Source organism: Lithobates pipiens, unplaced genomic scaffold, assembly GCF_037356315.1.
Source record: "Lithobates pipiens isolate NorthernLeopardFrog02 unplaced genomic scaffold, aLitPip1_a1.2 Scaffold_19, whole genome shotgun sequence".
In the NCBI taxonomy this organism is placed as follows: domain Eukaryota; kingdom Metazoa; phylum Chordata; class Amphibia; order Anura; family Ranidae; genus Lithobates; species Lithobates pipiens.
This window is the reverse complement of record NW_027507764.1, coordinates 590,741,558-590,885,736: the sequence shown is the minus strand read 5'-3', so window position 1 is coordinate 590,885,736 and position 144,179 is coordinate 590,741,558. Positions and strand designations below refer to the sequence as shown.

At 48.8% G+C, this 144,179-nt stretch overlaps 1 protein-coding gene across 1 annotated transcript; it reads right to left on the bottom strand.

Annotated features, from left to right (window-relative positions):
* Positions 1 to 82,435: 82,435 nt before the first annotated feature.
* PTPN23 (protein tyrosine phosphatase non-receptor type 23) lies at positions 82,436 to 143,350 on the bottom strand. The gene is made up of 23 exons (XM_077493566.1): positions 143,202 to 143,350; positions 140,682 to 140,758; positions 138,553 to 138,602; positions 136,391 to 136,522; positions 135,123 to 135,203; positions 129,718 to 129,849; positions 127,658 to 127,705; positions 125,898 to 125,954; positions 125,733 to 125,791; positions 122,589 to 122,668; positions 121,453 to 121,567; positions 118,563 to 118,628; positions 116,302 to 116,447; positions 112,098 to 112,409; positions 109,010 to 109,164; positions 104,795 to 104,946; positions 99,065 to 99,244; positions 92,906 to 95,420; positions 91,281 to 91,465; positions 87,361 to 87,465; positions 87,131 to 87,269; positions 85,667 to 85,780; positions 82,436 to 83,684 (listed from the first exon to the last, which is right to left on the bottom strand). The coding sequence occupies exons 1-23, from the start codon at positions 143,237 to 143,239 to the stop codon at positions 83,112 to 83,114; spliced, it is 5,511 nt and encodes a 1,836-aa protein (XP_077349692.1). The 5' UTR covers positions 143,240 to 143,350; the 3' UTR covers positions 82,436 to 83,111.
* Positions 143,351 to 144,179: the final 829 nt, after the last annotated feature.

The window sequence follows — 144,179 nt, the reverse complement described above, 5'->3', positions numbered from 1 at the left end:
ACAGGTATGTAGTGTGGTGTGCAGGGAGCAGTGGGGTATACAGGGGTGTAGTGGGGTGTACAGGGGTGTAGTGGGGTGTACACGGATGGGGCAATGGGGTGTACAAGGATGTAGTGGGGTGTACTGGGGACAGTGGGGTGTACAGAGAAGTAATGTGGTGTGCAGGGGGGCAGTGGGGTGTACAGGGAAGTAGTGTGGTATGCAGGGGGCACAGGGGTGTACAGGTGAGTAGTGTGGTGTGCATGTGGCAATGGGGTGTTCAAGGAAGTAGTGTGGTGTGCAGGGGGCAGTGGGGTGTACAGAGAAGCAGTGTGGTGTGCAGGGGGGCACTGGGGTGTGCAGGGGCAGTGGGTGTACAGGGTGTACAGGGAAGTAGTGTGGTGTAGGGGGGCTGTGGGATGTACAGGGAAGTAGTGTGGTGTGCAGGGGGGAAGTAGGATGTACAGGGAAGTAGTTTGGTGTGCAGGAGGGAAGTGGGATGTACAGGGAAGTAGTGTGGTGTGCCGGGGGCAGTGTGGTGTGCAGGGGGCAGTGGGATGTACAGGGAAGTAGTGTGGTGTGCAGGAGGGCAGTGGTATGTACAGGGAGCTGTGAGGTGTACAGGAAATAGTGTGGTGTACAAGGGGGCAGTGGGGTGTACAGGGAGGCAGTGTGGTGTGCAGGGAGAAGTGGGGTTTATAGGGAAGTAGTGTACTGTACAGTGGGGCAGTGGGTGTACAGGGAAGTAGTGTGGTATACAGGGCGGCGGGAGATGTACAGGGAAGTAGTGTGGTGTACAGGGAGCAGTGGGATGTACAGGGAACGAGTGTGGTGTACAGGTGGCAGTGTGGTGTGCGGGGAAGTACTGTGGTGTGCAGGGAGCAGTGGGGTGTACAGGGGTGTAGTGGGGTGTACATGGATGGGGCAATGGGGTGTACAGGGATGTAGTGGGGTGTACTAGGGACAGTGGGGTGTACAGGGAAGTAGTGTGGTGTGCAGGAGGGAAGTGGGATGTACAGGGAAGTAGTGTGGTGTGCCGGGGGCAGTGTGGTGTGCAGGGGGCAGTGGGATGTACAGGGAAGTAGTGTGGTGTGCAGGAGGGCAGTGGTATGTACAGGGAGCAGTGGGGTGTACAGGAAATAGTGTGGTGTACAAGGGGGTAGTGGGGTGTACAGGGAGGCAGTGTAGTGTGCAGGGAGCAGTGGGGTGTATAGGGAAGTAGTGTACTGTACAGTGGGTGTACAGGGAAGTAGTGTGGTGTACAGGGCAGCGGGAGATGTACAGGGAAGTAGTGTGGTGTACAGGGAGCAGTGGGGTGTACAGGGAACGAGTGTAGTGTACATGGGGGCAGTGTGGTGTGCAGGGAAGTACTGTGGTGAGCAGGGAGCAGTGGGGTGTGTAGGGATGTAGTGTGGTGTACAGGGGGCAGTGGGGTGTACAGGGATGTAGTGTGGTGTGCAGGGAGCAGTGGGGTGTACAGGGGTGTAGTGGGGTGTACATGGATGGGGCAATGGGGTGTACAGGGATGTAGTGGGGTGTACTAGGGACAGTGGGGTGTACAGGGAAGCAATGTGGTGTGCAGGGGGGCAGTGGGGTGTACAGGGAAGTAGTGTGGTGTGCAGGGGGCAGAGGGGTGTGCAGGGATGTAGTGTGGTGTACAGGGGGCAGTGGGGTGTACAGGGATGTAGTGTGGTGTGCAGGGAGCAGTGGGGTGTACATGGATGGGGCAATGGGGTGTACAGGGATGTAGTGGGGTGTACTAGGGACAGTGGGGTGTACAGGGAAGCAATGTGGTGTGCAGGGGGCAGTGGGGTGTACAGGGAAGTAGTGTGGTGTGCAGGGGGCAGAGGGGTGTGCAGGGAAGTAGTGTGGTGTGCAGGGGGGCAGTGGGGTGTGCAGGGGGCAGTGGGATGTACAGGGAAGTATTGTGCTGTGCAGGATGGCAGCGGGGTGTACAGGGAAGTAGTGTGCTGTGCAGGATGGCAGCGGGGTGTACAGGAAATAGTGTGGTGTACAGGGAAGTAGTGTGGTGTACATGGGGACAGTGGGGTGTAGAGGGAGGAAGTGTGGTGTGGCGGGAGCAATGGGATGTACAGGAAAGTAGTGTACTGTACAGGGGGGCAGTGGGGTGTACAGCGAAGTAGTGTGGTGTACAGGGGGGCAGGGAGATGTACAGGGAAGTAGTGTGGTGTACAGGGAGCAGTGGGGTGTACAGGGAACTAGTGTGGTGTACATGGGGGCAGTGGTGTGTACAGGGAAGTAGTGTGGTGTGCAGGGGACAGTGGAGTGTATAGGGGCTGTGGGGAGTACAAGGAAGTAGTGTGGTGTACATGGGGGCAGTGGTGTGTACAGGGAATTAGTGTAGTGTGCAGGGGACAGTGGAGTGTATAGGGGGCTGTGGGGAGTACCGGGAAGTAGTGTGGTGTACAGGGGCAGTGGGGTGTACAGGGGTCAATAGGGTGTACAGGGATGTAGTGTGGTGTGCAGGGGGCAGTGGGGTGTACAGGGAAGTAGTGTGGTGTGCAGAGGAGTGTGCAGGGAAGTAGTGGGTGTGCATGGAAGTAGTGTGGTGTGCCGGGGGCAGTGTGGTGGTTAGGGGGCAGTGGGATGTACAGGGAAGTAGTGTGGTGTGCAGGAGTGCAGTGGTATGTACAGGGAGCAGTGGGGTGTACAGGATAGTAGTGTGGTGTACAGGAAGCAGTGGGGTGTACAGGGAACTAGTGGGGTCTACATGGGGCAGTGGTGTGTACAGGGAAGTAGTGTGGTGTGCCGGGGGCAGTGGAGTGTATAGGGGGCTGTGGGGTGTGCAGGGAAATAATAGGTGTGCAGGGAGCAGTGGGCTGTGCAGGGAAGTAGTGTGGTGTGCAGGGGGCAGTGGGGTGTGCAGCGAAGTAGTGTGGTGTGCAGGGGGGCAGTGGGGTATAAAGGGAAGTAGTGCAGGGGGGCAGTGGGATATACAGGCAAGTAGTGTGGTGTGCAGGGGGCAGTGGGGTGTACAAGGAAGCAGTGTGGTGTGCAGGGGGGCAGTGGGATATACTGGCAAGTAGTGTGGTGTGCAGGGGGCAGTGGGGTGTACTGAGGACAGTGGGGTGTACAGGGAAGTAATGTGGTGTGCATGGGGGCAGTGGGCTGTACAGGGAAGTAGTGTGGTGTGCAGGGGGGCATTGGGATGTAAAAGGATGTAGTGTGGTGTGCAGGGAGCAGTGGGGTGTACAGGGAAGTAGTGTGTTGTGCAGGGGGCCAGTGGGGTGTACAGGGAAGTAGTGTGTTGTGCAGGGAACAGTGGGGTGTACATGAAAATAGTGTTGTGTGCAGGGGGGCCGTGAGATATACAGGCAAGTAGTATGGTGTGCAGGGGGCAGTGGGGTGTACAAGGAAGCAGTGTGGTGTGCAGGGGGGCAGTGGGATATACTGGCAAGTAGTGTGGTGTGCAGGGGGCAGTGGGGTGCACAAGGAAGTAGTGTGGTGTGCAGGGTGGCAGTGGGATGTACAGGGATGTAGTGTGGTGTACAGGGGCAGTGGGGCGTTGTGGGGTGTACTGGGGCAGTGGAGTGTACAGGGAAGTAATGTGGTGTGCAGGGGGGCAGTGGGGTGTACAGGGAAGTAGTGTGGTGTGCAGGGGGCAGAGGGGTGTTCAGGGAAGTAGTGTGGTGTGCAGTGGGGTGTACAGGGATGCCGTGGAGTGTACTGAGGACAGTGGGGTGTACAGGGAAGTAATGTGGTGTGCATGGGGGCAGTGGGCTGTACAGGGAAGTAGTGTGGCGTGCAGGGGGGCATTGGGGTGTACAGGGAAGTAGTGTGGTGTGCAGGGAGCAGTGGGGTGTACAGGGAAGTAGTGTGGTGTGCAGGGGGCCAGTGGGGTGTACAGGGAAGTAGTGTGTTGTGCAGGGAACAGTGGGGTGTACATGAAAATAGTGTTGTGTGCAGGGGGGCCGTGGGATGTACAGGGATGTAGCGTTGTGTACAGGGGCAGCCGGGTGTAGTGGGGTGTACTGGGGCGTTGGAGTGTACAGGGAAGTAGTGTGCAGGGGGCAGAGGGGTTTTCAGGGAAGTAGTGTGGTGTGCAGTGGGGTGTACAGGGATGTAGTGGGGTGTACTGGGGACAGTGGGGTGTACAGGGAAGTAATGTGGTGTGCAGGGGGGCAGTGGGCTGTACAGGGAAGTAGTGTGGTGTGCAGGGGGCAGAGGGGTGTACAGGGAAGTAGTGTGGTGTGGAGGGGGGTAGTGGGGTGTACAGGAAAGTAGTGTGGTGTGCAGGGGGCAGCGGGGTGTACGGGGAAGTAGTGTGGTGTGCAGGGGGGCAGCAGGGTGTACAGGGAAGTAGTGTGGTGTGCAGGGGGGCATTGGCATGTACAGGGATGTAGTGTGGTGTGCAGGGAGTCAGGGAAGTGGTGTGCAGGGAGCAGTGGGGTGTACAGGGATGTAGTGTGGTGTGCAGAGGGGTGTACAGGGATGTAGTGTGGTGTGCAGGGGGGCAGGGGGGCAGAAGGGTGTACAGGGATGTAGTGTGGTGTGCAGGGGGGCAGCAGGGTGTACAGGGATGTAGTGTGGTGTGCATCTTTGGGCAACCCACCTCCCCAAAGACCAAGGCCAAGAGTCTCGGGGTCATTTTTGACTCACAAATGTCAATGGATGCGCAAATAGGAGCAGTAGTCAGTGGATCTCACCATCTGCTTCGCAGACTCATCCCTTTTATCCCAAAGAATGACAAAGCAGTGGTAGTTGGAACAATCATTAATTCACAACTGGACTACGCAAACTCGCTTTACATAGGATTACCACAATATCAACTTGCGCGATTACAACTGATCCAAAACACGGCGGCAAGGCTGATAACAGGAAAAAAACCCTGGGAATCCATTTCTCCTTCACTGAGGAGCTTACATTGGCTAACCGTAAAGAATCGGATCACGTTCAAGACCCTTTGCCTCACCCACAAATGCGTGCATAGAGAAGCTCCGTAATACCTAATGGAGAAAATAAATCATTACACACCAAACCGCAGTCTTCGATCATCTAACAAAAACCTCCTCCTCGTGCCCAAAGCCCGGTATAAATCCAAGGGGGATCAGAGATTCGCTGTCCAAGGACCTCGGCTATGGAATGCTCTACCAACCAACATCTGCTTGGAAGAAAACCACCAGGCCTTTAGGAAAAAACTCAAGACCTTCCTCTTCTAGTTGATGACAACTAAGCTCTTCACAGCACCTTGAGGCGATTCAGTTTGCGTTGTGCGCTATACAAATATTTCATTCATTCATTCAGGGAGGCAGTGGGGTGTACAGGGATGTAGTGTGGTGCGCAGGGAGCAGTGGGATGTACAGGGAAGTAGTGTGGTGTGCAGGGAGCATTGGCATGTACAGGGATGTAGTGTGATGTGCAGGGGGCATTGGCATGTACAGGGATGTAGTGTGATGTGCAGGGGGCAGTGGGGTGTACAGGGAAGTAGTGTGGTGTGCAGGGGGGCATTGGCATGTACAGGGATGTAGTGTGGTGTGCAGGGGGAATTGGCATGTACAGGGATGTAGTGTGATGTGCAGGGGGCAGTGGGGTGGACAGGGATGTAGTGTGGTGTGCAGGGGGGCATTGGCATGTACAGGGATGTAGTGTGGTGTGCAGGGGGCATTGGCATGTACAGGGATGTAGTGTGATGTGCAGGGGGCAGTGGGGTGGACAGGGATGTAGTGTGGTGTGCAGGGGGGCATTGGCATGTACAGGGATGTAGTGTGGTGTGCAGGGGGGCATTGGCATGTACAGGGATGTAGTGTGGTGTGCAGGGGGCAGTGGGGTGGACAGGGGTGGGTAGCAGGGTGTAAAGAGGTGGCATACCTCCCAACTTTCTGAGATGGGCGAGAGGGACACCTATAAGCAAACATATGTAGGCATAGGACATGCCCCCTGCCACACCCCCTTAAAGGAAAAATTATGCAAAAAAAAGTTAAACCCACAAGTGATTTTTTTTTTTTTTACCACTACTATTCCTTTATATTGGCTTTTGAAATGTACAATGTAGTGAGAGTGGACGGGGGTGGTAGTGAATTTAACAGGGGGTGGTGGGGTGGATGGGGTGCAGTTGGGTGTATGGGGGGTATGGTGGGGTGTTCATGGGTGGAGTGGGGTGTATGGGGGGATAGTGGCGTGTGCAGAGGTGCAGTGGGGAGGTAGTGAGTTTCAATACCTCCCCACTGCAGCTGGGTGAACAGGTGTTTATGGGGAGATAGTTGGGTGTGCAGGGGTGCAGTGGGGTATATGGGGGATAGTGAGGTGTGCAGGGGTGCAGTGTGGTGTACAGGGGGATAGTGTGGTGTACGGTGGGATAGTGTGGTGTACGGGGGGATAGTGGGGTGTGCAGGGGTGCAGTGTGGTGTATGGAGTGATAGTGGGTTGGGCAGGGGTGTAGTAGGGTGTACGGGGGGGCAATGGGGTGGACAGGGGGCAGTGTGGTGGATGGGGGGGTAGTGGTGTGCACAGAGGAGGTAGAGAGGGTAGCAGGGTGTACAGAGAGGGTAGTGGAGTGTACAGAGGAGGTAGTGGGGTGTACAGAGGGGGTAATGGGGTGTACAGAGAGGGTAGTGTGGTGTACAGAGGAGGTAGTGTGGTGTACAGAGGGGGTAGTGGGGTGTACATCAAAGCTGTAGGGGGCTATTCCTTCACTCCTCTCACATCCACAGCTGAGGGGAAGACTTTCTTCTGCCACGCTGTCAGTAGACATGTGCAGAATGGGAAAAAATTGTTTTGTTTCATTTTGGATATTATTATTATTATTATTATTATAATACAGTATTTATATAGCGCCAACAGTTTCAGTGGGCCCTGATCCTTAGAGCTTACAATCTAAGAGGGAAGGTTGAGAAATAACAGTGGGGGATGGGCTGACGGAGAAGATAAACGTACAGCTGTTAGGTGGGGGGCAGATAGACTTCTCTGAAGAGATGAGTTTTCAGGGAATCGTCTGAAAGTGGACAAAGTAGGAGAAATTTGGACAGATTGGGGTAGAGCATTCCAGAGGATGGGAGAGGCTCTGAAGAAGTCCTGAAGGCGAGCATGGGAGGAGGTGACGAGGGAGTTTGAGAGCCGGAGGTCTTGGGAGGAGAGAAGATAACGATTTGGTTGGTATTTTGAGACCAGGTTAGTGATGTAGCTGAGGGGCAGGTTGTGGGTGGCTTTGTAAGTTATAGTTTGTATCTTGAATTGAATTAATTGGCTGAGTGGCGGCCAACGGAGGGATTGGCAGAGGGGTATAGCAGATGCTGAGCAGTTTGTGAGGTGGGTGAGCCTGGCAGCAACGTTCATGATGGACTGAAAGGGGGATAGTCTACTACACTTGATCTTAGCCAAAAGGCAGAGAAGTCTAGAGGGGTAAGTACCCTAATATTAAAGGGGTTGTAAACCCTCCTGGTTTTTCACCTCAATGCATTCTATCCATTGAGGTAAAACACCTATTGTAGTGCACCAGACCCCCAGACCCCCCCATTTTACTCACCTGAGCCAGTTTGTTTTCACTCGGGAGATGCGCACACCCTCTTTGGCTGATGTCTTGGCTCTTGATTGAAGATAGATTCATAGCAGCATAGCCATTGGCTCCCACTGCTGTCAATCAAATTCAATGACGCGGGTGCGCCAAGTCCTGCTGTCTGTGTCTACGGACGGTCCCCTGAAGGAAAGTGCTTCTCCCACGGGTCACTTGTTGTGAGGAGGAGCTAGGAGCACCACGGAGGGACCCCAGAAGAGGAGGATCGAGGGCCACTCTGTGCAAAAGCAACTGCACAGAGGATGTACCGTATTTATTGGTGTATAACACACACTTTTTCCCCTTAAAATCAGGGGGAAATCGCGGGTGCGTGTTATACGGCGATCCCCCACCATTTTGGAGTCTCTGGGCGGCTTTTAGCCACCTTTGGCCCTTCCCGGTGGCTTTCGGCCACTTTCGGCCCTTCTTGGTGGCTTTTGGCCACCTTTTGCCCTTCTCAGCAGCTTTCGGCTGCCTTCGGCCCTTCTAGGCGGCTTTCGGCTGCCTTCGGCCATTCCCAGCGGCTTTCAGCCGCCTTCGGCCCTTCCCATCGGCTTTTGGCCACCTTCGGCCCTTCTCGGCGGCTTTCGGCTGCCTTCAGCCCTTTCCAGCGGCTTGTGGCTGCCTTCAGCCCTTCCCGGCGGCTTTCGGCTGCCTTCAGCCCTTCCCAGCGGCTTTTGGCTGCCTTCAGCCCTTCCCGGCGGCTTTTGGCTGCCTTCAGCCCTTCCCGGCGGCTTTCGGCTGCCTTCGGCCCTTCTAGGCGGCTTTCGGCTGCCTTCGGCCATTCCCATCGGCTTTTGGCCGCCTTCGCCCCTTCCCGGCAGCTTGCGGCTGCCTTCAGCCCTTTCCGGCGGCTTTTGGCTGCCTTCAGCCCTTCCCGGCGGCTTTTGGCTGCCTTCGGCCCTTCTAGGCGGCTTGCGGCTGCCTTTGGCCCTTCCCAGCGGCTTTCAGCCGCCTTCGGCCCTTCCCATCGGCTTTCGGCCCTTTCTGGCGGCTTTCGGCTGGTTTCAGCCCTTCCCGGCGACTTTCGGCTGCCTTCGGCCCTTCTTGGCGGCTTTTGGCTGCCTTTGGCCCTTCTCAGCGGCTTTGGGCCGCCTTTGGCTCTTCTCATCGGCTTTCCTCCGCTGAGAACGGCCAAGAACGGCCGAAAGCCGCCGAGAAGGGCTGAAGGCGGCCGAAAGCCAACAAGAACGGCCGAAGGCGGCCGAGAACTACCGAGCGCAGCCAAGATACACAGGACATCTCGGCGGCTCAGTTTTTAAAAAGGAAAGCTAAAAATAAAACAGACAAGGCTGAAAATGACACAGACAAGGAGACAAGGGTGCAATGATGGACAAGGCTACATGACAAGGCTGCAAATGACACTGACAAGGCTTCAGATGGACACTGATAAGGCTGCATTGATGGACATTTAAATGCAAGTTTTTTTTTCCATAAACTTCCCTCCTAAAAGTTTTTTTCCTTAAAATTCCCTCCTAAACTTGGGGTGCGTGTTATACGCCAATAAATATGGTAACTATGACATGTTTGTTATTTTAAAAAGAAAAAAAGGGAACCTTTAGTGTCTATTTAAAACTCTGCAGCTACAGTATTTGTAGCTGCTAACTTTTAAGATTTTTTTTGGAGGGGGGGGGGGGGGGCTGCAGCTCCTCTTTAATTCATGGAGTTCCCGGGGTACTCCTTTGCAAGGATATATTTAACAGCAGCCCACAGTGGCTACAGTAATGTATTCATTGTTTTTTGTTTTTTTTTTGAGAACATTAATAAAATACAATGTTGCAACTTTGTTGCTTCTGCTGTCCTGCTGACCTATAGGTGTTTGTGACTAGGGATGAGCTTCGTGTTCGACTCGAACATCGGCTGTTCGCCCGTTCGGCGAATTCCGAACGTTATGGGCCGTTTGCGCCAGATTCGTGTGGCGCTCACGGCCCACAATGCACTGCGTCATCGCAGTGCATTGCTGGCTCATGATTGGCCAAGCATGCACTGTGACCCCACATGCTTGGCCAATCACAGCGCCAGCAGCTAGGAGAGCCATGATTGGCCACAGGCAGGATGCCTGTGGCCAATCATAGCTCAGGCTGTGTAGTGCACGCCCCACACTATATAAGGCCGCCAGAGCGGCGGCCTTGTGTAGTGTGTTGGCATCTGAAGCAGTTAGTGGGTGTTCTGTGTACCTTCAACACAGTACACACCGATCGTTATCGGCCGATTTTCGATCTTGCTCTTCTGTAGTGGTTGTTGTCTATGTGCTCTGACCGCAGTATACACCGCTAAATTCACCTCACCTATATAGCTGGTGATCTATCTTTTATAATAGAGCTTGCAGTCAGTAGTGTTAGGAGCTTGTGCGTGCTGTCTGCGTGCTCTGTACCCAGTACACACCGCTATATCCACCTACATAGCTCTTCTCTATTTGAGCCCACTTGTCATCTGCAGGAGTTATTGGAAGTTGTGTGTGCCTCCAGCACAGCACAGTATACATCTGTATATACCCCTTTATCTCTGGTGTTCTATAATAAAGGCATCTGCAGGAGTTAGTGGGTGTTGTGTGCCTCCAGCACAATATACACTACCCAACTGCTGTTTTACCCAACTCCCTTCAGGCCAATACCATGTCTGGAAGGCCAGCAAGGAGAGGCAGACAGGCGCGAGCCGATAAAAGAGGGTAAGCAGGCTCTGTGTCTAGAGACAACAGTGCTGGTCGTGGACGCGGTGCATTGTCATCAGCACGTGGCCATGGGACACGCTTGTCCTTCTTTTCGGCAGCTGGACATGTTGAACCGCAACATGCTAACGACTTGGTAGAGTGGATGACCAAGCTCTCTTCATCCTCCTCATCCTCTCTCACCGAGTCTCAGGGTACTAGCAAAGCAGCTGCCAACGCATCGTCTTCCCTCCTCTCAATGTCATCATCAGTGACTCCTTCCCTAGACCCACCACGTCCTCCTGAGGAGTCTCCTGATCTCTTTGAGCACAGTGTTGGGTACATGCTCCAGCAGGATGCCCAGTGTTTTGTAGCCTCTGATGATGACACTCAGCTAGAGGAAGGCAGTAGCGTGAATGCAGAGAGAGGGGATGCTCAAGAAGGACAGCAATCTGGCAGTCATGTTCCACAAGCTGCAGCATACTGCCAAGTTTGCTACAGTGATGAAGAGGGAGGGGATGATGAGGGCACTGACTCCACGTGGGTGCCTGGTAGAACAGAGGAGGAGGAGGAAGAGAAGGAGGCACATGTCCAACGAGGCAGGATGCCCTCCGGGGGCCAGTTTAGGGGCAGCACACCGACTGAATCACACCGCAGAGCTCCACCTGTGCAGGGCGCTGCCTCTGCGCATTATTGTAAAAGTTCTTTGGTGTGGCCTTTTTTGAGACGAGTGCATCAGATCGCACCGCTGCTATTTGCAACATATGTCTCAAGCGTAACTCGCGTGGCCAAAACATCAGCCGCTTGGGCACCACATGCTTGACCAGACATATGTTGACCTGCCATGCAGCTCGTTGGCAAGCGTACCTCAAAGACCCACACCAAAGAACAAAGTGGACCTCTCCTTGCTCCTCATCAGCTGGCATCTCCAACCCCACTAGACCTTCAGTCCTCTCTGAAACCTGCTCTGAGAGGAATGAAGGTGTAGAATTAGGTGTGTCACAGCCAAGTGCTTCCGGGCACTCTGCTAGCGGTACACCCACATCCGATTATAGCAGGCAAATGTCCCTGCCCCAGCTGCTGGACCGGCGGAAGAAGTTCACTCCCAGCCATCCACATGCCCAGCGGTTGAATGCTAGCTTGGCTAAATTGCTAGCACTTCAACTGCTGCCTTTTCAGTTGGTAGACTCGACCCCCTTCCGTGAGTTTGTACAATGTGCGGTTCCTCAGTGGCAGGTCCCCAAACGCCACTTTTTCTCACGGAAGGCGATTCCGGCTCTCTACCGGCATGTGGAAGGCAATGTCCTTGGCTCGCTGGACAGGGCGGTCAGCGGTAAGGTGCATATTACCGCTGACTCATGGTCCAGCAGGCATGGACAGGGAGGTTATCTGTCTTTCACGGCCCATTGGGTCACTCTTCTGGCAGCTAGGAAGGATGCAGGACAAGGTGCAGTAGTGTTGGAGGTTGTTCCGCCACCATGCCTCCAAAATGCTACTACTGGTTGTGACACACCTCTCTCCTCCACCCCCTCCTCTTCTTCTTCCTCCATGGCCTCTTCCAGTGCTCTGTCCTCAGAACCAGTGGTGCTCCGTAGGCCTTCCTGGGGCTACGCAAGTACGCAGGCAAAACGATGCCATGCCGTGCTTGCGCTGGTTTGTTTGGGGGACAGGAGCCACACTGGGGCGGATGTTTTGTCAGCTCTGCAGGGGCAGGCCGAGAGGTGGTTGACCCCACACCAGCTTAAGCCAGGAATGGTGGTTTGTGACAATGGCACCAACCTCCTCTCCGCCCTCCGACAGGGACAACTGACCCATGTGCCCTGTGTAGCTCACGTCCTTAACCTGGTGGTGCAGCAGTTCTTGGGCAGGTACCCCGGCTTACAGGATGTCCTGAAGCAGGCCAGGAAAGTCTGTGTGCATTTCCGCCGATCATTTAATGCCTGTGCTTGGCTGGCTGAGCTCCAAAAGGAGTTGAACCTGCCCAAGAACCGCCTTATATGTGACATGCCCACCAGGTGGAACTCAACGTTGGCCATGCTGCAGCTGCTGCACATGCAGCAAAGGGCCATCAATGAGTACTTGTGTGACTACGGCACCAGGACAGGGTCAGGGGAGCTCAGTTTTTTCTCACCACGCCAGTGGGGCATGATCAGGGATGCATGCACTGTCCTGTCACCGTTTGAGGAGGCCACAAGGATGGTGAGCAGTGACAGTGCATGCATCAGTGACACTGTATCTCTTGTCCACCTCTTGGAGCATACGCTGCGTGGAATAATGGACAGGGCACTTGAGGCAGAACAGAGGCAGGAAGAGGAGGACTTCCTTGCCTCTCAAGGCCCCCTTTATCCAGACAGTGTTCCTGCTGTGCCACCCATCACACAGGAAGAGGATGAGGAGGAGGAAGAGGAGGAGGAGGATGATTGTGTCAGCATGGAGGTGGAGGCTGGCACTCAGCATCAGCAGCAGCAGTCTTGTAGGGATTATTTACAGTCCCAAGAAACACGTGGACTTGTACGTGGCTGGGAGGAGGTAGCTGCGGATCATGTTGTCCTTAGTGACCCAGAGGACTCCGGACCGAATGCCTCAGCTAACCTACGCTGCATGGCCTCCCTGATCCTGCAAAACCTGCAGAAGGATCCTCGTATTCTTCGGATCAAGGAGAGGGACCATTACTGGCTGGCCACTCTCCTTGATCCACGGTACAAGAGTAAGGTTGCCGACCTTATCTTGCCATCGCAGAGGGAGCAGAGGATGAGACATCTCCGGGAGGCCTTGCAGAAAGGTCTGTGCAACGCGTTCCCAGAGACTGGGAGGTTACAAACTCCTGGTCCTGGACAACGTGTTGCTGAGGCATCGGTCAGAAGGAGCGGTGGAGAAGGTGGCCGTCTGACTGACGCTTTCAGACAATTTTTTAGTCCGCAGCCCCAAGGTATGATCGGTTCCAGCACCCATCGCCAGCGTCTGATTTACATGGTGCAGGAATACCTAGGGGCAAGGTCAGACTTGGACACCTTTCCCACCGAAAATCCTCTGGCTTACTGGGTCTTGAGGATGGATCACTGGCCAGAGCTTGCACAGTATGCAATTGAGCTACTGGCCTGTCCTGCATCCAGCGTTCTTTCGGAACGCACCTTCAGTGCTGCTGATGGCTTTGTTACCGATCACAGGGTGCGCCTGTCCACCGAATCAGTTGATCGACTGACCTTCATCAAGATGAATCAGTCTTGGATCAACCACAGCTACCAAGCACCTGAAGCTGATGTAACCGAATAATTTTTTTTTTATATATCACATCCCTTCAAGACTGCCTATGCTGATGCTGAGTGACTGTCCTGTTATGTTGATGGTCTATCCTCTTCCTCCTCCGCTGATATGTTGGAAAAACATTTCTGGTTCTGGGTGATGCCATCAGCCCAATTTTTCTGCCCCTGTTTAACAGGGGCGTTTAATTACAACTTTTGATGCAATTCTTTGCAGCAGGGCTAATTCCTACAATAAAAATAGAGTATATGGGAGAGGTTGCAGTGTGGTGGCACCAGCACCAGTGCCTAAGGCCCAATTTTTCTGCCCCTGTTTAACAGGGACATGTAATCACAATTCTTGATATAAAATTTCACAGGAGGGCCCCTTCCTGTGCCCACCCAGAGTAACTGTGAGGACTTACAGTGTTGTGGCACCAGCACCACAACCACCAAAGGTAAATTTTTCTACCACTGTTCAACAATGGCATGTAATTACAATTCTTGATATAATCGTTCACAGCAGGGCGCTCCAGCGCCCACCAAGAGTCACTTTGAGGGCTTACAATGATGTGGCAACACCAACACCTTGTTCCGCCATTTCTGCAGAGCATATAGGGCAGGCCCCTACTTTCAAACATCCAACTTACAAACATCTCCTACTTGCAAACGGAAGGAGACAACAGCAAGTGAGATGAAAAAAGATGGACGACAAAACAAATTATACAGGGGTGATAACCCTTCCCTATGTTTTCCAAAAAGCTTAAAAATAGTTTTTTTGACTGGAGCTACACTTTGAAAATGTACCAGTTGAAAATTACAAACAGATTCAACTTAACACAACAAACCTACACAGTCCCTGTCTTGTTTGCACCGCCTGTATACTGCTGTTCTGAGTATATAGGGCCTGGGGGCCACACGCATTTCCTTTTTTTAATATGGGTACGGGGTTCCCCTTAATATGCGTACAAGACCCAAAGGGGCTGGTAATGGGCAGGGAGGGCTACCCATGCCATTTTTCTCAATGATTTTCAACCATATTGCAGGAACCAGATATAACATTAAAACCGCAAGCAGTTTTAAATGATGTTATTTCCGTTAAATGTCATTTTGTGCAGGGACTGTTCTAAACACGGGAAACACGTGGCACTTCACAGGCATACTACAGACACCCACCAGGCACCATATTTAAAGGAATATTTCACTTTTTTTTTCACTTTAATCGTCATTAAAATCAGTTCTCCCGCCAAAACGGTCATTTTTAAAAACATTTTAGGCATTGACCCATGTCCCCTGGGGCAGGAGCCAGGTCCCCAAACCCTTTTTAGGACACTATCTTGCATATTAGCCGTTAAAATTAGCACTTTTAATTTCGAACGTTCGAGTCCCATAGACTTCAATGGGGTTCTAACGTTCGTACGAATTTGGGGTCCGTTCGAAAGTTCTGGTGCGAACCGAACCGGGGGGTGTTCGGCTCATCCCTATTTGTGACAAGGAAATAGGTTGTTTTTGCTTATTCGGTGCATAGAACGTGATAGGGCTTTGCCCACCTCGCCAAAACCTGTCTGCTTGTGCCCTTGTATGATATTCAGTGTTTGGTGACTTGTTGTAGTGATCATATAAAGATATTAATAACTGTGTGTATGTGGATTTTGTAGGTACTGAACCCGGCCTTTCTACGGTAGAAGATTGTAAAAGGTCTCTACTGGAGAAACTGAACAAATACATGAGCAGAACAGAGAAGGTTGGATCTCTGACCATTTACAAGATGAAAATAGAGCAGCAGAGTAAAGGGGAATATGAAACAGTGCAGCTCAATAAGAAAAACAAAGTGATCATGATGGTTGGTGAAACCGGATCTGGTAAAACAACCCTGATTAATGCTATGATCAACTACATCTTTGGTGTGGAGTGGAAGGATGAACACCGGATTCAGCTAATTGAAGAGAGTAGTGGGAAGAGTCAAGCACACAGCCAAACATCGCATGTCACCACGTACCCGATCAACCATGAAGATGGCTTCCGAATCCCATACTCCATAACCATCATTGACACTCCGGGGTTTGGAGACACCAGAGGGATAGATTGTGATGAGAAAATCATGCAGAAGATACGAAAATTTTTTTCTAAATGCGAATTCACAGAAATTGATGCGATTTGTTTTGTGGTTCAGTCATCTTTGGCTCGGTTAACTCCAACACAGGTGTACATCTATGACAACATTTTATCCATTTTTGGGAAAGACATCAAGGATAATATAGTCTTCTTCATCACCTTCTCTGATCTCCAGGAACCGAGCGTTCTCGCAGCAATTACTGAGGCTGACGTTCCCTGTGCAAAATCTGAAGATGGAAAACCTGTGTATTTTATGGTCAATAACGGCATGCTGTACGCTGATAACAACCCTGATAAAGTTGGCAAACGTGTCTACAAGGCTCAGGAAGTGCAGTGGGAAATGGGAATGGAAAGCATTGAGGAATTTTTTTTACAATATTTGCCTGGATTAGCCAGTAAAGATTTAACTTTAACAAAGAAAGTTCTAGTAAAAAGAAATGATTTGGAGGTAATTTTGGATGGACTTGGCCGAAAAATTGAGGTGGTGACCGGGAAACAGCATGAATTGGAGCAAAATGAGAGAATTCTGACTGAAAACATGGCAGAGGTTAAAAAGAATGAGAATTTCGAGTATGAAGTGACGGAAAATGGAATAAGAAAGATAAACTCATCCGAATACTCAATCAACTGCCGGGTGTGCAGCGCTACATGTTGCCAAGACTGCACCATGTTTGCTGATTTCCTGATTTATTTATGTGGCATTTTTAATTGGAGGGGAATTTGTCGTGTGTGTAAACATGGCACCAAGAGACACTTTTTAGAAAAGTCTTACTGGGAAACTTTTGTTGAAACCAAGAAGATGACGTATTTTGATATTAAAGAAAAATATGAAAAAGCGAAGAATGAGGTGATGTCTGTGGAAAAAGTTATTTCAGGATTGAAGGAAGACATTAAGAAGGCAGAGGATGAGGTACTGGAAGTTACTGGGGAGATTGCTGAGATCCTCAAACTTCTCCAGGAGATCGCCTTAAAACCAAACCCGATGTCTGCCACAGATTACATAAAGCTGCTCATCGAAAAAGAGAAGCGGGAAGGAAAGACTGGATTTTTGGAGAGAATTAAAATAATGGAAAAAAACATTAAAATTTTTGAAAATGTAAAAGTTCAACTGGCAAATCGCCAAACTTAAAAAAACAAGGTGCCTTTGTAAATCTTGTTGGTCCCAATTATTGTGTTTTTTTGGATTAAGCAGTTCCCCGATGCCTCCCATCTCACCCATTTTTATATATGATAGAGAACAATACCCGTGTGTGCCTCACGCTACTCCTTGCTTTCCTTTTTTTACTCATCCATACCATAGAACATGTGATAATTAGTGAATACATAGACAGACCCATATTGGAATTTCAGTACTTATAGTACTTCCAGCATGTTTTCTGCTATTGTCATGTGAGAGCCAATGAAATTATGTCTGATATTACATAGTTACATAGTAGGTGAGGTTGAAAAAAAACACAAGTCCATCAAGTCCATCCTATGTGTGTGATTATATGTCAGTATTACATTGTATATGTCTGTATGTTGCGGTCGTTCAGGTGCTTATCTAATATTTTATTGATACCATCAGGGGCGGACTGACAACTGATGGGGCCCCCGGGCAATAGAAGATCATGGGGCCCCCTGTGTCCCAAGCCACACCTGAATAGGGGGACATTGGGGGGAGCACAGCACACAGGGGGACACTGTGGGGAGCACACAGGGAGAACCTGGGAGGGGGCACAGGGGACACTGGCGAAGGGGGAAAGCACATGGGGGACACTGCTGGGTTTGAGAGCACATGGGGGGGAGAGCACATAGTGGGACACTTGGGAGGGGGGAAGCACACAGGGGGACACTGGGGGGAGCACACAGGGAGACCCTGGGAAAGGGAAAGGGCACGGGGGGTACTGTGGGGTTGGAGAACACACAGGGGGTCACTGGGGGGAGAGCACACAGAAGGACACTGTGGGGGGGAGAGCGTACAGGGAGAGCCTGGGGAGGGGGTGAGGACACATGGGGGAGAAGCACACAGGGGGACACTGGGGGTAGCACACAGGGAGAGCCTGGGAGGGGGAGAGCACACAGAAAGACACTGTGGGGAATTTGGGGTGCACACAGGGGGACACTGTGGGGAGTGGGGAGCACACAGGGGGACACTGTGGGGAGTGGGGAGCACACAGGGGGACACTGTGGGGGTGGGGAGCACACAGGGGGACACTGGGGGGAGAACACAGGGAGACCCTGGGAGGGGGAAGCACACAGGGGGGCACTGAGGGAGTGGGGAGCACACAGGGGGACACTGTGGGGGGTGCGGAGCACACAGGGGGACACTGTGAGGGGTGGGGAGCACACGGGTGGACACTGGGGGGAGCACACAGGGACACTGTGGGGGCGGGGGGGGTTGGGAGCACACAAGGGGACCCTGGGAGGGGGAGAGGGCACAGGGGGACACTGGGGAGGGGGGGAAGAACACAAGGGGACACTTGGGGGAGCACATAGTGGGACACTTGGGGGAGAGCACGCAGGGAACGCTGGAGGAGGGGACTGGGGGGATAGCACACAGGGGAACACTGGGGGGGGGACACAGGGGGACCCTGTGGGGGGGAGCACACAGGGGAAAAGTGGGTGGGGGGGACACACGGGAACACTGAGGGGGGGCACACAGGGGAACACGGGGGAGACACACAGGGGAACACTACGGGGGGGACACACAGGGGAACACTACGGGGGGGACACACAGGGGAACACTGTGGGGGGGACACACGGGTTACACAGGGGGTACACAGGGGGACACGGGGGGTACACAGGGGGAAAAGCGGGGACACACAGGGGGAAAAGGGGGGACACACAGGGGGAAAAGGGGGGACACACAGGGGAACACACACATTGGGACACTGGGGAGGGGGACATACAGGGGAACACTGTGGGGGGAGAGCATACAGGGGGTAGTGTGGGGAGAGCACACTGAAGTCTGGCCTGGGCCCCATACATCTGTACTGCAGTCACCCTCTCCCTCCGATGGCAGCCCTCCAGTTAAAAAAAGTTTCACTCACCCCGGTCATGCCTGTAATAATGCCGCTAACAGCACGCTGCTCCGCCGGCCCCTCCTCCCTCCTCCCTTCTCGTCCGTCCTAGGTGATGTAGTGTACAGTGCAAGCACCTGGGACGGACAGGAGGGAAGGAGGGGCCAGCGGGGAGCAGAGCGCTGTTAGCGGTATTATTACAGCCGCTTCAAGGGGCCTCTTGTTGGGCCAGCCACGGGCCCCCAATGGCTCCGGGCCCTCGGACGGCGACCGAATGATCGATGGGTCAGTCCGCCCCTGGATACCATCGATGCCCCCCAATGAGACCACCACCTGTGGAAGGGAATTCCACATCCTTACCGCTCTTACAGTAAAGAACCCTCTATGTAGTTTAGGATTAAACCTCTCTTCTTCTAATTTTAGTGGGTGGCCACGTGTTCTTCAGTCACCAAAAAAACGGTTTTATCTGCGTTTCAAAGTAAAGCATTGTTGTGTCTATAAGAGAACTTATCATCATTTGGATAATCCAGGCATTCGGTCCATCATGAATGCTGCTGCCAGACTCATCCACCTTACCAACTGCTCAGCATACTCCATTCCTCTCTGCCAATCCCGCCACTGGTCTCCATTCATTGTCCTCCACCCCTCTCTGCCAATCCCTCCACTGGCCTCCATTCAGTGTCCTCCACCCCTCTCTACCAATCCCTCCACTGGTCTCCATTCAGTGTCCTCCACCCCTCTCTGCCAATCCCTCCACTGGCCTCCATTCAGTGTCCTCCACCCCTCTCTGCCAATCCATCCACTGGCCTCCATTCAGTGTCTCCATCCCTCTCTGCCAATCCCTGCACTGGCCTCCATTCATTGTCCTCCACCCCTCTCTGCCAATCCCGCCACTGACCTCCATTCATTGTCCTCCACCCCTCTCTGCCAATCCCTGCACTGGCCTCCATTCATTGTCCTCCACCCCTCTCTGTCAATCCATCCACTGGCCTCCATTCAGTGTCCGCCCCTCTCTGCCAATCCCGCCACTGGCCTCCATTCATTGTCCTCCACCCCTCTCTGCCAATCCCTGCACTGGCCTCCATTCATTGTCCTCCACCCCTCTCTGCCAATCCCGCCACTGACCTCCATTCATTGTCCTCCACCCCTCTCTGCCAATCCCGCCACTGACCTCCATTCATTGTCCTCCACCCCTCTCTGCCAATTCCGCCACTGGCCTCCATTCAGTGTCCTCCACCCCTCTCCACCACCTTTTCTGCTCAGCCAACAAGTGAAATTCAAAATAGGAACAATAACTTGTAAAGCCATCCACAACATGGCTGCTAATGAGCTGAGCCCTCTGATCCCTCCTGTATTGAATTGAATTGTAAGTGTACTATCTGCCTTCATGTTGTAAAGCGCTGTTGGCACTTTATAAATGTTGTATAAGAAACATAATAATGGGGTATTCATAGGTAAGTTATTTAAACTGTCCTGGAAATATACAATGTAAGCTTTGCTCTATGTTTGAATTCAGTTAAAGCTTAGAGCTACGAGGAGATGTTTACTGATCAGTAATGATTGATTAGGAATAGCGATGGATGGAACACATGGCTCCCTATGGAGTAAGATACACAAGTTCCATGCAGAGGCGATCAATGTCACATGATCATAAATTGCTCCAATCACACACCACCAACCACGGCAATATTCTTCTACATGTTATCTGTAGAACTTATTCCACATTTCATTTGTTTAGCAATCAGTTGCTTCTTCTGGTGATTTTAGCAGCACAGTTGAGGTTTTCCATCGTCCAGGTCACAGCCTTCCATCTGCTGGGTGACGGCCTGACAGACTTCACAGTGTAAAGAGCTGATGGGGATCACTTTCCCACTGCAGGGCTGCAGGGTGACAGTAACAGTGGGCACAGTCTCTGCAGAGCGCTGCTACTGTACAGGGCTCACCTCAATAGATGGGCACAGAGTCTGTAGATAAAGAGTGCAGGAACACAGGCACCGACAGCAGGGGGAAAGTGACCCCCGCCAGCTACTGTCACACCGCAGAAAAGTGTGGGAAAACAATCAGTGTGGGGGGCAGGAGAGACAAGCTGCAGATCTGGAGGTGGGGAGTAACACTGGGCATTGCAACCTCTGTGTCACAAGTGTAAGGGGGTGCACTGACCAACAGGGTAAGGAAAGCATACAGACCACCAGGGTAAGGGAGCACACTGACTAGCAGGGTGTGGGGTACACTGACCACCAGGGTATGAGTTACACTGACCACCAGGGTATGGGGGACACTGACCACCAGGGTATGGGGGACAGTGACCAGCATGGTATGAGGTACACTGACCACCAGGGTAAGGGGGCACGCTGACCACCAGGGTATGGGGGAACGCTGACCACCAGGGTATGGGGGAACGCTGACCACCAGGGTATGGGGGAACGCTGACCACCAGGGTATGAGGGCACGCTGACCACCAGGGTATGGGGGCACGCTGACCACCAGGGCATGGGGGCACGCTGACCACCAGGGCATGGGGGCACGCTGACCACCAGGGCATGGGGGCACGCTGACCACCAGGGCATGGGGGCACGCTGACCACCAGGGCATGGGGGAACGCTGAACACCAGGGCATGGGGGAACGCTGAACACCAGGGTATGGGGAAACGCTGAACACCAGGGTATGGGGAAACGCTGAACACCAGGGTATGGGGAAACGCTGACCACCAGGGTATGGGGGAACACTGACCACCAGGGTATGGGGGAACACTGACCACCAGGGTATGGGGGAACACTGACCACCAGGGTATGGGGGCACACTGACCACCAGGGTATGGGGGAACACTGACCACCAGGGTTTGGGGCACACTGACCACCAGGGTATGGTGGCACACTGACCACCAGGGTATGGGGGAACACTGACCACCAGGGTAAGGGGGGCACGCTGAGCTAGAATTTGTAACTTGCAAAGCTTCTACCCTCAAGCACATGTAAATCTTGAGAGGCAATACAATATATTATATAAAAGCAACTATTTAGTTTTATGTTAGACATTTTAGAAAGGAATTTTTGCTTCTTTGTATCAGAAAGACAAATGATATATTTACAATTTGTTTTTATATTTCTACGCTGAGCTACTTACATATCCTGCTTAGAGATAACCCAGCTTCCCGCCTATTATAGAGAATAAGAGAGAAGAGTATTGTGGTATAGACACCTAGAGATATTGTACAGTACATGGTCATATCCAACATTCAGAGCTCAGTTATGTTATAAATAATGTTTTCATTGATGTGATATAATGAAAAACATCTTGAACTGCGGTATAAACATCATATAAAATATATAATTCTGTCTTAAGCTGTAAAATGGGTGATAACTTGTGGAAATTGTTGTATTTTTGTTTAGCATTTGTCATTTTCCTACTAGGTATCCAATGATAGAATATTATATTTTCATATTTTGTAACCACCCAAATCAGCAGCCAATGGAAATGTACCAACCATAAAACTTCTGTGCAATGGCTGAAAGAACTCCGAGCCTCCATATTGTCTGTACTCTTCTCCATATCTGTGAAAATAAAACCTTCTTATCTCATGAAGAGAAGAATCCGGTCTTTGTAATTTGTAATTTGATAAAATCCACTCTTCAGCTCAGACATTTTTTGTGTTCCTTGGTGGTCAGACCAAGATTTGTTGCGAGTCTGCAGAGGCTATGGAAGTGGTTGGAAAAGAAAGATCATCAGACGTGTGCAGACATAGGTGCCCCAGACAAGCCCCAGGACCAGTTCATAGGTGGGGAGGCTGCTGGACCTGTACGTAGGGCCCTACAAGAATGAGTGAGGTGCCAACCCAACCTGACTTTCAGTGATATTGTTGCGGAGGCAGTGGCCAGAGAGCAGGAGGACAATGAAGCCACCATGGTGGTAAACTAGAAGTGTGTACGCAAGATCTTCAAAGGGGTATTCCTCCTGCAAAAAAAAATAGCTACAAATACTGCAGCTGCAGACTTTTAAAATAAGGACACTTACCTGCCCAGGGAGCCCACGATGCCCTCACCCAAAGCCAACCTGTCCTTCGGCTCCTGGGTAGAGGCACCGGCATCTTCAGTAAGGGAATCTGGCAGTGAAGCCTTTGTGGCTTCACAGCCTGTTTCCTACTGTGCATGCGTGACTCACACTGTGTGTTCTGAATGGTCCTTGCTGTCCTCTGGGACCTGTGTGTCTCCCAGAAGACAGCAGGGGGGGCCTGAAGAGGGGCTGGACATGGCGTAGTTCACCGCAGATTCTGTGGCGCTCTTTTGCCGGAAGTGGGAGCAAATACCTGTATTAGACCGGTATCTGCTCCCCCCTCCCCCCTGAACGGTGGCAAATGTGACACCGGAGGGGGGGAGGAATCCAGTTAAGTGGAAGTTCCTATTCTGGGTGGAACTCCGCTTTAACCACTTTCAGACCGGACCATTTTGCTGGCTTAAGACCAGACCACTTTTTGCGATTTGGCACTGCGTCGCTTTAACTGACAATTTCACGGTCGTGCGACGTGGCTCCCAAACAAAATTCACGTCCTTTTTTTCCCACAAATAGAGCTTTCTTTTGGTGGTATTTGATCACCCCTGCGATTTTTATTTTTTGCGCTATAAACAAAAATAGAGCGACAATTTTGAAAAAAACACATTATTTTTTACTTTTTGTTATAATAAATATCCCCCAAAAATCTATAAAAAAAAAAAAATTCCCTCAGTTTAGGCCGATACGTATTCTTCTACATATTTTTGGTAAAAAAAAATCGCAATACGTGATTATTGATTGGTTTGCGCAAAAGTTATAGCATTTATAAAATAGGGGATAGTTTTATGGCATTTTTAGTAATAATTTTTTTCTTACTAGTAATGGCGGCGATCTGCGATTTTTATTGTGACTGCAACACTATGGCGGTCACATCGGACATTTTTGACACATTTTTGGGACCATTGTCATTTATACAGCAATCACTGCTATACAAATGCAGTGATTCCTGTGTAAATGGCACTGGCAGTGAAGGGGTTAACCAGTGGGTGGCAGTGTAGGGGTTAAGTGTTCCTAGGGGCGTGCTACTAACTGTTGGGGGCTGGGCTCTCTTTAATGAACACTGATCTCTGCTCCAATCACATGTTGCTAGGCAGAACGGGGAGATGCTGTTTACATGGCATCTCCTAGTTCAGCCGCCTCGTAAGACGATCGCGGGTATGCCCACGGCAATCGAGTCCACGGGACCCGTGACCGAACTCATGGGGGTCACTGACCGACACGCTCGCGATGGCAGGACAGCAAATTTAAAGGGACTTACAGGTACGCCCATTTGCCTGCCCGTGCCACTCTGCCGACGTATATCGGCGTGCGCTGGTCAAGAAGTGGTTAAAAGGGAGGTCCACCCAAAAAACAAAAATGCATAAAAAGGCTGCAAAAAAAAAAAAAATTCACTTACCAGAAATGGCTGATGCTAGGCAGATCGTCCTAATCTGCCTCTTCCTATTCCACGGTGAACTTCGGTCTTCTCCTCCTCGCATTGTCTTCTGGTGAATGGTGAATGGTGAATGGGACGCGGCGTGTTGTGGGAACTGTGTGTGTCCCACAACACAGCGCGCCCCATTCACGAAGCGCCGCGTAACTCGCGCAGTAGGAAACGGGCAGTGAAGCTGCAAGGCTCCACTGCCTGTTTCCCTTATTTTGAATGGCGGCGCCGGGTCGACATTACAGGCACCCTAGAACAGTAAGTGCTTATTAAAAGTCAGCAGCTACAGTGTTTGTAGCTGCTGACTTTTAAATTTATTTCATTGTTAGGGTGTTAAGGATGTGGAACTCACTTTTCTGGGTGGAACTCCGCTTTAAGGAAGAGGCCTTTGCCCTTTCTCCTATTTCTGCCCTAGAGGTAGTTTTACATTAGCCAATGGGCCTTTGCCTCTATGCAATAAGAAATGGATGAGGTTAAGCAGGAACTGGCTCGGATATCTGGGGGAGAATACATTGTGGAGGGACCCCAAACCCAAAAGAAAATCGGAAAGGCTGGTGCTTTGGACGATATGGTCACCTGTCCATGAACTGTGGACATGAAGAGAATAGAGGCTCCCCTCACAAACAGTTAAACTAAAGGTTCCAGGGGCAGAGGGACAACCTTCAGAGATCACTTCCACTTGTCCCAAGGGTCTCAGGGTCTCCAGTACTGAAGGTTGTCTGGAAGGGACCTCGGGTATTGGTTCAACACCACGCATAACACCATCCAAGGACCAGACTATACCTCTGGCTGCAGCCATCTCTTAAACAGCTTAATGAGGCCATGTACCTGGACTTTGGTGGCTGGTGGTACTTCCAGTATTGTACTCTTTGGGTCTGCACAACAGTAGTCACCCAAGCCAGGCCAGGATCTCAGCCTTCAGCCATTTAAAATAGGCCCTTTGCATTTCCCTAGTGAGAAAAGGCGAGATGAGGCAAGCCCACTGCTCCTGGGGCCACCCCTCTGTCTGCACTGTTCTGTCAAAGAAGGCCAGAAATGTCTTCATGTCATCACTGGAAGTCATATTCTATAGATAGTGACTGTCCCTCAAGGCTACCTGGTTGCTCCCATCACTGTGAGAGATGATGCACCACTTCCTGCCAGGCAATAACTTGTGCTTGAGTGGTTTCTTGCTGGACTGGGCGGCCAGCAAGTGAGTCATTTCCTGATGCCCTGTGACTGCTTGTACCAGGGTCTGTCACTGCTATACCAGCTCATCCTCTTGATCAACCTGAGATTCATCATACATTAAGAAAAAATTTTTTTGAGAGAGAGGGAATCTTCAAAGGCTAAAGGATACCACGTCCCAGTATTAATGAAAACAACAAGGAAAAAGGAGGGGCCAAAAAGGGGCTGGGAAATCACCAACCCCAGGGACTTTAACGGTATCAAATCAAACAAAGCTTGCGAAAAAAAGGATGTTGTTGTATAAAATATTACAATTTTATTCATACTATACACAATTATAAATTAAACATTCATAAAACGGGGATGATTTGACATCAATTTACAAGACAGGATATATTGATATTTAATCCCATTTTTCACCACACAGAAGAAGTGAAGAGAAGGCAGGTTACAATCATTCTCAACATGTTTCACCCGGAATGGGCTTCTTCAGGAAAAACTGATTGAACAGCCACAAAACTAGGGTAATAAACAACAAAGAATAAAGGAAAATGAATGTTACTGTCAATTGATGCATAGAGTAACAATTAGTTAGTAGGGTAAATAATCAATTGATAAGGATAATATTAGCATATATTAGATTGTTGAAACAGATACATAGTATATTTTAAACTAAACTACAAACTTGATTACAGTAATTATGTATCTCACCAATCTTGCCAATGCTCCAGAAACTTCAAAATATCAGACGAAAATCACTATACAGTACTATTGACGAATCTGTAATCATTTAAGCGAAAAAGTCGCAAAGCATAGAGAGGTTTGTCGCCTAATTGGGAATCTGCAGAGAGACATAAAACAATTGAGGAGTGTGAGAAAAAGAGGGATCCGATAGATCCTTTAAGAATAAGAGGGATCAATTTGAAATTTGAATAAATATGTCATAGTAGTTACCCAAAAAATAATGTTGAATCAATGAAAGTTGCTGGGCAGAGATTTTGTGGGCTTCAAAAATAGGTCAAGGTCGGAATCAATATAGTGTAATAGCAGCAGGCATAATAATTAACGCTAAAATAGAAAAAAGAATTCCTCTTAAAAAAGGGGAGTCTTTTGTGATGAAAAATGAATGTATAAAGCACAAGAAAAAAACGTCAAATGAGACCCATTGAAAAGGGTCATCCACAGAATCCAGAGTACATATATTAGATAGTGGCTAAGAAAGATCAGCTTACCCAAAATTGGCTGCCTGGTGATTTGCAGACATGCATCTTGTTCCATCAATTGCCAAGAGGCAACTGATGGAGATGAGAGGTTTTAAGTCTCTCCAGCTCGGCGGCGTCTGACGTCACCACCGAGCTGCGGGCGGAAACAGAGCAAAGGGAAGAGGAGGCTGGTATCGGTTCCTATTACATTGGTGCGCATCGGTTACTATTACATTAGTGCGCATGCGCGGACATCACGTCGCGACTCCGCGCATAGGACGCAGTGCGTGCCGATGTCTCGGCGGCCATTTTAGAAAATCCAGGAACAGCACAACAGATACGTGCGGTTACACAGCAGTGTTCCGCACGACGTCAGAAGCCCAAACGGCCATTTTCGAAGAGGTACAGAGCTTGTTTAATTTAGGCGGATCGATAGAGAAAGATATGACCAACACTAAAAAACAAAAAAAGTATATCTCCAATAGAATAGTTGTGTCATAAGCCTGTTCCTAGGCTGCTGACAAAACTCAATAACCTGCTTAGTTATATAGATTAGTGGAGAGCGGTACGGCCAAAACATAAAAAACTGCTATCCCCGATGGCGTATTATGTCATGTGCCTATTCCCGGAGCGCTGAGTAAATAAGTACAATCAAAATGATAAACCGCTCACGGGATTTTATGCCCGGGGACAATGTTCCGAGGGAAATGAAGGGAAAAGATGGAAAAAGTAGAACATTAATTAGACTAGGAAATAATTCATAGTCTGTGGGTCACATCTTAACAAAGGATCCAGTAGCTATCCCCATCATGTCAGAGCATAATGATGGACAAGATATGGATCAAAACTCAAAAAGAAAAGAAAGTAACAGACAAAAATTGTTAGTCTAATAATGACTATGGGTAACGACAAAAAAAACAAAAAAAAAACCGTCCTGCATGCTTCTAGCTCGCACCCAAAGCCATTGGTGACGAGCATCCCCTATGGACAATACCTCCGTCTCAAACGCAATTGCAGCAGTGTAACTGATTTTGAATATGAGGCTAAACAACTAAAAAAGCGTTTACAGCAACGTGGCTATAGCAATAAATGCCTGAAAAGAGCATATGCTAGAGCCAATAAACATGTTAGATCTTCTCTCCTACATGACAACAAACCGATTCAATCAAATGAAGGAGTGAGATTGATCACTCGCTATTGCGCTCAACATCTCCAGATACGAGATATCTTAAGTAAACACTGGCATCTGTTATTGGGTGATCCAAAAATCTCAAAATTCCTGAGGGCCTATCCTGAGATAACCTTCAGGAAATCGCGATCAATCAAAGATACATTGGTCGGGAGCCATTATGTCCCTCCAACCTCTATACCTTCTAAATTAACTTTGGGATCTAGGCCGTGCCATAAATGTAGCTTTTGCCGGCACATTTTTGCCTCGGACTCAATTTTGCTGCCGAATAATCGACTGTATAAACCTAAATTCTCTGCCACTTCGGTAGGCATTGTATACATCATGATGTGTGAATGTGTTGCCTATTATATAGGCAAGACAAAGAGGCCTTTCTTTCACCGCATCAGGGACCATGTTTCCCTGGTGCGGGGAAAGAAAATGGAGACCCCCATCAGTCGCCATATGGGCCTCTTTCATAATTTTGACGACACCAAAATGCATTTTTTTGCTTTGGAACATGTGAGTCCAGGTGACAGGGGAGGTAACTACAATCAGATTCTTCTGCAACGAGAGGCCCGCTGGATCTTTGACCTTAGGGCCACGGATGCACCGGGCCTCAACAAAGCTTTTAGCTTTAAACCCTTTTTATAGGATGTGGTTTCTGTTTTTGTTTTGTATTCTTTTTCTTCTTTCCTTTTTTGTTTTTCTTTGTTTCTTGTTTTTGCTTATGTTTCTGTCTTTTTGTTTTTGTTTTGGTGTTTTTTGTTGTTTTTTTTATGGTTTTTTTGTTTTCTTGTAAATCTCTCCTAATTTGCCAACGTTCCAACTAGCTTAAAACTTTGAACAAATTACTCTATTAATTTGATTTTTAATTGGAGATTTGTCGCCTATATCTTGAACTGGGTTTCTGTACGGGCGCCCCGGGGAACTAGAAATATCTCTGTTGTGACCTGCTAATCAATCAGCGTCTCAACCTTTTATGTTCCCCACTTCAATGGGATTATTTTTGGCTGCTCTCGGTCCTTTTTTTTTTTTTGTCGTTACCCATAGTCATATTTTAGACTAACAATTTTTGTCTGTTACTTTCTTTTCTTTTTGAGTTTTGATCCATATCTTGTCCATCATTATGCTCTGACATGATGGGGATAGCTACTGGATCCTTTGTTAAGATGTGACCCACAGACTATGAATTATTTCCTAGTCTAATTAATGTTCTACTTTTTCCATCTTTTCCCTTCATTTCCCTCGGAACATTGTCCCCGGGCATAAAATCCCGTGAGCGGTTTATCATTTTGATTGTACTTATTTACTCAGCGCTCCGGGAATAGGCACATGACATAATACGCCATCGGGGATAGCAGTTTTTTATGTTTTGGCCGTACCGCTCTCCACTAATCTATATAACTAAGCAGGTTATTGAGTTTTGTCAGCAGCCTAGGAACAGGCTTATGACACAACTATTCTATTGGAGATATACTTTTTTTGTTTTTTAGTGTTGGTCATATCTTTCTCTATCGATCCGCCTAAATTAAACAAGCTCTGTACCTCTTCGAAAATGGCCGTTTGGGCTTCTGACGTCGTGCGGAACACTGCTGTGTAACCGCACGTATCTGTTGTCCTGTTCCTGGATTTTCTAAAATGGCCGCCGAGGCATCGGCACGCACTGCGTCCTATGCGCGGAGTCGCGACGTGATGTCCGCGCATGCGCACTAATGTAATAGTAACCGATGCGCACCAATGTAATAGGAACCGATACCAGCCTCCTCTTCCCTTTGCTCTGTTTCCGCCCGCAGCTCGGCGGTGACGTCAGACGCCGCCGAGCTGGAGAGGCTTAAAACCTCTCATCTCCATCAGTTGCCTCTTGGCAATTGATGGAACAAGATGCATGTCTGCAAATCACCAGGCAGCCAATTTTGGGTAAGCTGATCTTTCTTAGCCACTATCTAATATATGTACTCTGGATTCTGTGGATGACCCTTTTCAATGGGTCTCATTTGACGTTTTTTTCTTGTGCTTTATACATTCATTTTTCATCACAAAAGACTCCCCTTTTTTAAGAGGAATTCTTTTTTCTATTTTAGCGTTAATTATTATGCCTGCTGCTATTACACTATATTGATTCCGACCTTGACCTATTTTTGAAGCCCACAAAATCTCTGCCCAGCAACTTTCATTGATTCAACATTATTTTTTGGGTAACCACTATGACATATTTATTCAAATTTCAAATTGATCCCTCTTATTCTTAAAGGATCTATCGGATCCCTCTTTTTCTCACACTCCTCAATTGTTTTATGTCTCTCTGCAGATTCCCAATTAGGCGACAAACCTCTCTATGCTTTGCGACTTTTTCGCTTAAATGATTACAGATTCGTCAATAGTACTGTATAGTGATTTTCGTCTGATATTTTGAAGTTTCTGGAGCATTGGCAAGATTGGTGAGATACATAATTACTGTAATCAAGTTTGTAGTTTAGTTTAAAATATACTATGTATCTGTTTCAACAATCTAATATATGCTAATATTATCCTTATCAATTGATTATTTACCCTACTAACTAATTGTTACTCTATGCATCAATTGACAGTAACATTCATTTTCCTTTATTCTTTGTTGTTTATTACCCTAGTTTTGTGGCTGTTCAATCAGTTTTTTCTGAAGAAGCCCATTCCGGGCGAAACATGTTGAGAATGATTGTAACCTGCCTTCTCTTCACTTCTTCTGTGTGGTGAAAAATGGGATTAAATATCAATATATCCTGTCTTGTAAATTGATGTCAAATCATCCCCTTTTTATGAATGTTTAATTTATAATTGTGTATAGTATGAATAAAATTGTAATATTTTATACAACAACATCCTTTTTTTCGCAAGCTTTGTTTGATTTGATACCGTTAAAGTCCCTGGGGTTGGTGATTCCCCAGCCCCTTTTTGGCCCCTCCTTTTTCCCTGAGCGTCATCATGCCAATGGTTGGCTTCCATGGAGGCCTCCTGCTGGGACTGGGCATTTTCACTCAAGTTACCTCCTGATGGGTGGCTGTATTCTGAACATGAGCTTTTGTAACCCCTTCCATGCCGCCTTCAGAGGCTTTCAACACCTGTTTTGCTTTGATCAAGGACACGCAAAAACAGGCTCTGGCCCTTTAAATGTTAGCTTTTAGTTTAAATGGCTGGAGGGTTCTGTATTGAAGGATTGGGCTTAAAGGGGGTGTCTGTACTGAGAGGGTGGGCTGGGTAGTGGGGGGTCTGTATTGTGAAGGTTGGCTGGGAAGCGGGGGGTCTGTACTGGAGGAGTCTGTACTGAGAGGGTGGGCTGGGAAGTGGGGGGCCTGTACTGGAGGGGTCTCTACTGAGAGGGTGGGCTGGGAAGCAGGGGGTTTGTACTGGAGGGGTTTCTACTGAGAGGGTGGGCTGGAGGGGTCTCTACTGAGAGGGTGGGCTGGAAAGCGGGGGGTTTGTACTGGAGGGGTCTCTACTGAGAGGGTGGGCTGGGAAGCGAGGGGTTTGTACTGGAGGAGTCTGGACTGAGAGGGTGGGCTGGTAAGCGGGGGGTCTGTACAGAGGAGGGGGAGTTCTGTTTTGCCTTGACTAAGGACACGCAAAAGCAGGCTCTGGCCCTTTAAATGTCAACTTTTATTTCAAATGGCTGGAGGGTTCTGTATTGAAGGATTGGACTGAGAGGAGGTGTCTGTACAGGAGGGAACTGTACTTAGAGGATGGGCTGGGAAGCAGGGGTTTGTACTAAAGGGGTCTGTACTGAGTGGGTTGGCTGGGAAGCAGGGGGTTTGTACTGGAGAAGTCGTCTGTACTGAGAGGGTGGGCTGGGAAGTGGGGGGTCTGTACTGGAGGGGTCTCTACTGAGAGGGTGGGCTGGGAAGTGGGGGGTTTGTACTGGAGGAGTCTGTACTGAGAGGGTGAGCTGGGAAGTGGGGGGTCTGTACTGAGAGGGTGGGCCGGGAAGCGGGGGACTGTACTGGAGGGGTCTCTACTGAGAGGGTGGGCTGGGAAGAGGGGGGAGTTTGCACTGGAAGAGTCTGTACTGAGAGGGTGGGCTGGGAAGCGGGGGGTCTGTACTGGAGGGGCCTGTACTGAGAGGGTGGGCTGGGAAGGGGGGGTTTGTACTGGAGGAGTCTGTACTGAGAGGGTGGGCTGGGAAGCAGGGGGGCTGGAACTGACAGGGTGGGCTGGGAAGCAGGGGGTCTGTACTGATAGGGTGGGCTGGGAAGCGGGGGGTCTGTACTGGAGGGGCCTGTACTGAGAGGGTGGGCTGGGAAGGGAGGGTTTGTACTGGAGGAGTCTGTACTGAGAGGGTGGGCTGGGAAGAAAGGGGTCTGTACTGAGAGGGTGGACTGGGAAGCAGGGGGTCTGTAAGGAGGAGGGGGAGTTCTGTGCTGATTGGAGTTTAGGGCTGTGCGTAAAAAAATCTGTGCTAGGCGGGGAACTGGGGCAGCTGGGAGAGATCTATGCAATTGGCAATCTGGGCTTGGGGAGGTTGTACAGGGAGGAGGGGGTAATTTCTGGTTGTGTTCTGTACATTAGTGTGTGTGTTGTGCACATTTGACCATTGCGCTCAGAGGCTTACAGCACCTGTTTTGCCTTGACCAAGGACACGCAAAAACAGGCTCTGGCCCTTTAAATGTAGGCTTTTAGTTCAAATGGCTGGAGGGTTCTGTATTGAAAGATTGGACTGAGAGGAGGTGTCTGTACAGAAGGGAACTGTACTGAGAGGGTGGGCTGGGAAGCGGGGGGGTCTGTACTGAGAGGGTGGGCTTAAAAGTGGGGGGTTTGTACTGGAGGAGTCTGTACTGAGAGGGCAGGCTGGGAAGTGGGGGGTCTGTACTGGAGGGGTCTCTACTGAGAGGGTGGGCTGGGAAGCAGGGGGTTTGTGCTGGAGGAGTCTGTACTGAGAGGGGGTGCTGGGAAGTGGGGGGTCTGTATTGAGAGGGTGGGCTTGGAAGCAGAGGGGTTTGTACTGGAGGAGTCTGTACTGAGAGGGTGGGCTGGAAAGTGGGGGACTGTACTAAGAGGGTGGGCTGGGAAGCAGGGGGTTTGTGCTGGAGGAGTCTGTACTGAGAGGGCGGGCTGGGAAGTAGGGGGTCTGTACTGAGAGGGTGGGCTTGAAAGCGGGGGTGGTTTGTATTGGAGGAGTCTGTACTGAGAGGGCAGGCTGGGAAGTGGGGGGTCTGTACTGAGAGGGTGGGCTGGGAAGCAGGGGGTTTGTGCTGGAGGAGTCTGTACTGAGAGGGTGGGCTGGGAAGTGGGGGGGTTTGTACTAGAGGAGTCTGTACTGAGAGGGTGGGCTGGGAAGCAGGGGGTTTGTACTGGAGGAGTCTGTACTGAGAGGGTGGGCTGGGAAGCAGGGGGTTTGTACTGAAAAGGTGGGCTGGGAAGTGGGGTGGAGGGTCTGTACTGAGAGGGTGGTCTTGAAAGCGGGGGAGGGGTTTGTACTGGAGGAGTCTGCACTGAGAGGGCGGGCTGGGAAGTGGGGGGTCTGTACTGAGAGGATGAGCTTGGAAGCAGGGGGTTTGTACTGGAGGAGTCTGTACTAAGAGGGTGGACTGGAAAGTGGGGGACTGTACTAAGAGGGTGGGCTGGGAAGCAGGGGGTTTGTGCTGGAGGAGTCTGTACTGAGAGGGCGGGCTGGGAAGTAGGGGGTCTGTACTGAGAGGGTGGGCTTGAAAGCGGGGGTGGTTTGTATTGGAGGAGTCTGTACTGAGAGGGCAGGCTGGGAAGTGGGGGGTCTGTACTGAGAGGGTGGGCTGGGAAGCAGGGGGTTTGTGCTGGAGGAGTCTGTACTGAGAGGGTGGGCTGGGAAGTGGGGGGTCTGCACTGAGAGTGTGGGCTTGGAAGCGGGGGGGTTTGTACTAGAGGAGTCTGTACTGAGAGGGTGGGCTGGGAAGCAGGGGGTTTGTACTGGAGGAGTCTGTACTGAGAGGGTGGGCTGGGAAGCAGGGGGTTTGTACTGAAAAGGTGGGCTGGGAAGTGGGGTGGAGGGTCTGTACTGAGAGGGTGGTCTTGAAAGCGGGGGAGGGGTTTGTACTGGAGGAGTCTGTACTGAGAGGGTGGTCTGGGAAGTGGGGGGTCTGTACTGAGAGGGTGGGCTTGGAAGCATGGGATTTGTACTGGAGGAGTCTGTACTGAGAGGGTGGGCTGGGAAGCGGGGGTCTGTACTGAAAAGGTGGGCTGGGAAGTGGGGTGTCTGTACTGAGCGGGTGGGCTGGGAAGCGGGGGGTCTGTACTGATAGGGTGGGCTGGGATCAGGGGGTCTGTACTGGAGGAGTCTGTACTGAGAGGGTGGACTGGGAAGCAGGGGGTCTGTAAGGAGGAGGGGGAGTTCTGTGCTGATTGGGGTTTAGGGCTGTGCGTAAAAAATCTGTACTAGGCGGGGAACTGGGGCAGCTGGGAGAGATCTATGCAGTTGGCAATCTGGGCTTGGGGAGGTTGTACAGGGAGGAGGGGGTAATTTCTGGTTGTGTTCTGTACACTAGTGTGTGTGTTGTGCACATTTGACCCTTGCGCTCAGAGGCTTTCATCACCTGTTTTGCCTTGTCCAAGGACACGCAAAAACAGGCTCTGGCCCTTTTAATGTCAGCATTTAGTTCAAATGGCTGGAGGGTTCTGTATTTAAGGATTGGACTGAGAGGAGGTGTCTGTACAGAAGGGAACTGTACTGAGAGGGTGGGCTGGGTAGCGGGGGGTCTGTACTGAAGGGGTCTGTACTGAGAGGGTAGGCTTCAAAGCGGGGGGGTTTGTACTGGAGGAGTCTGTACTGAGAGGGTGGGCTGGGAAGTGGGGGGTCTGTACTGAGAGGGTGGGCTGGGAAGTGGGGGGTCTGTACTGAGAGGGTTGGCTTGGAAGCAGGGGGTTTGTACTGGAGGAGTCTGTACTGAGAGGGTGGGCTGGGAAGTGGGGGGTCTGTACTGAGAGGGTGGGCTTGGAAGCAGGGGGTTTGTACTGGAGGAGTCTGTACTGAGAGGGTGGGCTGGGAAGTGGGGGGTCTGTACTGAGAGGGTGGGCTGGGAAGTGGGGGGTCTGTACTGAGAGGGTTGGCTTGGAAGCAGGGGGTTTGTACTGGAGGAGTCTGTACTGAGAGGGTGGGCTGGGAAGTGGGGGGTCTGTACTGAGAGGGTGGGCTTGGAAGCAGGGGGTTTGTACTGGAGGAGTCTGTACTGAGAGGGTGGGCTGGGAAGTGGGGGGTCTGTACTGAGAGGGTGGGCTGGGAAGTGGGGGGTCTGTACTGAGAGGGTTGGCTTGGAAGCAGGGGGTTTGTACTGGAGGAGTCTGTACTGAGAGGGTGGGCTGGGAAGTGGGGGGTCTGTACTGAGAGGGTGGGCTTGGAAGCAGGGGGTTTGTACTGGAGGAGTCTGTACTGAGAGGGTGGGCTGGGAAGCAGGGGAAGAAAAGAGGGCGCACCAGCCTTGTGCATTATTCTATAGGTACGTATTTATTGAAGATATAAAAAGAAAACTACTCACAATCATATAAAATCTTGCAGTAAAACAGTAAGCGTAGTCATCAAGTGGTGGCATCTAGTACCAGACACCACTCACTACCTGGTGATGCGTTTCGACGGGACCGACCCTTCTTCCTCAGAACTCAGCAGTCCCAGTATTCTGAGGGAGAGCCCACTACTGAGCTCTGAAGAAAAAGGGTCAGTCCCTTCGAAACGCGTCAGCAGGTAGTGAGTGGTGCGAGCTCTTTTGTGACCTCTGGAGAGTCCCGTTCGTCTGGTACTAGATGCTGCCACTTGATGACTACTCTTACTGTTTTATTGCAAGATTTTATATGATTATTTGTGAGTAGTTTTCTTTTTATGTCTTCAATAGATACGTACTTAAAGGATAATGCACAAGGCTGGTGCGCCCTCTTTTCTCTCTTTGACTTTTAGGGTTCCCCACCCTTGAGGGAAGCAAGGCCAGTGTGTGTTTTTTCATAGCCTATGCGCGGGAGTGCTTTTGTTTTGTTTTTGTAATAGCACCATTTGGAGCTCTGCAAAATCCCAGGGAACACCAGGAGGTGCATCCAAGTACGTGATCTTTTTTGCATGTTCCTGCGCATCACATTTTTTAATGATCTGCCCTGTGCATGTGAAACAAGCAAAAAAGGTGCTGGCACAAATTGTAAAATGTACGGTATGTAGTGTCAGTCAGTGAGCGGTATGTATGTCAGTCAGTCAGTGAGCGGTATGTATGTCAGTCAGTCATTGAGCGGTATGTATGTCAGTCAGTCAGTGAGCGGTATGTATGTCAGTGTTAGGGTCTTCAGGTAGTGAGTCTGTCTTAGCGGAAGGGGACCTCTCTTACGGCTCTGGTTCTAGTCTCTCTGGGATGGGGACAGGGAGACCGGAGCGCAGCGGGGTAGGAGAGTCCAGCCAGGTACAGCAGCAGGTGATAGGTAGATGAGGATCCTCTGGAGCAGGAGCTCTCTGTAGCAAGAAGGCAGCTGGGAGAAGGCCACCGACCGTGGAACCCGGATGGATGGATCTCTGGATGAGGAGGTAGCAGACACAGAAGCAAGCAGGAGCCAGCAGAGGAATCGGGTAACAAGCAGAGGTTCGGCAACAAAAGTCAGTCCAAGAAGGGTCAAACAAGCCGGGGTCGGAGCAGGAGAGATCAGCAAGGTCAGACGGAGCCGGGTCAGGTATTAGATAGGGTTCAGGCAGAATAGCAGGTAACTTCGGGTACTAGCTGCAGACGAGACAGCACAGAACCCCTGCAGCTGTGCCTTTAAAAAGGGCCACTGGCGCCAATCGTGCTAACGCTCGCCCGTGCGTGCGTGTACCGCGCGCACACACGAACGACGTGCACCCGCGCGCGTCGGAAGACGCTCGTGCCCACGACGACGACCCGCAGCACGAACGCGCCTGCGCGTACGGAGAGCCAATCGCACGGGACGGGCGGATTCCTGACATTGCCCCCCCACAAGGGGCAACCTCCGGGTGCCCCTAGTGGTTCTTTTCTCCGGGTGTGCAGCAAAGAAGGCCTGGATTAGTCTATTAGCATGTAAGTTAGTAGCAGGTTCCCATGAATTATTCTCCGGGCCATAGCCCTTCCATTTAATCAGAAACTGACCTTGTCCCCGTCGTCTTCTGAAATCCAGGATGGCCTCTACTTCAAATTCCTCACTGCCATCAATCAGCACAGGGTCAGGTGGCCTTGTTCCTCTACCAGGGAAGGGATCAGGTACAGCAGGCTTAAGTAGAGTTACATGAAAGACTGGGTGTATTCTCATGGAATCAGGTAAGGATAACTCATATGACACCTCGTTAATCCTCCTCTTAACAGGAAACGGGCCCAGAAACTTGGGTGCCAACTTCCTGGAGGGGCAGGCTAACTTTAAATTAGAAGAAGACAGCCATATCTGGTCCCCGACCTGAAGGATCAATTCTCCCCTTCTCCCTCGATCGAAGCTCCTCTTGCTGTCAGACTGAGCCTTGGTTATGGCCTCCTGCAGGGTCCGGTTATTCCGTTGAAGAAAGGATACTGTGTCCTGTACTGCTGGAACATGAGATTCTGTAGGGATATCGGGAAGAAAAGACAGGTTAAAACCGTAATTGGCAAAGAACGGAGACTGCCCTGTGGTAGCATGGCTGGCATTGTTGTAGGCGAATTCCGCCAGAGGTAACAGGGAAACCCAATCATCTTGAACGAAGGAAGAAAAACATCTGATATATTGCTCGAGGGTTTGGTTGGTGCGTTCCGTTTGCCCATTGGTCTGTGGGTGGTAGGCGGAGGACAGGGCCAACTCTATTTTCAAAGCCTCACATAGGGCTCTCCAAAAACGGGAGGTGAACTGGACCCCTCTATCAGATACGATGTTGGTGGGTACCCCGTGAAGCCTGATTATCTCCTTGATAAAAATGTGGGCAGTCTCGGTCGCGGAGGAGGTTCCCTTAAGGGGTAGGAAGTGGGCCATCTTAGACAAACGGTCACAAACTACAAAGATGGCAGTACAGTCCTCAGAAGGGGGAAGTTCCACGATAAAATCCATAGTAATCATCCGCCAGGGGCGGTCGGGTGCGGGAAGAGGTTTAAGCAGCCCCCAGGCCCGATTTCTGGGAACCTTATTCCGGCTACATACGGGGCAAGAACTCACATACTGCTTGCAGAACTCTCTCATGCCTGGCCACCAGAAGGAGCGTTGTACCAGCTCCAAAGTCTTGCGGACACCAAAGTGCCCAGCGAGCGAATGGTCATGGAGGAAACCCAAGACCTTTACTCTCACGTCTTCAGGGACGAAGATCAGGTTGTCCTTCCAAAGCAGGCCCTCCCTGGATGTTAATGAAATTCCTGGGGGACAGGAGGATGTGGAGGAAGCACCTTTTAGCAGAGACACTAGGTCAGGTTGGATGAGTAGAAAGGTGTTAGCAGGGAGGATGGTATCCGGAGGTACGGTATCCTTGGGGCTGTCAAACATGCAGGAGAGAGCATCCGGCTTTACGTTTCTTGATCCAGGGCGATAAGTTATGTGAAAACAGAACCGAGAGAAAAAGAGGGCCCAGCGGGCCTGCCGAGGTTTTAGGCGTTTGGCGGTACGGAGGTACTCGAGATTATTGTGGTTCGTGTAGATGAGCACGGGGTGTACCGCCCCCTCAAGTAGGTATCTCCACTCCTCCAAAGCAGACTTAATGGCAAGTAATTCCCGGTCACCCACATCATAATTCCTCTCCGCCGGAGAGAGTTTTCGGGAAAAGAACCCCACGGGGTGCATCAGGTCGTCTTTACCTAAGCGCTGGGAGACCACCGCCCCTACTGCTATCTCAGAGGCATCTACTTCCAGAATATAGGGTCTAGATGGATCCGGGTGACTGAGGATGGGAGCAGAGGTAAACAAGTCCTTGAGTTTCTTGAAGGCGGCCTGGGCTTCAGGACCCCAATGAAAACGGATATTTTGCTTAGTGAGCTGGGTGATGGGAGCGATAATGGCTGAGAACCCCTTAATAAATTTCCTATAGAAATTGGCGAAGCCCACAAAGCGTTGGATGCCTTTCTTGCCGGTGGGGGCTGGCCATTCGAGGACAGCAGCGACCTTTTGCGGGTCCATCCTGATGCCTGCTGGGGAGATTTCAAGGCCGAGGAATTGGATATCCTGTTGCTCGAACTTACATTTCTCGGCTTTAGCGTAGAGTCCATGTTGCCGGAGCAGTACTCTGCCGACGTGTCCCCGGTGCTGTTCCAGGGACCTGGAGAAGATCAGGATGTCATCAAGATATACGATGACGAAAATATCCAAAAAGTCCCGGAAGACATCATTAATCAAGTGCTGGAAGGTGGCTGGGGCGTTACACAACCCGAAAGGCATCACTAGGTACTCGTAGTGCCCAAAGCGAGTCCGGAACGCAGTTTTCCACTCGTCACCTGCTCGTATGCGGACCAAGTTATAGGCTCCCCTCAAATCCAACTTGCTGAAGATAGTGGCTGACCTCAGTTTTTGAAAGAGTTCTGGAATCAAGGGTAGGGGATAATGGTTTTTAATCGTGACTCTGTTCAGCTCTCGATAGTCCACACAAGGTCGAAGGGTCTGGTCTTTTTTAGTAACAAAAAATATCCCAGCACCGGCAGGAGACGTGGAGTGACGGATGAACCCCTTCTTGAGGTTCTCGGAGATGTAGGCCTTCAAAGCCTCTTGCTCCTTCTCGGATAAAGGGTAGACACGTCCAAATGGAATTTCTGCCCCAGGAAGGAGCTCAATGGGGCAGTCGTAGGGGCGATGCGGGGGAAGAGAATCAGCCCCCCGTTTACTGAAGACATCCAGAAACTCGTGGTAAGGCTCGGGGACGGATTGACATAAGTCCAGGTCTGGGTCTAGGCAGAGGAGTGTTCCGGACTGTACAGAAGCTCCAGGAAGACAGTGGTCCTGGCAGTAAGGGAAGAGGAATCTCACCTCCCCCGAAGACCAGTCAATGGAGGGATTGTGGGCCTGCAGCCATGGTAGGCCCAGGATCACAGGAAAGAGTGGGGATGAAATGACATCAAGGATTAACAGTTCCGTATGACGGCAGGAGGTGGAGGTGGGTAGTGGAAGGGTCTCCTGGGTGACTCGGCCAGATTTAATCAGGGAACCATCGGCCAGGAAGATAGAGAGTCCATGAGGTTTTTTCTGGAGTGGAATGGAATGTAGGCTGGTGAAGGCATCGTCAATGAAGCAACCGCAGGCTCCAGAGTCAAGGATGGCATTGACGTGGATCGTTCTTCCCTGAAGCTGAAACAAGAGCAGAAGAGCAACATGGAGAGAGTTGGAAGGCAGGTTTAAGGAACTGCGAGACACTGAAGAGAGGCACTTACGTGACTTAACAGGACAGTTGGCAACATAATGTCCGGAGCCGCCACAGTATAGGCACAAGTTCATCTGTCGGCGGCGGGCTCGCTCTTCAGGAGACAGGGTAGGTCGGAGTAATCCAAGCTGCATAGGTTCCTCAGGAGCAGGTGAAACACTGGCAGGCCCCCTTTGAGGGGAAGGAGAGAAGAAAGGTGTGGCAGACGGGGTTCTGGCGGTCATCCAGGCAGGTCTCAGAGGTTGGGAGGAGCGTTCGGCCCTACGCTCGCGAAGTCTTCGATCGATCTGAATGGCCAGAGCAATTAAGTCCTCTAAGGCGTCAGGGGTACCAACACGGGCTAATTCGTCCTTGAGACCCTCAGACAGGCCCATACGAAACTGGTGTCTTAGGGCCGACTCGTTCCACTGGGTATCTGCGCTCCAGCGTCTAAAGTCCGAGACATAGTCCTCAGCCGTCCTACGGCCCTGCTGGAGCGCAGTTAATGCGGATTCTGCGGTGGCAGCCCGCTGGGGATCGTCGTAAAGTTGAGCCATCCCTTCGAAGAAGGTGGAGAGAGTCTGAGTAAGGGGACTGTCATTCTCCAGAAGGTGGTGGGCCCAGGACTGAGGTTCTTCTTGCAAGAGAGAGATAACAAACCCCACCTTAGTTGCCTCCAGGGAGAAGGTCCTGGGCTGGAGGGCAAAGAATAGTTGGCAGGCATTGCGAAAAGCCCGGAATTTGGAGCGGTCCCCCGAAAACCTCTCCGGAATGGGAACCCTAGGCTCAGGTGGAGGCATCATGATTGCCGAATGGACGGCTGGCTGAACGGGAGGAGGCTGAGGTGTGGTGTCTGGTGAACCCGGAGTAGAGAGATGCTGAACACGCTCCTCCAATCTGGTGTAGCCCTCCTGAAGAGACTTCACGGCCTGAGTGAGGGCCGTAAGGTGGGAGCAGATCTCCTTCATCGCGGAGGCCCCTTCCGCAGACTCAGACATGGCTGTCTCGTACTGTTAGGGTATTCAGGTAGTGAGTCTGTCTTAGCGGAAGGGGACCTCTCTTACGGCTCTGGTTCTAGTCTCTCTGGGATGGGGACAGGGAGACCGGAGCGCAGCGGGGTAGGAGAGTCCAGCCAGGTACAGCAGCAGGTGATAGGTAGATGAGGATCCTCTGGAGCAGGAGCTTTCTGTAGCAAGAAGGCAGCTGGGAGAATGCCACGGACCGTGGAACCCGGATGGATGGATCTCTGGATGAGGAGGTAGCAGACACAGAAGCAAGCAGGAGCCATCAGAGGAATCGGGTAACAAGCAGAGGTTCGGCAACAAAAGTCAGTCCAAGAAGGGTCAAACAAGCCGGGGTCGGAGCAGGAGAGATCAGCAAGGTCAGACGGAGCCGGGTCAGGTATTAGATAGGGTTCAGGCAGAATAGCAGGTAACTTCGGGTACTAGCTGCAGACGAGACAGCACAGAACCCCTGCAGCTGTGCCTTTAAAAAGGGCCACTGGCGCCAATCGTGCTAACGCTCGCCCGTGCGTGCGTGTACCGCGCGCAAACACGAACGACGTGCACCCGCGCGCGTCGGAAGACGCTCGTGCCCACGACGACGACCCGCAGCACGAACGCGCCTGCGCGTACGGAGAGCCGATCGCACGGGACGTGCGGATTCCTGACAGTCAGTCATTGAGCGGTATGTAGTGTCAGTCATTGAGCGATATGTAGTGTCAGTCAGTGAGCGGTATGTATGTCAGTCAGTGAGCGGTATGTATGTCAGTCAGTGAGCGGTATGTATGTCAGTCAGTGAGCGGTATGTAGTGTCAGTCAGTGAGCGGTATGTATGTCAGTCAGTGAGCGGTATGTAACATCAGTCAGTGAGCGGTATGTATGTCAGTCAGTGAGCGGTATGTAACATCAGTCAGTGAGCGGTATGTATGTCAGTCAGTGAGCGGTATGTAACATCAGTCAGTGAGCGGTATGTACATCAGTCAGTGAGCGGTATGTATGTCAGTCATTGAGCGATATGTAGTGTCAGTCAGTGAGCGGTATGTATGTCAGTCAGTGAGCGATATGTATGTCAGTCAGTGAGCGGTATGTAACATCAGTCAGTGAGCGGTATGTATGTCAGTCAGTGAGCGGTATGTATGTCAGTCAGTGAGCAGTATGTAACATCAGTCAGTGAGCGGTATGTATGTCAGTCAGTGAGCGGTATGTATGTCAGTCAGTGAGCGGTATGTATGTCAGTCAGTGAGCAGTATGTAACATCAGTCAGTGAGCGGTATGTATGTCAGTCAGTGAGCAGTATGTAACATCAGTCAGTGAGCGGTATGTAACATCAGTCAGTGAGCGGTATGTATGTCAGTCAGTGAGCAGTATGTAACATCAGTCAGTGAGCGGTATGTATGTCAGTCAGTGAGCAGTATGCAACATCAGTCAGTGAGCGGTATGTATGTCAGTCAGTGAGCAGTATGTAACATCAGTCAGTGAGCAGTATGTAACATCAGTCAGTGAGCAGTATGTAACATCAGTCAGTGAGCGGTATGTATGTCAGTCAGTGAGCGGTATGTAACATCAGTCAGTGAGCGGTATGTATGTCAGTCAGTGAGCGGTATGTATGTCAGTCAGTGAGCGGTATGTATGTCAGTCAGTGAGCAGTATGTAACATCAGTCAGTGAGCGGTATGTAACATCAGTCAGTGAGCGGTATGTATGTCAGTCAGTGAGCGGTATGTAACATCAGTCAGTGAGCGGTATGTATGTCAGTCAGTGAGCGGTATGCATGTCAGTCAGTGAGCAGTATGTATCTAGTGTGGAAAAATCAGCCCTCGCGCCACTAAGTGATAGATGTGACTAAAGTGAATCAATGTCTAAACTACTAATACATAAATGGAAAAAAAATTAAAATTATATCAAATGTGAACCACTGAGTGATATAAAGTGCATGTGCTAATAAATAGTGCAAAAAATGCAGCAAGACAAAATAGTGAACACAAACTATCAAATGAATAATAATCAAAAAAAGAGTCCTGCGCAAATCGTGCCACTCATATATTATAATCAAGGAACTCAAAATAATACTACGTGAAAGAATCAAAATATAAAAAGGAAAAAAATGTCCATAAAAAAGCACAAATATAAGTAAAAATAAATGGAAGAAGGACCAATGATGCAAAGTCCACTAATCCGGGCTCCCAGAACTCTCACCTTAAGATGGAGTAAACAAGCTGATCAAAAAAGCACCCCAGGAATCTCTAATTTCATTCACTATATTTAGCCATCAAGGAAATCCAGATGAGGGATGTAATAATAAAATTCCGCCACTAGAGGGCCAATCCTAGCATATAGGCTTTGCACTGTGGATCCTCATATATATCCTGTAGTGTATGGCTCAAAACAAGAGGGGAAGGGGAAGGAGAGAGAGAGAGGAGACTCCAATGGTGTAGTATTTAAAAATAAGCAGATCGATTTATTAAAAAAATATCAAAGACTCTCACATTCAAACAGAATGAAATAGCACAGTAAGGAAGATGGTTGTGTGGCGTCTTCCGCCAGTCTTACTCTACTTCTGGTACCTCCTACGGCCACTCCCTACGCGTTACGTCATACCACGTGACTTCTTCATGGGGATTAGTGGATTCGTGGATTAGTGGACTTTGCATCATTGGTCCTTCTTCCATTTATTTTTACTTATATTTGTGCTTTTTTATGGACATTTTTTTCCTTTTTATATTTTGATTCTTTCACGTAGTATTATTTTGAGTTCCTTGATTATAATATATGAGTGGCACGATTTGCGCAGGACTCTTTTTTTGATTATTATGTATCTAGTGTGGCCTACTAGTAGTGTAGTGTTGGGTAGTTCAGGGCTGCATCCACCCTGTCCTCCCTTCCATTCTGAATGGCACCTTTCCCGGTTCCCTCAGGCTTGCATGTGCAGGAACTGGGAAATCACATGGTCAAAAAGACTATGTGGTTTGAGTTCAACTCAAACATCGGCTGTTCAATTGTTTGGCAAAGATCGAACATTATGGGGCGTTTGCGCCAAATTCAAGCCACGTGTCATGCCCCATAATGCACTTCGTCATCGCAGAGCATTGCTGGCTGATCATTGGCCAAGCATGCACTATGACCCGCATGCTTTGGCCAATCACAGTGCCGTAAGCAAAGAGAGCCATAATTGGCCAAAGGCAGGGTGACTTTGGCCAATTATGGCTGAGGGGGTTAAGTCCACAACCCCCCACACCATATAAGGCCACCTGCACGTCGGCCTTGTGTAGTGTGTTGCTGGCGGAGAGAGAGAGATAGCGTGTCATTTCATTTACTTTGAGCAGGCAGTTTATTCAGTTAGCTAGATCTCACTGCAGACTCTTCCTGCTGTACTGTTTCTAATCTACTTCAGGCAGGTAGTTGATTCAGTTAGTTGCAGTGTATTTTTATATATATATATATACATACACACACATATAATATATAATGTATGTATATATACTGTATACCGTTTAGCTAGATCTCACTACAGCCAATGCTGGTGTACGTTTTCAAATACACTTTCAGGCTTTCAGGCAGGTAGGCAATTGATTCAGTGATCTGCAGTGCATAAAGATATATATACAGTCTCCTACATATATATATCCACTGCATTCTAGTCTAGCCAAGCCTATACCTGACTGCAGGCCATTGATGGTGTACGTTTTCAAATACACTTTCAGGCAGGCAAGTGATTCAGTGATCTGCAGTGCATTCTATATATATATATATATATATATATATATATATATATACAGTATATATATATAAATATATATATATATATATATATATATATATATATATACAGTATATATATATATATATATATATATATATATATATATATATATATATATATATATATATATATATATATATATATACATATACACACACAGTCTCCTACATTATATATATATATTGTGATATTGGGGTTTTTAGTTCAGTGGTAGATGCGTCTTCACGTAGTGAGTCAACAGCAGTCAGTTATCAGGTTTGAGGTCATGGCAGCCCATTTTTTTCAACAGGAACAAAATAAAAGTTTATACACAGGATTTCCCACCCAGGGGTTCTTCTCCAGTAAATTCATACAACAGAAAATGCCAAGCCTCCTCCCTCAACAGGATTCTCCGTACCCCTAAGTTTGCTTACTGTCCCCCAGATTTCAAGACTTCCTTCATTCCCACTTGGACTTGCTAGTCACCTCGGCTCTCCCAGCCTCCCAGACCTTTCTCTGGTCTCACAGGCCCTTGTAGCCGTACCAACCTTCCCAGTCCTTCAGACACAAAGTCCCCCCTTACCAGGGATGTAGTCTCACACGGGGTGGACAGATTTTCAGACACAGGTCTGTCTTAATACAGCAGCAGCAACAAGCTGCACACACTACACCTTCCTCCACTCTCTGCTCTCACCAGCCCCTCGTTATATGGGCTGTGTGCACCTGGGCACACAACCTGCTGGCTATCCATAAGACCTAGACACAGGGTTGGAGATTCCGTCCCACCCAAGACTCTGAGGAATCTCCAAACTACAGAGCCCCATCTGAAGATAGTAAAATCCGGAGAAAGCTGCCAGAGCAGATTTCTCCTCTGAAAATAATTGCTCTGTAGCCTTGCAGTCACCTGACATGCAAACTCTGTTTTCTTATTAACCCCATTTTCCCCCAGAGACAGGGACTCTCACTATTACAATATATATATATATATATATATATATATATATATATATATATATATATATATATATATATATATATATATATACACTACCGTTCAAAAGTTTGGGGTCACATTGAAATGTCCTTATTTTTGAAGGAAAAGCACTGTACTTTTCAATGAAGCTAACTTTAAACTAGTCCTAACTTTAAACAAATATACTCTATACATTGCTAATGTGGTAAATGACTATTCTAACTGCAAATGTCTAGTTTTTGGTGCAATATCTACATAGGTGTATAGAGGCCCATTTCCAGCAACTATCACTCCAGTGTTCTAATGGTACAATGTGTTTGCTCATTGGCTCAGAAGGCTAATTGATGATTAGCAAACCCTTGTGCAATCATGTTCACACATCTAAAAACAGTCTAGCTCCTTCCAGAAGCTACAAAACTGACCTTCCTGTGAGCAGATTGAGTTTCTGGAGCATCACATTTGTGGGGTCAATTAAACGCTCAAAATGGCCAGAAAAAGAGAACTTTCATTTGAAACTCGACAGTCTATTCTTGTTCTTAGAAATGAAGGCTATTCCATGCGAGAAATTGCAAAGAAATTGAAGATTTCCTACAACGGTGTGTACTACTCCCTTCAGAGGACAGCACAAACAGGCTCTAACCAGAGTAGAAAAAGAAGTGGGAGGCCGCGTTGCACAACTAAGCAAGAAGATAAGCACATTAGAGTCTCTAGTTTGAGAAACAGACGCCTCACAGGTCCCCAACTGGCATCTTCATTAAATAGTACCCGCAAAACACCAGTGTCAACATCTACAGTGAAGAGGCGTGTCAGGAACTTACCAGCAATAGACAGGTACAGCTGCGGGCACACAGGCGTCGGCGCGTGTTTTCTGTGCGTTCGCGTACGCGTTCGCATGCGCGTTCGTTTGTGCGTTAGTGTGCACGTTCGTGAGTGGCGTTCGTGCGCGCGCTCGTTCGCGTGGTCGTGAGTGGCGTGCGTGCGCTACTTCCCGCCACTGAACGTTTAAAGGTTCCTCAAGTGCGCCAGTGCAGGGCTGTTTCGTCTCAGCTTCCGTGTGTCTGAATACCTGATCCTTACCTTTGAATACCTGATTCTGAACCTGATTACCTGCTACCGCTACCGACCCGGCTTGCCTGACTTCTCTGCCTTCTCCAATCCCGACCCGGCCTGCCTGACCTCGATACCTCTTCTGCCTGCGATTCCGTTGCCGACCTCTGCCAGTGTACCGACACCTCTTTTGCCTCCTGTTACCACCAGTCTGCTTATCTACTGACCCGGACCGTCTGACTCTTCTCCAGCCTGCTGCCAGTCCAGTCCTCGGCTTCTGAAGCTACTGCCTGCATTTCTCAGCCTTCCAGCAACCACCAGTCGCTCAGCCTTCCAGAGGAATCTCCGCTCTACTACCAGCTCCAGCTGCCCTATCCAGCAGGCCCTCCTACCCACTGTGCTCTAGAGACCGCTGTTCCCATTCCAGCGGCTCCTGAACCAGCGCTGTAAGAGAGGTCTCCTCCTACAAAGTCGGGCTCCACACCTGAACCTTAACAGTACGAAACAGCCATGACTGAGCCCGCAGGAGAGACCTCTTCCATGAAGGAGATCTGCACGCATCTGTCGGCCCTTACCCAAGCGGTAAAATCGCTGCAGGATGGCTACGCCAGGCTTGAAGGACAGGTCCAGAACCTTACAGATACTGGTCACGAGGCTCCTGCTCCTTCCTCCCCACCAGTACAGCCCGTCGCCTCACCATCTGTTGTCATGCTTCCACCTGAACCAAGGGTACCCATCCCAGAAAGGTTCTCTGGGGACCGAACCAAATTTCGGGCTTTTCGGAACGCCTGTCAACTCTATTTCGCCCTACAACCACGGACTTTCTCCCTGGAAGTCACGAAAGTAGGATTTGTAATCTCCCTCCTACAAGGAGAACCGCAGACCTGGGCCCACCGTTTACTTGAAGGAGATTCAGTCTCAACCTTCTCTCTGCAATCCTTCTTTGAGGCCATGGCCCAGCTTTACGAGGACCCCCAAAGGACTGCCACGGCTGAGTCTGCTCTGTTTGCGCTCCAGCAGGGCCGCAGACCGGCCGAGGATTACGTCACGGACTTTCGACGCTGGAGCGCAGACACGGAATGGAACGATGCGGCTTTGAGGCATCAATTTCGCATGGGGTTATCCGAGGGGCTTAAGGACGAACTGGCCCGGGTCGGTATACCAGAAACCCTGGAGGCCCTGATCTCCTTGGCCATCCAGATTGATCGCCGTCTCCGGGAGCGAAGATCAGAGCGCTCCGCCCAACAAGGCCGTCCAGTCTGGATGACAGCGAGAGCCCCTATGCCTGCTTCCCGTTATGCACCTCCGTCCAGCCCTATTCCGCCCTGTACGGCTCCTGACACCTCCGAGCCCATGCAATTGGGTCTAATGCGCCCCGCTCTACTCCCAGAAGAGCGTGCATGTCGCCGGCAGCAGAATCTCTGCCTCTACTGCGGTGGTCCGGGTCACTATGTCCTTAATTGCCCTGTCAAGACAAGTAAGTGTCTACCTTCTGCCTCTACCAGTCTCTCTGCATTGTCTGCCAATTCAACCCACTTTGCTGTTCCTCTCTCACTACAGCTCCCAGGAAGGACGGTGACAGTCAACGCTATCATTGACTCCGGGGCATGCAGCTGCTTCATAGACTCCACCTTTGCGGGCCAACAGGGCATCTCGTTACGAGGCAAGGCTCATGAACTTTCAGTTTTTCTGGCTGATGGGTCTAGCATCAGTTCTGGGAAGGTAATTCAAGAGACTCTTCCTCTGCCTGTCACCATCTCCTCTCAGCACAAGGAATTCCTGACGCTTGATGTCATCTCCTCTCCAATGTTTCCGATCATTCTGGGCATACCCTGGCTCCAAGCCCACAACCCCTACATCAATTGGGTTACCAGAGAAGTCACGTTCCCGTCTTCCTATTGTTTGAAGCACTGCCTAACAGACTCCACCAAGCCTTCTGCCACCCTTTTATGTGTAGATTCTGATCAAGACCTACTTCAGACTGTACCCAAGCATTACCATGACTTTATTGATGTTTTCAGCAAAAAGGGAGCAGACACTCTACCTCCTCACCGCCCCTATGATTGTCCGATCGAACTACTCCCTGGGGCTGAGATTCCTTTCGGACGCATATTCCCTCTATCAGAAAAGGAGCAGGGGGCACTGAAGACCTACTTGGACGAGAACCTAGAGAAGGGGTTCATTCGTCCGTCAACTTCCCCAGCAGGAGCTGGAATCTTTTTTCGTCACTAAAAAAGATCAGTCCCTCCGACCATGTGTGGACTATAGAGAGTTAAACAAGATTACGGTTAAGAACCGCTACCCCTTACCCTTGATACCCGAACTCTTCCAGAGACTGAGATCCGCTATCATATTCACCAAGCTGCACCTAAGGGGAGCATATAACCTAGTTCGCATCCAGGCCGGGCACGAATGGAAAACAGCTTTCCGGACCCGATTTGGTCATTATGAATATTTAGTAATGCCCTTTGGGCTCTGCAACGCCCCGGCTACGTTTCAACACCTAATCAATGACGTGTTCAAGGATTTCCTCGATGTGTTCGTGATCGTCTACCTGGACGACATTTTAATATTTTCCAGCTCCCTTGATCAGCATCGGGAACATGTCCGCAAGGTCCTAGACCGCCTTCGTCAGCATCGACTCTGCGCAAAGGCTGAGAAATGCGAATTCGAGTTACAGAGCATCCGATTCCTGGGACTAGTGATCTCCCCAACGGGCATCAGGATGGATCCCCAAAAAGTGTCTGCTGTACTAGATTGGCCAGCGCCTCTGGATAAGAAGGGTGTACAACGCTTCATCGGCTTTGCGAACTTCTATAGGAAGTTCATAAGAGACTTTTCAGCTATAATTGCGCCCATCACGCAACTGACCAGACAAAACTCTCGCTTCTGCTGGACTCAGAAGGGCCCAGAGTGCTTTCGAAAAACTTAAAAGACTTTTCACGTCTGCCCCAATTCTCAGCCACCCGGACCCGTCTCTACCCTTCATCCTCGAAGTGGACGCCTCTGAAGTGGCCGTAGGAGCGGTCATCTCCCAACGTCGAGGCAACAAGGACCTAATGCACCCCGTGGGGTTCTTCTCCAGGAAACTCTCTCCTGCAGAGAAAAATTATGATGTAGGCGACCGAGAATTGCTCGCCATTAAGGCCGCCTTGGAGGAGTGGAGATACCTATTGGAGGGCGCTGCTCACCCGGTACTAATATACACCGACCACAAGAACCTCGAGTACCTAAGGTCTGCCAAGCGACTGAGACACCGACAAGCCCACTGGGCCCTGTTCTTTTCACGTTTCTCCTTTCACATCACGTACCGGCCCGGATCGAAGAACGTGAAACCGGATGCGCTGTCACGGATGTATGACAATCCAAAGGACTCATCTGTTCCTGATACCATCCTGCCTGCTGGAAATTTTTTACTTTTACAGCCTGACCTTCTCTCTCTGATCAAAGAAGCATCCTCTGACTCCTCAAAACCCCCCGGGATCACCTTAATGTCCAGAGATGGTTTGTTCTGGAGGGGAAGTCAAATCTTTGTCCCCAAGAATGTCCGAGTTAAGGTGTTGTCCCTTCTTCATGACCATCCGCTGGCAGGCCACTTCGGGGTCCGTAAGACCCTTGATCTTGTACAACGCACGTTCTGGTGGCCCAACCTGAAGGACTTCTGCGAAAAGTACATCAGCTCTTGTCCCGTCTGTATTCAGAACAAGACGCCCAGGAACCGGGCTTGGGGACTGCTGAAACCCCTACCTGTACCAGACAGACCCTGGAGAATGATTAGTATGGACTTTATTGTTGAGCTTCCATGTTCTGAGGGGTGTTCAACTATCTTTGTGGTTGTAGACCGGCTATCTAAGATGGCCCACTTCTTACCTTTAAAAGGGACCCCATCTGCTGTGGAGACTGCCCACGTATTCATTAAGGAGATTGTGAGACTACACAGGATTCCAGCAAATATAGTTTCCGACAGAGGAGTGCAATTCACCTCACGTTTCTGGAGGGCCCTGTGTATGATCCTGAAGATTGAGCTGGCCCTGTCCTCGGCCTATCATCCCCAAACTAATGGGCAGACAGAAAGGACCAACCAGACTCTCGAACAGTACATTAGGTGCTTCACATCATTCGTACAGAATGATTGGGTGTCCCTGCTGCCTTTGGCAGAATTTGCCTACAACAATGCTTGTCATTCGGCCACCGGTCAGTCCCCTTTTTTCGCCAATTATGGCTTTCATTTAACCTTTTTGCCTGACTTCCTTTCAGAAACCTCAGTTCCAGCGGTCCAGGAGACAGTGAACTTCCTCAGCCACAATAATCGGGTGTTGCAGGAAGCAGTGGCTAAGGCCCAGGCAGACAGTAAGAGAGCCTTTGACCGGAGAAGAAGAGGGGAACTGATCCTACAACCCGGCGACCAGGTATGGCTTTCTACCAATAACATCAAAATGGCTTGTCCTTCCAGGAAACTTGCACCTAAATTTATGGGACCATTTCCGGTAAAGAGAAAAATTAATGAAGTTTCCTATGAGTTAACCCTGCCTGAGTCGCTTAGGATTCACCCTGTGTTTCACGTGTCACTACTGAGACCCGCCCCCCCTGATCCCTTCCCTGATAGAGGAACTAGACCTCCAGAGCCCATCTTAGTGGATGGAAACGAGGAGTACGAGGTGGAGGCCATCCTCGATTGCAGAAAAAGACAGGGACGTATTCAATTTTTGATCAAATGGAAAGGGTTTGGGCCGGAGAACAATTCTTGGGAACCTAACAGCAATATTCATGCCAGGCGGTTAATTCATGCATACTTGTCTGCCCATCCAGAAAAGAGGAACCTGGTGGGCATCCGGAGGCTGCCCCTTGGGAGGGGGCAATGTCAGGAACTTACCAGCAATAGACAGGTACAGCTGCGGGCACACAGGCGTCGGCGCGTGTTTTCTGTGCGTTCGCGTACGCGTTCGCATGCGCGTTCGTTTGTGCGTTAGTGTGCACGTTCGTGAGTGGCGTTTGTGCGCGCGCTCGTTCGCGTGGTCGTGAGTGGCGCGCGTGCGCTACTTCCCGCCACTGAACGTTTAAAGGTTCCTCAAGTGCGCCAGTGCGGCGCTGTTTCGTCTCAGCTTCCGTGTGTCTGAATACCTGATCCTTACCTTTGAATACCTGATTCTGAACCTGATTACCTGCTACCGCTACCGACCCGGCTTGCCTGACTTCTCTGCCTTCTCCAATCCCGACCCGGCCTGCCTGACCTCGATACCTCTTCTGCCTGCGATTCCGTTGCCGACCTCTGCCAGTGTACCGACACCTCTTTTGCCTCCTGTTACCACCAGTCTGCTTATCTACTGACCCGGACCGTCTGACTCTTCTCCAGCCTGCTGCCAGTCCAGTCCTTGGCTTCTGAAGCTACTGCCTGCATTTCTCAGCCTTCCAGCAACCACCAGTCGCTCAGCCTTCCAGAGGAATCTCCGCTCTACTACCAGCTCCAGCGGCCCTATCCAGCAGGCCCTCCTACCCACTGTGCTCTAGAGACCGCTGTTCCCATTCCAGCGGCTCCTGAACCAGCGCTGTAAGAGAGGTCTCCTCCTACAAAGTCGGGCTCCACACCTGAACCTTAACAAGGCGGCTGCGGGATTTTGGGCTTCAGGGCAGAGTTGCAAAGAAAAAGCCATATCTGAGACTGGCCAATAAAAGAAAAAGATTAAGATGAGCAAAAGAACACAGACATTGGACAGAGGAAGACTGGAAAAAAGTGTTGTGGACGGATGAATCCAGTCACCAGATCTGAACCCCATTGAGCTGTTGTGGGAGCAGCTTGACCGTATGGTACGCCAGAAGTGCCCATCCAACCAATCCAACTTGTGGGAGCTGCTTCTAGAAGCGTGGGGTGCAATTTCTCCAGCTTACCTCAATAAATTAACAGCTAGAATGCCAAAGGTGTGCAATGCTGTAATTGCTGCAAAAGGAGGATTCTTTGACGAAAGCAAAGTTTGATGTAAAAACAATGTTATTTCAAATACAAATCATTATTTCTAACCTTGTCAATGTCTTGACTCTATTTTCTATTCATTTCACAACGTATGGTGGTGAATAAGTGTGACTTTTCATGGAAAACACAAAATTGTTTGGGTGACCCCAAACTTTTGAACGGTAGTGTATATATATATATATATATATATATATATATATATATATATTATATATAATATATATATCCACCGCATTCTAGTCCAGCCAAGCTTATATCTGACTTCAGGCCATTGCTGGTGTACGTTTTCAAATACACTTTCAGGCAGGCAGGCAAGTGATTCAGTGATCTGCAGTGCATTAAATATATATACAGTCTCCAACATATATATATATCCACTGCATTCTAGTCTAGCCAAGCCTATATCTGGCTGCAGGTAGTTCCTGGTGTACATTTTCAAATACACTTTCAGGCAGGCAGGTAGGTGATTCAGTGATCTGCAGTGCATAAAATATATATACTGTCTTCTACATATATATATCCACTGCATTCTAGTCTAGCCAAACCTATATCTGACTGCAAGTTGTTCCTGGTGTGCGTTTTCAAATACACTTTCAGGCAAGGAGGCAAGTTATTCAGTGATCTGCAGTGCATTAAATATATATACAGTCTCCTACAAATATATCCACTGCATTCCAGTCTAGCCAAGCCTATATCTGACTGCAGGTGATTCCTGGTGTACGTTTTCAAATACACTTTCAGGCAGGTAGGCAGGGGATTTAGTGATCTGCAGTGCATAAAATATATATATACTGTCTCCTACATATATATCCACTGCATTCTGTTCTAGCCAAGCCTATACATGACTACAGGCCATTCCTGGTGTAATTTTTCTAGTAAACTTCAGGCAGTGTTTTACTAATCCAATATTACAGCCTGTCTGGAAGGCCACCAAGGAAAGGCAGATGCTCACAGGCCACTAAAAGAGGGCAAGCAGGCTCTGTGTCTACAACCAACAGTGCTGGTCGTGGACACGGTGCATCCTCAGCATGTGGCCGTGAGGCTTTTTTTCAACAGCTGGCCGTGTTGAGCCACAACATGCAGAAGAATTAGTAGAGTGGATCACAAAGCCGTCCTCATCCTTTTCATCCTCTGTCACCCAGGCTAAGACAAGTTTGGCTGCAAAAGCGGCCTATTCCATCAATTCAATGGCATCAGTCACTCCTTCCCTAGCCCCACCATCATTTCCTGAGGAGTCCCCCGAACTGTTTGACCACAGTGTCGGGTACATGCTGCAGGAGGATGCGCAGCGTTTTGAAGGCTCCAATGATGGTACCCAGGTTGAGGATGAAGGCAGTAACGTGAGCCCAGAGAGAGGGGGTGCCCAAGAAGGACAAGAAACTGGCATTCATGTTCCCCAAGCTGCAGCATACTGCCAGGTTTGCTCCAGTAGCGAGGAGGGAGGGGATGATGAGGTGACTGACTCCACGTAGAAGAGAGGAGGAGGCACATCTCCAATGAGGCAGGATGCCCATCAGGGGCCAGCTTAAGGACAGCCGACCGACTACATCACACCACAGAGCTCCGCATGTGCAGGGCGCTGCTGACTCCGCGCGTTTTTTCAAAAGTTCTTTGGTGTGAGCCTTTTTTGAGACATGTGCAGCAGATCGCACCTTTGCTGTTTTCAACATATGTCTGAAGCGTGGCCAAAACAGCAGCCGCTTGGGCATCACATGCTTGACCAGACATATGTCGAGTTCCCATGCAGTTCGTTGGCAGCAGTACTTAAAAGACCCACACCAAAGAACAAGGTGGACCTCTCCTTGCTCCTCATCAGCTCAGATCTCCAACCCCACTATACCTTCAGTCCTCTCAGATACCTGCACTGAGAGGAATGAAGGTGTAGAATTAGGTGTCCCAAGCACTTGCAGGCAATCTTCTAGCGGTAGACCTAAATACAATTGTAGCAGGCAAATTTCCCTACCCCAGTTGCTAAACCATCAAAAGAAATTCGGTCCCAGCCATTCACATGCTCAGCGGCTGAATGCTAGTTTAGCTAAATTGCTAGCATTCCAATTGCTGCCTTTTCAGCTGGTAGACTCTGCCCCCTTTCGAGAATTGTGGAATGTGCGGGACCTTAGTGGCAGGTTCCCAAACGCCATTTTTTTTCTCAGGAGTCCATTCCGGCTCAATAACGGCATGTGGAAGGCAAAGTCTTGGCCTCATTGGACAGGGCGGCCAGTGGTAAGGTGCATATTACCGCTGACTCATGGTCCAGCAGACATGGACAGGGACTTTATCTTTCTTTCACAGCACACTGGGTAACCCTGCTGGCAGCTGGGAAGGATGCAGGACAGGGTGCAGTAATATTGTTCCGCTTGTTCTGCCACCACGCCTCCAAAATGCTGGTAGTGGTGATTCTGCCACACCTCTCTCCTCCACGCCCTTCCTCTTCTTTTTCCTCAATGGCATCTTCCTGTGCAGATTTGTCCTCGGAACCAGCGGTGCTCCGTAGGCATTCTAGGGGCTACGCAAGCACTCAGGCAAAAAGATGCCATGCAGTGACTGAGTTGGTCTGCTTAGGGGACAGGAGCCACACTGGGGCCGAGATTCTGGCAGCTCTGCAAGGGCCAAGGTGGTTGATGCCATGCCAGCTTTTGCCAGGAATGGTGGTTTGCGACAATGGCACCGACCACCTCTCCGCCCTCTGACAGAGACACTTGAACCATGTTCCCCGTTTGGCTCACATCCTTAATTTGGTGGTGAAGCAGTTCTTGTGCAGGTACCCGGGCTAACAGGATCTCCTGAGGCAGGCCAGGAAAGTCTGTAGGCATTTCCCCCGGTCAAATAATGCCAGTGCTTGGCTGGCTGACCTTCAAAAGGAATGCAACCTGCCCAAGAACCGCCTCATCTGTTACATGCCCACCAGGTGGAACTCAATGTTGGCAATGCTGCAACGGCTGCACACGCAGAAGAGGGCCATCAATGAGTACCTGTGTAAGTATGGCACCAGGACAGGGTCAGGGGAGCTTGGCTTTTTTTGCCATGCCAGATCAGGGATGCATGCACTGTCCTGTCACCATTTGAGGAGGCCATGAGGATGGTGAGCCGTGACAGTGCATGCATCAGTGATACTGTCCCTCTTGTCTTCCTGTTGGAGCACACATTGTGTGGAATAATGGACAGGGCTTCCTTACCTCTCAAGACCCCCTTTATCCAGACAGTATTCCTGCAGGCCAGTCTATCACACAGGAAGAGGAGGAGAAGGAGGATTGTGTCAGCATGGAGGTGGAACCTGGCACTCAGCATCAGCAGCAGTCTTCAAGGGATCGTTTTTAATCCCCAGAAACCCATGGACTTGTACGTGGCTGGGAGGAGGTGGCTGCGGATCATGTCATCCTTAGTGACCCAGAGGACTACGGACCGAATGCCTCAGCAAACCTACGCTGCATGGCCTCCCTGATCCTGTAAAGCCTGCAAAAGGACCTTTGGATTTGTGGTATCAAGGAGAGGGATCAGTACTGGCTGGCAACCCTTCTTGATCCACGTTAAAAGGGTAAGATTGTGGAACTTATCCAGCCTTCGCAGAGGGAGCAGAGGATGAAACATCTTTGGGAGGCCTTGCAGAAAAGTTTGTGAAATGCGTTTCCAGAGCCTGGGAGGTTACAATTTCCTGGTCCTGATACAACGTGTTGCTGAGGCTTCAGTAAGTCACAGAAGGAGCAGTGGAGAAGGTGGCTGTCTGACTGATGCGTTCAGACAATTTTTTAGTCCGCAGCCCCAAGGTCTGACCAGTTCCAGCAACCATCGATAGCGTCTGATTTACATGGTGCAGGAATACCTTGGGGCAAGATCAGACTTGGAGAACTTTCCAACTGAAAATCCACTGGGTTACTGGGTCTTGAGGATGGATCACTGGCCAGAGCTTGCACAGTATGCAATTGAGCTACTGGCCTGTCCTGCATCCAGTGTTCTATCTGAACGCACATTCAGTGCTGATGGAGGCTTTGTAACCGATCACAGAGTGTGCCTGTCCACAGACTCGGTTGATCGGCTCACCTTCATAGAAAGGAATCAGTCTTGGATCACCACCAGCTACCAAGCACCTGATGCTGATGCTCAACTACAGTATCTGTGAGGGGTTGCAGTGTTGTGGCACCACCACCGCCACCTAAGGCTCAATTTTTCTGCCTCTGAATAACAGGAGTGCGTAATTACAATTTTTGCTGTAATATTTTGCAGCAGGGCTCATTCTTGCGCTCAACTAGAGTGCCTGTGAGGGGTTGCAGTGTTCTGGCACCAGCACCAGTGCCTAAGGCCCAATTTTATTGCCCCTGTTTAACAGGGGCATGTAATTACAATTCTGTAATATTTCACAGCAGGGCCTGTTCCTGTGCTCAACAAGAGTACCTGTGAGGCTTTACAGTGTTGTGTCACCACCACCACCGCCTAAGGCCCAATTTTTCTGACAGGAGCATGTAATTACAATTCTTGATATAATATTTCACAGCAGGGCTTGTTCCTGCGCTCAACAACAGAATCTGTGAGGGGTTACAGTGTTGTGGCACCACCACTGCTGAAGACCCAATTTTTCTGCCCCTGTTTAACAGGGGCGTGTAACTACAATTTTTGATCTAATATTTCACAGCAGGGCCCGTTCCTGCCCCCACCAAGAGTAACTATGGGGGCTTACAGTGTTGTGGCAACACCACCACACCACCACCAAAGGCCCAATTTTTTCTGCCCTTGTTCAACAGGGGCATGCAATTACAATTCTTGATCTAATATTTCACAGCAGGGCCTGTTCCAGCACCCACCAAGAGTAACTGTGAGGGTTTACAATGTTCTGGTATCACCAACACCTAAGGACCAAATTTATGCAGAGTATATAGGGCAGGCCATATAGTATATACAGGTGGTCCCCTACTTTCAAACATCCGACTTACAAAGGACTCCTACTTACAAACAGAGGGAGGCAACAGGAAGTGAGAGGAAATATACCCCTAGGAAGGGAAATTCTCTCCTGTAAGAGTTAATATGCTTTATCACCAATCCTTGTTTCCCTAAAAACCCCAAATTTTCAAGATCCATTTGTCATTGGGACAGAAAGTGAGGTGAAATCTTCTGAAGAGGTGCACAGACAGCAAAACAAATGTTACAGGGGTGATAACCCTTCCCTATGTTATCCAAAAAGCTCAAAAATAGATTTTTTGGCTGGAGCTATACTTAAAAAATGTACCTGTTCCTCTTGTTTGGACCACCTGTATACGTTCAGAGTATATAGGGCCTGAGGGCCCCACACCTTTTCTTTTTTTAATTTGGTTGTGGGGTTCCCCCCTAATATCCATACAAGACCCAAAGGGCTTGTTAATGGGCTGGGGGGTCACCCATGCTGTTTTTTTCAATAATTTTCATCCATATTGCCGGGACCCGACATTACATTACAGCAGCAAGCAGTTTTAAATGACTTTTATTCCTTTAGAAATGTCATTTTGTGCAGGGACTGTTCTAAACACGGGAAATACATGCCACTTCACAGGCATACTATAGACATCCCCCAGGTACAATATTTAAAGGAATATTTCACTTTTATTTTTTCACTTTAAGCATCATTAAAATCACTGCTCATGGAAAAACAGCAGTTTTTAAAACTTACTTTTGCATTGATACTTGTCCCCTGGGATAGGATTTGGGTCCCCAAACCCTTTTTAAGACAATAACTTGCATATTATCCTTTAAAATTCACACTTTTGATTTCTCATGTTCAAGTCCCATAGACTTTAACGGTGTGTTCAAATGTTCGCGCAAACTTTCGGTCCGTTCGCATGTTCTGGATGCAAACCGAACCAGGGGGGTGTTCGGCTCATCCCCATTTGTGACAAGGAAATAGGTTTAAGAGCTTGTTTTTGCTTATTCGGTAAAACAGTGTATAGTAGATGATAGGGCTTAGCCCACCTCACCATAATTTGTCTGGTTTTGCTCTTGTAAGATATCCAGGGTTTGGAGAATTGTTACAGTGATCATATAAAGATTACAATAACTGTGTGTATGTTGATTTTACAGATGCTGAATGCGGCCTTTCTATGGCAGAAGATCGTAAAAGGTCTCTACTGGAGAAACTAAAGAAATATCTGAGCAGCTCAGAGAAGGTTGGATCTCTGACTATTTACAGAATGAAAATGGAGGATTTGAAGCAGCAGAAGATATGGGAATTTGGCACAACAAAGGCCGATAAGGAGAACAAAGTGATCATGATGGTTGGTGAAACCGGATCTGGCAAAACAACCCTGATTAACACTATGGTCAACTACATCTTTGGTGTGGAGTGGAAGGATGATCACCGGATTCAGCTAATTGAGAAGAATAGTAAGAAGAGTCAAGCCCACAGCCAAACATCGAGTGTCACCATCTACCAGATCAACCATGAAGATGGCTTCCGAATCCCGTACTCCATAACCATTATAGACACTCCGGGGTTTGGAGACACCAGAGGGATATACTACGATGAGAAAATCATGCAGAAGATACGAGATTTTTTTTCTAAATGCAAATTCTCAGAAATTGATGCAATTTGTTTTGTGGTTCAGTCTACTTTGGCTCGGTTAACTGCAACACAGAAGTACATCTATGACAACATTTTGTCTATTTTTGGGATTAACATGAAGGAGAATAGTGATGGACGAACTTCCGACGGGACGTTTCGCGAACGCGAAACGCGAACGGACACAAACGTTCGCGAAAACGACCGTTCGCCGCGGGCTCCATTGACTTCAATGGGAGGCGAATTTCGCAAACCTTTAGGTCGAATTTGCGGCCACGGGGTAATTATTAGGGGGTAGCACGTAGTCCCACCACCTGGACAATAGCATAATACATGTATGAGGTGAATTTGGGATCGATAACTACAAGCATTTTTTTTTTATTTGGGAAATTGTTCTGACAATTCAGGACTATGGAGCTAATGAAGGCAATGGAGGAGAGGGAAGGTCAGGGACCAGGGTAGGCAAACAAGAGGGTGCAGGAGATACAGAGCACTGACAGCAGCACCGTAATACAGAGCACTGACATCAGCACCGTGACATACAGCGCTGACAGCAGCTCCGTGACATACAGCGCTGACAGCAGCTCCGTGACATACAGCGCTGACAGCAGCTCCGTGACATACAGCGCTGACAGCAGCTCCGTGACATACAGCGCTGACAGCAGCTCCGTGACATACAGCGCTGACAGCAGCACCGTGACATACAGCGCTGACAGCAGCTCCGTGACATACAGCGCTGACAGCAGCTCCGTGACATACAGCGCTGACAGCAGCTCCGTGACATACAGCACTGACAGCAGCTCCGTGACATACAGCGCTGACAGCAGCTCCGTGACATACAGCGCTGACAGCAGCACCGTGACATACAGCGCTGACAGCAGCTCCGTGACATACAGCGCTGACAGCAGCTCCGTGACATACAGCGCTGACAGCAGCTCCGTGACATACAGCGCTGACAGCAGCTCCGTGACATACAGCGCTGACAGCAGCTCCGTGACATACAGCGCTGACAGCAGCTCCGTGACATACAGCGCTGACAGCAGCTCCGTGACATACAGCGCTGACAGCAGCTCCGTGACATACAGCGCTGACAGCAGCACCGTAAGCAGCCCCAGGAGGAAGTCAGCACAGCACAGGGATGGTGTGATCCCCTCATAATAAGAACCCCCAGGAGGAAGTCAGCACAGCACAGGGATGGTGTGATCCCCTCATAATAAGAACCCCCAGGAGGAAGTCAGCACAGCACAGGGATGGTGGGAACCCCTCATAATAAGCAGCCCCAGTAGAAATATGACACCGCTCAACCTCTTCAAAGAGGAGGGTAGGGGCATATAGTACGGTGTGCTTTTTTGGGTCAGGGAAGTGAGCCAAATGAATTAAGAAGGTCTGTGTGCTTGATTCCAAAAATTGTTTATAGACATATACATGGTCTACTGATCACATGTGTTGAATTCCTCCGAGATCCATGCCTCATTCATTTTTAGAAATGTGAGGTAGTTAACACTGTCGTGAGCTAGGCGAGTACGCTTATCGGTCACAATCCCCCCTGCTGCGCTGAACGTCCTTTCGGACAGGACACTGGATGAGGGGCAAGCCAACAGTTCGATTGCAAATTGGGCAAGCTCTGGCCAGAGGTCAAGCCTGCCCACCCAGTAGTCTAGGGGTTCATCACTCCTCAGAGCGTCCACATCGGCCGTTAACCCAATGTAGTCGGACACCTGACGGTCTAGGCGTTCCCTGATGCTGGATCCGGATGACACCTGTCGATGGGTCGGCTGAAAGAATGACCTCATATCCGAAGTCACCAACACATCTTCAAACCGGCCTCTTCTTGCAGGCGCTGTTGGATTGGTACCCGCAAATCCTTCTCTGGGAGTGGGAATTGCTCCTCTGCCAGCGCACGCAAAAGCAGAATGCAGCATTTCTCGAAGCAAGGCCTGGAAGTGCTGCATTCTGACAGCCCTCTGCGACGGCGGTAACATTTCCGCCATTTTGTGTTTGTACCGGGGATCTAAGTACGTTGCCACCCAGTACTGGTCCTTGACCCTCATGCTTTTTATACGGGGGTCCCTATTAAAACACTGGAGCATGAAGGCCCCCATTTGCACTCAAGCGGAAGGTATGTGGTGGTGGTGGTGTTGTTGGTGGTAGTGTCTTTGGGGGTGCACATAGCAGAGAGTGAAGAAGAGGGTGCAGATCGAGAGGATGAGGAGGGTGCAGAAGAATAAGGCTGAGTGAGCCACTCAACCAAGTCTGGTGCGTCCTTTAAAGTAATTGAACGCACCTTCTGCAACTTCCCACTTTGGCTCAAGGCTGTTGCTCCTGCCCTACCCCTACCACCCCTGCGGAAGGGCCTGCCTCTTCCTCTGCCTGTCATTTTTTAAATCACCCTGTGACAAAACTCTTAGTCCCTATACCGCTGAAGGACTGCTGCAGTATAGGGCAGCGGTCAGCAGTAGTGCACGTCAACCCTATGTATTGTGGACCGATAGCGGTCCTTACAGAACAGCAGACTGTACTGCACTCAGGCCTATGTACCGTAGCACCCTATACCAAGTTACCAGTCCTTATAAAAACTTTTGTGGACCAAGCAGGTTGTGTGTTAGTGTTTAGCAGACTGTGCGTCAGTCCCTATACCGCTGAAGGACTGCTGCAGTATAGGGCAGCGGTCAGCAGTAGTGCACGGCAACCCTATGTATTGTGGACCGATAGCGGTCCTTACAGAACAGCAGACTGTAACGCACTCAGGCCTATGTACCGTAGCACCCTATACCAAGTTACCAGTCCTTATAAGAACTTTTGTGGACCAAGCAGGTTGTGTGTTAGTGATTAGCAGACTGTACGTCAGTCCCTATACCAATGAAGGACTGCTGCAGTATAGGGCAGCGGTCAGCAGTAGTGCACGGCAACCCTATGTATTGTGGACCGATAGCGGTCCTTACAGAACAGCAGACTGTACTGCACTCAGGCCTATGTACCGTAGCACCCTATACCAAGTTACCAGTCCTTATAAGAACTTTTGTGGACCAAGCAGGTTGTGTGTTAGTGATTAGCAGACTGTACGTCAGTCCCTATACCAATGAAGGACTGCTGCAGTATAGGGCAGCGGTCAGCAGTAGTGCACGGCAACCCTATGTATTGTGGACCGATAGCGGTCCTTACAGAACAGCAGACTGTACTGCACTCAGGCCTATGTACCGTAGCACCCTATACCAAGTTACCAGTCCTTATAAAAACTTTTGTGGACCAAGCAGGTTGTGTGTTAGTGTTTAGCAGACTGTGCGTCAGTCCCTATACCGCTGAAGGACTGCTGCAGTATAGGGCAGCGGTCAGCAGTAGTGCACGGCAACCCTATGTATTGTGGACCGATAGCGGTCCTTACAGAACAGCAGACTGTACCGCACCCAAGCCTATGTACCGTAGCACCCTAGACAGACCAAGTTACCAGTCCTGATAAAGAGCTTTGTGGAACAAGTGGGTTGTGAATGATTAGCAGACTGCAGCAGAAGGGCAGCAGTCAAGTATAATATTCTTTCTATATTTGGAAGAAAGAATATTATACGTGTACAAGCCTATTACCGTACCACTGATACCAGTCCTGAAAAGAACCTTTGTGGAACTAATAGTAACAGCAAGTCTTTAAAATTATCCTCACTGCCTGACACACTGCTTCCTGCCTGTCCCTATACAAATTGGCAAAAAAGAGTAGGCTGGAACGATTAGCTGGAATAGCTCTTTTGTGGACCTGATAGTAACAGCTAATGATGATGATGATGATGATGATGAAGAAAGACTAATCTGGCTGAGCTGTCCCTAAAATAGCAGCATACAGCGCTCTGTCCCTTTATCTAAACTGACAAAAGAAACTCAGGCTGCTGACCTAACACCTATACCAGTCCTGAAAAGAACTTTTGTGTACCAAATAGCTAGCGTTTTCTCTGTCCCTACTCCACACAGGATCCTTTCCCTACAGTGACAGAAGAAAGAATGTAAAATGGCCACCGGATCGGGTGTATTTATAGGTTAGGGGGAATGTCCAAGTGTCCATGAGCTGTCATGTCTCAATTGGTTGTCCTGTAACACATGATAAACGTGTCACGAAAGGTTAAAGTTCTTGTATACATTAAACACGTAAGTCCGCCGGGGCGAACGACGGAAAAAGGCGTTCGAACCCGCGGACGGCGAAAGTCGGAAATTCGCCGCGAAACGACCGCCGGCCGAAACGTTCGTCCATCACTAAAGGAGAATATAGTCTTCTTCACAACTTTCACTGATGTCCAGGAGCCAAAAGTTCTCTCAGCAATTATGGAGGCTGACGTTCCCTGTGCGAAATCTGAAGATGGAAAACCTGTGCATTTTATGGTCAATAACGGCATGCTGTACGCTGATAACAGCCCTGATAAAGTTGGCAAACATGTCTACAAGGCTCAGGAAATGCAGTGGGAAATGGGAATGGAAAGCATTGAGGATTTTTTTTTTCAACATTTGCCTGGGTTAGCCAGTAAAGATTTAACTTTAACAAAGAAAGTTCTAGCAAAAAGGAATGCTTTAAATGGACTTGTCCAAAAAATTGAGGTGGTGACCGGGAAACGGCGTGAACTGGAGCAAACCGAGAGAGCTCTGAAAGTAAACAGGGCGGAGGTTGAAAAAAACAGGAATTTTGAATTTGAGGTGACAGAAACTGTAAATAGAAGGGTATGCTCATCGAAATACTTAATTAACTGCCAGGAGTGCAGCTCTACATGTAACCAAGACTGCGACGAGTATTTTAACAACCTAGTTTACCTTTGTGAAGTTTTTGATTGGAAAGCACTTTGTCCTGTATGTAGACATAACTATACCGTACACTTATCAGAAAGGTCTTACTGGAAAACTTTTGTTGAATTCAAGAAGAAAACGTATTCTGATATTAAAAAAATATATGAAAAAGCGGAGAAGAAGGTGATGACTCTAGAAAATGTTCTTTTAAAATTGAAGGAAGACATGAAGAAGGCAGAGGATGAGGTACTGGAACTTACTCGGGAGATTGGCGAGATCCTCAAACTTCTCCAGGAGATCGCCTTAAAACCAAACCCGATGTCTGCTGTGGATTACATGAAGTTGCTCATTGAAAAAGAGAAGCGGGAAGGAAAGAGGGGATTCATTGAGAGAATTTACGAAATGGAAGAAAACATTAAAAAATGTGAACTTATCAGTGAAATTCAGTCTGGCAAAATGGCAAAACTGAAAAACAAGGTGCCATTGTAAATCTGGAGGGTCACAATTATTGTTTTGTTTAATTAAGCAGTTCCTCAATGCCTCCCATCTCACTCATTTTTATATATTAAAGAGAACAATACCCGTGTGTGCCTCAGGCTACTCACAGTTTTCCTCCTTCCCCCATTCATACCCCATCCATACCATACAGCATATGATAATTAGTGAATACATAGACAGGCCCATTTGGAAATTCAGTACTTATAGTACTTCCAGCATGTTTTCTGCTATTGCTGTGTTGGAGCCAATGAAATTATGTCTGAAGTTCTTCAATCACTAAAAAAACGTTTCATCCGAGTTTGAAAGGAAAGCATTGTTGTGTCTATAAGATAACTTATCATCATTTGGATAATCCAAGCCCATCATGAATGCTGCTGCCAGACTCATCCACCTTACCAAATGCTCAGTGTCCTCCATTCCTCTCTGCCAATCCCTCCACTGGTCTCCATTCAGTGTCCTCCACACCTCTGCACCAATCTCTCCACTGGTCTCCATTCAGTGTCCTCCACACCTCTGCACCAATCCCTCCACTGGTCTCCATTCAGTATCTTCCACCCCTTTCCACCAATCTCTCCACTGGTCTCCATTCAGTATTTTCCACTCCTCTCCGCCAATCCCCCCACTGTTCTCCATTCAGTATCTTCCACCCCTCTCCACCAATCCCTCCACTGGTCTCCATTCAGTATTTTCCACTCCTCTCCGCCAATCCCCCCACTGTTCTCCATTCAGTATCTTCCACCCCTCTCCACCAATCCCTCCACTGGTCTCCATTTAGTGCCTTCCGCCAATCCCTCCACTGGTCTCCATTCAGTGTCCTCCACCCCTCTCCGCCAATCCCTCCACTGGTCTCCATTCAGTATTTTCCACTCCTCTCCGCCAATCCCCCCACTGTTCTCCATTCAGTATCTTCCACCCCTCTCCACCAATCCCTCCACTGGTCTCCATTTAGTGCCTTCCGCCAATCCCTCCACTGGTCTCCATTCAGTATCTTCCACCCCTCTCCGCCAATCCCTCCACTGGTCTCCATTCAGTATCTTCCACCCCTCTCCGCCAATCCCTCCACTGGTCTCCATTTAGTATCTTCCACGCCTCTCCACCAATCCCTCCACTGTTCTCCATTCAGTATCTTCCACCCCTCTCTACCAATCCTTCCACTGGTCTCCATTCAGTGTCCTCTACCCATCTGCACCAATCCCTTCACTGGTCCCCATTCAGTATCTTCCACCCCTCTCCCCCAATCCCTCCACTGGTCTCCATTCAGTATCTTTCACCCCTCTCCTCCAATCCCTCCACTGGTCTCCATTCAGTGTCCTCCACCCATCTGCACCAATCCCTCCACTGGTCCCCATTCAGTATCTTCCACCCCTCTCTGCCAATCCCTCCACTGGTCTCCATTCATTATCTTCCACCCCTCTCCGCCAATCCCTCCACTGGTCTCCATTCAGTATCTTCCACCCCTGTCCGCCAATCCCTCCACTGGTCTCCATTCAGTATCTTCCACCCCTCTCCACCAATCCCTCAACTGCTCTCCATTTAGTGCTCTCCACCAATCCCTCCACTGGTCTCCATTCAGTATTTTCCACCCCTCTCCACCAATCCCTCCACCCCTCTCTGCCAATCCCTCCACTGGTCACCATTCAGTATCTTCCACCCCTCTCCGCCAATCCCTCCACTGGTCTCCATTTTGTATCTTCCACCCCTCTCCGCCAATCCCTCCACTGGTCTCCATTCAGTATCTTCCACCGCTCTCCACCAATTCCTCCACTAATCTCCATTCAGTATCTTCCACCCCTCTCCGCCAATCCCTCCACTGGTCTCCATTTTGTATCTTCCACCCCTCTCCGCCAATCCCTCCACTGGTCTCCATTCAGTATCTTCCACCGCTCTCCACCAATTCCTCCACTAATCTCCATTCAGTATTTTCCACCCCTCTCCACCAATCCCTCCACTAGCTTCCACTTACCCAACAAATTCAATTTAAAATACGAATTATAAACTTACAAAGCCATCCACAGCTCTGCCCCTGTCTACATCACTAGCCCAGTCTCAAAATACCAACCTATTCGTTCTTTTCATTCCTCCGAAGACCTCCTGCTCTCTGTCTTTCTCATCGCCTGCTTTAATGCTTGCCTTCAGGACTTCTCCAGAAGCCTCTCCCATCCTATGGAACTCCCTACCCCATCTATCTCCTACTCAATCCACTTATAGACAATCCCCTTCTCTTCAGGGAGGCCTATCCTGCCCTCACCTAACAACTGGACTTTCACTTTCTCCTTCAGCCCACCCCACCCCCACCCCCCACAGTTATTACGTTTTCATTCCTCCTGTATTTTATTGTATTGTCTGCCCTAAAGTTGTAAAGTGCTGCATAAACGGTTGGCAGTATATAAATCCTGTATAATAATAATAAGGGGGGATTCATAGATAATTTAAACTGTCCTGGAAATATACAATGTATACACTTTGCTCTGTGTTTGTAGTTAGTTAAAAGTTTAGAGCTACGAGGAGATGTTTACTGATCAGTAATGATTGATTAGGAATAGCGATGGATGGAACACATGGCTCCCTATGGAGTAAGATACACAAGTTCCATGCAGAGGCGATCAATGTCACATGATCATAAATTGCTCCAATCACATACCACCAACCAGGGCAATATTCTGCTGCATGTTATCTGTAGAACTTATTCCACATTTCATTTGTTTAGCAATCAGTTGCTTCTTCTGGTGATTTTAGCAGCACAGTTGAGGTGTTCCATTGGCCAGGTCACGGCCTTCCTTCTTCTGGGTGACGGCCTGACAGTGTAAAGTTCTGATGGGAACCACTTTCCCCCTGCAGGGCCGCAGGGTGACAGTAACAGCGGGCACAGTCTCTGCTGCTACTGTACAGGGCTCACCCCAATAGATGGGCACAGAGTCTGCAGATAAAGAGTGCAGGAACACAGGCACCGACAGCAGGGGGAAGTGATCCCCGCCAGCTACTGTCAAACCGCAGAAAAGTGTGGGAAAACAATCAGTGTGGGGGTGTGGGGGGGCAGGAGAGACAAGCTGCAGGTCTGCACACCTCCCAACTTTTTGAGATGGGAATGAGGAACATTTTAGCAAAAGAGATTCTCTAAAGAGAATTATACATAAAAAATGATTGGTTAAACCCACAAGTGCTTTTTTTCCTCTACTATTCCTTTATATTGGCTTTTGAAATATACAAATGCAGCAATTTAGAAATTGGATGAAAGGTTTAGTGCTGGGAAACACTTTTTGAAAGATAAAATGTTCATATTATATAAAATCATATGGATCAGACCAAAATGAGGGACAAATGAGGAGGAAAGAGGGACAGAGGGACATTGTTCTAAATCAGGGACAGTCCCTTTGAAATAAGGGACAGTTGGGGCGGGAGCTGTGGGTATGGAGAAACGCTGGGTACTGCAACCTCCATGGCACAAGTCTAATTGGGCACAGTGAGCAACAGGGTAAGGAAAGCATACCAACCACCAGCATAAAGGGGTACCCTGACCACCAAAGTAAGGGGGGACACTGACCACCAGGATAAGGAACACATTGACCACCAGTGTGTCACACACACCAGGGTATGGAAAGCATACCAACCATTAGTGTAAAGGTGTACACTGACCACCAAAGTAAGCACACTGGCCACCAGGCTATAGGGGCAAACTGACCACTAGCGTGAGGGGGCATGTAAGGGGGCACACTGACCACCAGGGTAATGAGGCACACTGACTACCAGGGTATAGAAGCACACTGACCACCAAAGTAAGTGAGCACACTGACCACCAGGGTATGGGGGCACACTGACCACCAGGGTAAGGGAGCACACTGACCGCCAGGGTAAGGGGCACACTGACCGCCAGGGTAAGGGGCACACTGACCACCAGGGTATGGGGGCACACGGACCACCAGGGTAAGGGAGCACACTGACCACCAGGGTAAGGGACACACTGACCGCCAGGGTATGGGGGCACACTAACCATCAGGGTAAGGGGGCACACTGACCACCAGGGTATGGGGGCACACTGACTACCAGGGTATGGGGGCACACTGACCACCAGGGTATGGGGGCACACTGACTACCAGGGTATGGGGGCACACTGACCACCAGCATTAGAGCAGCATATTGAGCTAGAATTTGTAACTTGCAAAGCTTCTACCCTCAAGCACATGTAAAACTTGAGAGGCAATACAATATATTATATAAAAGCAACAATTTAGTTTTATGTTAGACATTTTAGAAAGGAATTTTTGCTTCTTTGTATCAGAAAGACAAATGATATATTTACAATTTGTTTTTATATTTCTACGCTGAGCTACTTACATATCCTGCTTAGAGATAACCCAGCTTCCCGCCTATTATAGAGAATAAGAGAGAAGAGTATTGTGGTATAGACACCTAGAGATATTGTACAGTACATGGTCATATCCAACATTCACAGCTCAGTTATGTTATAAATAATGTTTTCATTGATGTGATATAATGAAAAACATCTTGAACTGCGGTATAAACATCATATAAAATATATAATTCTGTCTTAAGCTGTAAAATGGGTGATAACTTGTGGAAATTGTTGTATTTTTGTTTAGCATTTGTCATTTTCCTACTAGGTATCCAATGATAGAATATTAGATTTTCATATTTTGTAACCACCCAAATCAGCAGCCAATGGAAATGTACCAACCATAAAACTTCTGTGCAATGGCTGAAAGAACTCCGAGCCTCCATATTGTCTGTACTCTTCTCCATATCTGTGAAAATAAAACCTTCTTATCTCATGAAGAGAAGAATCCGGTCTTTGTAATTTGATAAAATCCACTCTTCAGCTCAGACATTTTTTGCCTCCCTTGGTGGTCAGACTGGCTACTTACTTCACCCCCATTTCTGATGTAAGAAAGAAGGGTCAACCTGGACAACTGACACCCAACGGTAAGACTTATGTACCTATTTTCTGCTCACCCAGGGTTATAAGTGTGTGCAGGGGGTGTGCCGGATGTGCCTGGGCACACCCTGATCAAATAGTCTCGGCTCGGCTGTGCTGGGGGGCGGTCTCAGCTCCCCTATGCTCAGGCAGGGGGAGGTCTCAGCTCCCCTCGGCTTGGGCGGGGGGCGGTCTCAGCTGCCCTTGGCTCATGCGGGTTTGGCTTAGGGTTGCCACATCATCCCTTTAATCCGTGCTCGGGCGGGGGGGTGGTCTCAGCTCCCCTCGGCTTGGCTATGCTTGGGTGGAGGGATGGTCTCAGCTCCCTTCATCTCGGGCGGGTTTGGCTGTGCTCGGGCGGGGGGGCCGTCTCAGTTCCCCTTGGCTCATGCGGGTTTGGCTTAGGGTTGCCACATCATCCCTTTAATCCTTGCTTGGGCAGGGGGGTGGTCTCAGCTCCCCTGGGCTGGAGGCAGATGGAGCTGGAGGCAGAGAGAGTGCCAGCGCTATAGCAAGCTTTGCTCACTTTGTCAATTTCATTCTGGGACACTGTATTGTCCCGGAATGAAGGTGCCTGGGACCCAGGACAGACCTGTTAATTGCGGGAATGTCTCGGGCAATCTGGGACACGTGGGCACCCTACCCCTATACTCTGTTCTAGCAACCTCTTATGTGAGTTTGAAGGAGCCAAATTGCAAATTGATTAAATTCTCCATGTGTTTCCTAATAGAGTGATATGAGAGAGGATATATGGGGTCTGTATACATATTCTTGGCTTGCAAGTGATATATTGCCTCTCATAAAAATATCTAGCATGTGACTCTTATATTTAATATAGCTCTTTAGGTCCTGTGGCAATATCTTGTTTCTCTGTGTAGAGAGCGCTGACATCTAGGGGTGAAGTGTATTACTACAGGTACAACCCGATTATAGATCAGTAATGGCGAACCTTGGTACCCCCCCGGATGTTTTGGAACCAAGTTTCCCATGATGCTCGTGCACTTTGCAGTGTAGTTGAGCATCATGGGAAATGTAGTTCCAAAACATCTGGGGTGCCGAGGTTCACCATCACTGTTATAGATCATGGGTTTTCTCAGAGACCTTGGAGGAACCCTTGTCAAAAAGTTTGCGATCTCAGGGAAACCCTGAATTCTTTTTGCCGCAATTTTTGGCTACTAGCAGGGAGCTTTTAACCCCCGCTAACGGCCAAAAAAAGGGTTAAATGCGCTTTCAAAGTGCTGCTGCAAAGGCGCTTGTCCTGGCTCTTCGGCGGCGCTGCCCATTGATTTCAATGGGCAGGAGTGTTGTAGGAGCGGACCTCAAAAATGTGGCTTGCAGCACTTTTTTTGGCCTCCTGCCAGCGCACCGCTCCAGTGTAAAAGCCGGAGGGCTTTTACACTGGAGTAAGAGGAGAGGGTCTTTGCTTTTTGAAATTTTTAGCGCTATATCACCTCAGTGTGAAAGCAGCCTAATGGTCACATCTAAAGCTCATGGACCATTGGTGGAATCGGCAAGCTTTGTCCATGACAACAATTATTTTTAGAAATAGCATTAAGATAATAGAATTCGTATTAAAAGATACATATTTAATGTGAAACTTGTGCATGCTTTTCCTGCAGAGATGCTCAATTATGGGTCCAACTTGAGATAAGCAGTGTACAGGGAGGTAGCAGGGCAAAGCACCGGGGTGAGAAGGCCACACTACATGGGGGGGGGGTTGGGGGGGGTAGCAGGGCACTTCAAATGGGATCAGAGCAAATTATATGGGCTCAGGGTACATTATGGGGCACATCAAAGGGCACCTTACATGGGCTCAGGGTACATTATGGGGTACAGCAAAGGGCACCTTACATGGACTCAGGGTACATGTGCTTAGGGTACATTAAGGTGTCCTTTGCTGTGCCCCATATATGGGCTCAGGGTACATTATGGGGCACCTTACATGGGCTCAGGGTACATTATGGGGCACAGCAAAGGGCACCTTACATGGACTCAGGGTACATGTGCTTAGGGTACATTAAGGTGTCCTTTGCTGTGCCCCATATATGGGCTCAGGGTACATTATGGGGCACCTTACATGGGCTCAGGGTACATTATGGGGCACAGCAAAGGGCACCTTACATGGACTCAGGGTACATGGGCTTAGGGTACATTAAGGTGTCCTTTGCTGTGCCCCATATATGGGCTCGGGGCACACAGCAGAACACCTTATATGGGATTAGGGCACATGAAGGGACACACAGTAGGGCACCTTACATGGGATCAGAGCACATAGCAAGTCACATTACATGGAGGCAGGGCACCTTAGTACAGAGTGCATTACATGGGATCAGCATAACAGCGAGGGGACTAGCATTTTTAGAAGGGGGTTAGCAGTAGCAGCCCCATCTTCCTTTCATTGCTTATTCACAGCAATGGGACAGGTTCCCTGCCCTCCTCACTGAGACCTACCCTAAGTTTCCCAGTTGGTGCACAGAGTTTACCATTGGAGCTTGCAAAAAGGGTGATGATCCCTACCATTATGTAACAATGGCAGAAAGCCAGTTGATTGGCTGAGCACTGCATTGTGTGAGAGAGAGGCAATCACATGCTCCTCCATACCAAGAAGAACCGCCACTGTAGTAGGACGGGACAAATATCAGAATCTGTGCTTCTTCTAATCCATAGGGGATTGCTACTTTTATTGCTAAGCATATTGTGGCTCCTAGATTGGACTGACTGGTTCTTAAATTCTGTATGTTTCCTCAGCTCTGCCTGGTTGCATGGACCAATTTTGGAGTCCTTGGACCACCACCAGTGATTATGATTGATTTAAAATTTAAGTAGAACTTTAGCCACAACAGTTAATGTGCAAACTGTTTAAAGGGACTCTACTAGACTTCTGAAGGTACACTGTGGTATCTGGCACCAAGCTGTCAATAGCAGATCCTTTAAGTCCTGTAAGTTGTAAGGTGGATCCTCCATGGATCGGACTTGTTTTTCCAGCACATTCAACTGATGCTCGATCAGACCGAGAACTGAAGAATTTGGAGGCCAGGTCAACACCTCAAACTCGTCATGTTCCTCAAACCATTCTTGAATTCGCAAGACCAGGCCACCTTCTTACATTGCTCCATGGTTCTGTTCTGATGCTCACATGCCCATTTAAGGCACTTTTGGCTACACTCGGGTCAGCATGAACACCCTTACCCTACACAGCCCCACACACAACCAATTACAATGCTCTGTGTGTTCTGAAACCTTTCTATCAGATATAGCCTGTATATAGACCAGGGATATGCAATTAGCGGACCTCCAGCTGTTGCATAACTTCAAGTCCCATGAGGCATAGCAAGACTCTGACAGCAATAAGCATGACACCCAGAGGCAGAGGCATGATGGGACTTGTAGTTTTGCAACAGCTGGAGGTCCGCAGATCCCTGATATAGACTCTCATCAGTCTGGTACTACCACACACACCTACCAGATGTTGACGTTCCTGAAAATCTCTCCAATGGCGTCACAGGTGGTAATAGAAATCTATACAGAGCTTTTAACCCTTCCATGTATTATTTAAAACTAAAATAATTTTGGATAGAGTAGTGCTGTAAATGCAAATTTTAGATGCTCAGGATGTGAACTCGGGAGTGTGTATTGTATAAATCCTTCACAGAGGCTGTGAATAGTAAACTGAAGCTCGGGGGGTGACAACACAGAAATTACATAGTTGGTAATGTTGAATGAAGACACCAGTCTATCCAACTAAATCTATGTGTGCGTGTTCATGCCAAAAATCATATCCCATATCTCTGTATATTGCACTCGCTAAGATGCTCTTCTGTTGGAAGGCAACATGGTTTAATGTCATATTTCTGGAGTTAGTCTGTCAATGTTACTGCATTTATTGGTAACAGTGTTTTGGTATTATCAAGAGTTTGAATTGGATCTGTCATAAATCTGTTACATATCTGATTAATATTCCCAAAGATCAGCCATGCTGATACTTGCAGTCCCATGGCTTTAAAGGGTAAAGGTCTGATGTTCTTCCTGGTTGATACCAGGTCTGGAATGGAAAGAGTTGCACATCAAAGCTTTGTAGCATAGCTGAAAGAAGAGATCAGGCCTCCATCAAGGCTAAACAACGCTTGGCCCCGGACCATATGTTATAACGCTATGCAAGCAAGCTTGAATGGGAAGATAGTGAACAAGATGATTGATGAATGTCCTGCTACAGAAAATCAAAAGCTGAAAGGAATTGAAGATTGACCAGGATACATAGACATGGACAATGCTGCCCCTAGAGACCAATACAGCAGGATGGACAGTAATATAATATATTGAGGAGGACTGCCCCATAAGTACCGTGATTCGTCAAAAGTCTAGATAGGTTGGCAATGGGGTTGGGTCTGGATGGAGTACGATTGAAGTATAAAAGGACTGAAAGAGAGAGCTTCCTCTCTCTACCCTTTTCGCTCGGGGCTCTCTGAGCTGCATGGCTCCCTCTTTTGCCATCCTGAGCCCAGCCGACAAAACAATAACTCAAGCAAAGCCTTGTGATAAGTATCTTTGATGTTCTTTTGTCATATAACCCTGCATAATTCTCCATAGTATTTCTTTGCTAGCATATTCCTATTTTCCTGGGAAATAAATAAGACATTGTTTTACTAAGCAGTGTATTTGTTTTCATAGCTAGCCTTATATCATTGTGCTTATAAGAGTTTTAATAGGCTAGCTAACTATGGGAATAGAGCTTCTTGTTAAAAACAAAAAAAACAAAAAAAAAACTAAAAAAAACTATGGGAATAGACAAGTTAATACATATAACCACCCTCGAATAATATTTATTGTACCAATTACTTCACCATCTAAGAGTTTTTTTTTTTAAACTGTCAATACTTCCTGCTGACACCACCAATTGTGGAAGTGAGTTCCACATCCTTACCACCCTAACAATGAAAAACTCCCTATGCAGTTTAAGGGTAAAGAAGGTTAAGAATGACATTCTTGTGTCTACAACTCTAAGGACTCACAAATGTTATGATACTGATTTTATCCGATGACCCCAGTACAGCAATGTGTCATGGATATGAACTCCAATACAGCCACAAAGATGTCTACCGCCACAACCCTCAGCAGGCTACAAAATAAATATATAATTGTTTCCTAAAATAAAAATAAGAATTTACGATTCCTTATCCCGGTGTCATTCACTCTTCATTTCTTGTCTTGCTGTCACAGGGAGAGGATTGGAATCTCCTCAGCAGGGGTCATAGGTAGTAATAAAATCCAGACAGATCGGTTTATTCCTCCCAGAAATTAAAAAAAAAAAAAAGACTGGAGTTAGCCATAGTTGCCCCTTAATGACTAAGAGGCACATCCTGTGTGACCCCCAACCCCTTGACATCCTCTGTGTCACTGCTCCGCCTCCTGCTGGCTTCTCTGGCCTAATAGTGACCACCACTACATCAACCCACCCTGCCCCCCCCCCCGCCCCCATATCATCATCATACTTTGTACTCTCTCTCCCCCCCTTTTATCCTCCCACCTTGTACTCTCTACCTCTGATCCCCGCCTCCCCATAGTTGGTAAGGTTGAATGAAGATACCAGTCCATTTAGTAGTGGGTGTGTTTAGGTCAATATAATTTCATCTATCCCTGTTTATTGCATTCGCTCAGATGCCCATCTAAGAGTTTTCTACTACTATCATAGCTCAAGCATCTCTTCTCCAGGGAGAATAGGTTTGAAATAGTCTACTCCTATCATATCACCTCTCAAGCATCTCTTGTCCAGGGAGAATAGGTTTAAAATAAAACTACTACAACTATCATATCTCCTCTCAAGCATCTCTTCCTCAGGGAGAATAGGTTCAAAATAAACAACTACTGCTATCCTATCTCCTCTCAAGCGTCTCTTCCCTCGGAGAATAGGTTTGAAAGAAACTACTATTATCATATCTCAAGTATCTCTTCACCAGGGAGAATAGGTCCGAAATAGTCTACTCCTATCATATCTCCTCTCAAGCATCTCTTCTGCAGGGAGAATAGATTCAAAATAAACTACTACTATCATAGCTCCTCAAGCGTCACTTCCTCAGGGAGAATAGTTTCGAAAAAACTGACTACTATCATATCTCTCAAGCGTCTCCTCTCCAGGAAGAATAGGTTAAAAATAAACTACTACTACCTCCATCATCATATCTCCTCTCCAGCATCTCTTCCTCAGGGAGAATAGGTTAGAAAATAGTCTACTCCTATCATATCTCCTCTCAAGCATCTCTTCTCCAGGGAGAATAGGTTCAAAATAAATGACTACTACTATCATATCTCCTCTCAAGCGTCTCTTCCTCGGAGAATAGGTTTGAAAGAAACTACTATTATCATATCTCAAGCATCTCTTCACCAGGTAGAATAGGTCCGAAATAGTCTACACCCATCATATCTCCTCTCAAGCATCTCTTCTCCAGAGAGAATAGGTTCAAAATAAACTACTACTATCATAGCTCCTCTCAAGCGTCACTTCCTCAGGGAGAATAGGTTTGAAAAAAACTACTACTATCATATCTCAAGCATCTCTTCACCAGGGAGAATAGGTCCGAAATAGTCTACTCCTATCATATCTCCTCTCAAGCATCTGTTCTCCAGGGAGAATAGGTTCAAAATAAACTACTACAACTATCATATCTCCTCTCAAGCATCTCTTCTCCAGGGAGAATAGGTTCAAAATAAACTACTACTATTATATCTCTTCTCAAGCATCTCCTCTCCAGGAAGAATAGGTTCGAAATAAACTACTATTACCACCATCATCATCATCATATCTCCTCTCCAGCGTCTCTTCCTTAGGGAGAATAGGTTAGAAAATAGTCTACTCCTATCATATCTCCTCTCAAGCATCTCTTCTCCAGGGAGAATAGGTTCAAAATAAATGACTACTACTATCATATCTCCTCTCAAGCGTCTCTTCCTCGGAGAATAGGTTTGAAAGAAACTACTATTATCATATCTCAAGCATCTCTTCACCAGGGAGAATAGGTCCGAAATAGTCTACTCCTATCATATCTCCTCTCAAGCATCTCTTCTGCAGGGAGAATAGGTTCAAAATAAACTACTACGATCATAGCTCCTCTCAAGCGTCACTTCCTCAGGGAGAATAAGTTAGAAAAAACCAACTACTATCATATATCTCTTCTCAAGCGTCTCCTCTCCAGGAAGAATAGGTTCAAAATAAACTACTACTACTCACACCATCATCATATCTCCTCTCCAGCGTCTCTTCCTCAGGGAGAATAGGTTTGAAATATGATAGCAGCAGTTTATTTCAAACCTATTCTCCCTGAGGAACAGATGCTTAAGAGGAGATATGATAGTAGCAGTTTATCTCCTCTGAAGCCTCTCTTCTCCAGGGAGAATAGGTTCGAAATAAACTACTACAACTATCATATCTCCTCTCAAGCATCTCTTCCTCGGGGAGAATAGGTTCGAAATAAACTACTCCTCATATCTCCTCTCAAGCATCTCTTCCCCAGGGAGAAAAAAAAAAAAAAAGTTTATAAGTTCGAAGTGGTTCCTTGGAACTGAGGTCCTCCAGTTCCCTTATTAGCTTTGTAGCCCTTCTATGGACTCTCTCCAGTTCCAGCAAATTCTTTCTGAGGACTGGCGACCCAAACTGAGTGGTATATTCAAGATGTGGACGGACCAGAGTTTTGTAAGGTGGTAGAATGCCATTACTGAGCCTGTGATATACGAGGTGCGGATATTTCTCCATCCAGGTATCCCTCCCAATGGTGTTCCCCCTAGCATGTAACTTTTTGGTAAATTTTGGCCCCCAAGTGCATTACTTTACATTTTTCAACATATAACCTCATTTGACATGTAGTTGCCCACTCCAATATTTTATCCAGGTCGTCTTGTAAAGGTTCTACATCCTGCTGTGAAGTTATTGGCCTCCTTAGCTTTGCATCATCAGCAACCACTGAGATTAAACTATTTATACCAACCTCTATATATATATTATTTATAAATAAATTGAACAGAATTGGTCCCAGGACAGAGCCCTGGGGTACCCCACTTACCACTTAAAACCAGTCTGAGTACTTGTTTATCACCACCCCTTTGACACGCCTATATAACCAGTTTTCTATCCAGGTACATACAGTATGGTCTATGCCAGGGCTCTCCAAACTTTCTAAACAAAGGGCCAGTTTAGAGGGCCAGACTGTGACCAGCGGCAGGAGTAGCCCCCGTCACTGGCGCCAGCGGGAGGGAGTGGCTCCCCGTCACTGGCGCCAGCGGGGGGGAGTGGCTCCCAGTCACTGGCGCCAGCGGGGGGGAGTGGCTCCCAGTCACTGGCGCCAGCGGGAGGAGTAGCTCCCAGTCACTGGCGCCAGCGGGAGGAGTAGCTCCCAATCACTGGCGCCAGCGGGAGGAGTAGCTCCCAATCACTGGCGCCAGCGGGAGGAGTAGCTCCCAATCACTGGCGCCAGCGGGAGGAGTAGCTCCCAGTCACTGGCGCCAGCGGGAGGAGTAGCTCCCAGTCACTGGCGCCAGCGGGAGGAGTAGCTCCCAGACACTGGCGCCAGCAGGAGTAGCTCCCCGTCAGTGGCGCCAGCAGAAGTAGCTTCTCCCTGTCACTGGCGCCAGCGGCCCTCATTGTTGGTGTCATTGGGAGGAAATAGTGATCCAAGGGCCGGATAAAAGCAAAGGGTCACAGTTTGGAGACCACTAGTCTATGTCAACATACCTCAGTTTGTAAATTAAGCATTTATTAGACGTGTGCAATTAGTTTCGTTCCAAATTAGTCTTTTTTTCGACAAATTCTTTCCTTTGAAAATATTCTAAATTAACAAAAGCCTGTTTAAACAAATTTTTCCAAAAATGAGAAAATCTGAAAAGAATGAAAATCCAAAAAAAGAACGAAAGTCTGAAAAGCCAAAATAACTGACAAGAACTATTAAATTATAGGTATTGGAATTTCCTTTCAAATTTGGCTGTTGGCGACCGTAACAAATACAAATTTATCCAAAGTTACGTATTATCTGAAATAACGAATACAGCATTTAAACAAATGGAACATAACAAATTAATAATAATAAAAACTTTTTATTATTATTAATTCGTTACGTTCCATTCATTTAGATGCAGCATTTGTTATTTTCGGATAATTTGTAACTTTGGACAAATTTGTATGCGTTACGTTCCCTAACAGCCAATTTTGAAAGGAAATGCCAAATACCTATAATTTAATAGTTATGATTAGTTAGCTAGTTATTATTTTGAATTTACAAATACCGTATCTAAACAAATGCGAATTCAAATTTTTCCGAAGTTATTCGAAATAACGAATTTCGATCATAACGAATGACCCAAAAAAAAAAAAAAAAACCTGAATGAAACAAAAAACAAATACATTTTTCGGCAGTACACATGTCTAGCGTTTAAGGGAAACTGTATTGAATGCATTTGCTAAATCCAGATACACCACATCCACCAGCATTCCCTTCTAGATGGCAGATCTAGATGGCAGCTCACTTCCTCGTAGAATGTTAACAGATTGGCCTGGCAAGAGCGGTCTTTCAAAACTCCATGCGGATTACTACTAATGATACTGTTCTGTGCAAATTCTTGGATATAGTTCCCTTATCATCCCCTCCAAAAGTTTACATACTATTGCTGTTAGACTGACTGGCCAGTAGTTTCTAGGAATACATCTTTATTCTTTTTTTTTTTAATATTACCACGTTTGCCTTTTGCCAATCGTCTGGTATCTTTCCCGTCATTAAGTTGTCCATAAAACTTTAGAATAGTCTGGCTATAACCTGGCTAAGTTCTTTGAGGACTCTTGGGTGTAAGCCATCTGGAGTCCTGGTGATTTGTGTTAAGTTTTTCCAAGTCTTTTTCAGACACTGGCTTCTGTTAGCCACAAGGGTACAGTCTGTGGTGCGCCAAGGATACAGTCCTGGTTACCCCTTTTTTTTTCTCCCTTTATAAAAACTGAGAAGAATGCATTTAGTAAAGTTGCCCTCTCCTTTTATAGGGCCAATGTGCTCTGCCCTCGCTTTCTTACGGTTAATATGCAAGTCGTAGGCTATTTTGGCTGCCCTGATTGCGCTCTTACACTTCTTATTGCATTCCTTGTAGTGTTGGAATGCTGACAAGGACCCCTCATCTTTAGAAGTTTTAAAGGCCATTTTGTTCTTTTTTATAAACCCTTTTTATGTTAAAGTTAATCCACCTAGGTTTAATCTTAGCTTTCATATATCTGTTGCCCATTGGGATGCACTGGCTCAAACCCTTATTTAATATGTTCTGAAAGCACTACCATTTTTTTTCCAGTGTTCAATGTTCCTAGGATTTGATCCTATTTAATATCTTGCAGTATGGATCGCAGTTTGGAAAAGTTGTTTTTTGAAATTTAGTGCACTAGCCTAATGCCTCTTTCTACTACAATTTACATTGAATGCAATTACTCTGCAATCACCATTTCCTAAGTTGTCCCTTATTTCCACATTTGCAAACAGATCTGTGTCACTTGTATTCAGTAGATCTACCAGAGCTTTATTTCTAGTCAGGGCATTCACCAATTAACCCATAAAAAATTGTCCTGCCAGACATTTTAGAAATGACCAGCCAGTGCCTTCTGCCCAGTCAGTATCTGGATAATTGAAGCCATTATGATAACATTGCAATGCCTCGCCGCCATTCCTAAGTGTGATAGAACAGTGGTCATCTAACAGGCCAGGTTTGCAAGAGAACTGAAATACATTACAGGTGATCTCATTTGCTGCTCAGTGATTGCCGTATTCTAGTCTGCATCCCCCCCCAAGGTAATACTTAAAATCTGGCCTGTTAGTGGGCCCTGAGGACAGGGTTGATGACCACTGTGACAAAAGAGCCAACTCCTCCTCAGCCTTCAAGTTAGAGGGGCCCGTAGCATACCTCTGCTATTCATTTCCCACTTGCATCTTCACCTTTGAAGTTCCAGCCACACGGATTCCACATTCTCCCTCGCCCCACTAGTGATGTTGTCTCTCTCTTTCACTAGTAAATCATTCTTGATATAAAGACACCCCCCCTCCCCCCCTTCTACCTTCCCAGTCCCTCCAATAAGGGGTAACCCAGCACAGTTGCCCACCAGTCACGTGAGCCGAACTTCGTTTCTGATACTCCCACAAAGTCAAAATCCTCTTCCTGTATCAGCAGCTCGAGTTCTTCCATTTTATTAGCTTGACTTCTAACATTTGTGTACATACCTTTCAGTTTTATACGAGTGCCTATTCATTTCTCTTTAGATGTTCTGCAATCACCCCACTTTGCTCTCTCCTGCCCCCCTTTATTAACCCACCTCGTGTTCTCTCTCTCCCCCCCGCCCCTTTATCATCCCACCCTGTGCTCTTTCTCCCCTCTTTATCATCCCACCTTGCTCTCCGCTCCTCCATCTACCCACCTTTCTCTCTCTCCCCCTCCAGCATCCCACCTTGCTCTCTTTCTTATCCCAACTTGCGCACACTCCCCCCTTATCCCACCTTGCTCTGTCTACCCTCCTTTATCATCCCACCTTGCTCTGTCTACCCTCCTTTATCATCCCACCTTGCTTTCTCTCTCCCCCTCATCATCCCACCTTGCTCTCTCTCCCCCTCATCATCCCACCTTGCTCTCTCTCTCCCCCCCATCATCCCAACTTGCTCTCTCTCCCCCCCCCCATCATCCCACCTTGCTCTCTCCCCCCCCCCCCATCATCCCACCTTGCTCTCTCTCTCCCCCCATCATCCCACCTTGCTCTCTCTCCCCCCCCCATCATCCCACCTTGCTCTCTCTCCCCCCCCCCCATCATCCCACCTTGCTCTCTCTCCCCCCCCATCATCCCACCTTGCTCCCTCTCCCCCCATCATCCCACCTTGCTCTCTCCCCCCCCCCCTTCATCCCACCTTGCTCTCCCCCCCCTTATCCCACCTTGCTCTGTCTACCCTCCTTTATCATCCCACCTTGCTTTCTCTTCTCCCCCTCATCATCATACCTTGCTCTCTCTCCCCCTCATCATCCCACCTTGCTCTCTCTCTCCCCCCCATCATCCCACCTTGCTCTCTCTCTCTCCCCCCATCATCCCACCTTGCTCTCTCTCTCTCTCCCCCCATCATCCCACCTTGCTCTCTCTCCCCCCCCATCATCCCACCTTGCTCTCTCTCCCCCCATCATCCCACCTTGCTCTCTCTCTCTCTCCCCCCCCCCTTATCCCACCTTGCTCGGTCTACCCTCCTTTATCATCCCACCTTGCTTTCTCTCTCCCCCTCATCATCCCACCTTGCTCTCTCTCTCCCCCTCATCCCACCTTGGTCTCTCTCTCTCCCCCTCATCCCACCTTGCTCTCTCTCTCTCCCCCCCATCATCCCACCTTGCTCTCTCCCCCCCTCATCATCCCACCTTGCTCTCTCTCTCTCCCCCCTTATCCCCACCTTGCTCTCTCTCTCTCCCCCCTTATCCCCACCTTGCTCTGTCTACCCTCCTTTATCATCCCGCCTTGCTCCCTGCCCCCTTTATCATCTCGCCTTGCTCCCTGCCCCCTTTATCATCTCGCCTTGCTCCCTGCCCCCTTTATCATCTCGCCTTGCTCCCTGCCCCCTTTATCATCGCGCCTTGCTCCCTGCCCCCTTTATCATCGCGCCTTGCTCCCTGCCCCCTTTATCATCTCGCCTTGCTCCCTGCCCCCTTTATCATCTCGCCTTACTCCCTGCCCCCTTTATCATCTCGCCTTACTCTCTCTCTCCCCCCCCCCCCCACCATCCCACCTTGCTCTCTCGCACCCCCTTTATCACCCTACTCTGCTCTCTCCCTCCCTCCTTTAAATACCACCTTGTGCGCTCTCCCCCCACCCCTTTATTATCCCACCCTGTGCACTTTCTCCTCTCTTTATCATCCCACCTTGCTCTCCGCTCCTCCCTCCTTATCTCCCCACCTTTCTCTCTGCCCCCCTCCTCCCTTTAGCATCCCACCTTGCTTTCTCTCTCTCCCTTTATTATCCCATATTGTGCACACTCTTGTGCACCCCCCCCCCCCCCCCTTATCGCACCTTGCTCCCCCTCTTTATCATCGCACCTTGTGCTCTCACCCCCCCCCCCCCCCCCCTTTATCCATCCTTGCACTCTGTCCCCCCCCCCCCATCTCACCTTGCTCACATAATAATTGTGTATTGTAAACTCCTACTGCAAGCTGGACCAAAGCTTATAGCAAGTGACAACCTGGTGTGTATCATAATAATAAAAAAAAGACTTCATAACTCATGAAGAAATATATACATGAAGGAAGGACATGTTTCATACATTTACATAATGTAGCCTTTAAATGAATCTTACATAATTTAACAAGGGTATGTGGGTCATGGGAAGGTGTTACAGGGGAACTCCACCGTTAACAGTTTCTATTAGTGGAAGATGCCAGAATGGGCTCCACAGAGACAAAGAGACAATCACAGAAGGTGAAGATGATGCACATAGAGGGCGTTGATTTAGTGTAAGGCAGGGTCCTCACGTCATATATATAGGTCACTCTGAGAGACCTAAAAAGTGCTACATTAGCCCCATTCAGGTGAGTCGGGCAAGCATGCCGGAGGTGGGGGCGTCCTGTACATCTTGTAGGAGGATTACAGGTTAAGCAAAGCAATGAGTGCCTGGCTGACGCTCATCCAACTTTCAGACAGTAATTACCAGGTGTGGTTAGCAAATTGCTCCAGAATTATGTCATCTTAAGGCTTTCATCGAGAGACACTACAAGTGTAGTCATATCTACTCTGTGGGTTCCCATATACCAGAAGGAATACAACCCCTAAGTCCCTAAACGTGGACCAGATTTGGAGTTTCACATACCGACCATTCCAGTCTAAAAGGGACCCCAATGTCGGAGTGCAGGGGGGGGCCACTGTCCAGAATCTTGTGCAAGAGAGACACCCCAGTCTAAGTTTTATTGAGTGTCCAGAGAGGGTCCAGCATGCTCAGAGGGTCATCGTCCGCCTTGCTTCCACGGGCAAGGCCACCGTCATTCTGCGGCTGCAGGAAGCTCTGCTTGTTCATCTTCTGCTTTCCTCTCTGGTTGGAGTCCAGGTTGAAGGCCTCAGGGGTGAGAGCGGCCAGCAGGTTCAGAGAGGACGATGATGGCACGGCAGGAACGTTGCTGGCCTCTGGTCCGGCCACCACATCTTCAGCGACCAATGCATGATGATGGTTCATTGCTTCTGCAGGGACATCCGCAGCAGGACCGTTGGAAGTCGGCTGAGGTGGGATTGGAGAGGGCGCAGGTTCTATGCAAGTCTGCGCGACAAGATCTGGCTGGGAGGAACTCGGAGGAAGAACCGGCTCGGTTGTTGCTGGCTCACTTATGACAGGGAAAGGAGGTGGTTGATAATGGTTGATGGCCTCTGGGCTGCCGGAGGACGGCCTAATACTAAGCTTGGCAATGGTAGCTTGGATGGAGCTGATGGGCATATCCCCTCCGAGCACAATGTCCTGCGGATCCTGCAGAGAGTATAGCTAAAAGGGAAAAGGAATCAAAAAAATTACATACAGGATGCAGTCTGGTAGTAACATTAAGACATGCTTTTTTTTGTACACTTTACAGAGCGATTTGGATTATACAAGACCCCAAAATCCCTCCTCTGCCCTTAAAAGCATTCGAAACACCAAGATGGCGCCTTTGACATCCAGGTAAAGCGGAAATGATGTCAGGTCATCGCTTCCAGGTTACCATAGCCGAGAGCCAATCCCGGCTTTGTTCGGCCGTCTGACCAGCCATCGGACAGAAAGGGCCAGAGAGAGTGAGATATCTATACAAGAATGAACTAAGGCCACCGACTCTTAGTAATCGGAGTTCCTGTTCACTAAGCGATTGGTCTGTAGGAGTATACACGGACAATCTCCAGAATGGTATGATTGTTGGACATGTAATTATCTATATACATGTACAGAAGAGATGAATACTATGGAGAATGCCATCAAAGAATCTGCTTATCCTTAAAGCGGATGTCCACCCTAAAGTGGACCTTCCGCTCATTGGAATCCTCCCCCCCTCCGGCACCACAATTGGCACCTTTCAGGGGGGAGGGGGGGTGCAGGTACCTGTACAGTACAGGTATCTGATCCCACTTCCGGCATAGCTATCTGTGGAAAGGGGCGTACATCTACCGCTGTCTGCTGGGAAACGCACAGATCCCAGAGGCAGCGGGGACCATCCTTATTGCGCAGCGCGACTCGCACATGCGCAGTAGGGAACCGGGAAATTAAGCCGAAAGGCTCCACTTCCTGATTCCCAAACCCAAGATGGCGGTGGCAGCACCCGAGAGACGATCGAGAGATCGGCTTCGGGTACCGACATCGCGGGCGCGCTGGACAGGTAAGTGTCACTATTTTAAAAGTCAGCAGCTGCAGTATTTGTAGCTGCTGGTTTAAAAAAAAAAAAAAAAAAAGGCGGAACTCCCGGGGGACTCCCGCTTTAACAGTCAAGATGCTCATCTCCAACCATCCTCTTTACCTTTCAAGATGCCTTCCTTTCTCCTCCAGGCACTCCTCAACCCAACCACCTTACCCTTTCAGGCACTCCTCAACCCAACCACCTTACCCTTTCAGGCACTCCTCAACCCAACCACCTTACCCTTTCAGGCACCTTCCTTTCTCCTCCAGGCACTCATCTCAACCCAACCCAAAAACCTTAACCTTCCAGGAGCCTGCCTTTCTTCTCCATGTACTCCTCTAGACCCAACCACCTTACCCTTCCAGGTACTCCTCTCCAACCATCCACCTAACCCTTCCAGACGCCTGCCTTTCTCATCCAGGTACTCATTCTAACCATCTACCTTACTCTTCAAGACACTCACCTTTCTCCTCCAGGCACTCCCCGCCGACCATCCACCTCACCCTTCAGGAAGGCTGCTTTGATTCTCCAGGCACTAATCTCCAACCATCCACCTTATCGTTCAAAATGCCCAACAATCCATCTTATCCTTCCAGGTGCATGCCTTTTTCCTCCAGCCACTCCTCTCCAACCCATCCACCTCACCTATCAGGGGGCCTTCCTTTCTTCTCCAGGCACCCCTCTCCAACCATTCACCTTGCCCTTCAAGACACTCGCATTTTCTGCTCCAGGTTCTCATCCCCACCCAACCATCTTACCCTTCCAGTCGCCTGCCTTTCTTCTCCAGGTATTCCTTCTAAACCATCCACCTTTCCCTTCTATGCGCTTGCCTGTCTTCTTCAGGCACTCCTCTCTAACCATCCACCTTACCGTTCAAAATGCCCATCTCCAACAATCCACCTTATCCTTTCAGATGCCTGCCTTTCTCCTTCAGGCAATCATATCCAACCATCCACTTCACCATTCAGGAGGCCTCCTTTTCTTCTCCAGGCACTCCTCTCCAACGATCCACCTTGCCCATCAAGACCCTTTCCACACCCTGAAGGTACTCATCTCTCATTGTGTGCCTTTTAAACACTACCACAACCCCCTTGCGGGCACTTACCTTCTGAGAGGAAGCGGGCTGTGGTTTGCTGGAGGATGGGGTGTAGACCCCGTGTCTCTGCAGAACTTGTTCCGCATGCTTCAGAATTGCCTCATAGCAGAACTTCAGATGTATCTGGGAGAAAAAACAAACAACGCCACACTTGAAATCAGGTACGTCCATTTTAATATGCCGCCCTGCCATCGCGTGCATGCCGCTGGTCGGAAACCCCCGCGAGTCCAGTCGCGAGTCCCGCGGACTCCAGCGCCGCGGGATACCCGCGATCATCTCACTGGGCGGCTGAACGGGGAGATGCCGTTGTAAACAAGCATCTCCCCATTCTGCCTAGCAACAAGTGACACTGATCTCTGCTCCATGTGATTGGAGCAGAGATCAGTGTTCACTAACACAAAGCCCAGCCCCCCCCAGTTAGTAACACGCCCCCTAGGAACACTTAAACCCCTACACTGCCACCCACTGGTTAACCCCTTCACTGCCAGTGTCATTTACACAGGAATCACTGCATTTATATAGCACTGATCGCTGTATAAATGACAATGGTCCCAAAAATGTGTCAAAAATGTCCGATGTGTCCGCCGCAAAATCGCCGTCATTACTAGTAGAAAAAAAAATTATTAATAAAAATGCCATAAAACTATCCCCTATTTTGTAAACGCTATAACTTTTGCGCAAACCAATCAATAATCGCTTATTGCGATTTTTTTAACCAAAAATATGTAGAAGAATACGTATCGGCCTAAACTGAGGGGAAAAAATGTTTTTTTAATATATTTTTGGGGGATATTTATTATAACAAAAAGTAAAAAAATGATGCGTTTTGTTCAAAATTATCACTTTATTTTTTTTTATAGCGCAAAAAATAAAAACTGCAGAGGTGATCAAATATCACCAAAAGAAAAGCTCTATTTGTGGGAAAAAAAAAAAAAGACGTAAATTTTGTTTGGGAGCCACGTCGCCACGACCGCGCAATTGTCAGTTAAAGCGATGCAGTGCCCGAATCGCAAAAAGTGGTCTGGTCTTAAGCCAGCAAAATGGTCTGGGGCTGAAGTGGTTAAACTTTAAAAATAAAAAATAAAAGAAAAAAGAAAAAAAGAAAACACGCTTGAAAAAAAAAATCGCTGCGCAAATACCGTGTGACAAAAAGTTGCAACGACCACCATTTTATCCCCTAGGGTCGCTGCAAAAAAAAAAAAAAAAAAAATGATTATACCATACTGGTAAAAAATTAAATAAAAAAGGAACCAATGAAAATGCTTAAATGACTATTTGAAAGTAACTGAGTGGATGAGAACCAGGAGCCTGGCCTACTGCCATCTTATTATAGCCTCACTGTAAGTGAATACGGGGGTGTGCTGGACTAATTGGCATCATCGGGCATTTGTGTTCCCCGGTATCTGCTCTGCACATCAGAGACGTCATATCAGGACCCTGAGGAAACCCTTTTCGGATGAGAGGCGGGCGTACCTTCTCCTGCAGCATGTGCTTCCTCTGCTGCCTCATCTTCTTCACCAGCTGAGGCAGGTCTGGTATACCATTCCCGGCCTCCACTTCCTGCATGGCGGCATATAAGAGGCAGAAGGCCCCCGTCCTTCCCACGCCGGAGCTACGGAAGAACAAACAAGGAAGGCAAAACATCAGATCTGGCCTATCAGGATCTACTTCAAGGTACATAAGGTGGAAGACGACTCGCTCACCTGCAGTGCACTACAATAGGCATGTGAAGGGGGCGCTGGTGCAAGTAGTGTTTATGAACATCCTGGATGAACTGCAACAAGTTTCCTTTACTATCGGGGAGCCCGCTGAAAGGAAGAATAAAAAGATCCTCAGAAACCGATACATGAAGTTAAGAAAAAGTTCATTTTACTGCAAAAATGGCCTGGTAAATTGAGGGGGAAAATCTTCCAGTCTGTAAGTGGTTAAACAGTATAGGCAATTTATTTTTTAATCTTTTACATAGCTATACCTGCTAAAAGGGGAAAGCCTAAAGTTCCACTTTAATAATAAAAAAAAGTAAATTACCCACTTAAGGACCGCCTCACGCCGATATACGGTCGGCAGAATGGCACGGCTGGGCACAATCACGTACCGGTACGTTGCTTTCTAAGTGCCCAGCCATGGGTTGGGAGCGCGCCGTGCTCCCGACCCGGTCCTGAGCTCCGTGGCCGCGGGACCAGTGGACCCGATCGTCGCTGGTGTCCCGCGATCGGGTCACAGAGCTGAAGAACAAGGAGAGAGGTAAGTGTAAACAAACCTCTCCCCCGTGCTTCCTAGTGTGGCTGTCACCGATCGTCTCTTTCCTTTTATAGGGAAGGACGATCAGTGAGGTCACATGCCAGGCCACGCCCCCTACAATAAAAAAAAACAAAAAAAAAAAAAAACAAACACCGTCATACATAAACCACTAGGGGCCAGTGTCATTTACACAGGAATCAGTGTATATAAATAGCACTGATTGCTGTATAAATGACAATGGTTCCAAAAATGTGTCAAAAATGTCCGATGTGTCCGCCATAATGTCGCAGTCACAATATAAATAAATAAATCGCTGATCGCCATTACTAGTAAAAAAAATAAATAAAAAATAATTAATAAAAATGCTATAAAACTATCCTCTATTTTTGATTGCAAACCAATCAATAACGGCTAATTGTGATTTTTTTTTTTTACCAAAAATATGTAGAAGAATATGTATCGCCCTAAACTGAGGGAAAAAATACGTTTTTTTATATATTTTTTGGGGATATTTATTATAGCAAAAAGTAAAAAATATTGCATTTTTTTTTCTAAATTGTCGCTCTATTTTTGTTTATAACGCAAAAAACAAAAAAACAATATCGCAGAGGTGATCAAATACCACCAAAAGAAAGCTCTATTTGTGGAAAAAAAAAAAAAAAAAAAGACGCCAATTCTGTTTGGGAGCCACGTCGCACGACCGCGCAATTGTCAGTTAAAGCGACGCAGTGCCAAATCGCAAAAAGGGGCCTGGTCTTTTGGCTACAAATTGGTCCAGGGCTTAAGTGGTCAATATACGTTGGCAAAGTGGCACAGGTGCAAAAAAAACAACATACCCATACGGCTCTGCGTCATCCGCGGCTAGCGATGTCCGTCGGTGTCCCACGATCGTGGCACTGACAGGCAGAACGGGGAGAGAGGTCTACGTAAACAAGGCGGACTGCAGCGGCGCATGCGCACAAGGGGGTTCTCGCCGTGAAAATCCGGCAGCGGCTGACCGGCCGGACTGAAATCTCCCGCGCGCATGCGCGGGAGTGACGATATCGCGGCTCCGGCCACTCACAGCGCCGGAGGCGCGATACCCGGAAGAAACGCCGAGGGAGCATGTCAGCTCCCTCGGTGTGGATCGGGCGAGATGTCGGGGCCTCGTTCTAAGGCAAGTATTTCATAATGAGCTAGTATGCGGTGCATACTAGCCCATTATGCCTTTTGCTTTGCAGGTTTAAAAAAAAAAAAAATTTGCGGGTTTACTACCGCTTTAAGCTGACAGATGTAAAAATGCACACATTGTAGCAATTACTCCATCATTGGATAGATTTTATATGCAAGTACCTGGTATCAGCCTCTTGCAGTCCCTGTACAGCAGAGCTGAAAAAGGGTGAGGGAGAAGCAGCACAAGGAGCCATTTGTGCCGCAGTGCTCATGTGTTAAGAAACATGCTGATCAGAGGACAGAGCAGAGAGATGAGCTCAGCAGTCTGCAGATTCTCTCTCCCTGTCCAGTCACAGCTTAGGGGGCAGGACAAGACCTGGAAATGTTACTAGACTGCAGCAGAGAAAAATCAGGTCTCCTCCCCCTGCCAGATAGGACTGTGCTGAGTGGCAGAGTTGTGTTAAACTGGGGACTGAATGGACAGAAATATTAAAGCTTTGGCATGTATAATAGCTTTCATATACAGTATCTCACAAAAGTAAGTACACCCCTCACATTTTTCTAAATCTTTTCTTCTATCTTTTCATGTGACAACACTGAAGAAATGACACTTGTCTACAATGTAAAGTAGTGAGTGTACAGCTTGTATAACAGTGTAAATTTCCTGTCCCCTCAAAATAACTCAACACACAGCCATTAATGTCTAAACCGCTGGCAACAAAAGTCAGTACACCCCCTAACTGAAAATGTCCAAATTGGGCCCAATTAGCCATTTTCCCTCCCCGGTGTCATGTGACTCGTTAGTGTTACAAGGTCTCAGCTGTGAATGTGGAGCAGGTGTGGTAAATTTGGTGTTATCGCTCTCAGTCTCTCATACTGGTCACTGGAAGTTCAACATGGCACCTCATGGCAAAGAACTCTCTGAGGATCTGAAAAAAAAAAAGAATGGTTGCTCTACATAAAGATGGCGTAGGCTATAAGAAGATTGCCAAGACCCTGAAGCTGAGCTGAAGCACGGTGGCCAAGACCATACAGCGTTATAACAGGACAGGTTCTACTCAGAACAGGCCTCGCCATGGTCCACCGGGGAAGTTGAGGTCACGTGCTCAGCGTCATATCCAGAGGATGTCTTTGGGAAATAGACGTATGAGTGCTGCCAGCATTGCTGGAGAGGGTGAAGGGGTGGGGGGTCAGCCTGTCAGTACTCAGACCATACGCCGCACACTGCATCAAATTGGTCTGCATGGCTGTCGTCCCAGAAGGAAGCCTCTTCTAAAGATGATGCACAAGAAAGTCCGTAAACAGTTTGCTGAAGACAAGCAGACTAAGGAGATGGATTACTGGAACCATGTCCTGTGGTCTGATGAGACCAAGATAAAGGTATTTGGTGTCAGATGGTGACAAGCGTGTGTGGAGGCAACCAGGTGAGGAGGACAAAGACAAGTGTGTCTTGTCTACAGTCAGGCATGGTGGTGGGAGTGTCATGGTCTGGGGCTGCATGAGTGCTGCCGGCACTGGGGGGGCTACAGATCATTGAGGGGACCATGAATGCCAACATGTACTGTGACATACTGAAGCAGAGCATGATCCCCTCCCTTCAGAGACTGGGCCGCAGGGCAGTATTCCAACATGATAACCACCCCAAACACACCTCCAACACCACCACTGCCTTGCTAAAGAAGCTGAGGGTAAAGGTGATGGACTGGCCAAGCATGTCTCCAGACCTAAACCCTATTGATCATCTGTGGGACATCCTCAAACGGAAGGTGGAGGAGCACAAGGTCTCTACATCCACCAGCTCTGTGATGGGGGAGGGGAAGAGGACTCCAGTGGTGACCTCCATGCCCAAGAGGGTGAAGGCAGTGCTGGAAAATAATGGCGGCCACACAAAATATTGACACTTTGGGCCCAATTTGGATATTTTCACTTAGGGGTGTACTGACTTTTGTTGCCAGCGGTTTAGACATTAATGGCTGTGTGTTGAGTTATTTTGAGGGGACGGGAAATTTACACTGTTATACAAGCTGTACACTCACTACTTTACATTGTAGACAAGTCTCATTTCTTCAGTGTTGTCACATGAAAAGATAGAAGAAAAGATTTACACAAATGTGACTGAGGGGTGTACTTACTTTTGTGAGATACTGTGTATATTTTATCTGTAGATTTCTGTGTATGAAGATGAAAAGCCAAACTTTGCACAGGCCTAGAAATAAGGAGGGGGACGTACAGCTCCGGCCAGGAGGTGAACTGGAGGTGAATGATGGAACGTTTCAGGCTCTGGTCTTTGTACTGCAGTGAGATGACCCTCTCCACGTGCCCGTCGGCCACCTTATGGCTGGTCAAAGTCAGCGTGATGTGCCCGTGAAGGAGGGGCTGGCCGCGCTCGGTGGGGAAGTAGCGTACCACCTTTTGCTGTGGAGAGAAGAACAGGATGGATTTTATACACAGATCTGCAGAGAGCGACACCAATGAGTAGAATTGGAAGGAGCAGCTGGATCATACCAAGACCCCCTCCCCCCCACTATACAGCTTAATTGTGCAGTTTATAAGACTTGTACTGTCAAAGTGTAGGTTTAAAACCTGAAAAGTGTGCAAAAAAAGCGTCAGCTGGTGACCAGACTTTGTGAGAAGGCAAATTACCTGACCCGCTGGGCAGAGGTGAGACAAGACCCGCTGGGCAGAGGTGGGGCGGGTGTGACCAGACCTGGCCTGCGGAGGTGGGGGGGACCAGACCCCGGCCTGCGGAGGTGGGGGGGACCAGACCCCGGCCTGCGGAGGTGGGGGGGGGGACCAGACCCCGGCCTGCGGAGGTGGGGGGGGGACCAGACCCCGGCCTGCGGAGGTGGGGGGGGACCAGGCCCGGCCTGCGGAGATGGGGGGACCAGAACCGGCCTGCGGAGATGGGGGGGACCAGAACCGGCCTGCGGAGATGGGGGGGGACCAGAACCGGCCTGCGGAGGTGGGGGGGGGGGACCAGACAAGGTGGGGCGGACCAGACCAGACGCGGTGGGGCGGGGGGGTCAGACCAGACGAGGTGGAGCGGGGGGGTCAGACCAGACGAGGTGGAGCGGGGGGGTCAGACCAGACGAGGTGGAGCGGGGGGGTCAGACCAGACGAGGTGGGGCGGGGGGGTCAGACCAGGCGAGGTGGAGCGGGGGGGTCAGACCAGACGAGGTGGAGCGGGGGGGTCAGACCAGACGAGGTGGAGCGGGGGGGTCAGACCAGACGAGGTGGGGCGGGGGGGTCAGACCAGGCGAGGTGGGGCCAGACCAGACGAGGTGGGACCAGACCAGACGAGGTGGGGCGGGGGGACCAGACCAGACCAGACGAGGTGGGGCGGGGGGGACCAGACCAGACGAGGTGGGGACCAGACCAGACCTGACGAGGTGGCGGGGGGGGGGACCAGACCTCACGAGGTGGGGCGGGGGGGGGGACCAGACCTGGCCAGCAGAGGCGAGTTGGTGACTAACTACACAAAACGTGTGGACACTTACCCAACCCCTGCACACCAGAACATGCAAGTCTGTAAAGGATACTGCCCAGGTCTGTTCGGTTTTCATATTTAGCTGGGCTGGGTCGGTGTCCTGGTGTAAAGCTCTCCTGTTACCGACAATCCCAATGGTGGCCATTTACCTTGCAGTAATGTGTATATCTAATATACAGTACTAGTTGTACACGTAAGCATGTTTTAGCAGCTAAAGACTGTTGACCAGCTGGAATGTATATTGCAATATGTGCATGTTTTAATGTACTGTCTGTTACAAAGATTTCCCCATCTTTTCCTTATAATGACAGATCTTGTTTACAGAAAAGATAAAATTGCGTGTAGGCCTCACACTCGAACACACTCACCTTTTCTATCTCCAGGTCGGACACCAGCATAACAATCAGCGACACCTTTTGCTCATAAATCATCAGCCAGAAGTCGGAGGCGGTCCCTGGAAGCGGGGCCTGGGTGGCGAGAATGGTGGGACAGTAGGAAGATAGCTCCTCAATCTTGCTAGCATTGATGTAGTCGTCTTTCCCCGACTGCAGGACTATACGGTTCTTGTCGTAGGGCATGATGTCCTGATTCCTGTTCTTCATACTATAGCAGCGGGCGATGGCGATAGAGAGGCTCCTGGCGTCCTTTTCTTGAGCGTCCTGAAACTCCTTCCACATGGAGTCGAGCGGAGTCACCGCACCGGGCACCGGTTTGTCGAGAGAGCTCACCGCGACCCGGAACCGATCGAGTTCAGACAACAGCCTCATGACATGCTCCGGCTTCTCGTACGGGTCGTTCTCGATCAGCTGAATGCCTTTGGGTTTCTGTCCGTCTTTAGCATCAGCCTTGGTCGGTTGTAACAAGGGCTGTCCCACTGAAGTCTTGGAACCTCCATGTTGGCTTTCGGGGCTAGAGGACAGAAGGTCATCGGTCGTGGAGTTCTGCTTCTGAAATACGGGTTCTGTAGAGCCTTGGCCTAAATGTGTGGTTCCAGGAGTCAGCGAAGGGGGAGGTCTCTGAGGCATAGTCGCGCTGGTAGATACGGCTGAAGGAATGACTGCCGGCGGCTGGACAACCAGGGATGGCTGCGGAGAGGGTGCTGGAGAAGGGATGGCTGCAGCCCCTGAAACAATGGCGGGGCTGCTGGAGGGCTGTATGTGATGAGACATGGGTGCACCCTGAGGTGCTCCGATTGGCATTTGAGGTCCAGATGGTACTGAATTAACAATTCCACTTGCAGAGGGAACAGTGTGTCTTACAGGTGCAGCGAAGGGCATAGATGGTGCAATCTGGGAGGCCGATCCAGGAGGTAGAGGCTGAGCGGCTGGAATGGCATGCGGGTGCATATGAGGCGTCGTCTGGCTCAAAGGTGGAGGCACGGGCTGTAGCGGTTGGGGTGAAACTCTTGGAAGAGCGCCAGGGAACTGTGTATGAAGGGGAGGCTGAGGAGGATTATCTTGCTGCTGTGCACCAGGAAAACGCTGCCCTACTAAATGTGGCGGGACTTGCATGCCGGGGTGCATGGGCTGCATTGCAGAACTGGGTGGTTGTGCGCTTGAATGGCCAGGATGCATGGTGGAAGGTCGCGGCTGCATGCAGGAACCTGGTGGCTGCATAGCGGCATGTGGAGGCTGCATTGGAAACTGCTGAAATTGCTGCTGAGGAGGCAGTCCCGGAGGCTGTCCTTGCTGTTGAAAAGCGGTAGGCTGCTGTGGATGTACAGGGCCCCTCATCTGAGGGGCAAATTGAGGCTGCTGGCCAGGGGCCCCATACTGTGGTTGTCGGGGCTGCGTGTCCATTCTAGGCTGAGGCTGACCGTAAAAAGGATACATCTGAGAAAAATGCGGTGGGGGAGGCTGATTGTAATTCTGAACTCCACTTTGTGGGTATGGAAAGGGAGGGGTCTGGCCAACCATGTGAGGAGCAGGGGCTCCCATATAACCGCTCTGAGGGTGACTCAAGTGTTGAGCTTGTGGTGCTCCCCCAGCTGGGACTGATCCTGGTAACCGGGGTGCTGCATAGCTTGATATGGGCCCCTGAATACTGTCCACTGTCGTGGTTGCAGGCCGGATTGCTTGCGTCACTGGAGGCGGCATCTGGTTAGAGTACCGATGACTGGAGTCATGTGGCTGAACAGCTACGCTCTGGGTAAAGGCAGGTGGACCATGTGGACCAACTCCAAATGGTGCACCACTCTGCCTAAACTGAGCTGCCAACTGTGACGTGCCAGGGACAGAAGTTGGCATATGCTGTGGGGAAGTTCTTTGTGGTGCCCTAGCTGCAGGCCTGTATCCTGGTGTTAAAGGGGACGATGCTGGGTTTGGTTGACCAGGCCCACCTGCTGGATACATGTTTGGATTCCTTGAAGGAGAAGAGGTCGGTATCTGTCCGTGTGTGTTGGCCTGATCTGGAGAAGGACGCATGAACTGTGAAGGAACGGCAGTTCCTGAAGTCACAGGAGGAATATTGCCGTAACTGATGGGTGGGAAGGCATGGCCGGCTCCTGCGGGGTATGGCGGGGGATGGACATTGAAAGAAGCCTGGCTGAAAGGCACAGCGAGCGGGTCTTGCATGGGGGCAGTAGCTGTTCCAACGCCCCGAAAAGGGTCTGCCATGGGAGGCCTCATTCCACCATATGCAGCTGCCTGCCCACCAGGAAAGGCGCTAAGAGCGTCAGCTGTCATCCGGTCCAGGTGGGCGATGAGGGCATCGGGTGGTAAACTCCTAAGCTCTTCTGGGAGATCAGAAAGGAAGAGGGATGAAAACTTCTGTATGTCGGCCAGGTCACCTGCAGGAATGTTCTCAAGGTCCAGGTCGGAAACCTTCTTCTCGAGTGCTGGTTTAGGGGCCGTTGGACGTGGAGGAGGCTTCTTTTTCATCTCCCTAAGAAGACAAGAGAATTACTACAATACAGGACATGGCAGAGAAATCCTCATCCAAAAGAACTCTTCAATCACTGACTAAAAGGACAGAGCCTACCCAATATATGGCTGTAATGGTCATCTATGTTCTGTACCTGGCTGCCCGACAGCTAAATCTGTGCAGGCACCGGTATCCTCAATTTCTGAATGGCCCTGAATCAATGCCTACAAATATGATGTCCATGTGTTCCCCGGGTCATGCCGATCACCCTTTCTCCGAGGCTACAGCCTTGCACAAACTTTGCAGCCCGAGAGGACAACATACTCACCCAACGTTGTGGTCCTGCATCCTAGGTCACTGTTAACTCACTCATAGTCCACAGTTCATCTGTCCACTTTCTATGTGGGTGTACCTAAATCACGCCTACTTTACAGGTGGGTGTACCTAAATCACGCCTACTTTACAGGTGGGTGTACCTAAATCACGCCTACTTTACAGGTGGGTGTACCTAAATCACGCCTACTTTACAGGTGGGTGTACCTAAATCACGCCTACTTTACAGGTGGGTGTACCTAAATTACGCTGTTGGAAAGCAACTGCCCCTAGAGGCCAATAAAGCAGGATGGATAGTAATATATTAAAAGGACTACCTCTTGGCAATATCTCATTGGACAGGAGGCTAGTGGGAGTGGTTACGAATGGGTCTGAATGAAAGTGTAAAAGGGCGCACAGGAGGGAATTCCCCCCTTTTCGCTCATGGCTCTTGCCTGATGGTTCTGAGCCTCATGGCTTTCGACGATTCTGAGCCTCATGGCTCTTTTGCCATCTGAGCCTAGCTGATGAAACAAAATCTGTGAGGAAAGCATGGTAATAAGGATCTTTGATATTCTTGTATTATATGTTCTGGTGTTATATGCTTTGTAATATCTTTTAGTATTTTCATGTTAGCGTTTTCCTATTTCCTTGGGAAATAAATAAGACTTTGTTTTATTAAGCAGTGTGCTTGGTTTCATAGCTAACCTTGCATTATAGTGATATCAACATTAACATGTGATCAGCGTTTTAATAGACTAGCTAACTATAGGAATAGACGAGTTAACACATAGGTGGCAATAGATGAAGGGAATCTGTAACCACCTCTCGAATAATATTTATTGTAATCAATTACTTCACACGCCTACTTTACAGGTGGGTGCACCTAAATCATGCCTACTTTACAGGTGGGTAATCATGCCTATTTTACAGGTGGGTGCACCTAAATCATGCCTACTTTACAGGTGGGTGCACCCAAATCACATCTACTTTATAGGTGGGTGCACCTAAATCATGCCTACTTTACAGATGGGTAATCATGCCTACTTTACAGGTGGGTGCACCCAAATCACACCTACTTTATAGGTGGGTGCACCTAAATCATGCCTACTTTACAGGCTGGTCCCATCCAGACCCTGCCTCAGAATATGTGGGGGGTTGATGCTGTGATGTCTAGGCATGGCCCAGAACTCAGGGCTTGGATACGGGACTGTGCTGACAAATCCAGGATAGAAAAGTTGCACAGAAGCGTGCATAAGCCTACTAGCTACAATGAATTACATACAGTTATTCTCAAACGTTTGCTCCCCCTGGCAGAAATCGTAAAATGTTGGCATTAATATTGGAAATCTGACTGATCATGCCAAAAAAAAAAAAAAAAAAAAATCTTATTTATGGATATCGATCATATAAATTGTTTGGCTCCTTTTTAAATCCTAATAACAGAAATTACCTTGACCATGCAGCTCATTTTTGTTCATGTCGTATTGTGCTCCTTAAAAACAATTTGTTCTCTAGACTAGGGCCTCTGTATTAAAGAATACACACGTACGTACGTATATGTATGTACGTATATGTGTGTGTGTATGTGTGTGTATGTGTGTGTATGTGTGTGTATGTGTGTGTATATATATATATATATATATATATATATATATATATATATATATATATATATATATATACACACACACACACACACACACACACACACATACACACACACATAATTATATATATATATATATATATATATATATACACACACACACATTATATATATATTTATTTCCCCAACTAATTTTCTAGCAAAAAAAAAAAATGTTTCACATGTAAGCAAAAAGTCCTTGAAGTGCCCGATCTTCAACTGGTTAAAAAGCCAGAGATGTGGGAAATGAACCTTTAATAGCCCTTGTAACCTGTGTGCGTGTCACCTTGTGGGTCTTTACCTTTAAGGCCAAACATTTCAGGGGGGGGGTGGCTTTTCATTTCTGTTATTATAATTAAAAAAACAGTTTTAGAATGTTTAAATAAATGAATTTAGTGTCATTTAATGCAAAGCACCTGAAAAATCCCAAATACCCCCCTTTTCCCAAGTTTAGAATATAAAAAAGGAGCCAAACAACTTATGCGATAATAAATGGCTTCATATCATCCTTAAATAAGCGACAGTTTTTGGGCATGGTCAGTCAGATTTTCAATATCAAATGTCACAATTTCACAGTTTCTGCCAGGGGGGGGTGAAAACTTTTGAGCACATCGGAGTATAAGGGGGCCAGTTCACACCACATGCACATGCACATGGAACACACGTCCTTATTAAGGTTAGGACCAAAAAAAAAAAAAAAAAAAAAGGAGGGGGGGAAAAGCACACTGGAACGCATCAAAAGCATCTGGAATGCATCCGGACTGTTTCTATGGTGTGAACTAGCCCCGAAAAAAAAAAAAAAAATTAAAAAAAAAAAAATTAAAAAAAAAAAAAGAAGAGAGAAGGGAGGTAAACTTGCTGCATTTCAGCGTTTCCTGGAAAGCAGTAAAACTTTACTGCTGGAATACTATTTCCAAGTCAGTGACAACTCTAGAGCAAAATTACGTAAGCAACTGACACTCCTACATTGGCTGCCAACCATGGGCGGAGGCTGCGGACGGCTTCCCATCTCCCAAGGCTACTACTAGTTCTGTGATGCTGCAAGGTACCTGTGAACAATCATCGCTTCTGGTAGTACAGCAACGGCTGCCTTCTAAGCATAGGAGCCATGCAGGATAAACCCTTAAAAGCGGAGTTCCGCCTAAAAAAAATTAAAATAAAAAATAAATAAAAATTAAAAAAAGTCAGCAGCTACAATTACTGTAGCTGCTGACTTTTAAAATAAGGACACTTACCTGTCCGGAGAGCTCACGATGTCGGCACCAGAAGCCGACCCGTCCCTCAGCTCTGGGTGGAGGCGCCGGCATCGCTAGTAAGGGAATCAGGAGGTGAAGCCTTGTGGCTTCACAGCCTGGCTCCCTACCATGCATGCGCCAGTCACACTGTGCGTTCTGAGTGGTCCCTACTGTGTTCTGGGAACTGTGCGTCTCCCAGAAGACAGCGGGGGGGGTGGGGGGGGGGGAACGACACGACTAGTGCTGAAGAGGAGGGGCCGGACATGGCGTAGATTCTGCGGCAATCTTCCGCTGGAAGTGGGAGCACATACCTGGATTAGACAGGTATCTGCTCCCCCCGAAAGGTGCCAAATGTGACACCAGAGGGGGGCGGGGGGTTGGGGGAGGAATCCGGACATCGGAAGTTCCATTTTTGGGTGGAACGCCGCTTTAAATATCAGGTTCACAATACACAGAGAACTAACAAGTACCGTTCCAAGATGGCCTGCCGGCTGGATTGTGAGGCCTCGAAGGCGGCTCGAGTTTTTTCCAGAAGTTTGGCAACTTTGCCTTCTAAATCGGCATAAAAGTCCTTCCCTTCCTGAGACTTCTTCATCAGGTCCTCGTAGGCCTCATAGGAAGAGATGAGTGTCTGTACGGTGTGATTCCACCTAAAAAAGGACAAGAGGAAAAAAAAGGACTGAACACATATATACAATTCAAGAAGTCAATTTCAACTTATTTTAAGCAGTAACTGTTTGGGGTCAACAGTAGAACCCGATACACCAGAATGTTCCCCAATAGTACATGGTGGACCGATTGAAGATCTATGGTACCACATCCCTATTCCTCGTCTATTACAAAACACATCAATAACCGCTTCGTGTCCGCCCTATAGCTGAAAGACGGCTACAGAGCAGACGCCATCTCCCGGGACGTCCCTGGACGTCGTCCTGTTTACTTCCGCAATGCGCGCTCCCGGGAGCGTGCATCGGGGAAGTTCTGTGTTTGCCGTGTCCCTCGGACACAGCCAGTCACAGATCGCTGTAAACGGCCAATCACAGCAGCCGTTTACAGCGAGATCGGCCTATCCAATGAGAGATGATCTCATAAGTAAACATATGAGATCATCTCTCAGCGCCGCTCTCCCTCCTCACACAGACAGCGTGTGAGAGGGAAGAGATGAACGGCTGCAGCGGCCGTAAGAAAAAAAAAAAAAAAGTGCCACCTGTCCCCAGTGCCACCTATCAGGGCCACCTGTCCCCAGTGCCACCTATCAGGGCCACCTGTCCCCAGTGCCACCTATCAGGGCCACCTGTCCCCAGTGCCACCTGTCCCCAGTGCCACCTATCAGGGCCACCTGTCAACAGGGCCACGTATCAGGGCCACCCGTCAACAGGGCCACGTATCAGGGCCACCCGTCAACAGGGCCACGTATCAGGGCCACCCGTCAACAGGGCCACGTATCAGGGCCACCCGTCAACAGGGCCACGTATCAGGGCCACCCGTCAACAGGGCCACGTATCAGGGCCACCCGTCAACAGGGCCACGTATCAGGGCCACCCGTCAACAGTGCCACGTATCAGGGCCACCCGTCAACAGTGCCACGTATCAGGGCCACCCGTCAACAGTGCCACGTATCAGGGCCACCCGTCAACAGTGCCACGTATCAGGGCCACCCGTCAACAGTGCCACGTATCAGGGCCACCCGTCAACAGTGCCACGTATCAGGGCCACCCGTCAACAGTGCCACGTATCAGGGCCACCCGTCAACAGTGCCACGTATCAGGGCCACCCGTCAACAGTGCCACCCGTCAACAGTGCCACCTGTCATCAGTGCCACGTATTAGTGCCACCTGTCATCAGTGCCACGTATTAGTGCCACCTGTCATCAGTGCCACGTATTAGTGCCACCTGTCATCAGTGCCACGTATTAGTGCCACCTGTCATCAGTGCCACGTATTAGTGCCACCTGTCATCAGTGCCACGTATTAGTGCCACCTGTCATCAGTGCCACGTATTAGTGCCACCTGTCATCAGTGCCACGTGTCATTGTCCTGGTGCTCCAGGGCCTTCAAACGTGCAATAGGTAGTCAACAAGTTAGATGTGTAATTTATGTTCCTAGAACACGTGATGGCACTCCCTGCATGTTGGGCCTCTCTATGTGGCCAGGCTGTGAAAAAGTCCCACACATGTGGTATTGTAATACTCAGGAGGACTAGCAGAATTTGTTTGGGGGTGTCATTTGTGGTATACACATGCCATGTGAGAGAAATAAGCTATTACAATGACAATTTTGTGGAAAAAAATTTAAAAAAGAAGAAAAAAAAGAAAAAATCTTTTTGCAAAGAATTGTGGGGGAAAAAAATGACAACATCAAAAAGCTCACTATGCCTCTTACTAAATACCTTGGAATGTCTACTTTCCAAAAAGGGGTCATTTGGGGGGAATTTGTACTTTCCTGGCTTGTTCGGGTCACAAGAAGCGAGATCGGCCACCAGTACATCAGATGTGATCAATTTTGTGCGATTCGCACCACAGCTTGTAGACTCTCTAACTTTCACAAAGACCAAATAATATCCACTAATTTGGGTTATTTTTACCAAAGACATGTAGCAGTATAAATTGTGGCCAAAATTTTTGAAGAAAAATTAATAATTTGCATAATTTTCGGTGTTTTTTCATTTATAGCGCAAAAAATAAAAACCCCAGAGGTGATCAAATACCCCCAAAAGAAAGCTCTATTTGTGGGGAAAAAAGGACAAAAAAAATTCATTTGGGTACAGTGTTGCATGACTGAGTAATTGTCATTCAAAGTGTGAGAGCACCGAAAGCTGAAAATTGGTCTGGGCAGGAGGGGGGTTTAAGTGCCCAGTAAGCAAGTGGTTAAAGATAATGGGACTTTAGAGGACACAAATAAACCAAAACATGATCACTATAAGACAAGACAGTTCCAAACTAAAAGAACACCATCAGTAAAGTGAGGTAAGAACTTTGCCTCAAACTAAATATCCAGCTAAAGTTTAAAGCGGAATTCCAGAAATTCAGCTACTTTTAAAAAACCTGCAGGCATATCACGAGTTTGTTCTAACGAGCTGCCTAGCCTTAAAGATGCTGCTCATTGTGGGTCTCCGTTCCTTTAAGAGCAGAGTCGCAGATGGCTATGCCTGCACCACCCCTCCTTCTGCCCACTCACAGAAGCCTTTGTATAATGTGAACTCATTCACAAAATACAAAGGCTTCTGTGAATGGGCAGGTGGGGGGGGATGGGCATAGCTGCTCTGTGCGCTACACTGCTCTCTCAAAGCCTCAAGAGTGTCCTGTGTCATGTGCCCTGGTCATGAAAAGGGGGGGGGGGGGGGGGTTGTAAATCTTCCAGTGGGCAAGCGGCTAAAGGCAACACAGCATACTTTGAAAATGATTGTAAATTATTAATTTTTTTTTAACCACTTCAGACCCAGGCCAATTGACATTTCTCTCCTACATGTAAATTCCTAATTAATTTGCCAGAAAATTACATAGAACCCCCAAACATTATATAATGGCGGTCATTGCAACTTTTTATCTCGCACGGTATTTGCGCAGCAATTTTTCAAACGAGTTTTTTTCAGAAAAAAAACAGTTTCATGCTTAAAAAAAACAGTAAAGTTAGCCCAATTTTTTTGCATAATGTGAAAGAGGAGGATACGCCGAGTAAATAGATACCCAACATGTCACGCTTCAAAATTGCACACGCTCGTGGAATGGCGCCAAACTTTGGTATTTAAAAATCCCCATAGGCGACGCTTTAAAATTTTTTACTGGTTACATGTTTTGGGTTACAGAGGAGCTCTAGGGCTAGAATTATTGCTCTCGCTCCAACGTTCGCGGCGATACCTCACATGTGGTTTGGACACCTTTTCATATGTGGGCGGGACTTACGTATGCGTTCGCTTCTGTGTGCGAGCTCACGGGGACAGGGGCGCTTTAAAATTTATTTTCTTTTTTTTTATTGTTAATTTTATTTTTATTTTTTTAGTTTTACACTTAAAAAAAAAATTAAAATGTATGACTTTTATTCCTATTACAAGGAATGTAAACATCCCTTGTAATAGGAATATTGCACGATCGGACCTATTTACAGTGAAATATGGGGTCAATAAGACCCCATATCTCACCTCTAGGCTGGGAAGAATAAAAAAAAAAAAAAAAAAAAAAAAAAAAAAAACGATCCTGGCTTCCTAGCCAGATCGGCGCCGTTAATTTGAATACCGAGGCCGGGCGTGACGTCATGACATTGCGCCCGGCCTCCGAACGATCATAGAGACTCCGGGGACAATCTAGTCCGCCGGAAATCTCTATGATCACATGCTGGGGCCGGCGGATCCTGTGACCGACTCACCGATGGAAACGGTGAGTCGGTAGAAGCAGCGGAGGGCGGTGGGAGGGGGCGTCCCCTCCCGCCGCCCGTAAGAACGATCAAGCGGCGGAACAGCCGCTATGATAGTTCTTATGGTGCAGGGAATCGCCAGCTGAAAACGGCAATATCTGAATGATGTCTGTGGACTCCGGCACCATTTAGATATAACCACTGAAAGCCCATGACATCAATAGACATAGTGCGGGTCTCAAGTGGTTAAATAACAAAACAGGTTTATATGCATCTGCTCTGTGTAAAGGAATTGCTTAGAGCGACCCCAAACCTCCCTCTTTTTAGGTCTCCTGCCGCCTCTTCTGGCTCCTCCTTTCTGGCGAGCGCCACCATAGGAAGTCACTTCCTATAAAGGGCACTCATGCGGGCTGGCTCCCAAACGGTGTGGTCCGTCTCTAAAGACGGAAAAACGGGGAGTCACTCTGCTGTCAATTAAAACCAGTGACGATAGAGGGAGCCAATGGCTCCTGCTGTCCCAGCAAAGCCCGTGAGACCAGTGAGGGGAGAGAGCCACTGCAGAAGAGGGCACATCACTGGATCGAATGAGGGCTCATGCAAGTCCGATGTTTAGCTTATTGGGTGCTCAACCTGTGGCTCTCCAGCTGTTGCAAAACTACAAGTCCCATCATGCCTCTGCCTCTGGGTGTCAGGCTTGTGGCTGTCGGAGTCTTGCTATGCCTCATGGGACTTGTAGTTCCACAGCTGGAGAGCCACAGGTTGAGCACCTAACTAGATAAACATTTTTTTAACTCAATGCAAGGAATACATTAAAGGGATTGTAAAGTTAAATTTTTTTTTTTTTTTTAAAACAAACATCTTATACTTACCTCCACTGTGCAGCTCATTTTGCACAGAGTGGCCCCGAACCTCCTCTTCTGGGGTCCCTCGGCGGCTGTCTCTGCTTCCTCCCACAGGTGCTTTTCACGTTCATGCGAGCTCCCTCGCATGGTGAGAAGCACCTGCGGGCGCGCTCCCGTGATACAGCCGGCGGCTATAGCGGCTCGCTGTATCACATGGCCCCGCCCCCCCAGTGCTCCGCGTCAGTGGATGCGATTGACAGCAGCGCAAGCCAATGGCTGCGCTGCTTTCCATCCATCCACTCCAGCCAATCAGCGGCCAGTCGTGAAGAGGAAGTCGGGGACGAGCGCGGGATTTCAAGGGGTGAGGCAAGTAAAACAGGGGGGCTGGGGGCGCAGGCACTGTCAGATGTTTTTTCACCTTAATGCATAGAATGGATTAAGGTGAAAAAACATTTACCTTTACAACCCCTTTAAGGTAAAAAAATGTTTAGGCTTTATAACCACTTGAAGTTGCCTCAGTGTAGGAAACGTCTAGCACCTCTAAAAAGCCTGGTGAGATGACGGGGTGGCAGGGCCTGTGATGGGGGGGGGGGGGCAAGGCTGGGCGCCTGACGGGGGAGGCTGGGCGCCTGACGGGGGAGGCTGGGCGCCTGACGGGGGAGGCTGGGCGCCTGACAGTAGGGGGGGGGGGCGGGGGGTGCTGGGCTCCTGACAGTAGGGGGGGGGGGGACGGCAAGGCTAAACATGGCTTCTGGACAGGGAAAGGAGGCAATATTTGAAAATGGCTGAAGTTTGGAAAACCAAGAATTACAGTGTACCCAAACTTGTGGAATTACCCACATACCATAGAGAAAGCCCACTAACTATATGGCTATATTGGCAAGTCTACAAAGAAGAGGTTGAAGACCTGTGCTCGATATCCTGTTACCCAATTGGCTATTTGACCCCCACATGACCATCACAACACAAATATATTCAACAGTAACAAGAACATCGATAGTGAACTCACTTCTGTTCAGAGTCGGTAAGGATTTTCCGTATCGGCGCGTACTTCACATTGGCTTCGGTCAGAGCTTTTAGGATGTTCTCTTGGGCCGACAAGTTCTGGTCAATGTAAACTTTTAATTGATCGTACTTCTTCAGCTGCTCTGCAAAGAGTTTCTACAAGAAGCAGATTCAGCAGAAACGCGTTAGAACTGGACCCGGCAGCACAACTCAACCTCAAAGAGCTTACCTCACCAGACTTGGATGTGTTTAGTCCCCCATACAGACATTAAGTGGCCGTATGGGGGACGGGACACATCCAAGTCTGGTGAGGTAAGCTCTTTGAGGTTGAGTTACAGTACAACTTATAGCAGATTCAATAGATTGTGTTATAAAATAAAATAGTAAGATTTTTGTACTTACCATAGAATGTATTTCTTCTAGTCCATTGAAGGACACAGGTATTCAAAACATAGTTACATAGTTAGTAAGGTTGAACAGACACCAGTCCATTGAGTTCAACCCGAGTGTCTACACTTGTCCCGATCCCTGTACATTGCACACTCACATCGGTCCCTACCCTCAAGGAGCCCACAGTTGGGTTATACTGCTGGCTACAGGAGGTTGGAACGCCGACAAACAGAAAAGATGTAAGCCAGCCCCTGTATAACCCCTCCTATACCTAGCATGCCTCATTCTGTGAGCAAGCAGTATTAACAGGACCTAAAAAGACCCCACAAAAGGAGCAGGACCTGTATCCCTTAGACTACATTCTACGGCAAGTACAAAAATCCTAAAAGTCCACCGAGAGACACCGAAATTCAGAAACAGTCAGGATGCCCAACAGCAGTCCAGCTAAGAGCTGGGTAACATCCACCGATAGAACCAAAGAGAGACCAGGAACCACCTGGAACAGGACTACCAGAAGGACCAACTCCAGAAGCCAAACCCAAATCTTCTGCAATATGGGAAATAGCCAACATAACATTAACCTGTTCACACGGGTCTACGAGGGGAGGCCGGGCGGACCATACGAGGAGAGCCGAGTCTTAGGCCGCGTACACACGGGCGGATTGTCTGCCCAACTAAGTTCGTCAGACAATCCGACAGACAGTCCGTTCAAAATTTGAATGAACGGACTTGACCACACACGATGAACAGACAGTCCGCTGAAAGCGTGCGCGATGACGTGTACAGCACGTACGACGGGACTAGAAAAACAACGTCCTATACACTGCAATGCAACCTTCGGCCGTGTAAACCCTTTCTGAGCATGCGCCATACTTAGTCCGTCCAACTTGCCTACACACGAGCGGACTGTCCGCTGAAACCAAGTTTGGACGGACTGTCTTACGGAAATTCCGTAAGACTTTGTTCGTCAGACTGTCCGCTGAAGCCCACACACGAGCGGATTGTCCGCTGAAACACGGTTCAGCGGACTAAGTTGGACAGACAATCCGCCCATGTGTACGCGGCCTTACACTCCCATCCCTTGGAAAACACTGAAAGGAAGGTACCAGGATAAGGAGGTTGCCTGGTCAGAAAACTCATCTTCCATGAGACATCCAAGGAAAGCTAGAAAAATAGTTTCACCTCAGATAAAAAAAAAAAATTAAAAAAAAAAATGCATAGTTGGCGTTTATCTGCCACTCCAACGGAGTAATCCTTAGGGGTATAGTCCGTGGCTGGAATAGCTGGATGCCGATGTATCTATAGGTAGGGTGTTCGGAAAAGAAAGGGGTATTAACCACTAGAGATCCGCGCTATAGCCAAATGACGGCTACAGCGCGGACCTGGTTTTCCGGGACTACATCTATTGACGTCGTCCCGTGCACGAGCGGCCTGCGTGCCCCCTGAGGGGCGCGCGCAGTGTGCTCTGTGATCAGCGAGTCTATGAGACTCGCCTGATCACAGATCGGAGCAAGGAGTCGATCCCGACCCCTTACCACGTGATCAGCTGTCAGCCAATGACAGCTGATCATGTGACACAACAGAGCCGGTAATTGGCTATCTTTCCTCCTCGCGCTGACAACGCGAGAAAAAAAAAAAAAGCCCATCACCGGCGGCCGTAAGAGGGACTTCAGTCCCGATCACGGCCAGCTCATCAGTGCCCACCTGCCCCCTGCCAGTGCCACCTAAATATTAAAAAAGTGCCACCCATCAGTGCCCACAATCTGCCTCAACAATAGTGCTGCACCCCAGTGCCACATATCCATGCCCATCAGTGCCACCTATCAGTGCCCATCAGTCCCATCTATCAGTGGTACCCATCAGTGCCTCTTAGTGCCACCCATCCGTGCCACCCAGTGCCATCTTATCTGTGCCCATCTTTGCCCACCAGTGCAGCCTATCAGTGCCGCCTCATCAGCGCATTTCAATGAAGGAGAAAAATGACCTGTTTGCAAAATTTTATAACAAAACTATTAAACATGATTTTTTTTTTTTTTTTTGTTTGTTTAGCAAAAAATAAAACTCCGAGCTGTAACTAAATACCACCAAAAGAAAGCTCTATTTGTGGGAAAAAAAATGATAAAAATGTCATTTGGGTACAGTGTTGTATGACCGCGCAATTGTCATTCAAAGTGCATCAGCGCTGAAAGCTAAAAATTGGTCTGGGCAGGAGGGGGGGTTTAAGTGCCCAGTAAGCAAGTGGTTAAAGTGGTTGTAGACCCTTACAAACCACTTTGACCTACAGGTAAGCCTAGATTAAGGCATACCTGTAGGTCCAAGAAATATCTCCCAAACCTATACGATTTAGGAGATATTTCCAAAAAAGAGCCACCACAGACAGCGGCGAGCAGGCGCACTGGGCAGGCCGCAGCGAGATGTCGCGAGTGTCGGCTCCCGCGCGCATGCGCGGGAGTGACGTCATCGCTGCGCTGGCGAATCATAGCGCCGGAGCAGCGAGACCCGGAAGTCACTCCGGGATCCATGGCAGCGGCAGACATGAAGACGGAGGACCGCTTCGGTGGCTTCGTTCTCAGGCAAGTTATTCATAATGAACTAGTATGCCATTGCATACTAGCTCATTATGCCTTTGCCTTGCAGGTTGCTTCTCCCCCCCATGGGTTAAAAAAAGGAAGGCAGCCACCCTTCAGAGTGTGTCCAGAACTCTGAAAGACTCGTAAGGAAGAAACAGGGAGGGGGAGGCGCCGACCTGAGTGTAGTATTAAAATGATGACAGGAGGAAGGAGGGAGGAGGAAGAGGAGGAAGAAGGAGGAGGAGGAAGAAGGAAGAAGAAGAGGAGGAAGGAAGGAGAAGAAGAGGAGGAAGGAAGGAGAAGAAGAGGAGGAGGAAGGAGAAGAAGGAGGAGGAGGAGGAAGGAGAAGAAGGAGGAGGAGGAGGAAGGAGAAGAAGGAGGAGGAGGAGGAAGGAGAAGAAGGAGGAGGAGGAGGAAGGAGAAGAAGGAGGAGGAGGAGGAGGAGGAGGAGGAAGGAGAAGAAGAGGAGGAGGAAGGAGAAGGAGGAGGAGGAAGGAGGAAAGAGGAGGAAGGAGGAAAGAGGAGGAAGGAGGAAAGAGGAGGAAGGAGGAAAGAGGAAGAAGGAGGAAAGAGGAAGAAGGAGGAAAGAGGAAGAAGGAGGAAAGAGGAAGAAGGAGGAAAGAGGAAAGAGGAACCATGGAGAAAAGGTTTTTATACAATATACTTCTAGTAGAATAAAATATATAAAAAGAGTAACGTTATCAGGCAATATCCAGGGAACAATGTGATATCTCTTTGGGGCTCAGGATATTTCCCCCCATTAAATCCAAATCAACTATGGACTATCCCAGGGATATCCAATCAGAGGACCTCCAGCTGTTGCAAAACTACAAGTCCCATCATGCCTCCGCCTCTGGGTGTCAGGCTTGTGGCTGTCAGAGTCTTGCTATGCCTCATGGGACTTGTAGTTCTGGAGGTCCGCTAATTGCATATCTCTGGACTTTCCTATCTGAGGATTCAAGTGGTTAAGATGCTTTTTTTAAAGACTGAACTGAATGGCCATGGATCGTTCTTTGATCGTATGTAACAAAGGAGCAGCACTGTGACCCCTAAAGGACAATATTATGGTATCTATATAGCAGGATCGGAGGAGCCCTGACCTGCATCTATAAATGGATCCGAAAATAAAAATAAATAAAAACTGTCACCAGTGGAGACCAGACCGCCAACTTCATAAACTAGAAAATAAATGGAAGGGTAAGTCTGGAGAATTCTGGGCACACAGACAGTTCCTCTGTAACAGACGAAGCGTTCCTCACCTTCATCTCGGAGCGGTCGGTGGTGACCAGGGAGGTGGTGATGTCATCTTTCTGGATGGTGTCCCGCAGCTGCTGCTCCAGAGACAGGCGCTGATCCCTCATCTCTCGCACCTTGTGCAGGATCCGCTTCAGGTTCTGCAGAACCGACTTGTCATCTAAAAATAAAAGAGAGCGTGTGGTCACCTAAAAAAGGTATAAATGACCACAAAGTGGTCCTGAACTCAATAGCGAAGATCTGCTACATTATAGAAATGGTAATTGTGCCAAAGCTGTGCCCTGAAAATTCACACTCTCTGCAACTCTTCCTGAAAGGAGCAGTCTACTTCCTGGCATACAAGTGTGCCCGGGCACTTCTCATAGCTGTAAGTCTGCAGTGTCAGATCATCTAGGGCACTGCTGCCTCTGATTGCCTTTGACTCCCTTCCGTCAGCAAAGAATCTGAACAAATTCCATGCTGAGTCTGAGCAGAAGGGAAGGTAAAAGGTAAGGGGAAGGTAAAGGGTAAGGGGAAGGAAGGGGAAGGTAAAGGGTAAGGGGAGGGAAGGGGAAGGTAAAGGGTAAGGGGAGGGAAGGGGGAAGGTAAAGGGAGGGAAGGGGAAGGTAAAGGGTAAGGCAAGGGTAAGGGGAGGGAAGGGTAAGGGGAGGGAAGGGTAAGGGGAGGGAAGGGTAAGGGGAGGGAAGGGTAAGGGGAGGGAAGGGTAAGGGTAAGGTAAGGGTAAGGGTAAGGTAAGGGTAAGGGGAGGGAAGGGTAAGGGTAAGGGGAGGGAAGGGTAAGGGTAAGGGGAGGGAAGGGTAAGGGTAAGGGGAGGGAAGGGTAAGGGTAAGGGGAGGGAAGGGTAAGGGTAAGGGGAGGGAAGGGTAAGGGTAAGGGGAGGGAAGGGTAAGGGTAAGGGGAGGGAAGGGTAAGGGGAGGGAAGGGTAAGGGGAGGGAAGGGGGAGGGAAGGGTAAGGGTAAGGGGAGGGAAGGGTAGGGTAAGGGGAGGGAAGGGTAGGGTAAGGGGAGGGAAGGGGGGGGGAAGGGTAAGGGGAGGGAAGGGTAAAGGGAGGTCAGGAGAGGGTAAGGGGAGGGAAGGAGCGGGGCGGGGGTCACTTGTGACCTCTGCTGATAGATAGATATAGATATAGATATATATATCAAATTGGTACTTATATAGCCCTATCAATTTACGCGGCACTTTACATATACATTGTACATTCACATTGGTCCCTACCCTCAAGGAGCTTACAATCTAAGGTCCCTAACTCACATTCATATATTAGGGCCAATTTGGACAGAAGCCAATTAACCTACCTGCATGTCTTTGGAGTGTGGGAGGAAACCGGAGTACCCGGAGGAAACCCACACAGGCACAGGGAGAACATGCAAACTCCAGGCAGGTAGTGTTGTGGTTGGGATTTGAACCAGCGACCCTTCTTACTTCTAGGCGAGAGTGCTAACCACTACACCGCCCAGTGCTGTTCAGGTTTTTCTCCTCCTGCCTGAAACTGCAGCTTAATGGACCCATATTAACGGCTTGACAATCCGCCGCAGTGCTGCAATGCGGTGGGCTCCTACAGGCACAGCGACATAGCTGTAGGTTGCTGCCCACCTCTGAGTTTTGGGCGCACAAGCCCCCCCACCTGCCTACTCCCCTGTGAACTGACACAGCAGGAGTGTCAGCAAAATCCCGGCCAAAAGATCCATGGGCCAGGACCTGCTGATCGGCTGTGTCCAATCACAGCCCAGAGCTCTGGGTTTGACAATCAACAAAGGGCTCTGTACAGAGGTAAGGATCGCTTTGTTGTTTACTTTCTCCTATAAAAACATATCCAATAAAAACAAAATGTCTTCATAAAGTTAGGCCATTATGTATTCTGCTACGTCTTTGGTATAAAAAAAAAATGCCAATAAATGTATATTGATTGGCTTGTGTGAAAGTTATAGCGTTTATAAACTGTGGGATAAATACTGGAATTTTACATTTATCTTTATACTACTAATGGCGGCAATCAGTGACTTATAATGGAACTGCAATAGTGCGGTGGGCAATCTGACACCGATGCTGGGTGGGAACTCACTAACTGCCACTAATACAGTGATCAGTGCCAATACTATACACTGTCACTGTACTAATGACAGTGGCTGGGAAGGGGCCTCTTACTTAATACCTCTGACTGTCTACTTTCCAAAAAGGGGTCATTTGGGGGGGTACTTTTTAACTGACCTGGCATTTTTAGGCCTCAAGAAATGAGATGAAAAAAAATAAGGCCGCCAGTATATCAGCATTGATGGATGTTTCCCGTGCCATTCTGTCGACGTACATCGTCGTGCGCTGGTCGGGAAGTGGTTAAAGACCCCCATAAAAAAGCTCTATTTGTGTGAAAAAAAAAAAAAATGATAAAAATGTGATGTGTGTACAGTGTTGCATGACCGCGTAATTGTCAAGGTATGACATCGCTGAAAATAGGCCTGGGTAGGAAGAGGTTTGGGGGGGGGGGGGGAACGAAGAGGCTGTCATTGAAGGGGTTAAAGACACCCGGTGTGCAGGAGGCTGTATAGTCCTGTACTGGTTGCCTATTGCTGTTTTCTAGCTCTGGGTGAGATCCGTCCAGCCTGTCACATATACAGCAATGCATGGACCGGGTCCCTTTTTTATCGGGATTCCACTCCCTTGGACCTGTAATAGCACCCCCCCGCCAGGAAAACTTTAGGCAATGTAGCATGACCAAAGCTCTGCAGGGCTGGACCCCGGGATCCAAAGAGAGGCATTACAGGCAAAACCTCGTGCTTTGTATACGAGCCCTGGGTACCATCCACCTTGGCCTCAGTGGCACTTTGGATGGATCTAGTCTATGGAGGCCATTTAAATCTAACAAGGATCCCTCCTGGAGCTCCTCAGAGCACATCTTCACTCGTGACCAACATCTTGGACACCGGCGAAAAAAAGGAGGCGTTCCCGGTATGGGTGGGGTTATATAGGGAGGCAACTTCCTGTTTAGGGTGTGCCAGTGTCCATCACCTGAAGGTGACCTATAACTCACATAGTAATTACTATAGTGCTCTGTGTCCAATGATGTACGCTAAAGACATTTAGGAGGTTCTGCTCACCTTCGGTCAGGTTGGGAACAGGAAGTGCCTGTTGAAGTTGGTCCAGGGATCCGCTCAGCAGCCTCAGGTTCCCGATGTGCAGGTTCATGGCTTTGTGTAGCTCGGTGTTGGTGAAGCTGGCCCTCTCGTGCACCTCCATGTACTTGGACCACTCCTTGTTCACTTCCGCCATGGAAGGCGAGGAGGGAGCCGCTGTCGCTGCCTGTTTCCCCACCTCCTCCTGCACCACCTTCTCCTGCTTCTCCTCTTCATCTAGCAGGTCCTTGATGTCCTTCAGCGAGGCCTCCACATCGGTAAACACCCCCGACAGTACTGGAACCACACACATACACCATTGTGAATAAAAATTTTTTTTAAAAAAAGTCTACTTCGGAATAAAGCTGCACAAAAATGTATTTAAACATAATTACTCAACATTCGCAAAGAATACAAAAATATCAAAAGAAACTATTAAGAAAAAAGTATTTGGGAAGTCGCCCTTCACTTCTAGGGTTGCCACCTCGTCCCTTTAATCCAAGACACATCTGAATTACACGGGTTCTGAGGCTAATTAAATGCAGATAAGGGCACCAAGTTTAATCGCCACCTTAATCAGTCACATTGAATGCGTTTGATTTTAAAGGGCTGACCCCACTCACTTCCTATCTGGTGTTTTTTGTCAACCTATCAGAGATCAGCAGTAAACCTAGGGAGGCAGTAGCCCTTCCCCACTCTACAAAAAAAAAAAAAAAAATTGTTGCCCCTCTTCTCTTGGCTCACTGGCTGTGATTGACATCAACCAATGAGGGAGAGACCTGGGAGAGGCGAGGCTCTCGTGCACATTGCTGGATTGACATGGGGCTGATACACAGAGGGGGTTATTTCCCTTAGAGAATGCATGAAGGTATAATAAAACCTCGAGCCTGTAGAACCACTTTAAACCACCATGATCCATGGAAAAATTGTCCTTCAGACTTTAGGGGGCCAGACTGTGGCCAGTGGGAGGAACGGAGTGCCATTGTTGGCATCAGTGGGAGGAACAGAGTGCCATTGTTGGCATCAGTGGGAGGAACAGAGTGCCATTGTTGGCATCAGTGGGAGGAACAGAGTGCCATTGTTGGCATCAGTGGGAGGAACAGAGTGCCATTGTTGGCATCAGTGGGAGGAACAGAGTGCCATTGTTGGCATCAGTGGGAGGAACAGAGTGCCATTGTTGGCATCAGTGGGAGGAACAGAGTGCCATTGTTGGCATCAGTGGGAGGAACAGAGTGCCATTGTTGGCATCAGTGGGAGGAACAGAGTGCCATTGTTGGCATCAGTGGGAGGAACAGAGTGCCATTGTTGGCATCAGTGGGAGGAACAGAGTGCCATTGTTGGCATCAGTGGGAGGAACAGAGTGCCATTGTTGGCATCAGTGGGAGGAACAGAGTGCCATTGTTGGCATCAGTGGGAGGAACAGAGTGCCATTGTTGGCATCAGTGGGAGGAACAGAGTGCCATTGTTGGCATCAGTGGGAGGAACAGAGTGCCATTGTTGGCATCAGTGGGAGGAACAGAGTGCCATTGTTGGCATCAGTGGGAGGAACAGAGTGCCATTGTTGGCATCAGTGGGAGGAACAGAGTGCCATTGTTGGCATCAGTGGGAGGAACAGAGTGCCATTGTTGGCATCAGTGGGAGGAACAGAGTGCCATTGTTGGCATCAGTGGGAGGAACAGAGTGCCATTGTTGGCATCAGTGGGAGGAACAGAGTGCCATTGTTGGCATCAGTGGGAGGAACAGAGTGCCATTGTTGGCATCAGTGGGAGGAACAGAGTGCCATTGTTGGCATCAGTGGGAGGAACAGAGTGCCATTGTTGGCATCAGTGGGAGGAACAGAGTGCCATTGTTGGCATCAGTGGGAGGAACAGAGTGCCATTGTTGGCATCAGTGGGAGGAACAGAGTGCCATTGTTGGCATCAGTGGGAGGAACAGAGTGCCATTGTTGGCATCAGTGGGAGGAACAGAGTGCCATTGTTGGCATCAGTGGGAGGAACAGAGTGCCATTGTTGGCATCAGTGGGAGGAACAGAGTGCCATTGTTGGCATCAGTGGGAGGAACAGAGTGCCATTGTTGGCATCAGTGGGAGGAACAGAGTGCCATTGTTGGCATCAGTGGGAGGAACAGAGTGCCATTGTTGGCATCAGTGGGAGGAACAGAGTGCCATTGTTGGCATCAGTGGGAGGAACAGAGTGCCATTGTTGGCATCAGTGGGAGGAACAGAGTGCCATTGTTGGCATCAGTGGGAGGAACAGAGTGCCATTGTTGGCATCAGTGGGAGGAACAGAGTGCCATTGTTGGCATCAGTGGGAGGAACAGAGTGCCATTGTTGGCATCAGTGGGAGGAACAGAGTGCCATTGTTGGCATCAGTGGGAGGAACAGAGTGCCATTGTTGGCATCAGTGGGAGGAACAGAGTGCCATTGTTGGCATCAGTGGGAGGAACAGAGTGCCATTGTTGGCATCAGTGGGAGGAACAGAGTGCCATTGTTGGCATCAGTGGGAGGAACAGAGTGCCATTGTTGGCATCAGTGGGAGGAACAGAGTGCCATTGTTGGCATCAGTGGGAGGAACAGAGTGCCATTGTTGGCATCAGTGGGAGGAACAGAGTGCCATTGTTGGCATCAGTGGGAGGAACAGAGTGCCATTGTTGGCATCAGTGGGAGGAACAGAGTGCCATTGTTGGCATCAGTGGGAGGAACAGAGTGCCATTGTTGGCATCAGTGGGAGGAACAGAGTGCCATTGTTGGCATCAGTGGGAGGAAGTGTCCCATTGTTGGCATCACTGGGAGGAAGTGTCCCATTGTTGGCATCACTGGGAGGAAGTGTCCCATTGTTGGCATCACTGGGAGGAAGTGTCCCATTGTTGGCATCACTGGGAGGAAGTGTCCCATTGTTGGCATCACTGGGAGGAAGTGTCCCATTGTTGGCATCACTGGGAGGAAGTGTCCCATTGTTGGTATCACTGGGAGGAAGTGTCCCATTGTTGGTACCAGTGGGAGAGACAGTGCCCCGTTGGTGATGTCAGCAACAGGATCTATAACCCATAGGTGGTGTCAGTAGGAGGTATATGGTCTTTCATCAGGGGGCCGAAAAGTGCCCCAAGGGCTGGATAAAGGCAAGCAAAGGGCCATAGTTTGGAGGCCGCTGGCCTAGGCGATCTAAGCAGAATTACCCCCCCCCCCCCATCCCCTCTTGGGACAGGTCACAGGTCCCAGAAGGGGGCAGGACCATTCACAAGTGCAGCGTGGCTCGCACATGAGCAGCGGGAAACCTCAAGAAGTCACAGCCGACTCGCCACACTAAAGATGCCGGTGCCCCAAAGTCTGGTAAAGAGCCGGCCCGGGTGAGGACGGCGCTGGATCCTGGGACAGGTAAGTGTCCTTTTATTAGAAGACAGCAGCCATGGTATATGTAGCTGCTGACTTTTACATTTTGTGTTCTTAGGGTGAAGATCCTCTTTAAGTTGTATGATCTATAGACCCAACATTGTGACCTTCTCCTATCGTACACAGTCCAGACTCTGAACCACGTTCTTCCTTATTGTTGTAACAGCAACTTGAAAAAGTGAATAAAATTCATTGGACATAAAATAAAAAAGGGCAATAAAAACATGCAAATGAAAAACAATCAAAAAAAAAAAAGCAATAAAACAAAATCTAAAATATTAAAAACAAAATAAAAAAAGTAATAAAAAAATAACAAAAATAAAGTTAACTAGCACTAAATATTAAATACGCAATATTCCAAATCAGTAAATTGGATAACAATTAAAAAAAAATGGGAAAACTAAAAACAAGCAATAAACAAGCAAGCAATACATAAATATGTAAAACAGCATTAAAATAAAGTAGTAAAATAAGTCCAAAATATTAAACATTAAAGATCAATAAATAATAAAAATACAAAGAAGATAAATCATCAATAAAGCTGAAAATAAGCAATATTCCAAATCAGCAAATTGGATAAAAACTATATAAAGACGGGAAAACAACAAACAAGCATTACATAAGTAAAAGCAATAAAAAAAAAAAAAAATCCTAAATATTAAACAAAAAAAATAAGATCAGCAATAAATCTAAAATAAGCAATATTCCAAATCAGCAAATTGCAGAACTGTATAAATAAGAATGCTGTCCTTTTTATAGTAATGTACTGCATATCGCTCTATGCACCCGACTGGCACTTACCCTGCATAGACTGTACCAGACTCTTCACGGTGTCCGGCCGCACGCTCAGCGCTGCGCACTTCTCCATCAGGGCCGGAGGGATGTGGCTGTACATGTCCAAGTTGTCCACCGTTTCCGGATCGAGCTGCAGAGAGTCTGTGAACTGACTGTGAGGCGGGAAGAGGAGAGCCAATGGTGACAAAAGTGACGCCAAACAAAAAGGGATTTGGTTCAGAGTAGCAGAATATTACAACCCGCGGCCATTCAGCGCTACACTCGTGTTCCGCAGTATAAATGCTCAGATATAAATAAAAATACAAAAAGTCCAGAATATATTCATGAATGAAATAAAGTCTTTATATAAAGGAAGCCACGCCTGTGGCGTAATGCGTAAATGGAGGGGTGAAGCCGGCAACATAGGACATCCATCTGAGCATCGTGAAAGCCTCGGGAGGTACCGGTTATAAGTTCTCTCCTATTTACAGAACTCCATGTTATGCATCAGGGCTAGACAGGTCAGTAAAACTTAAAGGGACACTCTAACTTTATGAATATATAAATTCCCTATCAAGCCAAGAAAAAAAGAAGCCAAAAAGGCACATTGACTGAATCCTTGTAAGTAAAACTTTATTGTAACAAACGCCCCCAGTTTGGTGGTCACATTGGAAGTATTTCTCACCCCTATTGGTCCAGCACCATTGTGTATCCAGCAGGTCAGTGCGGTCTCAGGAATGCCTTCTCAGCACAGATAAATTACCCCATTCACCCCAAAAGGGATCCCATCCTCCCATAGAGATCCCCAATACCCCCATAGAGGACCCCATCCTCCCATAGAGATACCCATTCCCCACCATAGAGGACCCCATCCTCCCATAGAGATACCCATTCCCCACCATAGAGGACCCCATCCTCCCATAGAGATACCCATTCCCCACCATAGAGGACCCCATCCTCCCATAGAGATACCCATTCCCCACCATAGAGGACCCCATCCTCCCATAGAGATACCCATTCCCCACCATAAAGGACCCCATCCTCCCATAGAGATACCCATTCCCCACCATAGAGGACTCCATCCTCCCATAGAGATACCCATTCCCCACCATAGAGGACTCCATCCTCCCATAGAGATACCCATTCCCCACCATAGAGGACTCCATACTCCCATAGAGATACCCATTCCCCACCATAGAGGACCCCACTCTTGCCCATAGAGATACCCATTCCCCACCATAGAGGACTCCATCCTCCCATAGAGATACCCATTCCCCACCATAGAGGACCCCACTCTCCCATAGAGATACCCATTCCCCACCATAGAGGACCCCACTCTCCCATAGAGATACCCATTCCCCCATAGAGATACCCATTCCCCACCATAGAGGACCCCACTCTCCCATAGAGATACCCATTCCCCACCATAGAGATACCCATTCCCCACCATAGAGGACCCCACTCTCCCATAGAGATACCCATTCCCCACCATAGAGGACCCCATCCTCCCATAGAGAACCCCATCCTCCCATAGAGATACCCATTCCCCACCATAGAGGACCCCATCCTCCCATAGAGATAACCCTTCCCCACCATAGAGGACCCCATCCTCCCATAGAGATACCCATTTCCCACCATAGAGGACCCCATCCCCCAATAAAAAAACGCTACACCCTATTAAAGAACCCCATTCCCCCATAATGAACACCATCCCCCACAGAGAACCCCATTCTCAAAATAGAGGACATCGCCGCTGCCCCCCCCCCCCCCCCCATAAAGAACGGCATTCTCTACACAGAGGACCCCAGGCTCCAACAGAGGATCCTGTCCCCCCCAATAGAGGACCTTATTCTCCCATAATGAATGCCATCCCCCACATAGAGAACCCCAGTCTCCAATAGAGGACCCTATCCCCCTTATAAAGGATCTCATTCTTCCATAATGAACACCATCCCCCACACAGAGGACCCACCCCCCCATAAAGAATGCCATCTCCTACAGAGAGGACCCCATTCTCCAAGGACCCCATAACCCCATAAAGAATGCCATCCCCCACATAGGTGACCCCATTATCCAATAGAGGACCCCCATCCCCCCATAAAGAATGCCATCCCCCACATAGAGGACCCCATTATCCAATAGAGGACCCCCAGCCCCCACATAGAGGACCCCATACTCCCATAAAGAACCCCATTCCTCAGAGAACTGCATCCCCCAAGAAACCCTCCCCCCTCCCACCGCCCTGTGTTCAGGTCACTTTAGCAGAAGAATTAATACAGTGAACTTACTCCAGGACTTCATTCTTGGCTTCTATTTTGGAGACGATCTCTCGCAGCAGCTTGGCTTTCTCCTCACTGGAAGAAATGAAGTCAGACAGGGCAAAACAATGAGCCCAAGAGAACATCATCAACGATTCTAGATTCACATCAATAAATAAAAACCACACCCACCTCCGGTTGTAGGATGTCCAGCATCACCTAGCCAATTCCTCCCCAGCCTGACTGACCCTGGTCCCGCCCCTTTCATTGGATTTTGGTTCTTGCAATCAAGGTGGCTCAGAATTCACATGTGGGGGTTGCCAAGAGAGTGTGGCATGCAAATGCAACCTTGCCCAGGAACGCCCACTCCTCAAACTGACACCCCGCCCATCAAGGCATTCTGATATTTGCATAACTCCTCCCAAGAGCCAGACCACTGCTTGCATCATTGGCTCCTGAGAGGAGCTTTAACCGCTTGCTTACCGGGAACTTTCACCACTTTCCTGTCCAGGCCCAAATTTTAAGCTTTTAGCGCCATCACACTTTGAATAACAATTGCGCGGTCATGCAACACTGTACCAATATGTCTTTTGGCGTTATTTAATCTGTAGAAAAAAAAAAAAACTAAAAACTTTTTTTTTTTTTTTTTTAACCACTTGCCGCCCGCCCTATAGCAAATAGACGGCGGCAAAGTGGTTTCATAATACTGACCGGACGTCATATGACGTGATCAGGATTATGAGCCGCTGCGCGCCCCCGGGGGCGCGCATCGCGGCGTTCGTTGTTGCGGGGTGTCAGTCTGACACCCGGCAACTACGATCTCGGTAAAGAGTCTCCGACGGAGACTCTTTACCAGGTGATCAGCCGTGTCCAATCACGGCTGATCACAGTGTAAATGGGAAGAGCTGGTGATCAGCTTTTCCTCACTCGGGTCTGTCAGACGCGAGTAGAGGAGAGCCGATCGGCTGCTCCTCTGACAGGGGGGGTCTGTGCTGATCGATTATCAGCACAGCCCCCCCGAGGATGCCCACACTGGACCACCAGACCACCAGGGATGTCAAGGACAAGGTATGCCACCCTAGACCACCAGGGATTCCAGTCAGTGCCACAATGGATGCCAATCAGTGCCCACAATGGGCATCACTGATTGGCATGCATTGATTGGCACTGATTGGCATCCATTAGTACAATATATTATAATACAATGCCGCCTTTCAGTTCCCATCTGTGCCGCCTATCAGTGCCTACCCATGCCCACCTGTGCCGCCTACCCATGCCCACCTGTGCCGCCTACCCATGCCCACCTGTGCCAATTTGTGCCACCTATCAGTGCCCATCCGTGTCGCCCATCAGTGCCACCCATCAGTGCCGCCTATCAGTGCCACCCATCAGTGTCCATCAATGCCACCTCATCAGTGCCACTTCATTGGTGCCACCTCATCGGTGCCCATCAGTGCCGCCTTATCATTGCCCATCAGTGTAACCCCATCAGTAAAGGAGAAAACTTACTTATTTGCAAAGTTTTGAAACTGAAACAAAAAAAAAACATTTTTTTTTTTTGCGGTGTCCGAAAGTTCAGGTGCGAACCGAACAGGGGTCTGTTCATCCCATCCCTAGTGAGGAGGCACTCACGAGCGCTGGTGAGGCAGCACTTATAGGTAGTACTAATTGGCACTGATAACCAGTGGCCCGATTATGAGTGTAGCTGTCCCGTGTCACACTTGCCTATTACAGGCTCTGTGGGGACAGATGCAGCATCACATCGATGCTGCATCCACCTAGGAGGTATACATTTTTTTGAAAACCACTGAATTTCTCTTTTAATAGTGTCCTGTATTTTCCTGGACATGCGATTCCACCTTTCAGGAAATGTGATAAATGATTGTTCCATAACCTGGCTTCAGGGGCGGACTGACAACTCATGGGGCCCCCGGGCAATAGGAGGAGATTATGGGGGCCGTCGGGCAATAGGAGGAGATTATGGGGGCCCCCGGGCAATAGAAGAAGATTATGGGACCCCCCCGGGCAATAGGAGGAGATTATGGGACCCCCCGGGCAATAGGAGGAGATTATGGGACCCCCCGGGCAATAGGAGGAGATTATGGGACCCCCCGGGCAATAGGAGGAGATTATGGGACCCCCCGGGCAATAGGAGGAGATTATGGGACCCCCCGGGCAATAGGAGGAGATTATGGGACCCCCGGGCAATAGGAGAAGATTATGGGACCCCCCCGGGCAATAGGAGAAGATTATGGGACCCCCCCGGGCAATAGGAGAAGATTATGGGACCCCCCGGGCAATAGGAGAAGATTATGGGACCCCCCGGGCAATAGGAGGAGATTATGGGACCCCCCGGGCAATAGGAGGAGATTATGGGACCCCCCGGGCAATAGGAGGAGATTATGGGACCCCCCGGGCAATAGGAGATTATGGGACCCCCCGGGCAATAGGAGGAGATTATGGGACCCCCCGGGCAATAGGAGGAGATTATGGGACCCCCCGGGCAATAGGAGGAGATTATGGGGGCCCCCCGGGCAATAGGAGGAGATTATGGGGGCCCCCCGGGCAATAGGAGGAGATTATGGGGCCCCCAGGCAATAGATTATGGGGCCACACAGTATACACACACAGAAAAGGTACTGGAGAGGTGTGGCAGCTATAATCTTGGGATTAAAAAAAACAAAACATTTTTACATACTGTCCTTGGTTTTATTGAGGCTGGCAACCCTGATGGGGCCCCTTAGTGGCATGGGGCCCTCGGGCAGTGCCTGAGTGCCCGAATGGTCAGTCCGCCCCTGCCCGGCTTCCATGTTTGGATTTCACCCTTTTATACAATGAAAGCATGTTGTAGGAGATCCAGAGGACCTGACATCTTGTTACCTGGATGGAATTGTTCAGTTAGTGCCGGAGCTTTACTTGCCTGTATAGAGAGGATGCCTCATGCGCCGACATCGGAACCAGCTTGGAGAAAATATCAGGTCCGGTCACAGCTGGGTCAGTGGGGTTCACAGGAAGAGCCTTTACCAATGGGGCACCTGGGGAACCAGATAACAACAACGTGAGACCGGAATTCTCTCAAAAGAGGGTCACTGCAATCTGAATTGAAATGTCAGTGTTTGGTGGATGATGGAAAAATTCTCTGGGAAACTAAAAGGTTGGTATAATATTTTATGTCACATGGTATTTGCGCAGCGGTCTTTCAAACTTAATTTTTTTGGGAAAAAATATACTAATGATTTAAAAAAAAAAAAAAAAAAAAAAAAAAAAAAAAAAACAGTAAAGTTAGCCCATTTTTTTTCATCTAAAAGTTTGGATTACCTGTTCTTATGCATTTTAAATTTTATATATAGTTGTTTTTTTTAATCTAAATTATACATACAAGTGAACTGACTGGAGGTTTGCTTTGTTTAATAAATGTTTAAATGTAAGAAATTTTCTGCATCACTTATTACCGAAGGATGCTTTCACACTGAAGCGGGCGGGCGTTGACGGTAAAAACGCTGCTAGTTTTAGCGGCGCTTTACTGTCATTTTAGCGGCGCTATTCGGCCGCTAGCGGAGCGCATATAACCCAGCTAGCGGCCAAGGAAGGGGGTTAAATGGGCCTGTGAAGCTCCGCTGCCAAATCGCATTGCTTGCGCTTCGGCAACGGTGCCCATTTATTTCAATGGGCAGGAGTGGTGGAGGAGCGGTGCACACCACTCCAAGGATGCTGCTTGCAGGACTTTTTTTTTTTTTAACGTCCTGCCAGCGCATCGCCTCTGGTGGGAGCACCCGTTTTGCAGGCACTTTACAGGCGCTATTTTTAGCCCAAAAGCGCCTGAAAAACGCCCCAGTGTGAAAAGTGTCTAATTTAGGATTTTATGAGATGAAGGGAAAAAAAAAAAATAAAAAAACAAAAAAAAATAAAATCGGCATCATATCTCGGCCATCGGCTGACACGATTTCTAAATATCGGCATCGGCCAGAGAAAAACCCATATCGGTCGACCTCTAGAACGGACCATTAATCCTCCTCATTACTAATCAGATCAATAAGACATCTCCAATCGCCGCACCTTTTACAGCCTGCAGGGTATCCAGAGCAGGGACAGATTCATGGTAGATGAAATCGTTGTCTTTCTTGGCAGAGTTGAACCTGTTATGAGGAAGAGATGACATGAGAAAACCAGCAGATAAAACAGGAGATTGGTATTCTGCCCACATAAGATCTCACAGACCTTCTACTGGATAGACTTTACCTACTCGCAAGAATTACAAATCTCTCTCGATGGCCAGTGAAGAGCTCCCCCCTTTCATTGGCAGTTTACATTAAAGGGATTGTAAAGTCAATCCCCTAATACTTACCTGAGCCCCATCTAGATCCAGCGTCGTTGCAGCAGTATATCGACTGCCCAGGACTCCCCTCCTCATTGGCTGAGACAGCAGCGTGGCGGCATTGGCTCCTGCTGCTGTAAAATCAGTCTGCCAATGAAGAGAGAAAGGGGGCGGGCCGGACAGTAGCTACAATGGACACACGGGAGCTGTGACTCGGCTCGGGTGCCCCCATAGCAAGCTGCTCGCTTGCAAATCCATTACAGAGAGCAGGTAAATATAACATGTTTGTTATTTTTAAAAAAAAAGATTTTACGATCACTTTAATGCAGTGGTCTCCAAAGTGGCCCGGGGGGCCAGATACGGCCCTTTGCTTGCTTTTAACTGGCCCTTGCAGCACTATTTCATCCACTGATACGTACAATAGAATGAAGGGGCAAAATTCTGTCCCATGACGCAAATGATGGGGCACCATTCCTCCCACTGACGCCAACGATGGGGAACAATTGACAATGATGGGACGCAATCCCCCCACTGACCCCCAACGATGGGACGCAATCCCCCCACTGACCCCCAACGATGGGACGCAATCCCCCCCACTGACCCCCAACGATGGGACGCAATCCCCCCACTGACCCCCAACGATGGGACGCAATCCCCCCACTGACCCCCAACAATGGGACGCAATCCCCCAACGATGGGACGCAATCCCCCACTGACCCCCAACGATGGGACGCAATCCCCCACTGACCGCCCCAACGATGGGACGCAATCCCCCCACTGACAACCCCAAAGATTGGAAGCAATCCCCCCACTGACCCCCCAACGATGGGACGCAATCGCCCACTGACCCCCCCAACGATGGGACGCAATCCCCCACTGACCCCCCAACGATGGGACGCAATCCCCCACTGACCCCCCAACGATGGGACGCAATCCCCCCACTGATCCCCCAACTATGGGACGCAATCCCCCCACTGACCCCCCAACTATGGGACGCAATCCCCCCACTGACCCCCCAACTATGGGACGCAATCCCCCCACTGACCCCCCAACTATGGGACGCAGTCCCCCCACTGACCCCCCAACGATGGGACGCAATCCCCCCACTGACCCCCAACGATGGGACGCAATTCCCCCACTGACCCCAACGATGGGACGCAATCCCCCACTGACCCCCCAACGATGGGACGCAATCCCCCACTGACCCCCCAACGATGGGACGCAATCCCCCACTGACCCCCAACGATGGGACGCAATCCCCCACTGACCCCAACGATGGGACGCAATCCCCCACTGACCCCAACGATGGGACGCAATCCCCCACTGACCCCCCAACAATGGGACGCAATCCCCCACTGACCCCCCAACAATGGGACGCAATCCCCCACTGACCCCCCAACAATGGGACGCAATCCCCCACTGACCCCCCAACAATGGGACGCAATCCCCCACTGACCCCCCAACAATGGGACGCAATCCCCCACTGACCCCAACAATGGGACGCAATCCCCCACTGACCCCAACAATGGGACGCAATCCCCCACTGACCCCAACAATGGGACGCAATCCCCCACTGACCCCAACAATGGGACGCAATCCCCCACTGACCCCAACAATGGGACGCAATCCCCCACCGACCCCAACAATGGGACGCAATCCCCCACCGACCCCAACAATGGGACGCAATCCCCCACCGACCCCAACAATGGGACGCAATCCCCCACCGACCCCAACAATGGGACGCAATCCCCCACCGACCCCAACAATGGGACGCAATCCCCCACCGACCCCAACAATGGGACGCAATCCCCCACCGACCCCAACAATGGGACACAATCCCCCACCGACCCCAACAATGGGACGCAATCCCCCACCGACCGCAACAATGGGACGCAATCCCCCACTGACCCCAACAATGGGACGCAATCCCCCACTGACCCCAACAATGGGACGCAATCCCCCACTGACCCCAACAATGGGACGCAATCCCCCACTGACCCCAACAATGGGACACTATTCCTCCCACTGACACCAATGATGGGGCATTGGTTGTTCCCCAGTAACATTGAGATCTTTTCTACTCTCAATGGCCATAGTTCAGCCCCCGAAAAGTGTAAAGGACAGTAAACTGGTCCTTTGCTTCAAAAGTTTGGAGACCCCTGCAGGGACTGCTCATTAAGAGGGGGGGGGCACTGTAATGTAAGGGGGGGCTGTGATGTAAAGGAGACTGCATTGTAAAGGAGACTGCATTGTAAAAGGGGGCACTGTGATATAAAGGGCACTGCACTGTAATGACTACAGTGCCCCTAGCAATCATAGCCTCCTCCATTAGTGCCACTGCAGTTTGCTCCCGTCCCCCCCTCCTCCTCTATAACACAACACTTCCTCATTCCAATGTCTGCCTCCCCTGAACTTTACCGTTGGCAGGGCAGAGGCTGTGATTAGTCTGTGTCCTCTCCCGACTCCCCCGCCCGTCTGACAATTTCATCCTATCAGCAGGGCAGGAGGCCAAAGGAGCTCTCCAATCTGATCTGCAGCTCCTCTCCCCCCCCCCCCCCGCCCTGTTAAATGGATGAAATCGTCGGCCGGGTAAGCAGAGGAGCTGGGAGAGGGCAAACAATCATGGTTGCAAAGCAGAAAGTGTCTGTGATAGGCCGGTGCGGACCGCGGTCGTCACTCATCTGCTGTGCGGCCCCCCCCCCCCCTAGTCATCAACAGGCTGGTCTGCAGCCCCCTGATCTAAAGGCGTGCATTCACCTACATCGGCCTCTGTACACGCCTGACCACTGAACCAATCAGCTTAGCTCCCATGATTCCTTAGTGTTCTTTAAGGGGTGGGAATTATTACAGAAAAAAAAAAAAAACAGTTTGGACGTTGAACTTACTTTCCTCCAATCACATCCATGGTGAAGCGCAGGGCTTCCTGGACGGTGGAGGGCTGACCCTGCGGGAGAGGGAGATGGTGGTTAGCGGGTGCAGACATTCAATGTGTGAACAGTCCCGGGGAAATCACAAAGATGGGTGAGGGTGTAAGACGGAGCGACTCTTACCTTGGACAGTTTTACAGCTTCACCGAGTTTGTCTAAAGCGCTCTGCAGATAGGCGACCTGGAGGATGGGAAGAGGAAATCAAACACAGAAACAGTCACCGCGTTCACATCAGAGGGCGAGGGGGGTCTGAGGACACAATATAGGACTGGGGGGGGGGGAGGGGATCAAGCAGGGATGTGATCGATTTTTACTGGCCAAGGTTTCCTTTCGAGGATTGTGCCGACCACGACTGTTTAGTTGAGGTAGGCAATGGGGGGGGGGGGGGCCCTCCTGTATGGGGTCCATATCTTTGGGTAGTCCTCACAGAAATTAAAGTTCACCCTGGGGTGAACTTCAGTTACAGAGACAAAGAGGGGGAGATTTATTCTTTTTCAGGAATAATTGCTCCTAATAGCAAAAGTTCCAGATGTCTCCATCTAGATCAGGGATATGCAATTATCGGACCTACAGCTGTTGCAGAACTACAAGTCCCATGAGGCATAGCAAGACTCTGACGGCCACAACCATGACACCCCGAGGCAGAGCATGATGGGACTTGTAGTTTTGCAACAGCTGGAGGTCCGCTAATTGCATATCTCTGCTCTAGAACAACCTGCCAGGGCAGGTCAGACTGCTTCCTTTGGAACCATTGACAGTGGGAAGCAGAATACATTTTCTTTTCATCTACACTCATCGGCCACTTTATTAGGTCCCCCTTGCTAGTAGCGGGTTGGACCCCCTTTATTAGGTCCCCCTTGCTAGTAGCGGGTTGGACACCCTTTATTAGGTCCCCTTTGCCATTAGCGGGTTGGTCCCCCTTTATTAAGTTCCCCTTTGCTAGTAGTGGGTTGGACCCCATTTATTAGGTCCCCTTTATTAGGTCCCCCTTGCTAGTAGCGGGTTGGACCCCATTTATTAGGTCCCCTTTATTAGGTCCCCCTTGCTAGTAGCGGGTTGGACCCCCTTTATTAGGTCCCCTTTGCTATTAGCTGGTTGGTCCCCCTTTATAAGGTCCCCTTTGCTATTAGCGGGTTGGTCCCCCTTTATTAAGTTCCCCTTTGCTAGTAGAGGGTTGGACCCCCTTTATTAGGTGCCCCTTGCCGGTGATACCCCATCCCCCACACCATTACACCTGCCACCACCAGCCTGAACCGGTGATACAAGGCAGGATGAATCCATGTGCCAAATTCTGATCCCACACATCTCCAATAGGGGCCTTGTGTAGGGAGCCTAAATCGGGTGTTTGTTCTGGTTCAGAGGATGACCGTCAGGAGGGACACCTGAACTGGCGATATCCTACCCCCCCACACCATTACACCCCCACCACCAGCCTGAACCGGTGATACCCCATCCCCCACACCATTACACCCCCACCACCAGCCTGAACCGGTGATACCCCATCCCCCACACCATTATACCCCCACCACCAGCCTGAACCGGTGATACCCCATCCCCCACACCATTACACCCCCACCACCAGCCTGAACGGGTGATACCCCATCCCCCACACAATTACACCCCCACCACCAGCCTGAACCAGTGATACCCCATCCCCCACACCATTACACCCCCCCACCACCAGCCTGAACCGGTGATACCCCATCCCCCACACAATTACACCCCCACCACCAGCCTGAACCGGTGATATGGAAGAATCCATGTGCCAAATTCTGACCCCACCATCTCCAATAGGGGCCTTGTGTAGGGAGCCTAAATCGGGTGTTTGTTCTGGTTCAGAGGATGACCGTCGCGAGGGACACGCGAGGGACACGCGTACTTACCTGCTCTCCATACTTCTGCTGCTCCTCGGCCTGCTTCCCCATGTGCAGCTGTGAAGAGATTGGAAAGCCAGAAGATGATCACCGGAATCATTTACAGGAAATCCAAAAATTCTACACAAAGATCTGAAAGGCTCTTCGAGAATTCCCAATTTGACATTCCCCTTTTGGAGCTTCCTGATAGCACACCCCTCCCCCTTTAGGACAATTCTTTGGCTTCCTTACAAACTCCGTCCCAACGACACTTCGCCTGAAAACACCATCAGATACTCGGGCAACCTACATCTCCCTTCTTGCCTCTTTTGCCTATTCTTTATCCTTTACAACCCTCCATCCCCAGGTTTTTCCTTTTACCTTAATGCATTCCCTACATAAAGCCTTCAATATCAATGTTTTGTTGTGACTGCTCCTCCGCCCACAACAATCCCCGCCCATAATCCCAAGATCATACTTCAAGGTCATCTCTAACTTCACCTGGATCAACAAGCCAACCAGACTAAAACACACCCCCCTAGCATGTCCCAAGACGGAAGGGTGGTGCCAGACACTACAAGAAAAGTGATTCTTTGCAAAAAAAACAACAAATAAATGCACATATTTTCGAAGAAAAAAAAAAATATTTGCATTATTTTTCTTCCTGCAGGAGCCTGCGGAGCATCGCACCCGAGATCAGTAGATAATGGGTGCAACGTGGGCTTCTGCACACATGTCCTCCAGCTTTTAGACAGTCCCTGCACATTTCCCGAGACTACGACTGCCAGTTCCTGCACATTTCCCGAAACTACGACTGCCAGTTCCTGCACATTTCCCGAAACTACGACTGCCAGTTCCTGCACATTTCCCCCGAGACTACGACTGCCAGTTCCTGCACATTTCCTGAGACTACGACTGCCAGTTCCTGCACATTTCCCCCGAGACTACGACTGCCAGTTCCTGCACATTTCCTGAGACTACGACTGCCAGTTCCTGCACATTTCCCCCGAGACTACGACTGCCAGTTCCTGCACATTTCCTGAGACTACGACTGCCAGTTCCTGCACATTTCCCGAGACTACGACTGCCAGTTCCTGCACATTTCCTGAGACTACGACTGCCAGTTCCTGCACATTTCCTGAGACTACGACTGCCAGTTCCTGCACATTTCCCGAGACTACGACTGCCAGTTCCTGCACATTTCCCCCGAGACTACGACTGCCAGTTCCTGCACATTTCCCGAGACTACGACTGCCAGTTCCTGCACATTTCCCCCGAGACTACGACTGCCAGTTCCTGCACATTTCCCCCGAGACTACGACTGCCAGTTCCTGCACATTTCCCCCGAGACTACGACTGCCAGTTCCTGCACATTTCCCCGAGACTACGACTGCCAGTTCCTGCACATTTCCCCGAGACTACGACTGCCAGTTCCTGCACATTTCCCCGAGACTACGACTGCCAGTTCCTGCACATTTCCCGAGACTACGACTGCCAGTTCCTGCACATTTCCCGAGACTACGACTGCCAGTTCCTGCACATTTCCCGAGACTACGACTGCCAGTTCCTGCACATTTCCCGAGACTACAATACAACTGCCAGTTCCTGCACATTTCCCCGAGACTACGACTGCCAGTTCCTGCACATTTCCCCCGAGACTACGACTGCCAGTTCCTGCACATTTCCCCCGAGACTACGACTGCCAGTTCCTGCACATTTCCCCGAGACTACGACTGCCAGTTCCTGCACATTTCCCCGAGACTACGACTGCCAGTTCCTGCACATTTCCAGAGACTACGACTGCCAGTTCCTGCACATTTCCCGAGACTACGACTGCCAGTTCCTGCACATTTCCCCGAGACTACGACTGCCAGTTCCTGCACATTTCCAGAGACTACGACTGCCAGTTCCTGCACATTTCCCGAGACTACGACTGCCAGTTCCTGCACATTTCCTGAGACTACAATACGACTGCCAGTTTCTATACATTTCTTGAGACTACAATACGACTGCCAGTTCCTGCACATTTCCCGAGACAACAATACGACTGTCAGTTTCCTGACTGATAAAGTTGCAGAGAATTGACTCACATGAGCGATGGAAGCAAAGTAATAAATCTTCATCTGCACCAACTTCTTCCAGTCCTTCTGGATCTTCCCCAGGAGGGAGGCGGTGTCCGAGTTCTCCAGAGCCCGGCACGCCTCCTTGTAGTAGTCCACCACCTATCCAGAGACATACAGTGTGAGTGTCGGGGGTGGGGGGGTCCGTCTACCCCATTCATATCCAATAAAAAAATGCAGCGCTGGGACAGCGAATTACGAGGCGAGAGACACAACAGTGTATAATGGAGAGAAGAGGAATACAGGAAGGACCACTGGCAGAGCAACCAACACATCCAATACTCACCTCCCCTTCAACCGTTTGGCATCCAAGGTCCTTTTTCAGCAAATCCCCCCCCCCCCCCAGCTTTTTCCAGGTGCAAATCTTCAGACATCCCGAATGGCCGCTACATGACGATGCAACTCCCATGCATGCACACAGGCAACAAGTGGAGAATTTCCCTTCAGCCACGCAAGCGCAGCGTAATGCAAAGGCAGGTAAAATGGATTTTATTTCAAAAAGAATCATTGCATGTGTCTTTTGCAAATAAAGAAGCCGACCTTCTTGTAAGTTTTCTATGTCTTCTACTTTAATAAAGTCCAGCCATTGGTTCTTTATTCAAACGCAGTGTTACGATAGGATGTGAGGACACAGAATTTTTTTTTTTTTTTTTTTTTTTTTTTTTTTTTTTTTTTTTTTATTCTATATATTCAAATTTGCCTTTTCTGTTGCCTTCCATTTTTGTTGCTTGTGTTATTGCGATTTGGCTTTGTCTTCATGGAGTATAAATGTATCTCAACAAATTTCCCTATCCCTGAACTAAAAGTATTCTGAATATTGATAAACATATCGTATTAACAGGAATATGTGAACAACGCAAACTTTTTTTTTTTATAACAATTTTACTTTTTTTTTATTTTTTAAATCATACAATTTTTTTTAGAGGACAAAAACAAAAAACAAAAACAAAAATAAAAAACACACAACAAAAAAGAAGGGTAACTAATGTGTGCAACCTTCACTAGGATAAAGGGAAGCTCCCAACATAAAAAGTGATCTCACACAGAAAAAGTAAAAATTAATTCAAGTAGTATGTGGCGCTACCCACCCTGGGGAGATTCCCCAAATAATTAATAAAATAAAACTGGAATAAATATAATACACTTAAATCTTCTAGATAAAGATATATAAAATAAAGAACAGCAGTGCAAAAATGACCTGTAAAGTATAGTGCAATAATCCTAACACTAATTCTTCTGTATGAACCTTAACCCTTTCATGACTAAGCCTATTTTTGGCATTTGGTGTTTAAAAGTTAAAATCCATATTTTTTGCTAGAAAATTACTTGGAACCCCCAAACACATACATATATATATATATATATATATACATATATATATATATATATATATATATATATATTTTAGCATAGACTCTAGAGAATAAAACGGCGATTGTTGCAATATTTTATGTCACACGGTATTTGCGCAGCAGTTTTTTAAACGCAACTTTTTGGGAAAAGGGACACTTTCATAAATTTAAAAAAAAACGAAACAGTAAAATTAGTCCAATTTTTCTGCACTATGTGAAAGATGATGTTACGTTGAGTAAATAGATACCAAATATGTCACACTTTATAATCGCACGCACTCGTGGAATGACGACAAAGTACGGTAGCTAAAAATCTCAATAGGCGACGCTTTAAATTTTTATTTTACGGTTACCAGGTTAGCGTTGCAGAGGAGGTCTAGTGCTAGAATTATTGCTCTCGCTCTGACGATCGCGGCGATACCTCACATGTGTGATTTGAACACCATTTACATATGTGGACGCGACTTCCGTATGCGTTTGCTTCGCAAGCTCGTGGGGACGGCGGGCGATTTAAATTTTTTATTTTTATTTTTTTATTTTAAAATGAATAAATTGTTTAAAAAAAAATAAAAAAAAAATGTGATCACTTTTATTGCCGTCACAGATGATCAAAGCTCGCCACAGCGCCTAGAGGCGATATGGTGCGCTATACAAGTATTTCATTCATTCACAATGAATGTAAACATCCCTTGTGACAGTAATAGGCGGTAACAGGTACTCTTTATGGAGGGATCGGGGGGAGGGGGGTCTAAAAGACCCCAAACTCCTCCTTTACACTTCAATGTATTCAGATCGCCGAAAACTGCGATTCTGAATACTGTATATATTTTTTTTTTAAACTGGCGCCATTGGCAGCCGAGTAAACGGGAAGTGACGTCATGAAGTCGCTTTCGTGTTTACTATTAGGAGACTGGAATGACGCCAATTACGGCGTCATTCCAGTTCCTCCTCAGCAGCCGGAGGCATCAGATTGTGAATCGGTGCTCCCGATTGAGCGGGAGCACCGTTAACAGCAGCGGGAGGGGGGGGGCGTCCGGCATAACAGCCGATCAGCTTTTAGCCGCTTCGGTTGTTATGGCTGGATAGCCAATCGCCCGCTGTAAAAAAAAAAAAAAACGGTACCAGGATGATGCCTGTAGGTGCGGGCATCATCCCGGTATACCCCCCGGAAGCTGAGTAGGCACATCTGCGTACGCTCGGCGGGAAGGGGTTAAAGTGCATAAATATTCAATAAGTGCAGAAGTCATAGGATGTTGTGCAAATATTCAAATTTCTGTATCCAAATCATAAATGTGTGAAGTTTCCTTAAAGCGGTTCTGCACACATTTTTGTATCCTAGGGCTCTTGTTTTTCCAAATCCTCCACATATTGCACAACGCCCCTTCATTTATTATTTGTATTTCTCCTACCTTTCGTTCTATGCACTTTGATTTCTTCCTCTCCCTGCGGCTATGGGCGGGGTTTATGCGGGGGGATCGGCATCACTTCCGCTGATCCCCCCCCGCACCGTCTCCTGGGATCTCGTCCAAGTAATCCCAGGAGTCATTGCGGCTAACACTTGCGAAATCCCGGGAGATTTCGCCGACGTGACGTCATCACGCCGGCCACGTTTGGCTTCACATGAGAACTTGGGGGGGGGGGGGGGGGGGGGGCGGTAAACTTGCTAAGACGCCGCCCGTTGTCCCCGACAACATTATTGCATTACACCGCTCGTAGCTGTAGCTACTGAGCATGCGCGGGAACCCGCCAAAGCATGCTGGTTCCTAACGAAGGAAGAAAGGAGGAAGTTATTGCTTGTGGGCTTCAAATAGAAAAAAAAAAAATAGAAAAATATGACATCTGCCGAACAAGAAGAATAAAAAGCAAACTTTGGACTAAAAACGGACATGCTTCACTGACAAATGCAGGAAGCGTTTTTATTTAAAAAAAGAGATACATTTTAAAGCTTAACCACTTCAATACCGGGGGGCACTTAAACACCTTCCTGCCCAGACCAATTTTGAGCTTTCAGCGCTGTCGCACTTTGAATGACAATTGCGCGGTCGTGCTACACTGTACCCAAATGACATTTTTATCATTTTTTTCCCACAAATAGAGTTTTCTTTTGGTGGTATTTGATCACCTCTACGGTTTTTATTTTTTGCTAAACAAATAAAAAAAATACCAAAAAAAAAAATAATTTTTTTTTTGTTTCAGTTTCAAAACTTTGTAAATAAGTACGTTTTCTCCTTCACTAATGGGCACTGATGAGGCGGCACTGATATGTGGCACCGATGAGGCGGCACTAATGGGCACCGATGAGGCGGCACCGATATGTGGCACCGATATGTGGCACCGATGAGGCGGCCCCGATATGTGGCACCGATGAGGCGGCACTAATGGGCACCGATGAGGCGGCACTGATATGTGGCACCGATGAGGCGGCACTAATGGGCACCGATGAGGCGGCACCGATATGTGGCACCGATATGTGGCACCGATGAGGCGGCACCGATATGTGGCACCGATGAGGCGGCACTGATATGTGGCACCGACGAGGCGGCACTGATATGTGGCACCGACGAGGCGGCACTGATATGTGGCACCGACGAGGCGGCACTGATATGTGGCACCGACGAGGCGGCACTGATATGTGGCACCGACGAGGCGGCACTAATGGGCACCGACGAGGCGGCACTGATATGTGGCACCGACGAGGCGGCACTGATATGTGGCACCGACGAGGCGGCACTGATATGTGGCACCGACGAGGCGGCACTGATATGTGGCACCGACGAGGCGGCACTGATATGTGGCACCGACGAGGCGGCACTGATATGTGGCACCGACGAGGCGGCACTGATATGTGGCACCGACGAGGCGGCACTAATGGGCACCGACGAGGCGGCACTAATGGGCACCGACGAGGCGGCACTGATATGTGGCACCGATGAGGCGGCACTGATATGTGGCACCGATGAGGCGGCACTGATATGTGGCACCGATGAGGCGGCACTGATATGTGGCACCGATGAGGCGGCACTGATATGTGGCACCGATAGACACTGATATGTGGCACCGATGGACACTGATATGTGGCACCGATGGACACTGATATGTGGCACCGATGGACACTGATAGGTAGCACAAATTGGCACCGATAGGCGGCACAGATGGGCACTGATAGGCGGCATTGTATTGTTTTGACTGTACTAATGGATACCAATCAGTGCCAAACAATAATACATGCAAATCAGTGATGCCTATTGTGGGCACTGATTGGCATCCCTTATGCTGGGCATCCCTGGTGGCGTCCCTGGTGGTCCAGTGTGGGCATCCTGGGGGGGGGGGGGGGCTGTGCTGATAATCGATCAGCACAGACCCCCCTGTCAGAGGAGCAGCCGATTGGCTCTCCTCTACTCAAGTCTGACAGACGCGAGTGAGGAAAAGCCGATCACCGGCTCTTCCTATTTACACTGTGATCAGCCGTGGTTGGACACGGCTCATCACATGGTAAAGAGTCTCCGTCGGAGACACTTTACCGAGATCATAGCTGCGGGGTGTCAGACTGACACCCCGCAACAACGATCGCCGCGACGCGCGCCCCCGGGGGCGCACAGCGGCTTAAAATCCTGATCACGTCATATGACGTCCGGTCAGGATTTTGAAACCACTTTGCCGCCGTGCTTTTGTTATAGGGCGGGCGGCAAGTGGTTAAACAAAAAAAATAAAAAAATTTTCCTTAGTGCAGAACCGCTTTAAAGTGCAATTTGGAAATAATTAGGAGAGCCTCCTAGAGGCCAAAAGTGAAGCCACAGGTGTGTTTTGTAAGCTGGCATCCCACCGTTCTTTAGTCATTTGTCCAATGTCTTCTCCCCACTTACAATCGATAGGTGGGGAACGGAGAACGGGAATTTTTACCTATTTTGAAGCTTGCTCTGAACAATCTGTGAATTCTCTCTACATTTCTGCAAGAAAGACTTAAACATCTCAGAGAATCCAACCCCGCGTGCGTGTCAGTAGAGGAAGTATACCTGAACTCACCTGTGCGCTGATCCTCGCCACCAGGAAACTCTTCCGGTTATCCAACATGGACTTCTCCAGCAGACACTCCTGAGCCTGACCCTGCGGGGAGAACACAGAGCAGATATATACAATGACCAGAAACCACGCATTTCATTTATAGGAAACCGCACGGAACGAGGAATAAACTACGCTTCCTGCTCCATTATAACGGTCAGGAGTGACGTGAGCGCCACATTACCAGAGCAGACGGACCCGTTTCTGTTCTATGTACACCAATTTCTATTTTGGAGTCAAATAAAATCTCTTGTAGGTAAGAAACTTAAACAGAGGGAAGGTGTCAGTTTTCCCATATAGAAAATTGCCCCCTCTGTCTCTGCTTGTGCAGCGATTATACTACACGAGCAGAGACTGCGGAGTCAACACCCCCCTCCTCCACCTCCCTGTGCTCTGAGCTGAGCCGGGGACAGGCAGAACCATCAGAGCATGCAGAGTCAACACCCTCCTCCTCCTCCCTGTGCCGAGCTGAGCCGGGGACAGGCAGAACGATCAGAGACTGCGGAGTCAACACCCTACTCCTCCCTGTGTTCTGAGCTGAGCCGGGGGCAGGCAGAATGATCAGAGACTGCGGAGTCAACACCCTCCTCCCTGTGTTCTGAGCTGAGCCGGGGGCAGGCAGAATGATCAGAGACTGCGGAGTCAACACCCTCCTCCCTGTGTTCTGAGCTGAGCCGGGGGCAGGCAGAATGATCAGAGACTGCGGAGTCAACACCCTCCTCCCTGTGCTCTGAGCTGAGCCGGGGGCAGGCAGAATGATCAGAGACTGCGGAGTCAACACCCTCCTCCCTGTGTTCTGAGCTGAGCCGGGGGCAGGCAGAATGATCAGAGACTGCGGAGTCAACACCCCCCTCCTCCACCTCCCTGTGCTCTGAGCTGAGCCGGGGACAGGCAGAACCATCAGAGCATGCAGAGTCAACACCCTCCTCCTCCTCCCTGTGCTCTGAGCTGAGCCAGGGGCAGGCAGAACGATCAGAGCATGCAGCTCCAGCTCTCTTGTTCTCTGTGCTGTGTACCCGCATCTGCTCCATGCAACAAGAAGGGACCATTTATTACAGCAGGAAGAAGTGCAATGACAACAGGAATAGAGCCGACCACCAATAAGATCCCACTAAAAGCTTCAGAGCCATGTTCAGTAGATGCTGAATTCTGATTGGCTGTGACGAGTTATTGCTCTGTGATGAGGCTCCAGGAGGAAGATTTCCATAAAGAGAAGAGAAGGATCCTCTTACCAGCATGAGGTTTATATTGAGATTCAGGATCTGATGGCTCATGTCCACACTGTATGAATGGGAGAAGTGGTCTCTCAGGTAGGCGAATGCTCCGGCCGCACACTGGAAATGAGTGCAGGAAATCTTCATCCCCTGAAAGAGAATAAAAAGAACAGAGACTGGCTGAGAACACGGCTGAGAACGCGGCTGAGAACGCGGCTGAGAACGCGGCTGAGAACGCGGCTGAGAACCCCGGGGGGGTTGGGGGGGTTTCACCAATGTAGCAGATATATCCTCAGATCTGTCAGATATAGAACATTGGCTCTTTAAAGCCAAAAGATCAATTAATCACCAAGGGATACAGGTGAAGGTTTTCAGTCTTTTTACATCAAGGGAAAAAAAATGAAATTTAAAATGTTTAACGAATGATTCAATGGCAATAATAATAATAATAATAATAATAATAATAGGTGCTTATATGCTAATGTTTGGTTCTTTAACCATTTGCTCCCCGCCATGTACTGCGGGTGAGCAGCAGCTGTAGGCAAACTGACATCTCCGTACGTCCCTGCTTACTTCTGGGTTCAAAGAGCGCACATGCCCGTCCCCGTCCCCCCCCCCCCGGCTCCCGCTGAGACTGTACACAGCGGCATCCTGTCAGCAAGTACCAGCCAACGATTCATAGCCAGGACCTGCTGATCAGCTGTGTCCAATCACAGCCCAGAGCTCTTGCGTTGGTAAACACAGAGCTCTGTAGGAAGGGAGCCGTCAGTTCTAATCCCTGCAAAGCAGAGAAACGGAGATCCTTAGTGGAAAAAGCAGCACACATTTAACCCTTTGATCGCCCCTAGATGTTAACCCCTTTCCAGCCAATGTCATTAGTACAGTGACAGTGTATAGTATTACTGATCACTGTATTAGTGTCACTGGTGATGTCAGTTGGTTTTAGATTGACCACCGCAGTATTATAAGTTGCTGATCGCTGCCATTATATATATATATTCACTCTATATCTATCTATCTTCACTCTATATCTATCTATCTATCTATCTATCTTCACTCTATATCTATCTATCTATCTTCACTCTATATCTATCTATATCTATCTACATACACACACACACACACACACACACACACACACACACACCATAGTTTGTAAACGCTATACCTTTTTCACAAACCAAACATACAATTATTGGGATTTATTTGATTTTTTTTTTTCCCCCTTTAATCAAAAATATGTAAACATTTTGGCAAAAAATTATTAAGAAATTAGATTTTTTTTTTCTTGGATATGTTTTATAGCAGAAAGTTTTACTTTCTGCTATAAAGCATATCCAAAAAAAAAAATATATCACATTTCTTCTTCTGGCCAAAATGTATTCCGTTACATATTTTTGATTTAAAAAAAATAAATAAATACAAAAAAATACAATAAAATCACAATAAGCGTATGTCGACTGTTTTGTGTGAAAAGTATAGCGTTTACAAACTATTGGTGTGTGTGTGTGTGTGTAGTATATAGAGCTCTTCTTTTTTTCCCCTTTCAACATTTTCTGCCTTTTTTGAGTTATATCTCAAAAAAAACAAAAACAAAAAAAAAAAAAAAAAACACCAAAAGAGCTTTATTTGTGTGAAAAATAATATAATTTAATTTGGGTACAGCGTTGCATGACCGCACAATTACTAGTTAAAGTAGTGCAGTGCTGAATAGCAAAAAATGACCTGGTCATGAAGGGGGGGGGGGGGGGTAAAATCTTCCAGAGGTCATGTGGTTATTTGCTGTACTCAGATTATTTCCTAAACTGGACAGGGCTGAATGCTGACTCTGCTTTATATCTACTTGTCATAGAATGAGTGTGATGACCAAAGATACTTCTGAAGATACTTTCATTTCTCCTTGATGACCTCCTTCATGGGAGAGACAAAGTCTTGTTTCCCTACCTAAAGGAGAGGAGCCCTTCTATAAGTCTATGGCACGGAGGAGCTGTGTGTGGTTTAGAGAGAGGAGGTGACCCCTCAGGTCACAGTGTTCAGGCTCACAGGAGAAGGAACTATCCCAAGAAACCCCTAAAGGGTCTAATTTTAGTGCCATCATCATAATGTGTGTGGGGGGGGGGAGAGAGGTTTTCATACCGGTCACATAAGGAAAGGTAAAAAAAATAAAAATAAAAACGTACCTCCTCCGAGAATCTCTTGTCCATTGCACCAAGCATGGAGTGTAACGCCCCTGCAGAATAAAACAGCACAACATTTAGTACAGATGTAGAATACGATGTCCAACAAAATGATGCACTCCGAAATCCCACAATAAAATATAATACATTTTACTAATAAAATCTATTACAACAACTAGAATATACACCAAGGGCCGGTCCCGTGCTGTCCGATCCGACAGAAGAGGTACTGGAGCTCCAATTGCTGGTAAAGCGAATGCTGGTTCTGATCAGAACACACAGAGCATCGCAGGTTGTTGTGTATGGGGGATGTGTAGCCGCTGAGCGGTCAGGGTGCCCGTGCTGACCCGTGCCTACAGACAAAAGTGCCTACAAATGGGCACCTGAGTGTCAGAACTGGCTAACGGAGCAAGAAGGTGGCCTGGTCTGATGAACCATGTGGATGGCCGGGTGCGTCACTTATACGGGGAAGATATAACACCAGGATGCAGTATGGGAAGACAAGCCAGCAGAAGCAGTGTGATGCTTTAGGTCAGTGATGGTGATTCTCGACACCCCAGAGGTTTTGGAACTACATTTCCCATGATGCTCCTGCACTTTGCAGTGTAGTTGAGCATCATAGGAAATGTAGTTCCAAAACATCTGGGGTGCCGAGGTTCACCATCACTGCTTTAGGTAATGTTCTGCTGGGAAATCTTGGCACCTACCTAAACATTGTTGGTGACCAAGTACACCCCTTCGGGGAAATGGTATTCCCTGATGGCAGTGACCTCTTTCAGCGCGATATTGCGCCCTGCCACGCGGCAAAAATGGTTCCAGAATGGTTTGAGGAACACAAAAAGAGTTTAAAGTGTTGAATTGGCTTCCAGGTTCTTCAGATCTCAGGCCCATCCAGCATCTGTGAGATGTGCTGAAACACAAGTCCGATCCATGGAGGCCACACCTCCCAACTTATAGGATCTTCTACTGATGGCTTGGTGTCAGATACCACAATAGACCTTCAAAGGTCTAGTGGAGTCTATGCCTTGAGGGGTTATGGTAGGTGGCCATAATGTTATCAATGACTGTGTAAATAATATTTAAAGAATTGAAGATAACAGGGTAAAGGGTTGGGTAACAGGTAGCCCCATGTGGGTACAAAATTATTTGCCGTTGTCCTCCAAGAGAACATTCAGTGCTCTAAACTTACATACAAGCTGTATGCTAAAGCCCCTTTTCTGTTTCGGGTATGACTGTCCCCAGTGTACAAAACCAGCTCCATAAAAGACATGGTGTGATCAGTTTGGTGTGGAGGAACGCGAGTGTCCTGTACAGAGCCCTGACCTCAACCCTAATGAACACCTTTGGGATGAATTGGAACACCACATGTGAGCCAGGTCTGTTTTTGGTGCCCAATGTGAGGCACAACATGAGCCAGGCATTTTTTTTGGTGCCCAATGTGAGGCACAACATGAGCCAGGCATTTTTTTTGGTGCCCAATGTGAGGCACAACATGAGCCAGGCATTTTTTTTGGTGCCCAATGTGAGGCACAACATGAGCCAGGCCTTTTTTTGGTGCCCAAAGTGAGGCACAACATGAGCCAGGCCTTTTTTTTGCTGCCCAATGTGAGGCACAACATGAGCCAGGCCTTTTTTTTGCTGCCCAATGTGAGGCACAACATGAGCCAGGCCTTTTTTTTGGTGCCCAATGTGAGGCACAACATGAGCCAGGCCTTTTTTTTGCTGCCCAATGTGAGGCACAACATGAGCCAGGCATTTTTTTTGGTGCCCAATGTGAGGCACAACATGAGCCAGGCATTTTTTTTGGTGCCCAATGTGAGGCACAACATGAGCCAGGCCTTTTTTTTGGTGCCCAATGTGAGGTCCAACATGAGCCAGGCCTTGTTTTGGTGCCCAATGTGAGGCCCAACATGAGCCAGGTCTTTTGTTGGTGCCCAACGTAAGGCACAACATGTGAGCCATGTCTTCTCATCCAACCTGACATCACACGATGACATGGAATGAAGAGGATGGTGAGAACTTCATATTAATGGCCATAAGTGTGATGGTCAGGTGTCCATAGAGGAATGTTCTATGAAGTGTTAGGACGATGACCACACCACTCTGATGGTATTAGAAGATCGGACACTCACCCAGGTTGTAGAGGACGCAGGCCTGCTCATACTTGATGTCAGCGTGAGTCACCGATTTCCCAGAGAAGATTTCTGTCCTGAGGGGAGAAGAAGACAGTCAGAGGGGGAGGGGGGGTGCTGAAGACATGGAAGTGTTACAGAGAACAGATCAATTCAACATCAAAGACATCCGTCACCTTTACTGTGTTACGGACTTCATATTTTTTGATTTGGACTGCAGACAGGTGAACCCCACAGAGTACATGTGTGTATTTATTAACCACTTCACCTCCGGAAGGTTTTACCCCCTGCATGACCAGACCATTTTTTGCTACTCAACACTGCGCTACTTTTAAGTGGCGATTGCATGGGTCATGCAACCCTGGACCCAAATGACATTTATATCTTTTTTTTTTCCCACATAAATATTTATTTTGGGGTATTTGATCACCTCCGGGTTTTTTTTCTGGATTATAAAATAAAAACAACAACATTCAAAAACCCGAAAATTTTGAAAAAGGGAAAAAAATTAAAAAAAAATATATTTTCTACTGTTCAAAAATGTTTCTAGTAAAATCAAAATTTCTTTATAAATTTTGGCCAAAAATGTATTCTGCTACATGTCTGTTAGAAATATATATATATTGAATGGTTTGTGTGAAAGTTATGGTGTCTGCAAACTATGGTATATATATATATATATATATATATATATATATATATACACACACACACACACACACACACACACACACACACACACCCCGATGCCACATTTTTGACACGAGTACCGATACTTAACATCATGTACTCGCCGATACCAATTACCGATACCCATCGCCTACAAAGAGGGGTGGTTTGGGAGGTGGCGGGGGGTTGTTGTTTTGGAGCCGGGTGATGGCAGGGCGGGAGGACAGCCAGGGACTGCAGGCAAGGTACAGGAGACAGCCAGGGACTGCAGGCATGGTACAGGAGACAGCCAGGGACTGCAGGCATGGTACAGGAGGACAGCCAGGGACTGCAGGCATGGTACAGGAGGACAGCCAGGGACTGCAGGCATGGTACAGGAGGACAGCCAGGGACTGCAGGCATGGTACAGGAGGACAGCCAGGGACTGCAGGCATGGTACAGGAGGACAGCCAGGGACTGCAGGCATGGTACAGGAGGACAGCCAGGGACTGCAGGCATGGTACAGGAGGACAGCCAGGGACTGCAGGCATGGTACAGGAGGACAGCCAGGGACTGCAGGCATGGTACAGGAGGACAGCCAGGGACTGCAGGCATGGTACAGGAGACAGCCAGGGACTGCAGGCATGGTACAGGAGACAGCCAGGGACTGCAGGCATGGTACAGGAGACAGCCAGGGACTGCAGGCATGGTACAGGAGGACAGCCAGGGACTGCAGGCAAGGTACAGGAGACAGCCAGGGACTGCAGGCATGGTACAGGAGGACAGCCAGGGACTGCAGGCAAGGTACAGGAGGACAGCCAGGGACTGCAGGCAAGGTACAGGAGACAGCCAGGGACTAAAGGCATGGTACAGGAGACAGCCAAGGACTAAAGGCATGGTACAGGAGACAGCCAGGGACTAAAGGCATGGTACAGGAGACAGCCAAGGACTAAAGGCATGGTACAGGAGACAGTCAGGGACTGCAGGCATCATGCAGCAAGGAAACAACGCTTGTGGGCTGTTAGGATGGGTGGGCCTGCACCTAGTGATGCCAATGGGAGGAGGAGGAGGGTAAGGCACTGTCCGGAGGGGAGGAGGAGGCGGTCCAGTATCGGAGTACAGATACTGGTGCATCTCACACACGCTTTTTTTTTAAATCAGCAGCTACAAAAACACTGTAGCTGCTGACTTTTAATAAGAACACTTACCTGTCCAGCGAGTCCACAATGTCGGCCCCTCCCCGAGGCCGATCCATCCAATTGGCTGCCGGCACCTCCATCTTAACGAAGGGAAACAGGCAGTGGAGCCTTGCTGGCGCTAACAAACCCTTGTTGGGAGGTACAGGGATATCAATAGTGACACTAAAGCAATGCTTGGTGCCAATACTTACAATACACTGACGCTGGTTGGGAAGGGGTTAAACATCTAAGGACGATCAAAGGGTTAAACGTGTGCCTAAAGCCCCATACACACTATCAGTTTTTCTGCTGAGTTTTTCCTTCAGGTTTACCAAAACCATGTAGTAGAAGGGCCTGCCTGATTTCATACACATTGAAACTCCTGAGGTTTGACCTCATATTATATGGTTTTGGTAAATCTGAAGGAAAAACTCAGCAAAAAAACTGATAGTGTGTATGGGGCTTTACTGTGTGTAATATGCTTTGTTTCTTATCCCTGCTTATCAGAGAGAAGAAACAGCCAGATCGCCGATCATGTGGTGTATAATTTTTTTTTTTTTAATGCAGAGACCCTAGAGAATAAATCTGTAGGTTTTGCCATTTTATGTCACACGGTATTTGTGTAGCTTTTTTTTCAAAAGGCAAATTTTGCAGGGTGAAGAGCCTCGTACGTTCCATTGAAGTCACATCTCACCATGTAATCGGGACGGACGCCTCCTGCTCCAGCCCCATGGGGATGCGGCTCTGGAGATAATGGAGCTGGCCAAAGTACTTGCGCAGGACGCTGCATCCTTCGAAGTCTCTGGGAACGTTCACCGCACTCTGCAGAGACAAGAGGAGAGGATCAGTGAGTGTTACATGGAAAACAAGACCATCTCCCGAAAGGATAAACACACACACACACACACACACACACACACACACATTTATTTTATTTTTGTTTTACTAAAGAATGTTAATTTCAGCGGCGGTCAAGAAGACCCTTTCCATTGGGGGCCGGGGGTCAAGAAGGTCGGGGGTGTGCACCCCAAGAACGTCCCTTCCATTGGCGGCCGGGGGTGTGCACCCCAAGAACGTCCCTTCCATTGGCAGTGGGGGGGGGGGGGGGGATTCCCCAAAAATGTCCCTTCCATTGGCGGTTGAGGGGGTGCCCCAAGAACGTCCCTTCCATTGGCGGTCGGGGGGGGGGGTATGCCCCAAGAACGCCCCTTCCATTGGCGGTCGGGGGGATGCCCCAAGAACGCCCCTTCCATTGGCGGTTGAGGGGGTGCCCCAAGAACATCCCTTCCATTGTCGGTTGGGGGGTGTGTACCCCAAGAACGTCCCTTCCATTGGCGGTCGGGGGGGGGGGTGCCCCAAGAGCGCCCCTTCCATTGGCGGTTGGGGGGATGCCCCAAGAACGCCCCTTCCATTGGCGGTCTGGGGGATGCCCCAAGAGCGCCCCTTCCATTGGCGGTCTGGGGGATGCCCCAAGAGCGCCCCTTCCATTGGCGGTCGGGAGGGGTGCCCCAAGTATGTCCCTTCCATTGGCAGTTGGGGGGTGTGTACCCCAAGAACGTCCCTTCCATTGGCGGTCGGGGGGGGGTGCCCCAAGAGCGTCCCTTCCATTGGCGGTCGGGGGGGGGTGCCCCAAGAGCGCCCCTTCCATTGGCGGACGGGGGTGCCCCAAGAG

Bases quoted from the DNA above. Each gene is read 5' to 3' on its own strand.
- PTPN23 (XM_077493566.1), bottom strand. From the start codon at position 143,239: ATGGGGCTGGAGCAGGAGGCGTCCGTCCCGATTACATG. The intron at 136,523-138,552 runs GTACGTTTTTAT...ATTCTCTTTCAG, and splicing joins ACAAGAGATTCTCGGAGGAG to GGGATGAAGATTTCCTGCAC. The intron at 127,706-129,717 runs GTGAGTCAATTC...ATCTCTTCACAG, and splicing joins ACTTTGCTTCCATCGCTCAT to CTGCACATGGGGAAGCAGGC.